Below are 143371 nucleotides of genomic sequence, written 5' to 3' on the forward strand. Positions count from 1 at the left end.
CCCCCGATCTATTCCTGCCATATCATAATTCTCGTCTAGTTATTGCTGCTCTCAGCAACATCATCCCAAACACAACCTCCTGGCTCCAGATGGACGCTGAGGACAACCCGCCACCACCCCTCTCTCGACCCCGCCACTGCCTGTCTTAGATCACTGGGGCATCCAGTCTCGGATAAGCTGAAATTTCCTTCAGTTAACTATTGGGAAGGTCCAAGTCCTAATCGTCAGTGCCCACCACAAGCTGCTTCCCAGCCACTGATTCCAATCTGATTCTTGGGCCATTGTTTCAAGCTGTTTGCAACCTCTACATCCTGTTTGACCCGGAGTTCTATGAAGTGTGGGCCTCACGGTAGCATAGTGGTTAGCATCAATGCTTCACAGCTCCAGGGTCCCAGGTTCGATTCCCGGCTGGGTCACTGTCTGTGTGGAGTCTGCACGTCCTCCCCGTGTGTGCGTGGGTTTCCTCCGGGTGCTCCGGTTTCCTCCCACAGTCAAAAGATGTGCGGGTTAGGTGGATTGGCCGTGCTAAATTGCCCGTAGTTTAAGGTTAATGGGGGGGATTGTTGGGTTATGGGTATATGGGGTACGTGGGTTTAAGTAGGGTGATCATTGCTCGGCACAACATCGAGGGCCGAAGGGCCTGTTCTGTGATGTTCTATTCTATTCTATTCTAAGTGCCTGGGGACGTTTTACTACGTTACCGACTAAACCCAATAACGAGCTGTTTTCCAAATGAAAGGCTGCAGATTTTTAGCTTTGGTTGACTAACCCCTCTTCCCTGGTTAACCAGAGTGACCACTGCAGTTTTCGATCATTTAGTCTGATGTGCTGTCCTCCTTACCAAATTGGATGTGATAGAGTTGGCAATCAGAAGTTCGATCTGATGTTGATTCCACAGGTTTAGTGGGTACTTTCCACTGTGGGATAACATGCCCCCCCCCCCCCCCCCCCCCCAACGATTCTTTCTGTTCATCTCGTGCAGTCTAAACCATTATCGATCTTTTTTTGCAGGTGCTGACCAAAGATCTTGGAGGTGATTCTAAGTGTTCCGAGTTCACCGCCGAAATCTGTCGGAGGGTGCGGGATCAAGATTGAGTCACCGTCTGGCCAAAAAAACCAACTCCAGCATAAAGAATCAATCCATTACTGCCGTGTAAACAACTGCTGCAAATTGTCATTTCACTGTCCTGCAACTTTCCATCATAACGTTTGCTGTCTTTAGTGGCGTTCCAATTTTTATTTATTGAGTATTTTTGTTCGGACCGACAAGAGTATTGTGTTTTTTTTTTCCCCAATTGAAAGCTGCTAGTAAGATTGGGCATGAGATCTCGTTGTTCGCTGCCACCCCCTTTAATTAAAATTGATTTCAAAATGCCGTCTTCCATTTTGCCAACTCATTGAAAAGCGGTTTGAATGTCATTGCTTCTATTCTGTTGTTGAAAGGGGGGACTGCGAATCGAGCTTCCACCCCAACTTTGTGCTAATTTAAGAAAGCATTTGCGTTACAAGCTGGCCCTTGCCTCAAAGCTGGCCAACCCCCCGACTGAATTCTTCATCATGGCAAGTTTCCGCTGCTTGCACATACTTGCCCACCTTGTTTTTTCTTCGGCTCAAGGTGGCATTTTAAAAGCTTTTAAATACTTTTTTTATTTATTAACAAACTGACTACTATACACCAGTGGGACTAGTAGAAAGTGTTCAGTATAGCTTTTTTTTAAAAATCGCTTTCAGTTATTTCCTATTGAGTTACTTGAGCCTGCTGGACTGAATCGGATTTTAAAAATGCTTTTTTTTTGTCATAAACCCATTCCATGTATTAACTGCGAGTTACCGTTCTTAAATATAGCACAGAATATTTGTCATGTAAGTTTTTAAGAACCGTGTTCTAAAACGCTGCCCAGTTCTACATGTTTGTGGCTGATTTGGTATGTGGTGGTTGTCTTGTTATGCTCTTGGCGTAGCATAAGCTGCTTCCTTGATGTGCATTCTGACATGGAGATAGCTTCATGTCAAACATGGAGATAGCTTCAACACATTTATTGAACTATGTACAATTCTCTTACTTAGGTTCGCCTCTGCTGTTGATCCTTCTATAGCTACTCAGACTGACAGACCAGTCTGCTACAATCCACGTGGTGGGTGTGATATTGAATCAACCCTGTGTCTGTACTCACTGAGTGTCTCCACTGGAAAGAGGCAGATCATGCGTGCTGTGTCCTTTATATATGGGTTGGTGTAATGCCCCCTGTGGTAGTGTCACCTCTGTGTGTATCGTGAATGCCGATCGGTCGTGTCCTATCCTACTCACCTATTGGTTGAGTGTCTGTGTGTCATGTCTCTGGTGCTCCCTCTAGTGTCTAGCTAGTCTATGTCTACTTACATTAACCCCTTGTGTATCTACAGTGATGCATATCACCACAGTGGTGATAATCAAAACCGAGTTTGAGCAGCAGATTGAGCGAGGGCTATCATTCACAAGTGTACTTGGTAAAGCTTCCCTCCAAGGTCACCCACCAGGGGGTTTTTGCAGGAAGTGTACAATTGATGGTGTCACGAATTTTAAAAGTTTAACAGGTTTACCTTAAATTAATCCTTAGAGGGAAGAGTGATTGACGTGAAAGAGTTGGAGTTTGAGGTGGGTTTAGAAGGAATTAGCAAAGGGAACATAGAACATTACAGCGCAGTACAGGCCCTTTGGCCCACGATGTTGCACCGTCCTGTGAAACCCATCTAAAGTCCCTCTACGCTATTCCCTTATCGCCCATATGCCTATCCAATGACCATTTGAATGCGTTTAGTGTTGGCGAGTCCACTACTGTTGCAGTCTTGTACAGTTGGAGCTGAACTTGCTTGAGACATGCTTGAGCTTGATGCACTACTTAGAAATATTTAATTGACCATTTGAACGTTTAGCAGTATGTCAACTTGTGGACCATTCTTTGGTTCTGGAGGCTGTACCCGGTCAGCAATGGCCGATGCTGGTATACCAACAGTAATTGTAACAGAACGCTTCCAGCATTGAACTTCCTCAAAGAGGGTAATGTTGGCAGTATGTGGGTCGCAGTTGGCTATACTGCACTCAAGGTGTGGTCTGACTAGTTGAGTGATGGAAGTTCTGTTACAGGATCCTGAGCATTTTTGTTGTGTTGGTGGTTGTGTATTAACTTTGTATTTTAAAATTATTTTGCAAGTGAATTCCTAAGTAATGGCATTCTTTATTAACTAAGGAGGGGGCGATTGTAGCTGGTTACTGATGCCCATTTATTTTGAGTGGCTTGGTGGCTATTTCAGAGGGTTTTATAAGTGTCACCCCCATTGCTGTGGGTCTGGAGTCACATGTAGGACATTGTGAACCAGGTGGGGTTTTTTCAACACTGGTTTCATGGTCACCATTAGACTTTTAATTCCATGAATTCAAATTTCACCATCTGCCGTGGTGGGATTCGAACCTGGGTCATCAGGGCATTGCCCTGCATCTCTGGATTACTCATCCAGCGGCAATACCATTACGGCACTGGCTTCCCTGAACGACGAGCTCTGCATTGCTTTGGATCTGAGCAGTGAGGTTGAGTGGCGCCCTGACATTTGGACAGACTGTGATTTTGATAATATTTCCCCTGACTTCTACCCTGGGGAGAACATTCCAGTTTTGCTGCTCAGTTAACACAACATGGGAGACAGCAGGCATTTGATACGCCCAATTCAATTAAACAACAGGTACAATGGGCTGCTTCTGACAGTGGGAGACTCATTGTGTCCCACTAGTCAGCCCTTGCTTACCAGTCAGGCAGCGCTGACCCACCTCGGTCCATCTGCTTCACTGAGTCCTTGGAGCTTAAGAGTCTCTGCTCAACGAGTGGACCGAATCTAACCGGCAAATGAGAAGATGCCAACTCTCCGATCAGCAAGCTGGAACATCAGATCCATGTGCATCTGACTGATGGATGACATGCAGCTGCTCAATGATGCACGCATGATGGCCGAGTTCTGCACGGACCTCAACAGGCTTGATTGACAGAGCCCCTAAAAGCGATCAAGCTCACTTAGTTGGACGGTGGGAAAGAAACGATTGTATTTTAATCTGGCAGGGGAAGAGCAGAAAGAAACGTGATACCAGGGTGTAAGGAATGCACTGCCGTCGATCAGAACACCCCACAAAATGGTTCAAATAGAATATCTACACTACCTACTCAGATCAAAATCAACAGTTCATCCACTCAGCTGAATGGACATTCTGCAGCATTCCCACCAGAGTGCCGAAGTGAAGCGGAGCCATACACCATTTACAATAACATACGCTCAACATTTGGGAAGCATGTGGTGGGGGGGGCAGGGGGTAAATGCTGACTAGTTCAAGGTTAGTCAATGGAACTTGATGAAGATAAGGTCTCTCATTTTAACTTTGAGAGACCCAAGTGAGAAGGCGGAATGGGATTGGAGTTGCCTATAGTAAAGTCGAACAGCAACCAAAGAGAAAATGCTGGAAAATCTCAGCAGGTCTGGCAGCATCTGTAGGGAGCGAAGGTCTAACGACTGGTCAGTGCTGCGCCAATGACAGCTGGTCACATCTTTGCGAGAATATCCAGATGTCCTTTGACACAGGAATGCTAAGGGTACGTATGAAAGGATCAGAAAAGCAACAGGCCTATCAGCAAAGGAAACGGGTTCATTGAGAACAAAACAGGAGAGGTCATCACCGACTGCAGTTGACAGTTGGCAGGAACACGTTGAGTTGTACTCTAGGTCACTAAGGAAGGTGTAGCTACCATGTGAGCTGGATATTAGAAGCTTAGCAAAGATATGACTTGCTATTGGCAAAGCTCCAGCACAGGGAACTAGCACTCCTGGGCAAACGTCTCTGCCCCTCGTGAAGGGAGAGGGAAGTGCCCCAGGATATGTATGATGCAAAGATTGTTGACCATGTACAAGAACAAGGCCGACTACAGAGATTGCAACAGCTATTGAGGCATCTTCCTGCTGAGCATTGTGGGAAACCTATTCAAGTTGTTTTTGTTGGACTGTAGATGCTGGCTGAATGCATCCATCCCGAATCCCAGTGTGGTTTCCTAACTGGAAGATCGACAACTGATGTGAACCTCCCAGTCCAGCAGCAACAAGACAAATGCCATGAACTCAGGAGACCACTATAGCATTCATCAATCTCACCAAGGTCTTTGACCATGTGAGCAAAGGTTGTCTAAAGCTGCGGAAGAAAGTTAGCCTGCCAAAACTGTTCAATATCATCTCTTTCTGGCTTATTCCTGATCCTAGTTCATATGTTTGTGTGTCCCATGATAACATAACGGGTAAGGTCAGCTACAGTAGCACAAGTGGATAGCACTGTGGCTTCACAGCACCAGGGTCCCACGTTTGATTCCCTGCTGGGTCACTGTGTGTGGAGTCTGCACGTTCTCCCAGTGTCTGCGTCGGTTTCCTCCCACAGTCCAAAGACGTGCAGGTTAGGTGGATTGGCCATGCTAAATTGCCCTTGGTGTCCAAAAGGTTAGATGGGGTTATTGGGTTACGGGGATAGGTTGGAAGTGAGGGCTTAAGTGGGTTGGTGCAGACTCGATGGGCCGACTGGCCTCCTTCTGCACTGTATGATAGGGTATCATCCACAATGGGACCAAACAGGGTTGCAGTTTCTTCATTTCCAGTCATAGCCTTTGGATCATCTACAGCGGGTGCCCAATTACATCCTGGAACTTGTGACATCTGTTCAGCTTTGTCCACCTGAGATCCAAGGGAAAAATGCACCCCCATCAGAAAGTTGCTCAACAACACAATGCCACATTTCAGTTCCATATGGAGGACCACCTTCATCTGCAAAAGGACAGACTCTCATGCCTGTAAATAATATGGTTTGACTATCAGCAGCAGAAAGGCAAATGTCATGGTGCAGGATGTTGTCATACTGCCATCTATGAGCATTGACAATGTGATGCTGGAGGTTGTTGATAGCTTCACATATCTAGGCTCCACAATCACCAGCAATCTGTCGCTTGATGCTGAAATGAGCCTAGACATTACAAAAGTTGCAGCTGTTACGTCCAAGCTGAGAAAGAGTGTGTGGAATAATGCAACCTGATTGAGAACACCAAACTGTGAGACTCCCAAGCCTGTTTCCTCTGCACACTTTAAGAGACCACGACAACATCTTATAGGCAGGAGAGAATGCTGAACCGTTTCCATCTTCGTTCTCTCAAACATATCCTCGGCATCACATGGGAAGACAAGGTGCTGGAGCATGCTAATTTCATCAGCACACCGGCATTGCCAAGCCAATGAGATCTGCGTTGGCTTGGCCACATGTATCAGATCTATGTCGGCCAAAAACCTGACTGTTGAACTGGCCGTAAGGCCATGACCTCCTGGGGATCCAAACCTCTGTTACAAGGACACCTGCAGACAAAATATGAAGGTGGCAGATATTGACATTGACAACTATGAAATGAAATGAAAATCGCTTATTGTCACAAGTAGGCTTCAATGAAGTTACTGTGAAAACCCCTGGTCGCCACATTCCGGCGCCTGTTTGGGAGGCTGGTACGGGAATTGAACCCGTGCTGTTGGCCTGCTAAATTGCTAATGGTCGTGATCTTGGGAGGCTGACTTTGGAAGGGCTTTGGAAGAGGAGAGAAGCGGAAAGGTCAATTGGCGAAGAGGGGCCAGAGGAAACCAAGGCTGGCTATACACCCCTTCCTTCTCAGCCCTCTGTCTTCCTCTACAGCAAACGTTGCAGAGAACATCATACATGAGTGGGACACCTGAGCCACACCAGCTGATGTTTAATACATTGTTTCACAAGTCGAAAGGTTGCCAAAGAGCATTTTTAATATTTTTACAGGGGGAGATGTCCTATACTAATCGAGCTCAAAGAGGGTTTTAAAAAACCTTAGCCCAGATAGATTGCATCCGCACATTTTAAAAGAATCCAGGGAAGTGATAGAGATATTACTGCTCATATTTTATAATTTATTAGAGAAAGATGTAAATCATTTTTTTCATTTCAAAGATTGGTGATTGTGAATGTAATTCCTACATCAACTTAACATCAGTGGAAGGAAAATGAATGGAATCTCCATTAATGGAGAGAATAAATTACATCGAGAAAAGAAAAATTAAGTCAGCATGGATTTCAAAAGGGGAAACCTTGTCTGACCAATCTTATTGAAGTTTTTGAGGAGGTAACAGTGAGGGTAGACAATGGTAGAGTAGTAGATGTAATTTAGCTGGATTTTCATCAGATCTTCAATTAGGTGGCCCATAGGGTCCCAGGTTCGATTCCCGGCTGGGTCACTGTCTGTGTGGAGTCTGCACGTCCTCCCCGTGTGTGCGTGGGTTTCCTCCGGGTGCTCCGGTTTCCTCCCACAGTCCAAAGATGTGCGGGTTAGGTGGATTGGCCATGCTAAATTGCCCGTAGTGTAAGGTTAATGGGGGGATTGTTGGGTTATGGGTATACTGGTTACGTGGGTTTAAGTAGGGTGATCATTGCTCGGCACAACATCGAGGGCCGAAGGGCCTGTTCTGTGCTGTACTGTTCTATGTTCTATAATAGATGAATGACTAAGGTCAGAGAATGTGGAGTTAGGAGACAAGGGCAGAATAGATTGCTTAATTGGTATCAAGCCAAAAACCAAGTTTGAATAAAGGGTAGTTATTCCGAGTGGCAGAAATTAGGAAGTGGTGTTCCACAAGAATCAGTGCTGGAACCACACACTGCTGTTCGCAATTTATATTAACAATTTGGAATTAACATAATTTCTAAATTTGCAGTTGACAGCAAATTAGGGGAATAACAACACTGAGGAGAACTGCAACAAATTACAAGACATTAAGAAGCTAGCAGAATGGGCAAATATTGACAAATGAAGTTCAACACTGATAAATGTGAGGCAATATATTTGGTCGGAAGGATGGGTAGGTCACTTATTGCCCAGAGTCTAGGTGGGGTAGAGGAACAAAGGGATGTCTGAGAACAAATACATCAATCATTAAAAATTGTGCCACAGGTTAGCAAAAGCCATAAAAGAAACCAAGGATAATAGGCTTTATCACTAGAGAAATAGAATTGAAAAGTAGCAAAGTTATGTTGAATCTTTATCAAACCTTGTTGACCATACTTAATATTGTGTGCTGTTCTGGTCGCCTAAAGGAATAAAGAAAGCACTGATTAGATTTAGATTTATTGTCACGTGTACAGAGGTACAGTGAAAAGTATTGTTCTGTATACAGTTCAGGCAGATTGTTCCATACATGAAAAACGTAGGACTTACAATAAATACACAATGTAAATACATGACATCGGGTGAAGTATACGGAATATATTGCTACAACTATAGAGAAGATGCGTAGAAAGATCAGTTCAGTTCATAGAGTCTTGAAACAGCGGGAAAGAAGCTGTTTTTGAATCTTTTGGTGCGTGTTCTCAAACTTTTGTATCTTCTGCCTGATGGAAGAGGTTGGAAGAGAGAATAACCCAGGTAGGAGGGGTCTTTGATTATGCTGTCCACTTTCCCAAGGCAGTGTGATAGATTGGACTGTGTTCACGACTCTCTGTAGTATCTTATGGTCTTGGGCCGAGCTGTTGCCATACCAGGCTATGATGCAGCCAGATAAGATGTTTTCTATGGTACATCTATAAAAATCAGTATGAGTCATTGTGGACATGTGAATTTCCTGAGGATGTAGAGGCACTGTTGTGCTTTCTAGGTCATATCTTCAATGTGGGTGGACCAGGACAGTTTGATGGTGATGTTTACACCTAGGAATTTTAAACTGTCAACCTCTCCACCTCTGCACCAATGATACAGATGGTCGTGGACGACACTTTGCTTCCTGAAGTCGATGACTAGCTCCCTACTTTTGCTGACATTAAGGGAGAGATTGTTGTCATTGCACCATGCCACTAAGTTCTCTATCTCCCTCCTGTGGGTTAAAGCATAACAAGAGACCATCTTGTTAAAGTTGCATTAATAGGTATGAAATACTTCATGTATGAAATATGCTCAACATAAAAGGGGGGGGGGAATAATTGCAAGTTCTATCGCAGAGTATATCCAGAATAAGAGAAAGCTTTGTACTTTTACAATAATAATCTTTACTAGTGTCTCAAGTAGGCTTACATTAACTCCGCAATGAAGTTACTGTGAAAATCCCCTAGTCGCCACACTCCGGCGCTTGTTCGGGTACAGAGAGGGAGAATTTAGAATGTCCAATTCACCTAACGAGCACGTTTATTTCGAAACTTGTGGAGGAAAGCGGAGCACCCGGAGGAAACCCACGCGGAGAATGCAGACTCCGCACACATGATCTAAGCCAGGAATCGAATGCGGGTCCCTGGTGTTGTGAAACAACAGTGCTAACTACTGTGTAAAATAAGAACAGAAAATGCTGCCAGACAGGAGAGAGAAACAAGAGTTAACGACGCTTCTTCAGAGCATTTATATTGCGCCTTTCAGCATTCTCAGGAGCTTTTAAAGTATTTTGAGTGGAGCCATATGCCGAAACATAGGAAGCATAGTGGCTAATTCACAGGCAGCAAGTTCCCATAATGATGACCGTGAAATCATCACTGATCATCATAAAAAAACATTTGGTTCACTGATGTCCTCTCAGGAAGGAAAATCTGCCGTCCATTCTCGGTCTGGCCTACATGCGACTCCAGATCTACAGTAGTGATGTTGAATCTAAAATGCCCTCAGAAATGCCCTAGCGAGCCATGCACTGTGGATGTTACCCACACCACATGGACCACATGCATTCCACAGGGCAGCACGGTAGCACAGTGGTTAGCGCTGTCGCTTCACAGCTCTAGGGTCCTGGGTTTGATTCCGGCTTGGCTCACTGTCTGGGCGGAGTCTGCACATTCTCCCCATGTCTGTGTGGGTTTCCTCCGGGTGCTCCGGTTTCCTCCCACAGTCCAAAGATGTGCAGGTTAGGTGGATTGGCCATCCTAGATTGCCCTTTAGTGTCCAAAACGGTTAGCTGGGGTTACTGGGTTGCGGGGATAGGGTGGAGGTATGGGCTTAGGTAGGTGCTCTTTCTAAGGGCCGGTGCAGACTCAAGGGCTGGCTTCATTCTGCACTGTAAATTCTATGAATATGACTGCAGCGGTTCAAGAAGGCACCATCTTCTCAGGGGCAAATAGGGATGGGCAATAAATGCCCACATCCCATGAATGAAAAAAAGTAAACAGCATGTGACTGAACCAGGCACTGAGGAGTTAACCTTCGGCTATGTTTGGAGGGAAATGTATCAGGCTCCTCTGTGTTTCCTGAAGCTAGGTTGAATTTGTCCGGAATTTGCTGCCGTCACTACCACTTGAGGAACCTCCTTGTTTTACCTGGATACAAGTGCTGGATGCAAGCGCTGCTACAGTCAGGACGCAGTAACCTTGTGCTCTCTGGGCTATGGCGCAGGAGTAAAAACCTTTGCCTCCCAAGATGCAGGCGAGTGGGATACAGTGGACGGCGGAGGAGTACAGTCTGAAGGAGTTCCTGTGGACATTCCGGACATCTTTGCCTCAAATTGTTCAAGTCACCGAGGGCTTCCTGGGTCGCCAAGAAGTGGACACACTCAGTGCCAGCACAGTAAGCAGCTTTTGTTGCCACAGTCTTTCAACCCGGAGAAACTCGACAGAAATGAACAGATTGATCTGGCAGATTCTAGGGAACAATTTCTCCCCAGTCGAGTTTCTCAGTTATTCTGTGCGTGTTGTTCTCGGAACCAACAAGGATTCCTCTGGGCTGCAGATTATTTCCTCATCTTGAGTCACCTGTCCGGGCGCTTTCTTTTGTTTGGAACAGTGGAAATGAAGAACAGTAATTCTGTGCACTTTCAATACAGTCTGATTTTCATATCTACAGGGCTCCCTCCCAGGTGGAAAGAGTTGCTGAAGGGATATTTTATTCCACAACTTGTTAGAAAGTTATTTAACTCGGGAATGTTTCCAAGTTATTGCTGGAAGTGGGAATCTGATCATTTACACTCACTCGAAAACTTCATATTTGCATACTTGAAAAAAAGTCTGATGTCGAATCATAGACTTTTCCAGCACAGAAAGAGGCCATTTGGGCCATTGTGTCGGTGTTGGCCATCAAGCACCTATCCTAATCCCATAGCCTTGTGTGCTATGGTGTTTCTATGGTTCTGCAATGTTGTGAGGGTTCCCACCTCTACCACCCTCTCAGGCAGCCAATTCCAGATTCCCGGCACCCGCTGGGTGGAAAAGCTCAAATTTCCGCTAAATCTCCTGCCCCGTACCTTAAATCTATGCCCCCTGGTTATTGACCCCACTACTGAGGGGAAAAGCTTTTTTCCTACCCACCCTGTCTATGTCTACCTCATAATTTTGAACACCTCGATCAGATCCTCCCGTCAGCCTTTTAGAAATTTTTAGAACAGTACAGCACAGAATAGGCCCTTCGGCCCTCAATGTTGTGCCGAGCCATGATCACCCTACTCAAACCCACGTATCCACCCTATACCCGTAACCCAACAACCCCCCCCCTTAACCTTACTTTTTATTAGGACACTACGGGCAATTTAGCATGGCCAATCCACCTAACCCGCACATCTTTGGACTGTGGGAGGAAACCGGAGCACCCGGAGGAAACCCACGCACACAGGGGGAGGACGTGCAGACTCCACACAGACAGTGACCCAGCCGGGAATCGACCCTGGAGCTGTGAAGGATTTATGCTAACCACCATGCTACCCTGCTGCCTTCTCTGCTATAAGGACAACAACCCCAGCCTAACCAGCCTCTCTACATAGCTGAAATGCTCCAGCCCAGGCAATATCCTGGTGAATCTCCTCTGCACCCTCTCCAGTGCACTCACATATTTCCTATAGTGTGGTGACAGTACTCTAGCTGTGGCCTAATGAGCATTTTAGACAACTCCATCGGTTTATTCAAAGTTTACGTGATTCGTTTAAAACAGATTTTCTTGTGGAATGTAAATAACGACCCTAAACATCCTGTGGGTGAGCTGTTAATTCCATGCCCATGACATCTTTGTCAATCTCTCCTTAATTCCGATCTATCACTTGACATTCCATCCTGCCCAACTGACCCCCCCTCCCCACAACCTCTCCAGGTTATACATTTCAATCCCTTTTTAGTTCTGTAGAAGGGTCATGAGAACTGGAAACATTAACCGTGTTTCTCTCTTCACAGATGTTGCCAGACGTGCTGGGTTTATCCAGCATTTTCTCTTTTTAATTCTTGCACTGCTGTAGTCCATCTGGGGGAACCTAGCAGTGTTGCTAGGTTCGGAGGTTCCATGGTTATGCACAGACCCAGCGACAGTGAAGGAACCTTGCCAAAGGCAGGATGGTGGTGTGGAGAGGAATGGGCAGTGAAAGAAAAAAAGAAAATGCTGGAAAATCTCAGCAGGTCTGACAGCAACTGTGAAGGGAGAGAAGGGAGCTAACATTTCGAGTCTGGATGACTCATTGTCAGAGCTGGAGAAAACTGGAAATGGGAGGAGATTTATACTGTAGTGGGGGAGGGTTTGGAGCATTTAGGGCTGGAGAGAGGGCCAGCGTTGGGTGGAGACTAGGGAGAGATTGACAGAGATGTTGTGGACAAAAAGACAGGAACTGTAGATTAAGGCTAAAATGGGTGTTGATCGGGCAGCACGGTAGCACAAGTGGATAGCACTATGACTTCACAGCGCCAGGGTCCCAGGTTCGATTCCCCGCTGGATCACTGTCTGTGCGGAGTCAGCACGTTCTCCCCATGTCTGCGTGGGTTTCCTCCGGGTGCTCCGGTTTCCTCCCACAGTCCAAAGATGTGCAGGTTAGGTGGATTGGCCATGATAAATTGCCCTTAGTGACCAAAAAGGTTAGGAGGGGCTATTGGGTTACAGAGATAGGGTGGAAGTGAGGGCGTAAGTGGGTCGGTGCAGACTCGATGGGCCGGATGGCCTCCTTCTGCACTGTATGTTCCATGATAGTGGAACATTAAGAGGTCAGAATGTGTTAAAAGCAGAACAAAGGTGAGTGGTATGTCAAAGGACAATCTGGAATAGGGAAGAGATGGCCCTATTGGGATGGAGTGGGGGGAGGGGAGACAGTAGTGGAAAAAGATGGAAAGCGGGACGAAAGGGAGGATGGAAACATGAATATTGGAGAAACGTAAAGAAATAAAAGGGGGGGGAAGGTGAGGAGAGACTTCACAGCCTGAAGTTGTTGAACTCAATGTACAGTCGGAGGGCTGTAACTTGCTTAATCAGAAGATGAGGTGCTGTTCCTCCAGTTTTCACAGCGCCAGGGACCCGGGTTCAAATCCGATCTTGGGTGACTGTCCGTGTGGAATTTGCATTTGCTCCCCATGAGACGCGATGGGCCGAATGACCTCCTTCTGCACTGTAGGGATTCTATGAACATAACAGCAGCCAAGGACGGTCATGTTGACATGGGAGCAGGATGCTGTGTTGAAATAGCAAACAACAGGATGGTCTGTGTTCTGCTTGTGGACGGACCAAAAGTGTTCAGCAAAGCAGTCACCCAGTCTGCGTTTAGTCTCTCCAATGTAGAGTAGACCACATTGGGAGCAGCGAATGCAGTAGACCAGATTGAAGGAGGTGCAGGTGAAGCGCTGCCTCACCTGAAGGGTATTTAGGTCCATGAATGGTGAGCAGGGAAGAGGTAAAGGGGCAGGTATTGCTCCTTCTGCAGAAGGTGCCGTGGGAAGTGAGTGAGGTGTAATGGAAGAGTGGACCAGGTCCAACTTCTCCATCACCATTGGACCAATGGACAGTGAAGATGTGGCTTCTCTATCGTAAAAAGTTAAATATCTCTGTGGCCGTCGAGGATCCGGGTTCAATCCCGGCCCCGGGTCACTGTCCGTGTGGAGTTTGCACATTTTTCCCCGTGTCTGCGTGGGTCTCACCTCCACAACCCAAAAAGATGTGCAGGGTAGGTGGATTGGCCACGCTAAATTGCCCCTTAACTGGGAAAAATGAATTGGGCACTCTAAAAAAATTGCACAAAATGTATAGCCTGTATCCTGCCTTTGAAACCAGAAAACCAGTTTTGCAGCATTCATTATGTGAATGTATTTTGGTCTAAGTAGTTACGGAACTGATGATACCGATTAATGAATGCCTGTGAAATCCAAAGAGGAGGTAAAGTGGAGAATAGTCAAGTAATGTTTACACAATGCAAGATGTGTACACAATGCATTTGAATTGTCATGGTGACAGGGGAGGTTTTGGTGTGTGCTCTGGGTTGGCAATTTCACCTGGCCACAGAGGAGAAAATAGTTAGGTTTATTGTTCAGTCAGTATTCATATACAAGTGAACCTGATTATGTGGATATACCAACTGGGATATGGGCTCTTCCAACAATTAAATATTCAGTGAATTGTTTGAAAGAGTGGAAGCTTTGTCAATGCACCAAGCCGTGATTTTGCCTTTAAGTCATTGTTCATGTATTCAATCTCGATTAATAAGAGACTGTGCAAGCCAATGATTAACCATTTTATAGCACAAATAAATTAACCTGAAGCAAAACTTCTGCTTTTTTTCCCAATAAGAGACATACCAGACCCAAGCTAACAAGAACAGGCATTGCACCTGACCTTGGGCTTGATCTAAGCCAAGCTTCGCTAAGCAGCAGAACATACAAGGCTGGTTTAGCTCAGTGGGCTAGACAGCTGGTTTGCAATGCAGAACAAGGCCAGCAGCATGGGTTCAATTCCTATACCAGCTAAGGATTCTGAATTCTCCCTCAGTGTACCTGAACAGGTGCCGGAATGTGGTGACTAGGGGCTTTTCACAGTAACTTCATTGCAGTGTTAATGTAAGTCTGTTTGTGACAATAAAAAGATTATATTATGTTTGTGAAAAGCAACCAGCGGAGTGGCTCTAACCTGTAAACTTTCCCCTCCTGCTTCCACATCAAGATCACTTGAAAAAATGATTTACTTTCTCATCAGTGGCCTTCTATGGTGCCTTTAGAAGTTGCTAGTGAGGCTTCAGTAGACCCAGAAAAATTGGATATGCAGAGTTTGCGGAGCACAATCTCCAACCAGTACCTGCTGAGTTTGAAAGCAGAATCCTAAAATGGCGTTAAGAACCCTGATTAGCATTTTCTTTTTTTTAATTCTCCTTTTTCACATTTTCTTCCAAATTTACACCCACCAACAATAAACAATAATCAGTAAAAAATATGTCAATCCCCATATCGATAACAACGATCCCATCCTCCCACCAATCCCCAAACATTAGCCCGCATGTTCACATAAACAAATGACAACAAGGAATCGGGAATCACCCATAGTCGCCATTAACACACACAGCCCCCCTCCCCCCAACCCTCCCACCGACACCCCCCAACTAATGTTCGATGTTATCCAGTTCTTGAAAGTGCATAATGAATAATGCACATGAATTGTAGAACCCCTCCATCCTTCCCCTCAGTTCAAACTTAACCTTCTCAAGGCCATGCCAGGGCACAGGGTGGAGAGGTTGCTCTCCATTCCATCAGGATCCGCCTTCGGGCGATCAACGAGGCGAAGGCTACAACATCTGCCTCTGCACCCGTCTCCAACCCTGGCTGGTCCGACACCCCGAATATGGCCTCCCGGGGGCCCGGGTCCAGTTTCACGTGCACCACTTTAAAAATTACCCTAAAAACCTCCTTCCAGTAATCCTCTAACTTTGGACAGGACCAAAACATATGAACGTGATTGGGGGGCCCTCCCGCAACGTTCACACATGTCTTCTACTCCTTCAAAGAATCGGCTCATCCTCACCCTCGTGAGGTGTGCTCTGTATATCACCTTCAGCTGTATCAGCCCCAACCTCACGCACGAGGTGGAGGCATTCACTCCCCGGAGCACCTCACACCAGAACCACTCCTCCATATCCTCCCAAAACTCTTCCTCCCACTTTGCTTTGATCCCTTCCAGTGGTGCCTTCTCCTCTTCCAAAATAGCTCCGTAAACCGCTGACAATATCCCCTTCCCCAGTCCCCTGTCGTCAGCACCTCCTCCAGCAATGTGGAGGCCGGCTCCACCGGGAAGCTCTGTATCTCCTTTCTGGCAAAATCTCGAACCTGCATGTGTCTAAACATTTCCCCCTGCTCCAGCCCATACTTCGCTTCCAGCTCCTGATTAGCATTTTCAGTGCGTGTTTCAGATCAGCTGCCCCGGAGGCCAGGAAGCTTTCAATGTGAAAGCTGTAAGGCATCAACCAGGACCTTGGATTCATGTCACATTATATTCACATCCCCATCATCTGGCCTGGGCTTGCAAAATCCTACCAACTGTCCTGGCTTGAGACAATTCACACCTCTTTAAACCTTGATTATCCCTCTCCAGTTTGCACCGCCTGGACCTGTAAAGACTTAATTACCCTGCAAAGACTCGCATTCAAAGTATCATCTGGCATCATTGACTGTCTATATATGTGTTTGTGGAACCCCACCTCTTCATCACCCGATGAAGAGCTGCGCTCCGAAAGCTAGTGATTCCAACTAAACCTGTTGACTTTAATCTGGTGTTGTAAGACTTCTTACTGGCGCACCTCAGTTCCAACGCCAGCATCTCCCATGTGAAAGCTGACTGTAGATTGGATCAGGGTTCCACCATGGAATTCATCCCTTGAACTCTGACTTTGTGTCCCAGACCCACACACCCACTCTATCTTTTCTCAACCGATGCACACCCACTCTCTCTCACACACACTCACATTAACACGCTCTCTCTCTACAGACACACACTCTCTCACACATGCACACACACACTCTCTCTACAGACGCACACACAACACACACTCTCTCTCAACAGAACTCTAACACACTTGCACCCAGTTTCGCACCAAATTAACCGTGCCATCGCCGGATCTATAGGGGCTGGTTAGCTCACTGGGCTAAATCGCCTGGCTTTTAAAGGCAGGCCAGCAGCACGGTTCGATTCCCGTATCAGCCTCCCCAGACAGGCGCCGGAATGTGGCGACTAGGGGCTTTTCACAGTAGCTTTTCATTGAAGCCTACTCGTGACAATAAGTGATTGGAGGCCCAACATTGATCGGCCTCCTCAGGGAGACCCCAGCCAGGTGCTAATTAGTACTAGTCCTCGCAAACGTGGACCAGGGGTCTCCCTGGCCAGTGGAGGCCCTTGAATGGTCCCCTGGCTCTCCTACTGGCACCCGGGCACTTTGGGCACTGCTAGACTGGCACCTTGGCACTGCCGCCCTGGCAGTATGGCAGTGCCCAGTGCCAGGGTGAAACTGCCAAGGGTCAGGGCCTGAGGGGGGGGGGGGGGGGGGGGGGGCAATGGCCCATGAAGGAGGGATGAGTGGATTCGGAGGGTAGGCGGTAAACGGCGGGTATGAAGATGCCTCCAGAAGGTTGGGAAGGTAAAGTTGGAATCCTGAAAAGGGGGAGAGAGGCCCAAAAGGGGGCTTGGAAGGCTTGGAATAGGGGGGACCTCGGCGACCCATAGCGGGGTGTTCTCACGTGGGGGAGGGGGGGTGGGGGGGGTAATGCCCATGTGTGTGGGTGGAGCCTAAAGTTCACTTAGAGATCGGGACACCCTTTCAAAATGGTGGCCCAATCTCTGAGGAGCCAGTCTTGCCAGCGAGTTCAGCTCCCCAGTGATGAAAGAAATTCTAAGTGTGTGCTTAACCAGGGAGACCAGGGCTGGATAAAGTGACTCAGTGTGGTTAGATAGCTGCGGGGAACTCGTTGACAGAGCCAGGGAGAAATTCCCGGCCAAACGCGCCTGAATGACACTTAGAAACGTTTCTGTTAGATCGTTCCCAATCTCTATAGACACACACACTCTCTGCAGGCACACACACTCATTCACACATACATACTATACTGACCACTGTGCCACAGTGCACCCATGTGGATGCCCAGGAGGTTGTGACCCAGAGGCCAGTTCGCCGTACAGAAGGTCCTTGGGTATATGGCGATCCACTGACATGCACGAGCCAGTGCTTGGCTTATTCATACTTTAACACACTCCAGTACCTCTGAAGTGCTGATCTATCCTGCTAAGAGAAGCCATGGAAATGTGTGAGACAGCAAAGATTCTGTTATTTTCCTCCTCCCCATCTTATATGTTGTCCAGCTCCCACCACTGTGAATAAGTGACCAGAGGACACAGGCTTGGTAGCCTCACAGTTGGTGTTCTCAATCAGGTTGCTGTTGCTCCACGCTCTCTTACTCAGATAGGACATAACAACTGCGGCTTCTCGGATGCATGTTAATTTCAGCACCAAACGATATATTGCTGCTGATTGGCGGAAGGAACAGGAGATTTATATTGACAAGGAGCTAGATTCTCCGGTGGCGCACCGTTCGCTGGCAGTGGGATTCTCCACTCCCGCCGCTTGTCAACGGAATTTTCCCATTGAAGACCACCCCCTCGCTGCCGGGAAACCCGTGGGAAATTCCGGCAGGAACTGAAAATCACAAGGGCCGGAGAATTACGGCCAAAGTGTGAACCGAGGACTTTGTCAGCTCAATCATCGGGGCAGCACGGTAGCATGGTGGTTAGCATCAATGCTTCACAGCTCCAGGGTCCCAGGTTCGGTTCCCGGCTGGGTCACTGTCTGTGCGGAGTCTGCCAGTCCTCCCCGTGTGTGCGTAGGTTTCCTCCGGGTGCTCCGGTTTCCTCCCACAGTCCAAAGATGTGCGGGTTAGGTGGATTGGCCATGCTAAATTGTCCGTAGTGTCTAAAGGGTAAGGTTTAGGGGGGAGGGGGGGGGCGTTGTTGGGTTTACGGGTGTAGGGTGGATGCGTGGGTTTGAGTAGGGTGATCATTGCTCGGCACAACATCGATGGCCGAAGGGCCTGTTCTGTGCTGTACTGTTCTATGTTCTATCTCACCGGCAGAAATTGTGAAGCACAAAGTGTGGCTGAAATATGTGACCCGCTTAAAATAACTTTCATTCGATTAACTTTGGAACAAAGATTAACTGAATCGAAGCACCATTAGATTCCCTCCTGGCGCACACTTGGCTGAGCTTGGAGTGAGATCACACTTGTGGTTGCAAGAGGCTGGGTTGTGCGTCGACAATAAATCATATGAACTGCCTGGATATGTGTGGAGCTAGGAGGCATTGGCAATTTGGATAGAAACAATATGCAGGGTTACGGAGTAAAGGTTAGGAGAAATGGCACTAAGTCATACTGCTCATTTGGGAGCCAGAGAAGACATGATGGGCTGAATGGCCTCCACCTACGCTGTACAATTCTGTGATTGTCTATTGTCCTACATACCCTCCTCTTCATTTAACTGGACTACTTGCCATCGGATATATCCAGGTAGTATTTGTGGTAAATGAACGGTGAAAGTTTTCAAGCCGAATATTGACTGTTCTCGTTCAGAGGTACAGCCTAATCTGCCAAGTGTTTTCAACCTTTTCTGCTTCTGATTTTCAGCATCTAGGTTCATTTTGTTTTGTCACTCTACTGACCCAGATTCAAATTAGAATCATCACAAGTTGCTATGGATTCCAGCTTGCTGGAGCCACAGTTTTACTGTGGTATGGCATCCACATCCTCAGGATGAAAAGCTCTTTATAACCATACACATTGGGCGCGATTCTCCGACCCCCACGCTGGGTGGGAGAATCGCGGGCATGCCGGGGCGATTCACGCCACGCCGCCCTGGCCAGAGCACGTGATTCTCCCACCCCCCCCAAAACGGCATGTCGCGTTTTGCGACAGGCTGCTCGGAGAATCGCCGCTCCGGTCGAGCGGCGATTCTCCGGCCCGGATGGGCCGAGCGGCCTGCCTAAACCGGTTCAGGCGGCGCCAACCACACCTGGTCGCTGCCGGCGTGTGGGGCTTGTGGAGGGCGGAGGGAGGATCGAGCACCAGGGGAGTGCTCAGGAGGGGTCTGGCCCGTGATCGGTGCCCACCGATCGTTAGGCCGGCGTCTCTGAAAGACGCACTCTTTTCCCTCCGCCGCCCCGCACGATCAATCCCCCATGTCTTGCGGGGCAGCGGAGGGGAGGACGGCAACCATGCATGCGCGGGTTAGCGCTGGCCAGCTGCGCATGCGCGGGGTGACATCATTTAGGCGCCACCGGCCGCGTCATTCAGGCGGCGCCGCTTTGACGCGGGCGTCAAGGCCTGGCGCGTGAGATTGACGCGCCGCCGCTGGGAGAATAGGGTGCGAGGAGCGGCCTCCGACACCGGAGTGAACACTCGGTTTTCACTCCGGCGTTGGCACTTTGTCTCCCTTTGGGAGAATCGCGGCCACTATTCCTACCAAACTGTGGTCTAGTGCAAGGAGCCTGAAAATTCAGTTTCTCCATTGCTAACCTGAATTGAATTAATTTATTCAGAAATGTGTTTTTAAAATAATGCAATTCATTGAAAGAATATTCGAAGTGAAAGTCATAATTTAAGTATCCACAGTGGAACGATTTTGGCCGACAGTACCAAACTAAGTCTGTAATAGTGTTTGTACAGCTCAGCACACTGATTCATCCTCTTATCTCTTTTGTTCTTGCAGGTTCTTAGGATCCATTGCTTATTCTTACAAAGGAGAGCAATTGTGGAATGCAAAAATGGATCAATCCTGTCAATTCCTGTAAACCTGGAGTCAATGGTGTTCAGTGTTGTGGATCAGAAACATAAAGCAGGTACTTTTGTTTTTCAAATGCTTCAGTAATAATCACCTGAAGCATTGGACCAGGATGAGCAATAGCACATTCAGCGAGAACTAATCTCGTCCTTTGATTAAATATTGATTCGAAGTTTGTACAAACAAACAAATTAGGAGCGGGAGTAGGCCATCAGCCCCATGGCTGATCTGACTGTAACCTCAACTTCACACTTCTGTGTGCATCAAACAATGCAATGCAATGGGAATTTTAAACAGGAGACACTTTTCCCCATTGGCTCTGACTAATATTCCTCCCACAAAACCAATAAACCTAAAAAAATATGTTTTTGTTTCTCAGGATGTATCGACATGGGCAAGGTCATATTCATTAGCCATTTTTCATTATCCTGTTGTGGGCCTCCTCCTGAAAACCCTCTGCTCTCACATTGGTGTTAGATGTGGATATTCGGGATATTGGCCCAGCCGCATTATGTATCTGGCGGCCGAGGGGAAATAACTGGATTTCCTTCACATAATTACTGTGTCAACATAAAGGCGTTAGACCTTCAATGATAATGTTCGTGGGATTCAAGCCTGAGTGGTTCAAACATCAATTCGTAGATTCATACCACACACAGAAGAGTCAGACGATGACCATCTCCAACAAGAGAAAGGCTAATCCATCTCCCCTTGATGTTCAATGGTGATGCCATTGTCAAATCTCCCACCAACAAACAATCTGCGGGTCACTGTTGCTCCAAAAGCCTAACTGGAGCAGCCACATGAGCATTGAAGCGCCAAGAACTATAGTCAGAGGCTGGGTACCTGTGGCAAGTAACTTACTTGCTACTCACTATGGGTGGCACGGTAGCACAGTGGTTAGCACTGTTGCTTCACAGCACCGGGGTCCCAAGTTCAACTCCTGGCTTGGGTCACTGTGCGGAGTCTGCACGTTCTCCGCGTGTCTGCGGGGTTTCCTCCGGGTGCTCCGGTTGCCTCCCACAAGTCCCGAAAGACGTGCTTGTTAGGTGAATTGGACATTCTGAATTCTCCCCCCGTGTACCCGAACAGGCGCTGGATTGTGGCGACTAGGGGACTTTCACAGTAACTTAATTGCAGTGTTAATGTAAGCCTACTTGTGACAATAATAAAGATTATTATGATTATTACTTCCCGACTCCCCATTCACAAAGCACAAGTCAGGAGTGTGACGGAATATTCTCCATTTACCTGGATGAGTGCAGCTCTAACAACACTCAAGGAATTCGACATCATCCAAGTCAAAGCAGTCTGTTTGCTCAGCACCCCAACATTGCAGAGCTTTAGGAAGGGCAATTATGGATGGGGAATAAATGCTGGGTTTGCCACTTTGGATCCTGTGAACAAATGAAAAGGGCTTAATGTGTTGAATATTATTAGTATTGCTCTCATACAACTAGTCAACAAATTACATTAATACCTTTATTATTGTCACGAGTATGCTTACATTAACACTGCAATGATGTTACTGTGAAAATCTCCTAGTCGCCACATTCCAGCGCCTGCTCGGGTACACGGAGGGAGAATTCAGAATGTCCAATTCACCTAACAAGCACTTTGGACTTGTTGGAGGAAACTGGAGCGCCCGGAGGAAACCCGCGCAGACACAGGGAGAAAGGGCCTCATCCGGCGCCTCCTTGGCACCACCTCTTCCTCCTCCTCCCCCTCCTCCTCGTCCCATTCCTCCACCTCCTCCTTGGCCTGTCGAGCAGGGAGGCCTCCAGCCTGAGCGGCTGCCACTTGCCTCTCTGCGGCCTGCTCCTCTGCTGCAGCCTCCGCCTCCTCTCTGCATCGCCTCTGCTGACACTGCCCCAGGGCTGCATAGAGGGCAGCGGCCCCCGCCACGATGGCCAACATCGCTGGTTGGTGACCAAACATGATAATCTGCAGGGGGTGAGGGGAAAACATGTCATCATGGCGCATACACCCATGCACAACCAGGTATCATGAGCTACATGGTCGCCCCGGATGGCACTGCGTGCCCCATCCACTCGTGTCCCCCACCCCCGCACCCCGGCCCAATCGGGGCCCCCCGCTCCTGGCACCCGTCTCTGCTGCCAGGGCCACCGTTTCATGGCACTGCTCTCACTGGGGGCTGCCATCGGTGTGGCCCTGGGTATTCCCCCCGGTGGGTGTCGCTGGTTGAGTGGGGTGGACGGGGAGGAGGGTGGCACCCACCCATATGGCCGTTAACCCCGCGTTCCCCCACCGCCCGTGGTGAGTGGCCAACAAGATGGCCACCGTAATGGCGCTCGTTGCGTGGGCACCGCCCTGTCATGTCAGGGGCTCCCCGACTGTTCGGCCTGTCCCCGGCCCACTCCCTCACCCTATCCCCATAACAACAGCCAACATCTTTGGACTACGGGAGGAAACTGCAGCCCCTGGAGGAAACCCACGCAGACATGGGGAGAGCGTGCAAACTCCACACACAGTCACCCAGGGCCGGAATTGAACCATGTCCCTGGCCCTGTGAGGCAGCAGTGCTAACCACCGTGTCACCCATTCATCACAAGAGTTAATGTTCCCGAGAGCTTAGAATTAGAGCTTTGATTGTTTAATAGACCACACTTATTGTTTGATAGACTGCACATGTATATAAAGGGGATAAAGGTGGCACTGTGGAGTTGGAGGAGAAGTGATTGTCGAACACAGTAAAGTTGGAGTTGAAGAATCAAGACTTGCTTTCTAGTTCTTATTACAGTGATGCCACTGGGGATTAGATCATAGAATTTACAGTGCAGAAGGCTATTTGGCCCATCGAGTCTGCACCGGCTCTTGGAAAGAACACCCTACACAAGGTCAACACCTCCAACCTCTCCCCATAACCCAGTAACCCCACCCAACACTAAGGGCAATTTTGGACACTAAGGGCAATTTATCATGGCCAATCCACCTAACCTGCACATCTTTGGACTGTGGGAGGAAACCGGAGCACCCGGAGGAAACCCACGCACACACGGGGAGGATGTGCAGACTCCGCACAGACAGTGACCCAAGCCGGAATCGAACCTGGGACCCTGGAGCTGTGAAGCGATTGTGCTATCCACAATGCTACCGTGCTGCCCCAATTTACACCAATTAATAAAAACCTTTGAGTTAAAAATGATGCCTTCTTCAGAAGATTGAATAGAATGGAAAATTCACAAGAAACAAAATTCCAGAAACCATCGAGGAGCAAGCTGGACAAGCCAAATAAACTTCTCTCATTTAATTCTTTCACATGTCATTCTCACAACAGGCCCCTTTACAATGAAGGAAGTGTTGCTCCATTTCAACTTGCCCGTCACCATCACATCTACAAAAGACATGACCTTTCGAGAAATGTACAATCCGCGTTCGAAGGATCAGGAATTAAAACAGATGACTGTCAAGCAGACATACGATCAAGAATACCTCTTGGGTCACACTATATTAGAAAGTGGCAAGTACATGATTTATTTCAAAACACTTACTTGTGGTCAGTTGTCTCTTTTGGCACTTCAATTGTTTTACAGCTATCCTGCTTTGTTTTGTGTTCATTGTAATCCTTAAGATGGTGCAGAAATGGGCGGCACGGTGGCGCAGTGGTTAGCACTGCTGTCTCACAGTGCCGAGGGCCCGTGTTCAATGCTGGCTCTGGGTCACTGTCCATGTGGAGTTTGCACATTCTCCCCGTGGCTGCGTGGGTCTTACCCCAACAACCCAAAGAATGGGCAGCACGGTAGAATGGTGGTTAGCATAAATGCTTCACAGCTCCAGGGTCCCAGGTTCGATTCCCGGCTGGGTCACTGTCTGTGCGGAGTCTGCACGTCCTCCCCATGTGTGCGTGAGTTTCCTCCGGGTGCTCCGGTTTCCTCCCACAGTCCAAAGATGTGCGGGTTAGGTGGATTGGCAATGCTAAATTGCCCGTAGTGTCCTAAAAAGTAAGGTTGGGGGGGGGGTTGTTGGGTTACGGGTATAGGGTGGATACGTGGGTTTGAGTAGGGTGATCATGGCTCGGCACAACATCGAGGGCCGAAGGGCCTGTTCTGTGCTGTACTGTTCTATGTTCTATGTGTAGGGTTAGGTGGATTGGTCACGCTAAATTACCCCTAATGTGAAAATCTAAAGATGGTGCAGAAATTCTAGATCCCAAGCACAGAACCATTACTTAAAATGTTTCAGCTCACATATAGTTCTGGAATAAAGCTTAATTTCCTCTCTCTTCCATTTTTAAAGTGTTCTAATTAATTTACTCCATTTTCCTCCTCTCCTAAAGGTGTCGAGCGGGTGTTGTTCCACGGTCAATGCTCGTTCAAAACTGTGTTGTACTCATGATCAGAATGCAAACATGAGATCTGACTGAGTGTTAGAAGACATGAAGCCAAGCTCGCTCTTCACTGTAGCTTTTAGACTGAGCAGCCAGAGCTGTAGACCTGAAAGACCGGCTCTTAAAAAACGGATCTGTCAGGCTGAGATATCTTTTAAGCAGGACTCTCAGTGTCTGGTCAATTTCACTAGTCGCTGCTGCTGCTTTTGACCTCTGGGCAGCTTCGCAATTCCGATTTTATTTCTTCCAGCCCGCCAGCAAACTATGAAGCTGCCCGAAGACGAGAAGCAGCAGCAGAAACTGAGAGTGTTTCTATTAGGGTGATAGGTGACGGTGATTAAATGACATTGCTGCTGCTGCCTTTCTCCCTGAGGGTCGTAGGGAAGGAAGGTGCTGTTGACAGAACATCAGACAGTGGCTGCCAATCTAAGAACTACAAGGATTTTCTCAGTTGATGTGACATTATGGGAAATGTTCAGAATACAAACTGTTAATATCATATCATAATTAACCACTAGATGGGGCTAGATGCAGAACTATATAAAGCATTGACTCACAGACATCTGGGAGAAGGCTGGAGAGGAGAGCAGAGGAGGAATGAGAGAGATCAGAGTACAGTTATAGATAGAATGGTCGAGACTAGTGTTAGTTGAGTGTACATTACTAGATTATTGTTTACTACTGTATAGGAGTAAGTGGTCGAGCTTTAATAAGTAGTGTAAATAACTTCACTTCTATGGTCTTTGTGATCATTACAACATCCATCCTGAGAATAAGAATCACAAAGAACACCACAGTTGGCAGACATTTATGATTTCTTTATGGAAAAAAACTTTAATTGCTCATTATAATTATTTTCAGGAAAACTACTGATTAGGTATCCAACTGTGATCCCAATGTACATGAAGGAAATTAAGTTGGTTATAGCAGAAGGAATTAAGAGTAAAGATGAGACAGAATGGAAAAGACTCTGTGATTATTATGATAAGGTGGTCAAGGACATTGGTAACTTGGATCATTTCATTTTCACAGGTAGGTGACTCCAGTATTTTGGGGCTTGGGGGAGGGGGGGAAACATGGTGCTGGCACTGGGCTAAAACACAATGAAGACTTCTGGAGTATATTGCTTGTCATGGACAACTGAGGGACGATCTTATTTCAAGAAAGCTTTTGAATTAAGATTCATGGCAGTCGATTTCCATGGGGCAGCTTCTGCTGAGCACAAGATAAGCAAAGCGAGAAAACCGCCCAATATCCCCGACATTTTCACTCGCATTCCATTGGTGAGCTGATGATGCTTTTGGACTAGATTGCCAATCACAAGGTGCAAGAATTCCAGCAACACCGCAGATCCTAACTAGTCCCGTTAGCTAAGGGTCAAGTTAAGGAGGAGATCAGGCAGTGGGCCCACAGGTCTGCAGCAGTCCCTTTAGAGATCCCTAGCTGTTCACTGTCAAGTAGCAATGGACAGAACATATCACCCAGTGGTATTCCGAATTGTGTTGGCATCCTACTTATGTCATAGGACCCCATTCGCCCCTTCAAGCTCTTCTATTCAATTTGAAGGTTCAATTTGAACACAGCTGATCCTCTATGTTAATACCATACTCCAGCACTCTCCCCATACCTCTTGACACCTTTAAAGTCTAGAAATCTATCTATTTCCTTCTTAAATACATACAATGATTTGGCCTCCACAGCTTTCTGTGGTAGAGAATTCCACAGGTTGACCATCCTCTGAGTGAAGAGATTCCTGCTAATCTCAGTCCTAAAAGGCCGATCTTATATCCTGAGATTGTGATCCCTTGATCTATCATGGCTATATTAGCCGCCCAGTAGTAATTGCAGCGCCAACCCACCCTCCCCCCCGACTACGCTCCAGCAACACTTTCTTCACTTGCGGAGTTTTACCCGCCCACTTCTTAGCCAGAGGGTCCATGTATCGTCTGTGGTCTACTCCAATTTGGAGAGACAGAACGCATACTGGGTGACAATGGTGGTGCCAGAGGAGGGAAGGCAAGATGAGTTGAGTTGGAGATTCAAATTATCAAGGTGAACCTCAGTACAGAAGGTGAGGGAAGATATCTGCGGGTATTTGTCTGAAGGCTTTTCATTAGCTACAAGGCAATATCATGGAATATTTTCAACTTGCTTGGATGAGTGCAGCTGCAACATCATTCAAAACGCTCAACACTACCAGGGAAAAACAACCTGCTTGATTGAAACCGGCCTTCCTGCTGCTGCCGCCCCGGGGGATACAGGACAGAGTAGTCTCCAGTATCTGGGTGGGAGAGGGGTAGGTATCAGATATTTACCAGGAACTTTTGGAATCGGCGGAAACTTTGGTGGAGGAGCTTACGGGCAAGTGGGAAGAGAGCTAGGAAGAGAGATAGAGGCGGGTCTGTGGGCGAATGCCCTAAGCAGGGTTAATACATCCTCATCATGTGCCAGGCTTAGCCTGATACAATTCAAGGTAGTCCACCGGGCACACATGACAGAGGCGAGGATGAGCAAGTTTTTGGGGGTAGAGAACAGCTGTGCGAGGTGCGCGGGAAGCCCAGCAAATCATGTCCATATGTTTTGGGCATGCCCGAAGCTTAGAGGGTTTTGGCAGAGTTTCGCTAAGGCAATGTCCAGGGTACTCAAAACATGGGTGGTGCCGAGTCTGGAGGTGGCGATCTTTGAAGTGTCGGAAGAGCCGGGAGTTCAGGAAGTGAAAGAGGCCGATGTCTTGGCCTTTGCCTCCCTGGTAGCCCGGAGACAGATCTTATTAATGTGGAGGTACTCGAAGCCCCAAGTGTAGAGACCTGGGTTACTGACATGGCTGGGTTTCTCAATCTCGAGAAAATAAAGTACGCCTTAAGAGGGTCAATGGTTGGGTTCACCCAGAGGTGGCAGCCGTTCGTCAACTTTCTCGGGGAAAATTAAAATGTCAGCAGAAGCAGAATTCCAATGGGGGGGGCGGAGAGGGCCGGATTGTTGTTTTGTGTTGGGGTGTGTGAAGATTGTGATGGGGGTGGAAATGTTTATTGTACCATGTTTATGTCGCTATTATTGTTATTATTATAAAAACTTGCAAATACCCGAATAATATTTTTTTTTAATTAAATATTTGGTAGTTATGGCCCCAGTTACAGAAGTTTTTAGTGGATCAATGTCTATAACATGTTCATGTTTCACATGGCAACGCCTGCTATTGATGAGAAATGTTTCAAAGGCTCAGTAATATCCATGAAACCAGCTTGGAAGGTCAGCCTTTATCAATGGCAGGCTATGACAACCTGGAATTTGAATCTTTGTTTCTGGTTCTTTTTAAATCTCATAGAATCGTAGAATGTACAGTGCTGAAGGAAGGCATTTGGTCCCTCAGGTCTACACTGGCCCTTGAAAGAACACCCTACTTAAGGCCAGTAACCCCACCTAATCTTTGGACACTAAGGGGCAATTTAGCGTGGCCAATCCACCTAACCTGTCCATCTTTGCACTGTGGGAGGAAACCGGAACACCCGGAGGAAACCCACGCAGACACAGGAAGAAAGTGCGAACTCCACACAATCACCCGAGGCCGGAATTGAACCCGGATCGCTGGAGCTGTGAGGCGTCAGTGCTAACCACTGTGCCACCGTGCCGTCCCCTGTATGGTCTTTGGTGCCTAAATATTCATTTGTTTCTTGTTTCAGATTGCAGATTACTAAATGTTACCAAATCTTCCTTATTAAATTTATAGTTTATAATGAGCATTCCTAGGAAAATCCATAATATTATTTCTTTGCAAAGCTGCATCTATGAAAGCATCTGCTATGCTTATTTCTGTGTCACAGTTAACTTTTGGACTTGACATTGTCTAGACGACCAACAAGAGAACTGGGAACTTTATTAAAGAACTCCTTTTGAGAGTGGTGTACGTGTTAGCCCTTGTTGGCAGTATTCCAATGGGAATTTCACTATTTTCACACTTCATTACGATGAAGAAGGTGGCTTTTTATGAATGAGTTACTTGGGCAAATCAGTTTAACACTTTTCCAAAAGATTTTTTTCTTAAACCATTGGCCAAAGAGATGGATGAGTGCAACTGCAACAACATACAAAACGCTCAACACGACCAGGGAAAAACAACACTACCAAGGGAAAACTAACTGCTTGATTGAAACCCAATATACTACCTTAAACGTTTACTCTCCACAACTTAGTGTATATGTATGTACTGTATTGTTTGTATAATATGCACAACACATTACAGAACCATAGAATCCCTACAGTACAGAAAGAGGCCATTTTGCCCGAGTCTGCACGACCCTTTGAAAGACCACCCTACCTAGGCCCAATCCTCCACCCTGTAACCGCACCCTAAGGGATAATTTATCATGGCCAATCCACCTAACCTGCACATCTTTGGACTGTGGGAAGAAACCGGAGCATCCGGAGGAAACCCACGCAGACATGGGGATTAAGTGAAAACGCCACACAGTCACCCAAGGTGGGAGTTGAACCCGTGTCCCTGGTGCTGTGAGGCAACAGTGCTAACCACTGTGCCACCGTGCCGCCATCGGCTTTCAGTCCCATTAATTTCTCCAGCTCTATTTTTCGAGTAATACTGATTCTCCTTCTCACTAGACTTTGATTCCTGGGAAGTTATTTGTGTCTTCCAACGTGAAGACAGAACTAGAGTTGTTGTTTAATTGATCTGCCATTTCCTTGTTCTCCAATACCAAGTCTCCTGTTGCGGACTGTAAGGGACCTACATTTGTCTTCATTAATATTTTTCTTTTTGCTTCCAAAGTCTGCTTTTGTGTTATTTGCAAGTTTACCCTCATACTCTATTATTCCTCTCTTAATCAATATTTGTCCTCCTTTTCTGAATACTTAATGTCTCCCAGTTCTCAGGCTCGCTACTTTTTCTAGCAACTTTATATGATTTATCTTTGGATCCAATACTATACTTAATTCCTTTTTCTCTGACACCCTGCAGAAATTGGCAGCAGGATGACTTTAGAATTTTTTTGTCTTCGGGTTTCCAGCCTGTACAGGTAGTCTGCTTAATACCCACCCAAAATCAATCCATTCTTGCGAGTTAAAATTACCCCATTACATCTAAACAGTGGTTCAAGGAACTATGGAATATATAGGATCCTCAATAATTAACCTACCTTTGGAAAGAAAGTAAACAAATTGTACAGTACTTTTTCTTTTAGCATGACAAGGAGATGCAAAGCAAACTCACTCATCCTGTGGTCCCACCGATAAACACGGTGCTCACTTTACACCGAGGCTTCTTGGCTGGTGCAGGAATGAAGAAAGAAAAATCATACTGTTGCTGTGTTGGTGGTTGGGGATTCTTTCTTAATGTGAGAGTCAAGGCCTAATGTTATGGCACAGTAGGGCGAACCTTTATTTTAACTCACGCATAGCCTATAGATCTGCAAATGTGGTGACACTGAATGGCAAACGTAGGGAAACAGTATTCTAAGAAAAATTTAGACAACAAAAGAATATGGAGTTTTGTTACCCGAGGGTAGATCTGCCTCTTTTGGAAGGACTTGAATGTCCCTTCACAACTGATTGAGGTGTATTAAATTATGAGAGTATAGATAGGGTGGATAGGAAGGAACTTCTCCCCTTAGAGGATGGATCAATAACCAGGGGGCATAGATTTAAGGTGAGGGGCAGGAAGTTTAGAGGGGTTTTGAGGAAAAGCGTTTTCAGGCACACGGTGGTAAGAATCTGGAACTCACTGCCGGAAAGAATGGAAGAATTGGGAAGTCTCACAACGTGTAAGAAGTATTGAGATGAGCATTCTAAATGCCATTGCATACAAGGCCACTGACCAAGTGCTGGAAAATGGGATTAGAATGGATAGGTTCATAATGGTTGCCGTGGACACAATGGGCAGAAGGGCCTCTTTCTGTTCTTAAAACTCCAGGACTCTCAGACCCAAAAGCATAGAACGGCATCGGGCTCGAAAAGCTAAAACTGCTCACCAGCAAATGCTGAAAGAATGTGGTCCAGTGATACTCCGCCGTGATATCGCCAATCTCCCTATGGGGAGGTCATCAATATGCGCTGTGAGGAAACTTTCAGTCAACATTGCAGGAGGACTCCGAGTTGCTATCTTATAAGCATTTACCTAGTGGAAACAATGAATTAATTTTTGTTACAAAACTGCTGCGGTAACATGATGAATCCATTTTACTTTTCCATTCTGAGGAAGTAAAATAACATGATTAATAATAGCTTCATAATATGTTTTCCGTGTATTGAAATAAAGGGCGGCACGGTGACACAGTGGTTAGCACTGCTGCCTCATAGGGCTGAGGACCCGGGTTCGATTCCGGCCCTGGTCACTGTCCGTCTGGAGTTTGCACATTCTCCCCGTGTCTGCGTGGGTCTCACCCCCACAATGCAAAAGATGTGCAGAATAGATGAATTGCCCCTTAATTGGCAAAAAAGAATTGGGTGCTCTAAATTTATATTTTAAAAAATGTATTGAAATAAGTACTTGAAGCATAAAATACTGGTTGCCAATCGATTTGATTTACCACAGTTTTAAATGACTGCTAACGTTCCATTTTGCAGACATTACTTTGCTGGACAAAGATAAGCTGGATCATTACACGGGAGAATATGCTGAAATAGAGCCAATATATATTGATCTGAACAAAATGGATCTAGAACATGAGTATCAGGAAATACAAGCTCGGCGGAGCCTACCAGAAATTCCAAATGACAATTTAGTTCAAAGTCGAGGGCAGAAGCCAAAATTACCCCCTAAACCAAACACAGAAATGGGCTTTTCTCGGTACGTTGAAGCACCCACATCAAGAATCAAACCATTGTTCACAATTTCCCGCAGGTCAAACTATATACAAACACAAAAAGCAAAACGCGTCGCCTCTATGAGTGAAGTTCCAAGTGACTTACGGCATTTGAGTGTGGATGAGGTCTGTGACTGTTTGCAATTACTCAATTTGGGAAAGTACATCGAGACCTTCCAGTCACAGAAGATTGATGGACACTTGCTTTCTGATCTAGACAGAGACGTAATGCAGAACACACTTGGGATGAACTACTTCCACGTCATCAAAATGATTCGCTTCCGTGATGGCTGGAGACCAAAGTAACCGGGAATGGCTGCTTCTGGTCGAAACATCACAATGAAGTGCATTTGAAAGAAACCATGTTTGTATCCAGAACAGTTTAAATGTTAGCATTATATATTCTTACTTTCTGCACACTTTTGATGGAGAGCTGCAAATATTTATAAACATCGTAGTGAGAGAATCTGTAAACTTTGAGCAATTTTGAAAATGTCAGAAATATTAACAGTGCCAAAGCCACCAAGCATCTGTATCTCAGCTCAAGGTTTAATTTGAAAATGTTAATGTGAAAATCAGTTTTACGTTTATTTATTACATGATTTTTTTTCATTGCCAACACGCTAAAAGTATAGTTCACAAGCCATGTAAAAGCAATTGTAGAGTTTTTCAAACTATAGATTTAGTTCAGTGCTGCAAAATATGTTACACCTATCACACATGCCAAGTCTCAAATTACTTGAACTGTATCCCAAAATGTTATTTGCTGAAATAAATAGCTCTCGTGCATTTGAATTAATGTAATAATAATCGCTTATTGTCACAAGTAGGCTTCAATGCAGTTACTGCGAAAATCCCCTAGTCGCCACATTCTGGCGCCTGTTTGGGGAGGCCATACGGGAATTGAACCCCCGCTGCTGGCATTGTTCTGCATTGCAAGTCAACTGTTTAGCCCACTGTGCTAAACCACCCCCTAATCAAATCCACAACCTTCACCATTCCATTGAATGACTACTCTAACCTAATTACCTTTATTAGTGTCAGAGGTAGGATTACATTAACACCGCAATGCAATTACTGTGAAAATCCCCTAATCGCCACACTCCGGCGCCTGTTCGGGTACACTGGGGGAGAATTCAGAATGTCCAATTCACCTAATAAGCATGTCTTTCAGGACATGTGGGATGAAACCCACGCAGACGCAGGGAGAATGTGCAGACTCCGCACAGACAGTGACCCAAGCCGGGAATCGAACGCGGGTCCCTTGCGCTGTGAAGCGACAGTACTAACCACTGTGTTACTGTGCCGACTGACGTATAGATCCCAATTTTAAAATTTTTTTTTTATATTATCCAATTTTTTTTACAATTAAGGAATAAAAGCCATTTGGTTCCATATCATTTGAAGATGTATACATTTTAAAGGGAGCCGATTTATGCTACTTGCCATTGACAGGATCATTAGTCTTGAGCTTTGCAAAGTAATCCTCTATACCTGTTTGCCCTCCTTGCTACTCCTCAATCTCCCCATAATCTCCTCGCTGCTGTCAACCTCTGCTCAGTCTCCTCCCTGCTCCTCAACTTCCCCTCAATCTTGTCAATCCTCAGCCTCTTTGGCTTCCCTGATCTCCTCAGCCTCCTTGGTGCAGAATTTCACATCCCTGATACTGACATAGGAAAGCACGCAATGTAGCATCCACCACTGTTTTTTTCCAGGAGGTACTGCTTGGATGTTTGTAGAAATGTCTAGGCAGGCTCTCACATGTGGAATATAGTCTGTTTCCAGATCCTGAAGTGGGGCGGCATTTTGGATCAACAGCTCTGAAATGATCATTAAACGATGCCGACGAAATGTCAAGAGGCCTGTAAGGAGCATGAAACTGAGCCAAACGCACAGGGAAAGTTCCAAGTTCAATCTGGGATTTTGTTTGGGTTACCTTATCCCAGCTAGGGTAATAAGAGTTTTACAATTATCCTCCAAGCCCCAGAACTATGAAGATTTATGGAGATCTTTTGTGTTCATTGTCCCTGTTTACAAAGCCAAGAATCCCAAATCCTTTCTTTAATCATCTTATTAACTTGTGAAGATACCTTCAAAGAAACAGCCCACGGTCCTACTGCTCTTGCGTCAATCTCAAAGAGTTAAAACCATTTACATTATGCCACTTCCCCATGTTGTTTCCCCCACCTTGCCCAAGTACATCACTTCATACTTTTCCGCATTAAGCTGCATCTGCCATGTGTCTGCCCAATTCACCAAGTGATGAAATTACATATTTTCTTTCCTTAAGCCAAAATTTGCATCGCCCTCCTTCTCTCTGATTGGTGACATCAGTCACCCATGGACAAATCAGAGATCAATTAAATAGCTAACAAGGTCAGTGGATGTTTTTGAGACTGAAAGGACTTGTATCCAGTGGGGTTCAGCAGGGCTCGGAACTGGGTCACTTCCTTCTCATGGTTCAATGGTTTAGATTTAAATGTTGGCGGCACACTGAAGTCTGCAGATGATACAAAAACTGGCCATGTGGTTAAGTAGACCACAGGAAGACATCAATGGACTTGTCAGCTGGACAGAAAACGTCCAATAGAATTTAACACTGAGAAGTGTGAGGAAATGCGTTTGGGGAAGGCAGCAAGGAAGGGGAAAACGCAACAAATGGTTAGATACTGAGGGGTGAGAATGACTGAAGACAAAAAGGTCTGAAATTTGTTTTTTAAATTTAGAGTACCCAATTCATTTTTTCCAATTAAGGGGCAATTTAGCGAGGCCAATCCATCTACCCTGCACATCTTTAGGTTTTGGGGGGGGCAAAACCCACACAAACACAGGGAGAATGTGCAAACTCCACACGGACAGTGACTCAGAGCCGGGATCGAACCTTTGACCTCGGCGCCATGAGGCAGTAGTGCTAACCACTGCGCCACCGTGCTGCCCTGAAAATGTTTTGTGACACGGAACCACGTAATAATAGCACTTTTTATGATCTGTAATGAAATGAAATGAAAATCGCTTATTGTCACGAGTAGGCTTCAATGAAGTTACTGTGAAAAGCCCCTAGTCGCCACATTCCGGCGCCTGTCCGGGGAGGCTGGTACGGGAATCGAACCGTGTTGCTGGCCTGCTTGGTCTGCTTTAAAAGTCAGCGATTTAGCTCAGTGAGCTAAACCAGATACAAATGTTTTTAGATCACTTCAAAAGGAGTGGAATTCTTAGACTTACAGTGGGTAGTCACATTATTTTCCCTGTTTGCCATCTATTCTATATCTATTCCTGAAGATTCACCTGAGGAAGGAGTTGCGCAATGAAAGCTAGTGATTCGAAACAAACCTGTTGGACTTTAACCTGGTGTAAGATTTCTTACTGGGCCCACCCCAGTCCAATGCCGGCATCTCCACATCATTCTATTTTAAGACTCTGGACTAATGCATTTGTATCAAATCACCAAAGTGACCTCAGCATTTCAACATCTAAAGCAGTTTATATATGTAATGAAGTTTTTACGAACAACCGAACATGGCCTTGCTGGGTTATGTATGTGCAACGTGAAGCAAAGGACCACAGCGGAGCTTTGTCAACTATCTTCCAATGTGACCCCATTTTAACTCATCACCATCTTCTCAAAGGCTGGCATTGTCTGCTATAAATGAATATATATTTTTAAAACTCTTGAAAAATTGTCGTGACCTCAGATGCTCACAAAAAACAATAATGCAGCAAAGTAACATTCAGTTCACAATTATTAAGTTTTGTACATTATGGAACACATCAATTTTCATATTTATAGTATGGATTCTTTATAAAGTATTTAACAAACATTTTATTACTTTATGGAGGTTTTAGTCAAACTCCATATTCTACGGTGACAGAAAACTCACACACTGCAAGTTTAATAATTCCACCCATTTGAAATAGTCTAAAAAATTTTGTACAATACTTAAGATCATAAAAAGTGCTATTATTACATGATTCCTTGCCACAAATGATTTTCAGACCTTTCTGTCTGCAGCCATTCTTACCCAGCAGTGTGTTTACTCACTGGAAAGAAAGCTCTTCTTTCCCTCAAACACAAATACACACACAACTCTCTTCCCAAAGCCCATCCTCCTCTCAAACCTTGACTCCCTCCCTATAATAATCTCGCCAAGGCCAGTCTTCCGACACCATACTCTTTTATTCACATCATGGTGTAGTCACCACTGTTTGTATATAATACATATATGAGAAGTAATACGGTAAGGCTCCTGTACTACAGGTACAGGGGTAGATCCCTGCCTGCTGGCTCCGCCCAGTAGGCGGGAGTATAAATGTGTGTGCTCACCAAGCTGCAGCCATTTTGGCAGCAGCTGCAGGAGGCTACACATCTCTGCTTAATAAAGCCTTGATTACTCTCTACTCTTGTCTCATTGTAATTGATCGTGCATCACATGGAAAAAGGTTGCAGCCGCAGCTTAAAATACACAAGTCCCAGCCCGTGAACCTACAGAATGCTTGGCCCGATTGAAGCAGCGGGTTTTAAACTCTTGCAGCTCGTTTCCCATTGGGCAAGCTCCCATCCGCTCAATAGGGAAGTTCATGTTCCATGAAGCCCACAGGGAATCCTATTAATGATCCCCGTGTCCTTTGTGACCACTATAACATCCCACTCCCCTTCAGTGTCTGTTTATCTCCTAGTACAGGCATTGTGAAACTCGGGGGCGCGACCCGCGGGTGGGTTGCGGGTGGGTGTCGGGATGGTCGCGGAGCCATCCGTCCCGGCGCTGCCAATCATGCAAATCTGCGTGAAACAGCCTCAGCAGCCGGCTGTTAATAACGCCTGCTGCAAGCGGCCTAAAAAATGGCCGCGAATGTGAAAAGAAAAAGCGGTCGCACTGCGCATGCGTGCCAGATCATCGGCGCGCATGCGCAAAACTATGCACATGTATGCCAATGATCGGGCACGCATGCGCAGTGCGGCCGCTTTTTTTTTAAACGGTCGCAACTTTCTGTTTTTACAAGTTCGGGGGGGCGGGGTTTATTCATTTTTTTCATGTATTTTATTCATTTTATTTTTTTTCACAAGTTCGGGGGGGTTTTATTTCATAAAATCTTACAGGAGAAAAATGCAGAACTTTGGACCGATGGAGACTCCATACTTTCCGACACCGGAAGGATTCACCTTTATCCAAAAGGTTCCATTGGAGGAGCGTGTACAGGGGCCAAAGGGACCCAAAACCATTTCCTCCATTTTTGTCAGCAGCAAACATGGTAAGAGAAAATGGTGGGTTGCGCAAGTCGGCCGGCATGGGTCGCAAAGGTCAGCCGGCGTGGGTCATGAAGGTCGGCCGGCGTGGGTCGCAAAGGTCAACCGGGTTGGGTCCCGAAGGTTGGCCGGTTGGTAAAAATGGGTCCCCGGAAAAAAAGTTTGAAAATCACTGCCCTTGTACCTCTGCTGCGAGAAAGTCTCTTCTGCCAGTTGACAATCAGTCTGAGGTCAGTCGAGGGTGGGACTGGATCTGGTGGTGTGAACTGACCAGGGGACCTTCGTTTCCGGACGGAGCGTCAAATAGTTATCAACCAAAGTTCCGCTTTGGGGTTTGCTTCGTTTGGGGCACCAGCTTCCTTTGCTTCCACCTCAGAGTCCTTGTCTCTGTTATCTGGAGGGTAGGCTTTGAGACTTGCTCAGGGGTAGACAACCTACTTCTGAGGTGGTCCAGGTGTTTCTTTACAACCTTACCCTGGACTTTCACTTTTTTTGACAATGGCCCCGTTTTCTCCATTAAGACCCAGCTGGGATGATCTCCGAAGCTCCTCGTTTAAAACTTTAAAAAAAAAATATTTTATTAAGGCATTCATAAATTTTTAACAATTTCAAGAGGAAATACAACAAAATACAAATATAACACCCACCCAACCAACAACCGCACCCAGCCAACATGGCTTATAGACACAGTACCCCAGTCCCCCCACTTACTAATCCCGCCTCAACCATCCCCCCATCTCCCTCCCTCCCTAACCTCCCCCCTCCTTTTTGTATCTGCTGACAGCTTAATTTTTCCCAAAGAAGTTGATAAACGTCTGCAACCTCCGGGCGAACCCTAACGCCGATCCTCTCACTTGATCTTCTCAAGCCTGAGAAACCCGGCTATGTCATTAACCCAGACCCCTGATTTCAGAGGCACCGAATCCCTGCACGCTAATAAGGTCTGTCTCCCGGCTACCAGGGAGGCAAAGGCCAAAACGTCAGCCTCTCTCGCCCCCTGGACTACCGGCACACCAAAAATCACCACCTCTGAACTTGGAACCACCCGTGCCTTCAACATCATGGACATGACATCAGCGAATCCCTGCCAAAATCCCCTAAGCTTTGGACATGCCCAAAGCATGTGGACATGATTCGCAGGCCCGCCCACACCTATCCTCCACCCCTTCAAACAGCTCATACAGGCCACAGTCATATGCGCCCTGTGGACCACCTGGAATTGTCTCAGGCTCAGCCTTGCACACGACGAGGGCGCGTTAACCCTACTCAAGGCATCCTCCCACAATCCCGCCTCTAATTCCTTGCCCAACTCTTCCTCCCATTTTCAGTTTATCTCCCCTATCAGGGTTTCCTCCCATTCAATGATCTGTTTATAAATTTCCGAGACCTTCTCCCCCACTCCTGTTTTCGACACTATCTTGCCCTGTATCCCCTGGAGCGGTAGGAGCGGAAAAGTCGAAACCTGCCTCCATGCAAAGTCCCTCACCTGCAGATAACCCATTCCCACCTGTCAGCTCAAACACCTCCTCCAAGACCTCCAAGCTTGGAAAGCTGCCGGCAACAAACAGGTCCCCTAACAGCTCAATTCCAGCTGGCTGCCACCTCCGAAACTCCCCATCTAGCTCCCCCGGCACAAACCGGTGATTGTCACAAATTGGAGCCCATACCGACGCTCCCTCCACTCCCATGTGCTTCCGTCGCTGTTCCCACACCCTCAAAGCCTACCACCGGGCTTGGGGAGCCAACGAGAATGGCAGAGGTGCCATCACCAGTGCCCATAAACTTGTGTCCCAACACGATACCGCCTCCACCCGCTCTCCTTATGTAAACCTGATCGCCTGTTTCTAATGTTCTTTCTGTTCTTACAGAGTCGTAATTTCTTTTCTGGTTCTTTTGTTGGGACTTCACCCTCCTTGCCAGGTTTGGGAGTAGTGGGATTAGCCTCATACGAAACCGCCGTCCCGTTAATAGTTCCACTGGGCTGATTCCTGTTGTTGTGTGAAGAGTGGTCCTATAGTCGAATGAAAATCATGCCAATTTTGACTCCATGGATGCCACAGGTTGGTTCTTCATGCCAGTTTTAAAAGTCTGCATCATCCCTTTTGCTGACGGGTGAGAAGATGCTGTTCTGATCTGTCTGATGCCATTGGATAGCATGAAGTTTTGGACCTCACTCCTGGTGAAGGCAGTGTCGTTATCGGAATCCAGGACTTCTGGTATTCTGTGCATGCAGAAACTCTGTTGTCATTTCTCAATTGTAGCATGTGAGGCAGTGGAACTCTGGTGGTGCATCACCAACCATTTGGAGTGTGCATCCACCAGGATCAAAAACATGGAAGAGATAAAACGTTCACGTGCACTTGCACCCATGGCCTGCCAGACCACTCCCTGGATATAGGGTGGCTGAGGGAGGGAGTGTTTGATTCTCCTGGCATACGTCACACCGTCTCACCAAGTCCGTGATGTCTGAGTCGAGAATGCACCACCAGAAGTAGCTCCTGGCAACCATTTTCATTTTCAACTCTCCAGGGTGGCCATTAAGTAGTTCCATAAATATCGAAGCCGCTCTGAGTGAGGGACGAAGACTCGGAGCCCCCAGATAATGCTACCATCCTCAACACTTAACTCGTCTTTCTTAGTCAGACAGGGGTTCATTTCTTCTGAGGGTTGTCCTCGGAATCCACCATTAAAGATCTTAGCTTAGACAGAGTTGGATCTTTTCGCATCCAGACCTTAATTTGCTTTGCGCACAGCAGCAAAGTCTCTAAAACATTTAGGGTCATCGCAACCTCTTCCAATGCTCATGAAGGAGGTGGGCTTGTGCGCAGTGGGAGGTGACTCACGCATCGGGGTTAGCTATCTGGGTTCCAGGAAGGTGCTCTAAAGTGTATTCATAAGCTGCAAGTAACAGGGCCCAATGCTGTAACCAGGTGGAGGCAAAATAGGGAATTGCCTGATGCTCTTTAAAACATCCCAATAAGGACTTGTGGTCGGTTATTATTAAACGTCTATCGTAGACATATTGGTGGAATGTTTTTGCACCAAACATGACCGGCAATTCGAGAATGCCGCCACTCAGCATCCGAAAAGGTCCTGGATGTGTCAGCAATAGGCCTTGATGTTACATCTTTCCAGTGGTGTGAAAGTACTGCCTCAACCCTGGAAGGGGCATTACATGTCAAAACGAGTTCCTTCTTAGGGTCAAAATGGGCCAGCAATGGATGGCAGCAATTGTTATTTAACTTTATAGAAAGCCTCCATGTGTGGTACCCCCCAAGACTATCTTTGGTACTTCAGTATTAGGGTATGCATCAGGGTCATAAGGAGGCCAAATTCGGGATAAATTTCCAGTAAGAATTTACTAATCCCAGGAAGGATTTTAACTCTGTGGTGTTTCTTGGAGCTGGTTCTTCCTTCATGTCCTTTACCTTGTCGCCATCAGATGTAAACCTTTTTCATCCACCCGAAGCCCAAGTAGGTCACTTAATTTGCTTGAAAACACATTTTTCCCCCAGCTCTTGAGAATCTCTGCAAGGCCTCTTCTAGGTATGCTAGGTGCTCTCGTTCTGAAGTCCCCGTGACCAGGTCATGCAAACTGCCACTTTATGTAACTCTTGGAGTATGTTCTCCATGATCTGTTGGAATATGGCACACACTGATGGGACCCTGAAGGGCAAGCGACCTTCTGCATGTTGATTGTAACATACTTCCAGGAAGGCTTGTCTAACTCAAAGTTGAAGATAGGCGTAGCTCATATCCAATTTACTGAACTTGTTAGTTAGTCACCTGCTAACTTGGAGTGTAGGTTTGATTAGAGGCATAGAGGTATAATCTGTCTATCTTGGAAACCCGATTGACTGTTTGCTTATAATCTCCACAGAAGCAGATCGATTTGTTCTGTTTAAGGACAGGGATGACAGGTGTGGACTATTCTGTGAACTGTATGGGCCTTATTATGCCTAGATTTTTCAGGCACCCAAGTTCGGTCTCTACCCTTTCCAATAGGGAGTATGGAACCAGTCTCACTCTAAAATAGTTAGACACAGCATCAGGGTCAATATCAATCTTGGCTGATGACTTCATAAAGTCCTCCCATGCCCAGCCTGAAGATCTTCGACCAGTTGAGCCTGATCAGCTGGAGCCAATTCCCCATTAGGATTAGTCCTTGACCCTGCACAACGATTGGGAGTCGGGCTGATTGCTGCCTGGGTCATTATGGTGCCCTTTATGTGTAATGGTTCCCCCGTGTAGGTGGCTTGTGTGGCCTTTGTGTCTTCTAAGCTCAACAGTTGAATACCAGTTTGGAGGTGATCATATGTCTGCTCCCTAATAACGAAGACTGCAGCTCACGTGTCCACCTCCATTTTCAATGGGTGACCGTTTACCGGCAATTCCACTGCTATTGGGGTGGCCTTGGTCATAATGATGCAGCTTAGCTGCATTGACCGTTTCTGGTAGTGGGTATACCTGCATGGTGCAGGCCAGTACTGGCCTTGGTTTCTTCCCTGAACACCATGGGCGGGATTCTCCGACCCCCCGCATGAGCATGCGCATCCGACCCCCCGCATGCACGAACTCGCGCCAGCTGGAGCGGCACCAACTCCTCCAGTGTCCATCTAGCCTCCTAGACAGGTGAGAATTCCTCACCTTGGGGGGCCGTTGACGCCAGAGTCGTTGGCGCCGGTTTTCCCACCGGCATGGGGACTTAGTCCCCAGAAGGGAGAATCCCGGCCCATGCATTTTGCCCAGTCCTATAACTTTGTTTTGGCTGTGCCTTTTGGCAATGCTTGCCATTGTTACTTACCATGGGGTCGGCATTGCATTTTCTTGATTGCTGGGTGATGTTCGTTCAGCACCAATATTGTAATAGATGATCTGACATCTTATTTACACAAGCAGCCACAGTTGAGGAATGGTCAGTTACACGCGCTACCTTCGCCCCCAACCATCTTAACTGGAGGACGGATGACTGACGCCCCTTGTAGCTCCCGAGCCCCATTTTCTGTATTTTTCAATGATAGAGCTATTTCAATAGCTTTTTTAAAATTCAGGTTGTGTTCTGCATGTAATTCTTTTTTTATTCCGCCTACTTGTGACTATAAAGATTTTTTTTTAATGGCCTCCTTCTGTGGTAAATATTTCAAAACAGATAAGATCTTGAAGGGTCTCGACAGGGTGGATGTGGAGAGGATGTGGGAGAATCTAGATCACTTTAAAAATAAGGGTTGCCCATTTAAAACGGAGATGAATGGGAGATATGAGGTACATAGATAGGGTGGATAGGAAAGATTGCTTCCCCTTAGTAGACGGGTCAATAACCATAATAGATTTGAGGTAAGGGTCAGGAGATCTGCATAGGATTTGAGGGAAAACCTCACCCACAAGGGTGGTGGGAATCTTCAGCTCACGACCTCAAAGGGTGGCAGAGGCGGGAACCCTCACAACATTTAATCAGCATTTAGATGAGCCCTTGAAACGCAGTAGCATGCAAGGCGACTAACCAAGTGCTGGAAAATGGGATTGGGCTTGATAGGCGCTGGATGGCCGGTTGGATTGGCCACTCTTTTGAGGTCCACCAACAAAACAGAAGAAAGGAAACAAACTGAGGGACAAAGCATAAAAAGGGCCGTTCCTGTTAGGGGCACTGCCCGAACATAACAGAGATCAACGGAAATGTAAAAGCATCAAATAAGAGGGGGGCAGCATGGTAGCACAAGTGGTTAGCACTGTGGCTTCACAGCGCCAGGGTCCCAGGTTCGATTCCCCGCTGGGTGACTGCCTGTATGGAGTCTGCACGTTCTCACCGTGTCTGTGTGGATTTCCTCCAGGTGCTCCGGTTTCCTCCCAGAGTCCATAGACGTGCAGGTTAGCTGGATTGGCCATGATAAACTGCCCTTAGTGACCAAAAAGGTTAAGTGGGGGTTACTGGGTTACGGTGGAAGTGAGGGCTTAAGTGGGTCAGTGCAGACTCAATGGGCCGAATGGCCTCCTTCTGCACTGTATGTTTAAAAAAAAAGAGTGCAATTAAAGGGGTCAATAGAGCACCCCAACACCTGCGGTGCCCACCGGGCATGGATAGCCTCGATGGTACCTTTGGACACCCCTGGGGACATCCCGCCGCGAATGTTGGGTGGATTGGCCACGCTAAATCGCTCCTTCGTGAACAAAAGGTTAGGTGGGGTTACGGGGATAGGATGGAGCCATTGGCTTCAGTAGGGTGCTCTTTCCAAGGGCTGGTGCAGACTCGATGGGCAGAGTGGCCTCCTTCTGTGCTGGAACCCTCTTGTGAGCCGATGAATCTTCATTGTTGCTCTCAGTGGGAAGGTTTTGGGACACTCTCTCTGAAAAGATGGTGGAATAGAAGGTTCCAGAAAGGCGGCAAATGGACGGCGAACTTTAAGGGAAGAGAAAAAAAAACAGGCGTACCTCATCTCCAGGGCAACCAGCAGAGTCGGCGTCATCCGTGGAGGGGCGGGGCGTGGCGAGGAGGCGGCACTGAGCGGAGACGGGGTGGGGCTAGTCCGGAGAGGGGCGGGGCCGAGCGCGGAGGGGGGCGGGGACGGGGTGGGGCTAGTCCGGAGAGGGGCGGGGCCGAGCCCGGAGGGGGGCGGGGACGGGGTGGGGCTAGTCCGGAGAGGGGCGGGGCTGCACCGGAGGGGACGGGAAAGGGCGGGGTTAGTCCGGAGATGGGTGGGACTGAGCGTGGAGGGGGACGGGGGAAGGGGCGGGTGCTAGTCCGGAGAGGGGCGGGAAAGAGCGCGGAGGGGGGGACGGGGGAAGGGGCGTGGTTAGTCCGGAGAGGGGCGGGGCTGGAGTGGATGTTGGCCCAGGTTGTTCATGAGAGAGGGAGGGGGGCGGGGCCAGTGATGAGTGGGCGGGGTTAGCACGGAGGAGGGGCGCGGCTGAAGAGTGGATGTTGGCCCAGTCATGGTGGGAGGACGGGGCCGGTGGGGGGGATGGGGCTTGTGGGCGTGGCGAAACCAGAGGGTGGGCGGAGCGGCGTTACGAAGGGGGCGTGGTTGAGGGATGGAGCGGGCGGACTCCATGAAAGTATGAAGGGGGCGTGGCCGGCGATGGGCGGGGCAAGCCCGGAGGGGGCGGGGCCGATCTAGAATCTTCTGCCGCTCGCGTTTAAATACCCGGTTCGAGGCTGTCGGCGGCTTTTCTTCATCGGCTGTTCGGCGGCTTTTCTTCATCGGCTGTTCGGCGGCAGCTCCCTTCAAATCATAACAGCAATAAAACATCAGCTTGATCCAAAATTAACGGTGGGTCTTTCACACACACATATGTGTATATATATATATATATTTATATACACATGTGTTTATATATATTTAACCCCCGGGGCCGTCATCATAATGGCGGTGACAGGACGCGCTGATTGTCAACAACATTAACCTCCCAGGCTGTCCCTCTCGGTTTGATAGCCAGGAGGGAGGGAGGATTATTAATGCCATTGCCACCCAATGGGTGGGGGTGGGGGAATAACAGCATGTTGTGAAAAAAAAGTTTATTTTTATTGTTCTGATTCACTTGCAGGGCAGCAATGGTGAAGGAAACCGCGTATTATGACATCCTGGGCGTTAAACCCAACGCCCCCTCTGAGGAAATCAAGAAGGCCTATCGCAAACTGGCCCTGAAATATCACCCCGACAAAAACCCGGACGAGGGGGAGAAGGTGAGAGAGAGAATTGTGCATTTGTTGCACAGAAGCTTCCAGAACATTCCTTCCACAGCTTGACCTGGGGCAGTGAATTGACAGGAAACCATCACCCCAACTATCACACTCAATCTTCACCTGGCAAGGGGCCATGGTATAAATTTAAAAGTGCCCAATTTCTTTTTTTTTTCCAATTAAGGGGCAATTCAGCGAGGCCACTCCGGGTCCTCGCTGCTGTGAGTCCGCAGTGTGAACTGTGCCGCCCCGCTGAACTGAATAGTTAACTTGTGTTATAGCCCCTTCATTGTGGAGGACACAGGTTTTACAGCTGCATGGTTGAAGAAAATTTGAGATCCAACCACGTTGGAGCTGGTTTAGCATGGCGCTAAATAGCTGGCTTTGAAAGCAGGCCAGCAGCACGGTTCCATTCCCGTACCAGACTCTCCAAACAGGCGCTGGATGTGGCGACTAGGGGCTTTTCACAGTAACTTCATTTGAAGCCTACTCGTGACGATAAGCGGATTTTCATTCATTTCATAAAGCGATTTAAGGGTCAGCTTGGTCGGAGAGGTAGATTTAATGGGGTGGATTCTGCGTTTTTGGTACTATGTCCCCCATGCCGTTGTGCAAACTGTGGTCTTCTACGCCGGGAAAACTGGTGTCAAAAGGCCACAGATTCACTGTCTTGTTGGGGGCTAGCAGGGAGCTGTCTTAGTGCTCGCAGCTCCAGCTGCTGATACAGCCCCCTGGCACTTCCTGGGCCTCCAGTGGCCATGCCCGTGCTCCATGGCAGACTCAGGCTGTGGATCTGGACTGCCGAAATAGTGCCCCACGTCGGCTGCTCGTCTGACCCGGACCGCCCACACGCATAGCCCCCGGGCCTGAATGAAGCCCCTGCCCCCCCCGCCCTCCGATCAGCCCTCCCCGGACTGATTCTGCACCGCCACGCAAGGTTCCCGAACGGAGGACCAGATTAGAACCATGCCGTCAGGAATTCGGCTGGTCGGGGATGGAGAATAGTGGGGTGGGCCTCAGGCAATGGCCTGAGGCGGTGGATGCTCGGCACGGCGCACTCCCTGAGTATGCCACTTTTCGGGCGGGGGGGGGGGGGGGTGGAGAATAGCGGAACCGGCGCTGGTCCTCATTTCGAACGTGAAAACAGATTCTCCGCCCCATCGCCGATTGTGATTTCGGCGTCGGGGTTTGGAGAATCCAGCCCAATGTCTTTAAAAGAAGAGGAAGAAATTTAGGGAGGGAATTCTGAGCTCCAGAGTCTCTCTCAGCAGCTGTGGGCACGGCTGCCAGAAATGCACCGGTTTAAAACCCTGAATGTTGAAGTGGCCAGAATTAGATACGCAAAGGTATTTTGGAAGATTGTGGATTAGCAAGTTAGGCAGATGGACAGCAGAATTTTGAATGACCTTTAGTTGATGAAGGATAGAATGTGGGAGACCAGCCAGGAGTCATTGGAATAATCTAGTCTAGAAGTAACAATGGCATGAATGTGAGGGTTTCAGTAGCAGATGAGTTGCGCCTTAGGATAAAGTCGGGTGATATTACAGAGGTGGAAAAAGGTTGCTTAGTGATGGCTCAAATATCAGATTGGAAGCTTCTCTTGGGGTCAAATGTGTCCCCAAGGTTTCAAACGGTCTGGTTAACCCTCGGACACTTGCCAGGGAGATGGATGGAGTCAATGTCTAGAAAATAGAGATGGTGATGGGCACTGGAGGCAATGCTTTTAGTTTTTTCAATATTGAATTGGGGGAAATTTCTGCTCATCCAGTTGGACAAGCAGTCTGATAATTTAGAGGGGTTAAGATATAGAGCTGGATGTTTACCGTGTTTACTTTGGAAACTGTTTTAGATGATGTCGCTGAGGACAGTATGAAATAGGAGGGACACCGTGCGGGACCAGGAAGAGAAACCATTGTATTGGGGGCTGGTTTAGCACACTGGGCTAAATCGCTGGCTTTTAAAGCAGGCCAGCAGCACGGTTCGATTCCTGTACCAGCCTCCCCGGACAGGCGCCGGAATGTGGCAACTAGGGGCTTTTCACAGTAACTTCATTGAAGCCTACTCGTGACAATAAGCGATTTTCATTTCATTTCATTTTTCATTTCATTTTATTCTTTTGCTGTAACTGGGTAGATCAGAATGCAACCAGGCAAGTGCAGTCTCACCCAGATGGGCACTAATGGAGAGTCATTGGAGCAGAATTCTGAACTGTTCAAGTAGCTATGGTGTGTGAGATTGTTGGTTCAATTGTGTTTCTGGACATGTCCACAGGGATGTAAGTGGGTGACTTGTTTGGTCATTAACTGACGCTTGTGTGGTGTGAATGTTACTTGCTCTTGTTCCATGGACTGCTTTATTATGTGAGGAATGGTGAATGGAATGGAACACTTGAAAACATTACAAACTTTGATGTAACAGCTAAAATTGGTAGCTACCCTGGAAAAGTCCTGTAGGAATGACCTCTGAGGGAGAGATGATTAGATCCAACTATCACAGCCAGTTTTTAGTTTCTTTGTACGACATTCATTCCCATAATGTCTTCATGTCTGGGGCAGTCACTGGCACCTCACCTCTGATATCCAGCTTTTGTGTCGACGTTTGAAAGCTGCAGTTGAGTGATCCTAGCAAACCTGAAATAAAGCATTGGTGAGTAGCTTATTGGTGAGGAAGTGCTACTTAATAGCACTTGATGTTGATGACTCCTTCTGTCACTTTGATTGGGAGTAGACTGATGGCAGTGATTGGTTCGATGTGTCCTGATCTTTTGGCCAGGACCTGTTTAAAACTCTCCAATTAGATTTCCATCCCGACCACAGCATCAAAATGGCCCTCACCAATGTTAAAAATCTTCTGTGATTGTTGTGCCTCTGCAACTTTGACACAATTTATCACACCATTCTCCTTTAGTACTTTCCCCCAGCTCCGTAGGATTTGCTTCTGTATAGTTCAGCTCTTGGCTCTCCAGTCATAACTAGAGCATCGGCAGCAATGGTTTCTCTTCCTGCCTCTGTAATATAGCTGCTAGAATGGTTACGATCCTAGTTAGTGTTACTACTGGACAGGTAGATTCCAGAATGGAACCCTGGCTTAAAAGATCGTAACCATTTCTTTTTCATAGAATTTACAGTGTAGGAGGAGGTCATTCAGCCCATTGAGTCTGCACCGGCCCTTGGAAAGAGCACTCTACTTAAGCCCACAACTCCACCCTATCCCCATAACCACTCCCAACATTTTGGATACTAAGAGGCAATTTAACATGACCAATCCACCTAACCTGCCCTTCTTTGGACTATGAGAGAAAACCACAGTACCCAGAGGAAACCCATGCAGACGTGGAGAGAAAACGCAAACTCCACACAAACCGTCACCTGAGGCCAGAATTGAACCTGGGTCCCTGGAGCTGAGGCAGCAGTGTTAACCACTGTGCCACCGTTTCCAAACTGCACTCCCAAAAAGACACTCTTTAAAATCTTTTTTCAAACAATGCTTTCGGCAGCTGTTTGCCTTACGAACCCTCATCAGGTTTCCCAACTATTCCTATAAACAAAGCTTCCGCTCCACTTTTAAAAAAGGAATCCAGCTCCAGGTTTTCCACCTCTCCTTCCAGGCTTCATCTTGAATTGCAACATGCATCCAAAACTCAGGTACTCAGACCCCAACAGAATATTGCTCCAAAAAATGGAAGTAAGGACACCAAATCTTAGGATTGCTTCAGATATGTGACTTGTCTGTAGCCAACCTGTTGTGTATCTGGGAATACGTTCCTGCTGGTTATGTGCCATGTGATGTCAGCAGAGTGCGCGGGTTTTGGGAAGATCACCATCTTTTTGAATGAGCAACATCTCTAATAAACCTCTTTGTGTTTTACAAGAATCCAGAGTTGTGGGCACCTCCATACTTTTCTCTTTGCAGCAACAAAGAAAATATAACAGGAGAGAAAACTGGCGACGAGGATTGAGGCGGGAAAAATCACTTTAAATATATTTTGGTAACGAACAGTGGGGCGGCATTGGGTGCAACTGAATATTCTGGGGACAAGTCTCTCATGCTGTGGGCACACACGCACATCAGGTGAAGCACTGCGGCCGATGCTGAAGGTTTAAAAAATGAAATAAAGTTTAGACTGCAACTGTGAGAAAGAAGACCGGCATTCGGGAAGACTTGCTTGCGTTGAAGTGCATGGGGTCTGAACTCCAGCGAATACGATCCTAACCGATTCAATCTCTCCTCATACGTTAGTCCCGCCATCCCAGGAATCAGCCTGGTAAACCTTTGCTGCACTCCTTCTAGAGTAAAAACATCTTTCCTCTGATAAGGAGACCAAAACTGTGCACAACACTCCTAACTTATGGCCAATCAGATAATTGTCTGTCTTCTCGTTTTTGCTACCAAAATGGATAACCTCTCATTTCTCCAAATTATACTTCATCTGCCATTTTTGTCCACTCACTCAACTTGTCCAAATCACACTGAAGGATCTCTGCATCCTATCCTCAACTCCGCCTCCCACCCAACTTGGTGTCATCTGTTAATTTGGAGGTATTACATTTTGTTCCCTCGTCTAAATCATCATTATATATATATTGTGAATAGCTGGGGTCCGCCCCCTCGCGCTCTCTCTCTCTCTCCTGCATCATTTCAAGTTCACAGCACACTTCATCAAGCAAGAGAGAGAGTTCCTTCCAATCCAAGGTCTAAACACTTCTGCCCTATAATTCTCAAAAGCCTCTCGCAGGAACTGATCGCTGTCAGGCAGAACACATCCGTGGCCAACACACCGGCGGCCAGTTAATCAATGGAACCAACATCCTCCAAAACTGATTTAAGATTCACCCGGTGCTGAGAATCTGGCCTCTCCTTTCCAAACATAAAACCCGGGATGTCCTGCGACGAAGGCTGCTTTAGCTCTAGTCTTCTGCTTGAAAGCTCGTCCCAATTATGGATCCATAGACCAAATATAATAAAATAAAAGAAATAGGAACAAAGGAAATAACAGGAAATACCTTACACCAGGGAAAGAGAGTGTTAGCTATGAGTTACACCACCAATGGGAAATAGGCACCAGCTATGATCCTAGCGAAGACGGGACCAATATCATACACGTAGAGACGGATGCTGAAAGAGTTTTGCAATGTCATGTTGATCAGTTCCTTTCTGCACAAAGTAAGTTTTCCAAAACTTCTCAAGAGGTTCACCCCCTTGGAAAACCCCACCTAACCTTTCTTTTTGGACACAAAGGGCAATTTAGCATAGTCAATCCACCTAACCTGCACATCTTTGGACTGTGGGAGGAAACCGGAGCACCCGGAAGAAACCCACACAAACACGGGGAGAACGTGCAGTCTCCGCACATAATGACCCAAGCCGGGAATCGAACCTGGGACCCTGGAGCTGTGAAGCATCTGTGCTAACCACTGTTACGTGCTGTTACGTACTGCCTAACATTTTGTTGCTCATCCCTGAGGGCATTTAAAAGTCAACCACGTTGCTTGGATCTGGAGTGACATGAAGACCAGACTAGATGAGGACAACAGATTTTCCTACCAGATGAGTTTCTACCACAAACGACAATGGTCATCTTTAGACTGAGTTTGGGCTGAGTTGTCTGAGCCTCCGTGCCGAAATCACGCTCGGCACAGGGACAGAGAATGGGGCCTCAGACTCGCGATCAGGTCTGACGCCGGGACATGATTCTCCGGCGACCAGAGAATCGCCGCCAGCCACGCATGCGCGGTAGTCACGGCGCCGGTCAAGGGCCATTAAAAGAGACCCCTGCGGTGATTGTCCACGGTCGACCGGCCTAGTTCCCGCCAGTGTGGTTCATGTATGGTTCCACCTGGCAGGAGCTCGGACCCGCGGCCGTGGTGGGGGGATAGGGGATCAGACTCTGTGGGGGGCTGGGCCTCCACGACGGCCAGGCCCGCGATCGGGGCTACCGATCGGCGAGTGCACGCGATCCGTGTGTGGGCCCGGCTTGGAAGCGGCCGGCGCGCGCATACACGGACCCGCGGCTGCGTACTCTGGCGCCGTGCTGGCCCCCCGTGGGCTTCAGAATCGTTGTGCCAAGAGGCCCGTTGATGCTGGCGTGAAACACTCCGGTGTTTACGCCAGCAACGCTTGGCCATGTTTTTGCAGAATCCCGGCCCTATTTCCAAATTTTTAAAATTGAATTCAAATTTCAACATCTGCCATGGCGGGATTCGAATCCGGGTTCCAAGAGAATGATCCTGGGTTCCCAGTTCTCTATCTGGACTTTGTGCTGTGCCTTGGCAACATTATCTGCTGACATTGGATCAGTTTTCAAATATAACCGATGATACCCAGATCAACCTTCCATTGCCCCTGTGTTGTCAGTCTGTCCATTGGTCTTGGTTGAGGCATAATTTCCTCCATGGCAGGCTAAAAAAACCTGGGGCTAGATTCTGTTAGCTGATGCCGAAATTGGGGAGTGCGATCGGGCAGAGAATAGCTTCCGACGCCAAAATCAAGGCAGGCGGCGGTTTCACGCCAAATCACGATGATCCGTCACACCAAAAACAGTGTCAATGCAATGCACTGGTGGACGGGTAACACCATTACTGCAGCCGGCAAGGCTGCCATGCAGCTGTGCATGCCGCTTGTGCGTGTGGCAGTGTGTGTGTGCGTGTGGCAGTGTGTGTGTGCGTGTGGCAGTGTGTGTGTGTGGGGCAGTGTGTGTGGGGCAGTGTGTGTGGCAGAATCGGTACAGGTGTGGTGCTGCTGTCTCTGACATGATAGTCCACGGATTCTCCTTCCCTGACCACTACCCCAGTGTTTGCAAACGTCAGTGTCCTATTTAATTGAGTTGAGCTCAGATTCCATATTATCTACAAGAAAGGCTCTCATCCTCTTCTGAGGATCCCCTGCTGTTAGAAAAATTCCCAAGAGCAGTTGCTGGAAATCTGAAATGAAGACGTGAAATAGTACCAGGTCTAGCAGCATATGTTGTGAAAGGTAATTTACCTGATATGCTGTTTCTCTCCATAGACACTGTCAGACCTGCTGATAGTTTCCAGCATTATTGTCTTTGGAAGTAGAGAGGCTGAATGATGGCAACTTTGAAATGATCGCTCTGAATAGTGGCAGGAGCAAAGGATTAGGTAACGTAGGACAGTGGTGATGCCAGAGGAGGGATGGCAAGATGAGTTGAGCTGGAGATTCACATTATCAAGGTGAGCCTCAGTACAGAAGGTGAGGGAAGCTATCTCCGGGAACATGTCTCAAGGCTTTTCGTCAGCTGTAAGGCAATATAATGGTATATTTTCCACTTGCTTGGATGAGTGACGCTTCAACAACATTCAAAAAGCTCAACACTACCAGGGAAAAACAACCTACTTGATTGAAACTACCTCTTAACATTTACTCTCTCCACACCTTAGTGTATACTATTTATACTGCATTGTGTGTATAATACAATGTGCTTCTGCAATTTGCTACAGCTTCAAAAATGCTTCTACTAGTAGAGGGACTGAAGGTGCATGGGAACACGGCCACCTTCCATGTTCCCTTCCAAATCCTGCACCATCCTGACTTGGAAATGCATTGCCATTCCTTCCTACTGACAGAACTGTGGACGGCAGTGATCCAAGAAGGCAGCTCACCCTCCACCTTCTTGAGGTCAGTTCGGGTTGACCAATAAACACTGACCTTGCCAGTGACACCCACAGTCTATGATTGAATTAAAAATATACATCTAACCCTTCCAAAAGAAAGCTGGCTGGCAGTCTGAATGCTGGGAATGCCTTGATACTTTAGTTAGGAGATTTTAAGTTAATGGATTGAGTCAAACGCAACAGCTGAAATTGTAGTTATATTAGAATGGTTTTGTTTCTTAATATTTGGGAGTTATGGCCCCAGTTACAGAATTTTTCAGCAGACCACTAACCACTATAACTTGTTCACATGGTAACGCCTGCTATTAATGAGAAATGCGATATCCATGAAACCTACTTGGAACGTCAGTCTTTATCAATGGCAGGCCGTAACAACCTGGAATTTGAACCTTTGTTTTTTGTAAGCTGCACTCTGGTTCTTTTGAAATGAAATGAAAATCGCTTATTGTCACGAGTAGGCTTCAATGAAGTTACTGTGAAAAGCCCCTAGTCGCCACATTCCGGCGCCTGTCCGGGGAGGCTGGTATGGGAATCGAACCGTGCTGCTGGCCTGCTTGGTCTGCTTTAAAAACCAGCGATTTAGCCCAGTGTGCTAAACCAGCCCCTGCATATTAAATCTGCATGGTCTTTGATGCCTAAATATTCATTTGATTCTTGTTTCAGGTTACAGATTACTAAATGTTACCAAATCTTCCTTATTAAATTTACTGTTTATAATGAGCATTCCTAGGAAAATCCAAAAATATTCACTCTTTATAAAGCTGCATCTTTGAAAGCATCTGTTCTGATTTTTTTTTTCTGTGTCACCGTTAACTTTTAGACTTGACATTGTCCAGACAACCAACAAGAGAACTGGGCAGTCCTTTTATTTTATCATTAAAGAACTCCTTTTGAGATTGGTGTTCTTGTTAGCCCTTGTTGGCAGTGTTCCAATGGGAATTTTACTATATTCACACTTTATTCCGATGAAGAAGGTGGCGTTTATGAATGAGATACTTGGGCAAATCAGTTTAACACTTTTTCCCAAAAGATTTTTTTTCTCAAATCATAGGTCAAAGAGAAACTTCCTCAGAAGAGAAAAAGATCCTGATATAATCTTTCAATTTTATGTTGAATTCTTGATTTAATATTAGAAATGTTTTTCATCTTTAGTGGATAATTCAAATATTTTTGTTCATTTCTAGTTTTTTTTTCTTGCTTCTTTTAATAGTTCAAGCTTATATCACAAGCCTATGAGGTTTTATCAGACTCTAAGAAGCGAGACCTCTACGACCAAGGTGGTGAACAAGCCATTAAGGAAGGAGGAGTAGGGGGTGGTGGTTTTTCCTCGCCGATGGACATCTTCGACATGTTCTTTGGTGGTGGTGGCAGAATGCAAAGGGAGAAAAGAGGTAATTTCCCTAGTTCAATAGAGAGTTAGATGGGGAGGAGAAATATGAAGAAAATATGCATTATTCTAATAGAAATTGGTAAGCAATTTTGTGTCCACTCATTTTTTTTTTCCCCACACGATCTTATACTAAAATACATTTGCTGGTTAATCTGGAAATACCACCATCTGGCTGGAGGATATAATTTCCCAAAAGGAAAGCGAGTGAAGGTCAACCTGGCTGCGTTTTCGCCTGGCTAAATACCGATAGACTAGTTTAGAGATGAGATACTGCCAGTTGACTTGGTCAATGTGTGGTTGGTGGAAATATAATCCCTGTTTTGAAAATATTATGGATATTTATAATTTATGGAAGGAATCCACTTTCAGAGGATGACCTTAATAGTGTGTTAAGATGTTACGAGTCCCAGTTTCTTTGGAATTTCGTCCAAAAGAATATTTCTCATTCCTGGTCTCACCTTGTTAAAATCCTTCTGCAGCCTCTCCGTGACCTTGCCTCATCTTAAAGTAAAGCACACAAATCTGTTTTTAAAAAAAAAATTTAGCGTACCCAATTATTTTTTCTAATTAAGGGGGCAATTTAGCGTGGCAATCCACCTATCCTGCACACCTTTTTGGAATGTGGGGGCGAAACCCACGCAGACACGGGGAGAATGTGCAAACTCCACACGGACAGTGACCCAGGGCCGGGATTCAAACCCGGGTCCTCAGCGCCGTAGGCAACAATGCTAACCACTGTGCCACCGTGCTGCCCCCTCTCTCAAATCTGGTAACAGTGTATTGCATTGCATCCTGTCGAACGGTTTATATAGATTTTTTGATTTTCTTCTCTACCCATGCTTTCTTTGTTCACAGCTTCAACAATTTGTCCTTCAAATTTAAAGCTGTTTTTTATCAGAAATCCCAAATCTCTGCTATTAAATTATTTTACCATTTGAACGTTTGCTTTTTATCCTTTCGCAAGTTCTCCATATTCATTTAATCTCGCGTCTGCTCGCACAATCTACTTTTTTTTTAATTGTCCATGGGACGTTGGCGTCGCTGGCTGGGCTGGCATTTATTGCCCATCCCTGAAGGCATTTAAGAGTCAACCACATTACTGTGGATCTGGAGTAGGCCAGACCAGATAAGGACGAGAAATTTCATTCCCTAAAGGACATTAGTGAACCAGATGGATTTTTACAACAGTCGACAATGGGTTCATGGTCATCTTTTAGACTTCCAGTTCCAGATTTTTATCGAATTCCAATTTCACCATCTGATGTGAGGGGATTTTAATCCGGGTTCCCAGGCCATGACTTTGGGTCTCTGGGTCACGGGTCCAGCCACAATACCACAACACCACTGCCTCCCCCTCTGTCTTTGACCTTCAGAGGTCATTTCAGTTTAGCACACCTGTCTATTTTTTTCTGTTGCATTCAAATTTTGAAACTTTCCAACACAAATTGACCGGGGGGGGCTGTAGGGCCGGCAGGGAGGGATCTCCCATCTTCCTGCAAAATATTGTAGATGGAGGAAAGGACAAAAAAGGGGGAGCTATTCTCCATCCCTGGATCAGTTTTCTGTGCGGCACACCCCCGCAGGCAACGGAATTCTCCGTCCCGCCAGCCGACCAATGGGGTTTCCCATTGTGGGCGGCCCCATGGCGTCGGGAAATCCCCGGGTGTGGGTGCGCTGCCGGTGCAACAGAGAATCCCGACAGCGGAGAATCCAGCCCTGTGATGGTGTGGAAGGTAGGGGTAATTAAATGATGAAAGGGTTGGTGGTACAAAGCAAAAGCTGGTGGTTGCAGGACAATGAAAGAAACAGAAATTGAGTCCAGAGCAGGAAATGGGAAGAAAAAAGATCAGCAGCTGCTGTCGTAAAACTTGGGAGCAGAAGTTATGGTTGGAAATACGTAGCAGTGGGTGGGCGCATTTATCAGTTGGATCTTCCAGCTTCAGTGTCTTCAAGGACATCAAGCTTCAGTGTTCCTGGAGGTCCATCTTCTTTCAAGAGGTCCGTCTTTCTTGAACGGTGGGTCACTTATGGCCGTATGCCTTTAAAAAATGGTGCCTAGATATAAGTGTGAGCCATCTAGCCCGCCCGCCAACGAAACATTGCAACCCTCGTGCATATTTAATTGCATTACAGTGGAAATTCCTATTGGTTTCTGTGGCAGGAAACACTCTACGTCCCTGCCCCCTCCACGGACTTGTTATTGACTGACCTGCAATAAAACCTGGTCAACCCAGTCTTTTGAAATTGCAATGTTACCTGCTGCTTGTAAAACATCCAGCTGCACTGGCGTACTGAGAACAATATTGAGGTACAGACATTCAGCTTTGTCTTCAAGGACATGCTGTGCTGAATTCATGTTCTATTCATGTAGACTCCTGTATGCTGAGCTCACTGAGCATTAAGCATGGTGTTGGGGAATATATTTTCCAGATAACTGAACTCCAGCTTTGTGATACCAATAAGTGTCGAGGATGAAATATCGGTTGATAATGCATCCTTTTAAAAATTAAATCTGATTGGCTGAAGCTCTGTGGTCTGATTTGAAGCAGAAAGTGGGCATTCCAGCTTTTATATTGTATTTATCCTGGTAATTTGAAAAGAAATGTTTTTAATTTGCGGGATGTGCACGTCGCTGATTAGGGCAGTATTTATTGCCCATCCTTAGTTGCCCTTCAGAAGGTAGTGGTGAGTTGCCTTCTTGAACCGTTGCGGTCCACTAGGTGTAGCTATACCCACTGTGCTGTTCGGGAGGGAGTTCCAGGATTTAGCCCCAGCCACGGTAAATGAAGGGCGATATATTTGCATAGGGTGGTGAGTGAGTTGGAGGGGAACCTCCAGGTGGTGGGGTTCCCAGGTATCTGCTGCTCTTGTCCTTCTGGATGGTAGTGGTTGTGGGTTTGGAAGGTGCTGCCAAAGGAATCGTGGCAAGTTCCTGCACCGCATCTTGCAGATGGTACACACGGCTGGGCTGTCACTGGAGGAATTGTATGTTTGTGGCAAGAGTAACAATCAAGCGGGGCTGCTTTGTCCTGGATGGTGCCGACCTTCGAGTGTTGTAGAAGTTGGCACTCATCCAGGCAAGTGGATTACATTTCTGACTTCTACCTTATAGATGGTGGACAGGCTTTGGGGGTCAGGGGTGAGTTACTCACCATAGGATTTCTAGCTGTTGACCGGCTCTGGTAGCCATAGTATTAATATGGCTTGGCCAGTTCAGTTTCTGATCAATGGTAACCCCCAGGATCTTAATTGTGGGGGATTCAGCAATGGTAATGTCATTGAATGTCAAGGGGTGATGGCTAGATCCTCTCTTGTAGGAGATGGTCATTACCTGGCACTTGTGTGATGCAAATGTAACTTGCCACGTGTCAGCCCAAGCCTGGATATTGTCCAGTTCTTGCTGCATTTGGACATGGACTGCTTCATTATCTGAGGAGCTGTGAATGGTGCTGAACATTGCGCAGTCATTTGCGAACATTCCCACTTCTGACCTTTTGATGGAATGGAGATCTTTGATAAAGCAGCTGAAGGTGGTTAGGCCTAGGACACTACCCTGAGGAGCTCCTGCAGTGATATCCTGGAGCTGAAATGGTTGACCTCCAACAAGCATAATCATTTTCCTTTGTACTATTTAATGACTCCAACCAGCGGAGAGGTTTTCCCCCTGATTCCCATTGATTTCAGTTTTGCTAGGGCTCCTTGATTCAGTCAAATGCTGCTTTGATGTCAAGGGCAATCACTCTCACTTCACCTCATTCAGCTCTTTTGTCCCTATTTGAACCAAGGCTGTAATGAGGTCAGGAGCTGAGTGACCCTGGTGGAACCCAAACTGAGTGTCTGAGAGCAGGTTATTGCTGAGTAAGTGCTGCTTGATGTCCCTGTTGATGACTCCTTCCATCACTCTGCTGATGATGGAGAGTAGTCTGATAGGGCAGTAATTGACTGGGTTGGATTTGTCCTGTTTCTTGTGTACAGGACATACATGGGCAATTTTCCACGTTGCTGGGTAGATGCCAGTGTAGCTGTACTGGAACAACTTGGCTAGGGGTGTGGAAAGTTCTGAAGCACAAGTCTTCAGTACTATTGCCGGAATATTGTCAGGGCGCATAACTATTGCAGTATCCGGTGCCTTCAGCCATTTCTTGACATCACGTGGAGTGAATCGTATTGGCTGAAGATTAACATTTATAATGCTGGGGACCTCTGGAGGAGACAGAGATGAATCATCCACTCGGCACTTCTGGCTGAAGATTGTTGCAAATGTTGGAGCCTTGTCTTTTGCACAGATGTACTGGGCTTCTCCATCTTGAGGATGGGGATATTTGTGGAGCCGCCTCCTCCAGTGAATTGTTTAATTGTCCACCACCATTCACGGCTGGATGTGGCAGAACTGCAGAGCCTAGATCATGTGTTGTGGAATCGCGTAGCTGTCTATTACTTGCTACTTATGCAGTTTGGCACAATAACAGTCCTGTGTTGCAGCTTCACCAGGTTGACACCTCTTAGGCATGCCTGGTGTTGCTCCTGGCATGCTCTCCTGCACTCTACTTTGAACCAAGGTTGATCCCCTGGCTTGGTGGTAATAGTAGAGTGAGGTATATGCTGACCCATGAGGTTGAAGATTATGGTTGAATACAATTCTGCTGATGGCCCACAGCGCATCATGGATGCTCAGTCTTGAGTTGCTAGATCTATTTGAAGTCTATCCCATTTAGCACGGTGGTAGTGCCACACAACACAATGGAGGGGTATCCCCAATGTGAAAACGGGTCTTTGACTCCACAAGAACTGTGCGGTGGTCACTTCCCGTACCAGCCTCCCCGGACAGGCGCCAGAATGTGGCGACTAGGGGCTTTTCACAGTAACTTCATTGAAGCCTACTTGTGACAATAAGCGATTTTCATTCATTTCATTTTTCATTTCTACCCATAGTGTCATGGGCAGATGCATCTGCAGCAGGCACATTGGTGAGGGTGGGGTCAAGTCTGTTTCTCCCTCTTGTTGGTTCCCTCACCACTTGCTGCAGTCTCAGTCTAGCAGCTATGTCCTTCAGGACCTGGCCAGCTTGGTCTGTGATGGTATTATCAAACCACTCCTGGTGATGGACATTGACGTGCCCCACCCAGAGTATATTAAATTCTCAACTTATCTTCAAATTTGCAAATGCAGTTGAAACTGTGATTGTGATATAGACCAGAAAGGTGTCATGGATAGTCAGCAACAAAGCAATATGTAGGTTTAATAATCAGGGACCTCTGCTCATCCAGTTTCCATTCTAGTTTAGTGTAACTCAAGTTGCTTTCCCATCGAATCTAAGGAGGGTTATTTAAAATTAAGCAAATCTAAAGTGCATAATTTTTTTGCTTATTTATCAATTTAAAAGAATAAATCTGTTTAGCAGTTTATAACCAAAGGCATGCTTTAGAAAAGTGGTTATTCTATAATGTCCCAATCAGTCAGAATAACAAAGGTTTCTATTGGATAATTGGGTTCATTATGAATGTCCAAGATAGTGACAAAGTCATGGGGTGTGAGATATTGAGCCAGAGAAGAATAATCTACAGTAAAACACAAAGGTATTTTCCATAATTTTCAATGCTAAAATAACCTGTCCAGTTTCTCTTCAACCTTTGTTGAGATATGTGCTTTGTTGTAATAAGGCTGTTACATGGAAGAGATTTGACTTTTTGGATCACATAACACTTTGAAAGAATCTTGAGTTAGAGCTCCACTGACCTAACTCTTGGAATGTGTACCTTTTGTGTCTGCTGAATGCACCACAAGTTGTACACAATGACACGATGAAAAGAATGATCTACTGCGTGCATTGAGTGCTTGGTAGTTAATTAACTGTTGGAGGCTCATCGATTTTTGGCCACAAGCATTTTGTTTTCTAAGTTCTGTTTGTCAAACCAGTCTTTCTTAGTGATTCATATAACAGTATGTTTAAGAATTTTCATTGAGTGTTAGCATTGTTTATTGGCGTGATAGTCCCGTGCACAACTGGAGATAATCTTGTGATTGACAGAATGGTGAATAATCCATCCAACAAGAGGTGCTAATGGCTGCTCTGGTGATTGAGACATTGCAGAAATATTAATGTGGGATCATGGAGTCCAGCAGATGTCAATCAAGGAAACCAGGTTTAAGCATCTTTTGTCTAATATATGCCTTGGTTTTTGGCTATTTTAATGTTTTCATGGTACATTGGCTTAAAAGCTTGCTTCATTTTCAAAGATCGTGTTTAACTTTAATCAATTGATAAAGATATCAGTTGATGACTTTATCTGGTGTTTTGACAGAACCAAGGCAATCGATTTAAATAAAATAGGATTCTTTCAAGTTGTGCTTGATTGGAAGCTTGAACTCTGTATGGACAACATTCTAGTTCTATGGCCAATAAATAATTTCACTTGGTGTTAAATTAATCGCATAGTTAAATTTGATGCTTTAAGAATTTCATTTGCAAGGTAATGTTTAGATGTATAAACCACAATCAGTGTTGGGATTAATGTTTTCACCTATCATGACTGCATTGCCTATTTGTGTTTAGGTAAGGATGTTGTTCACCAATTGGCAGTTTCACTTGAAGATCTTTACAATGGAGCAACAAGGAAGTTGGCATTGAAGAAAAATGTAATTTGTGACAAATGTGATGGTGAGTATATAAATTTCATTCAAAACTTTAAATAGGAGGAAGTTTGGCTGAAGCTCTAACTTGAAATAGCACCTAATCAGGGGGAAAGATTATGGGATGATGTTCATCTAACTAAAACAGCTTCCAAAGTCTTTGCAGAATCGAAGTGGGAGGATTTGATTACAAACCCCAATAAACACATTTTTTAAAAAAAGAAAGAAAGCAAAGGATTTCAACAAATATGATGGGTGGGAGGATAGCTGCAGACCTTTTTGCAGCATCTATGAAAGACACAAAGCTAAATATAAGAAGGACAGTGATCAAACCTGTAAGCTTTGGGGCAGCACGGTAGTTGCTTCACAGGTCCCAGGTTCGATTCCCGGCTTGGGTCACTGTCTGTGTGGAGTTTGCACTTTCTTCCCATGTCTGTGAGGTTTCCTCCGGGTGCTCTGGTTTCCTCCCACAGTCCAAAGATGTGCAGGTTAGGTGGTTGGCCATGCTAAATTGCCCTTTGTGTCCAAAAAGGTGAGGTGGGGTTACTGGGTTGCGAGGATAGGGGGAGGGAGTAAGTAGGGTGCTCTTTCCAAGAGCTGGTGCAGACTCAATGGGCCGAATGGCCTCCTTCTGCACTGTAAATTCTATGATTCTCGGATGTGCTGAAGACGAAGTTATGGAGAAACATAACCATTGCAGATAGGATTCGATTCCCGGTTTGGATCACTGTCTGTGTGGAGTTTGCACATTCTCCTCGTGTCTGCGTGGGTTTCCTTCGGGTGCTCCGGTTTCCTCCCACAAGTCCCGAAAGAAGTGCTTGTTTGGTGAATTGGACATTCTGAATTCTCGCTCTGTGTACCCGAACAGACGCCGGAATGTGGTGACCAGGGGCTTTTCATAGTAACTTCATTGCAGCGTTAATGTAAGCCGACTTGTGACAATAATAAAGATTATTATTATTAGGAGAAAAATTAGATTGTAGAGAAGGGGAAAGAATAAGAGAAAAATAGCTGGGAAAAGGATGTCAGAATATGAATAAGTTCCACTGGTGAAATAAAACGAAACTCGCTTATTGTCACAAGTAGGCTTCAAATGAAGTTACTGTGAAAAGCCACTTGTCGCCACATTCTGGCGCCTGTTCGGGGAGGCTGGTACGGAAATTGAACCGTGCTGCTGGCCTGCCTTGATCTGCTTTAAAAGCCAGTGATTTAGCCCTGTGCTAAACCAGCACCTTGTTTATATGTTGATGCACAGAGCAAAGAACAAAGAAAAGTACAGCACAGGAACAGGCTCTTCGGCCCTCCAACCCCGTGCCGACCATGCTGCCTGTCTAAACTAAACTCTTCTACACTTTCTGGGTCCATAACCCTCTATTCCCATCCTATTTGTGTATTTGTCAAGATGCCCCTTAAATGTCACTATCGTACCTGCTTCCACCACCTCCTCCGGCAGCGAGTTCCAGGCACCCAATACCCTCTGTGTAAAACCTTGCCCCCTAGTAATTGACCCCTCTACCCTGGGGAATAGCCTCTGAGTATCCACTCTGTCTATGCCCCATATAATTTTGTAGACCTCTATCAACCTCCGTCGTTCCAGTGAGAACAAACCCAAGTTTATTCAACCGCAAAGAGCATTAATAATAGTCCAGGGACTGGACACTAATTCGAATGGGGGTAGCAAGGTAGTTAGCAAATGCTCTAGCATTACTTTATCAATATTATAATCACCAAGGAGTTTAATAAAATTAATTAGTGTTACAAGTAGGCTTACATTAACAATGCAATGAAGTTACTGGGGAAACCCCATAGTCACCATGCTCCGGCGCCTGTTCAGGTATACTGAGGGAGAATTCAGAATGTTCAATTCACCTAACAGGGACGACTTTCGGGACTTGTGGGAGGAAATCGGAGCACTCGGAGGAAACCCACGCAGACAGCGGGAGAATATGCAAACTAGGCACAGTGACCCAAGCCGGGAATTGAACAGGGTCCCTGCCGCTGTGAAGCAACAGTGCCAACCACTGTGCTAACGTGCCACCCACGAGGGAACATAAAACATACAGTGCAGAAGGAGGCCATTCGGCCCATCGAGTCTGCACCGACCCACTTAAGCCCTCACTTCCACCCTATCCCCCTAACCCAATAACCCTTCCTAACCTTTTTGGTCACTAAGGGCAATTTATCATGGTCAATCCACCTAACCTGCACGTCTTTGGACTGTGGGAGGAAACCGGAGCACCCGGAGGAAACCCACGCAGACACGGGGAAAACGTGCAGACTCCGCACAGACAGTGACCCACGCTGTGAAGCCACAGTACTATCGACTTGTGCTACCGTGCTGCCCGAGATGAAGATAATAGGACGTATTGGAAGACATGATGTGAAGCGATAAAAAGAGAGCTACCAATAAATCTTCATTAAAGGAGCTAGAGCAATGGGAATGCTTTTATACAATGTATATATTTAAAACTTTATTCCCAGTATACAATGTTTAGTTCTATAGTGTTCTGTATGACAAATGGAGGAAAAAAGGTTTAATTCCATTTTTCTCATCTGGCCTTTATTTTTTTTTTAAATCAGGTTTTGGTGGTAAGAAAGGAGCTGTGGAAAAATGCCCAAATTGCAAAGGCAGAGGGATTGAAATCCATGTACAACAAATTGGACCCGGAATGGTACAACAGATTCAGACAATGTGTTCAGAATGTCACGGCCAGGGAGAACAGATTAATCCGAAAGACCGATGCAAGAATTGTAATGGACGCAAAATTGTAAAAGAGAGAAAAATACTAGAAGTTTATGTCGACAAAGGTGAAGTATGATGAGAAAGGGTACTGTTGTTGATGTTGAGATTTCATAGAGCTATTCCAGATAATTTTATTAATAACTCGTGGAATTAATTACTGAGTTTACTTCAGGTATGCAAGATGGACAGAAGATAACTTTCCATGGGGAGGGTGATCAGGAGCCTGGGTTAGAACCTGGTGACGTTATCATTGTACTGGATCAAAAGGACCACGACCTGTTCCGAAGGCATGGAAATGACCTGGTGATGAAAATGGAAATCCTGCTTGTGGAAGCTTTATGTGGTTTCAAAAGAACAATACAAACACTTGACAAAAGGACACTGCTGATTACTTCAAATCCAGGTTAATATCAAAGAAAATAGTACCTTAGAGCGATCTAAATGTTCTAAAGCAATGGTGTTTAGCACAGGGCTAAATCACTGGCTTTTAAAGCAGACCACAGTTCAATTCCCATACCAGCCTCCCCAAACAGGCGCCGTGGCGACTAGCGGCTTTTCACAGTAACTTAATTTGAAGCCTACTTGTGACAATAAGCGATTTTCATTCATTTAATTTCCTAATATTACTGAAGGAAGCTCCATAACCTTTTTCAGATTTAGTTTGGCACAATCATATTATTTTCGACCATCTACTTGGTTGCAATAACACCTTAAATTCATTTTAGAATAATCCAGTGCAGAAATTTAAAATGTTATTGCGTTTTAACTATTTTCTGTATGGGCAGCACGGTGGTGCAGTGGTTAGCATTGCTGCCTCACGGCGCTGAGGTCCCAGCTTCGACCCTGGCTCTGGGTCATGTCCGTGTGGAGTTTGCACATTCTCTGTGTTTGTGTGGGTTTCGGCCCCACAACCCAAAGTGTGAGGGTAGGTGGATTGGCCACTCTGAATTGCCCCTTAATTGAAAAAAAATAATTGGGCACTCTTAAATCTATGAAAAAAAACTAAAACTATCTTCTATACAAAACATTTAATTTCCACTGGTGCAAGAGATACCACAGGTACTTACCAGAGCTTTGCTAATTTTGCAAGATTTTATTAGATTCCCTACAGACAGATCCTCTTATGTAAGCAATCAGATCTATTGCTAGTCAAGGATTAAAAGAGCTTTGACAAAGAGTCATCGGACTCGAAACTTTAGCTCTTTTCTCTCCCTACAACTGCTGCCAGACCTGCTGAGATATTCCGCATTTTCTCTTTCTCATTAAAAGAGCCATGGTTGATTGGTGGTGTTCAAGCTAGGTCCAATCTTGGTCTAATGGAATGGCAGAACAGGCACAAGGAACCTTTCTTATTTCCTTTGTTCCGAAATTCTGATGGTGTGACCCAGAGCTTGAACAAATTCTTTACTGTCTCTTTTTAAACGATGCACTCTGAAATCTTCATCCAGCTGGCGGTTCTAATATCCCAAAATTCACCACCTTTTTGAAACTTGAGACGATGTGAATATGTCTGTTCTGCCAGTCTATGCATGGTTACCTCATCCTTTAGCTTTCATTATTACTAATAACCTTGACAAAGACTTTTAAACTAAATTTATCTCAATCTTTAGTAGCTTTTATATACATTAGGATCAGCTTTGTTTTAATTTCAAATTTATTGTCCTCTTCCAAGAAACCTCAGCCTTCAATATTTTTCTTCTGTAATAGAATTTACTGGTCCTATGTTCTATTTTTGCTTTTGTTCAATATGGACAAGGGCCTTTTTCAATGTTGCTTTCTATGTTTTTTGCCAATTTAGTGCCCTTCTATTACTTTTAAAGATCAGTACAATATATTGTGTAAAATAGTTTGTTTTACTGTTCACTTTATTTTGATCTCAATTTTTACGTTCCTTAGGTGAAGTTATAAAACTCGGCAGCCTTAAATGTGTTCTTAATGAAGGTATGCCTATTTATAGAGATCCATTTGAGAAAGGACTGCTGATTATTCAATTCTCAGTAAGTATTATCACAGAATGTAATGGTTTCTGAAGACAGGTGCTACAAATCTGGATAGTTACATTATTCTTGCATCATCTGTAGGTGAAGTTTCCACCCTATGGTTGGTTTCAACCAGAAAACTTGGCTGTGTTAGAGGATCTGCTTCCACCACGTCAAGAGGTAATGATGACTGACGACATGGAATCAGTGGAGTTAACAGAATGTCTCTCAGAAGAGCAACACAGAGGTTTTAGTGGGGAAGCATATGAGGAAGATCAAAAGCCTAGAGGAGGTGTTCAATGTCAGACATCCTAAACAACGGGTGGCTAGTGTTAGAAAAATAGATTCTGTAATGCTTCAAAATTATTTTAATATTAAAAAGCATTGCATTGGTTATCCTCAAAACAAACTATAATTTCTTATGCATCCTATGACCACAAGGTAGTGTAGTACCAGTCTCTTTTCCTTTGCTTTGGTGGACAATACAGAGGTTTTTGTCTTTTGTTCCCAAGAATTTATCCTGTATTTATGTGCTGAAGCGGTGTACTTTGTCTTCCTTGTTATCTTCCCAGTGTTTGATGCATTTCTGTCCACACAATAACACACCAATATCTAAATTGAAGAATATGGCCATCAGCACATGGCTGTTCTATCAATGTCTAAATGCACTTCTCATTGTCATATCTGGTATTTCTTATGTTTTGTTTTTCTATCTTACAATATTAAAACTGGACAATGAAAATGGATCACTCATTACTGTATATGTGGGTCAGCCTATTTAAAATAATTCACTGTCTCATCCAAAAAAACTACATTCTGTAGATGAATAAAAGTGGAATTACAGAATCTTTTGAAAATTGTGCCACTTATTCACCATTTTAACAGTCACCTTTACAGAAAACAGACATGCTAAAAGTAGTAGGGGAAGTGAGTGAAAGCATAGCTGAAGAGGGGGAAATGTTCCCCCAAGGTAAAGAGGTTTAGGCAACTGTTTGCAATATGTGGACCCAAGGCTCCTGAAAATCCTGCTGAAGTATTGAAGAAGAGAAATGCAAAGGATCGGATATATTCATAATTTTTACATGTGAGACAGTCAGTTCTGGTGTTTTATAGCACAAGAAAATTGTTAGGGGCAGTTAATTGTTGTTAATGGAAGAATTTTTGGGGCAGTTTTCACAGGTATGTTTTTAAATCTTCTTTCCAAATGGAGGAAGTTTGTGCTAAGTGCTAAGGGGCAGCAGGGTAGCATGGTGGTTAGCATAAATGCTTCACAGCGCCAGTGTCCCAGGTTCGATTCCCGGCTGGGTCACTGTCTGTGTGGAGTCTGCACGTCCTCCCCCTGTGTGCGTGGGTTTCCTCCGGGTGCTCCGGTTTCCTCCCACAGTCCAAAGATGTGCGGGTTAGGTGGATTGGCCATGCTAAATTGCCCGTAGTGTCCTAAAAAAAGTAAGGTTAATGGGGGGGGGTTGTTGGGTTACGGGTATAGGGTGGATACGTGGGTTTGAGTAGGGTGATCATGGCTCGGCACAACATTGAGGGCCAAAGGGCCTGTTCTGTGCTGTACTGTTCTATGTTCTAAGTCAGATTTTTAATACAAAATTCCCCGAGAGCATTTTGTGACAGCAGCATGTTGATACACGATTTTTGTTTTGTAAAAGCAGAGAAAGCCTTCAAAGTAATGGCACTACAATCTTGACCAACATTTGTTGACTGTATCTATTGTTTATCAATGTTAATAAGTATTATAGGAGACAGGTGGAAGTTCACTGACCACTCAGTCAGGATCAAGTAGAGTCTGATTACTGTGAAAACTATGTCTCAACAATAACTTGCATTTATATAGTTCTCTTATCGTAAAACGTCCTATGGTGTTCCACACAACCATGATGAATCAAGAAGCCAAAGGAAGAGACGTTACCAAAGTGATAGGTTTTAAGGAGCTTCTTCGAGAGGTGAAAAGTTGTGGTTTGAAGACCAGTCTTAAACTCCAGTACAATACGGAGGGGGGTGCTGTGCTGTTGGAGATGCCTTTCTGGCATGATAAGGTGAGGCCGTTTCCTCTCACAGGTGGGTGTAAAAGAGCACGTTCTCTCAATGTCCTGGCCAATATTTGGCCCTCGATCAACATTGTAAAAGCAAATAATTCTATTATTCCCACATTGTTGACCCAGAAACCAATGACACTCATTGAGCACACTTGTGATGGGTGAACAGGACTTGGTACAGATATGGGTAGCAGAGGTTTAGATGAGGTCAAGCATCTGGAGGATGGCTCACTAGCCCTCCCCCTGGAATGCAGGCATCTTGGCACTGCCAAGCTGCAGGAGCCCTGTGTGAATGGCAGTGCAAGGGTGACACTGCCAACAGGGGCCATGCCCATGAAGGGTGGGGGTGTGCAGGGCAGGTAAGTATAGGCCTCTAGGATGTCCTGGGGAATGGGGGGAGATAATGGGTGGGGTCCTGGAAGGGGGGTGGGGTCCTGGAAGGGGGGGGGGAGAAGAGATAATGGGTGGGGTACTGGAAGAGGGGGGGAGATAATGGGCGAGGTACTGAAAGGGGGGGGGGGGGGGGGGGAGATAATGGGTGAGGTACTGGAAGGGGGGGGGGGGGATAATGGGTGGGGTACTGGAAGGGGGGGACCTCATAGCAAGGTATTTGCATGGTGGGTGGGTGGGTGACATTACCCATGGGGTGTGCTCAGGTGTGGGGTAGTGTCCATGTGTATGGGGGGTGACATTTCCCATGGGTAGAGTGGGGGACCCACAAGCTCATAGAGATCGGAGCACCCTTTCAAAATGGCAGTCCGGTCGGAGTTCAACTCCCCAATGCTAATTGAAATTCTAAGTATGGGCTAAACCGATGAGAAACTCCCCAGGGCCCCCAAAAAATAACTTTGTCATTAAATAGCGGTGGGGAACTCCCTGAAAAACCTGCCACAAAGTTCTAAGTCCCACACACATCCTGGAATTATACAATCCCTACAGGAGGAGGTCATTCCAGCATCAAGTCTGCACCGACTCTCTGAAAGAGACCCTAACCAGACTCCCGCCCTATCCTTGTAACCCCACCTAACCCGCACAACTGGGGCAATTTAGCATGGCCAATCCACCTAACCTGCACATCTTTGGACTGTGGGAGGAAACCCACGCGCACACGGGGAGAACATTCAAACTCCACACAGTCACCCAAGGCTGGAATTGAACCCGGGATCCTGGTGCTGTGAGGCAGCAGTACTAACCATTGTGCGGACCCACGTGGCATGAAAATATATTGCTGCTCCTTTATTGATGCTGGATCAAAATCATGGAACTCAAATAATCTTCACCACCAACTGCAGCAGTTCAGCCAGCAAATGGGGATTGGGAATAAAAAATTGTTTTTTTCCCAATTAAGGAGCAATTTAGCATGGCCAATTCACCTACCCTGCACATCTCTTTGGGTTGTGGGGATGAATGTGCAAACTCCACATGGACAGTGACCCGGGGCCGGGATTGAACCCGGGTCCTCGGCACCGTGAGGCAGCAGTGCTAACTGCTGCAGCACCATGGTGCCTGCCCCGGGAATAATTCTCACCCAGCCAGTGATGCCCATATACCATGAATGAATTTTAAAAGAATCTGTAAGATACAGGTGAAATTACAAAGTTTTTAAAAATGACAAACTTGTTAAAATAATACTTTATACTGTTTTCAGTGCAAGGAAATAGAAACGCGAGTCAAAAGGGGAGTTTAGTTGACTCAACAGCAGCACGGTAGCTTTGTGGCTAGCACAATTGCTTCACAGCTCCAGGGTCCCAGGTTCGATTCCGGCTTGGGTGACTGTGTCGAGTCTGCACATCCTCCCCGTGTGTGCGTGGGTTTCCTCCGAATGCTCCGGTTTCCTCCCAGTCCAAAGATGTGCGGGTTAGGTGGATTGGCCATGATAAATTGCCCTTGGTGTTGGGTGGGGTTACTGGGTTGTGGGGATAGGGTGGAGGTGTTGACCTTGGGTAGGGTGCTCTTTCCAAGAGCCGGTGCAGACTCGATGGGCCGAATGGCCACCTTCTGCACTGTAAATTCTATGATATCTATGAACATATTTCTTACACATGGAGAAAATAATGGGCATCAAAATAGACAAATCTGCAGGACCTTATGGCCACCACCATAGTGGTGAAAATACAAGAGGAAGCAAAAGTGACACCTGTTAGTTTAATGCAGAGGTTAATGGAATTATCAGGGAGTGAGAATTTGGGCAGTTGATTGAAGGATGTCCATGTGAATTTGTGAAAGATATGACAGGTTTGACTAATCCAGTTGATATTTTTAATGCAACTAACCTTTTAGAAAAGGGGAGCATCTACATGGGGGTGAATAAAGCTCCATGTAAGAGGTTATTAATGAAAGTGTGTGAAATTGTAGGTAACCACGTGACATGGGTTGCTAATTGGCTAGGTGGCAGACCAGCAGCAGGACTCGCCGCCGGCAGGATTCTCCGTTGCGCCAGCATTGTGGGTTGGCCACAATGGGGAATCCCATTGGCAGGTGTCAGGAACGTAGAATCCCACTGCTGGCGAGGGCACGCCGCCCAGGAAAATGCAGCTGGCAGAGAATCCCACCCAAGGTTTTCTGTTTGATTGGGGAGATGTGGCAAGTGGTTTTCCCCAGTGGAGCCGTAGCTTTTCAAAATATTAATGACTTTGATGAAGGAACAGAGTTTTATTGGAAGACAGCATGCAGTGTGTGAATGGGAGGAATGGGTAAATCCTCAGTGTGGGGGGCTAACATTACAGACAATCATGATGGTCTTTAGATGGAAGTTTCAACAATTAGTTTTTTGTAAGTAATCCAAGCTTCAGACCAAGAACACAGAGCTAAGTGGCATTGACAAATGCATCCTTGTAACAGTGTAAATCAGCTCATCAGCTAATGTTCCTCTTGGGGCCTGGTTCCATGTGTATTAAATCAGGCCACGACCACATTTAGAAAACCAGGTTTATTTGAGCAACTTCAAAAATAGAACCAATAATACACCTTACACAAAAGGGGTAAAACATCAACTCAAAATACAATAAAAGTTCCTTAGATGGGAAAATCCACAAATTAAAATGAAACCTGGAATTATTTATCTAATCCAAACAAGACTTCATGATGGCTCCTTTGGTTTCACAATACTCTGCAGATTTCCGTCATCATAAAAAGCAGATTATTGTTTCACACATTTCCAGAGAGGCACCAGTCTGTACTTGTGAATGGAGAACCTTGGAAGCAGGTTTTTATTGGGAAGAATGGAAGAAAACCTCAGGTGGGGCAGTCGTAAATATGGATCTCCCGATCATCTGCAACAGAGACTATTTTGGATCCATTCCCATTGTATTTGGCGCCCCAGACCTGTTTGGAAATGCAAAATGCTTTTACTTAAAAGATCTATTTAGTGAAGCATTTTAGAACAGCAGAGGAACAAAACAGATTCTGATAGCTTACCTGGTCCAAGTGATCGAAGAATGTGTGCACACAACTTCTTGAGCTAGCATCCCAAACCTTTACACTTTTGTCAGAAGAGCTGATGCAGAACAGAAGCAGCTGGTTACAAACAATATTTTTCTTCAACTCAAATCAAGTGAAATCAAAGGCTACAGGAGGGAGGGGAGTCAGACTAATTGCATTGTTATTTTAAAGAGCTGGCATTGTGAGTTGAATGGCCTCCTGTACTGCAAGGCTCTAAAGTCAGCACCCCAATTATAAAGTGGAAGAAAAAATACAAATAATATTGCATTTTAACACATTTATCTTGAAATTAATTTGATCAGGACGGAGTGTAAAAACGTACAAATATAGCACAGCCTGGGCATAGTGAAATAGTAGGTGTGCGCACACAGAACACCCCCCCCCCCATTTCTGATCTTGGTCATATTGTGAGGAAGATATCATTTTAGATTAAGCTCTCCCTCTCAAGACCAGAGTCTCACCTTGACCCTGCCCCCGCACAGTCGTTTTCACATATTGTCTGACGACATGTTTAATTGGGAAATTGGCAACGGCCTCAATCAGGCCACCTTAGTGTAAGGTAGGTAACTTTCCCGTTGGTCTTTGCTACACGGCACAAGAAACGAACAATGCTACTCTCCCGGATAAAAGCAAGGGTAAGATTGTACTGCAGTCATGTATCTGATCTAATAGCATTACTGTTCTCGAGGTCAACTGAATAGCATTATAAATTACATCTTTAGAATTCGGTAGGACACTTGCGCCGTGAAACTGTTCAATTGAATAATAGTGTACCAACAAAGCTAGTCTGAAATTCTCCTGACCATTCATCTTAAACTGATGGCCCACTGAAATGGCAGAGGGGGGAGTTTCTGTTTTAAGTCGTGGATTGCTAGTGTCACACCACAATTTCAGGTCTTGGGAGTTACCAGTAGCATTTCAAAATTAACAGCATTTATTCCAATCAATTCATCATTACCTGGATACAAAATGCGCGTCATCTGGGCAGAAAGCCACACTCAGTACCCAGGATCCGTGGCCGCTTAGGGTACCTGCAAGACTGGCATGTTGGCTATAGGAAAAATCAGATGAATTACATTAACTGCAATGGACCAGGGCTGCTGAAGTCAAATGAAACAATTGTAACGACGTCTCTTACACATCATAAATCTTGATGTAACCGTCATCAGAGGCTGTAATTAGAAGCTGAGAGTCTGGAGAGAAAGTCAGAGATCGAATTGGCTTGGCATGACCTGAAAGTCAAAGAATTTTAAAAAATAAAGATGTGCAGGAATCGAAGATATTTAATTTTCAATGAGTCTACAACAAAGAAAACCAGTCAAGAAAGGTAGGTAGGATGCTTTAGAGGAAGGAAAGATTGAGGAGCGTCTGCCTAGGCGGCAGTTGAATCAAGATTCCCCCGGGTGAATAGTGAAAAGCATAAAACAGATTAGGTTTGGAAAGGAGATCCAACAGGGGTGGCACAGTGGTTAGCACTGCTGCCTCACAATGCCAGGGACCCGGGTTCAATTCCAGCCTTGGGTGGTGACTATGTCGAGTCTGCATCTTTAACCAGTATCTCCGTGGGTTTCCTCCGGGAGCTCCGGTTTCCTCCCACAGTCCAACAATGTGCCGGTTGGGTGGATTGGCCATGGTAAATTGTCCCTTCGTACATATTAGGTAGGGTTGCGGGTTGACAGCAGAGTGTGCCTTGGGTAGGGTGGGTAGGGGCTGGTTTAGCTCACTCAGCTAAATCGCTGGCTTTTAAAAGCAGACCAAGCCTACTCGTGACAATAAGCGATTTTTATTTTCATTTCATTTTTTCTTTCAGAGGGTCTGTGCAGACTCGATGGGCCGAATGGTCTCCTTTGGCACTGTAGGATTACTATGGAGGTCACTGGCACACTGGAGACTAAATATTAAACGAGAATCTTCAGGGTTATGTTCTGGGAAAACCCAACTGACAAAACAGGACAAGTAATCTGCCTCAAAATTAATCAGAGGAACTGAAATTCTAACAGCCATTTCTCTCCCATAATTAACACACAATATACTCAAAGCAGAGGTGATTTTGTATTGCCCCTCAGTACACTGAGCTGCTGTGTGTGTGTGGGTGGTTGGGGGGGGGGGAACGGAAGGGAAGAAGCCATCACTATTCCTTCCCAGGGAAACACTTCCAAGCTATTCTCCCTCTTTTTCTAATATTTCGTCACACACCATCTGTGACTCTGGAACAATGGACTGGAACTTATGGGGGTGGTTCGACAGCAAAGCACTGGTATTCACCATCGTTACCCAGGCAGATTAGCGAGGAAATCTCAAGATTTGAGGTCCGTCACTCAGGGCTTCGCCACAGTCTGTGCGGTGGACATGACCTCTACCACCCTGCCCCAAGATAGAACCTGGAATTGAAATCAGTGAGAATTTCAACTTTCCCCATCACGACTAGAAACACTCGTGATTAAATCTTGTTCAAGCAGGTACAAAGGGTTTTTAGTGGCAATGTGATTAATAACACACACAATCACAGTCATTGTCAAGCCTTGAAGTGGAGTCAGAGCAGGTTGGGGGGGGCAATGTTTTAGTCTCTACTTTTACTCCATGTGTCTTATCTCATTTTTAATTTGTTGTCTGCAAACATTAAGTGGATATTATTTTAGTGATTAATAGCTTCCTGTCCAGGTGTCCCTTAACATCCATTAGTGTTGTTGGCGGGTTGGCCAGCTTGATGACACCACCCGACTCCATAGTGAATGCCCAGTTGAGAACACTGCAGTCCATTGCAGCACCACTTCACAGTGATGAGGGTGGAATTTCTGCCAGAGAGATTAGAATTAGAACAGTACAGCAGAGAACAGGCCCTTCGGCCCTCGATGTTGTGCCGAGCAATGATCACCCTACTCAAGCCCACGTATACCTATACCAGTAACCCAACAACCCCCATTAACCTTATTTTTTAGGACACTAAGGGCAATTTAGCCTGGCCAATCCACCTAACCCGCACATCTTTTGCACTGTGGGAGGAAACCGGAGCACCAGGAGGAAACCCACGCACACACGGGGAGGATGTGCAGACTCCGCACAGACAGTGACCCAGCCGGGAATCGAACCTGGGACCCTGGAGCTGTGAAGCATTTATGCTAACCACCATGCTACCGTGCTGCCCGAAAGATCACTGGATTTTTCAGGGAAAGTGACTGTGCGCGGAGTGACGCAGTGGTTAGCACTTCTGCCTCACAGCGCCAAGGGCCCGGGTTCGATCCCGGCCCCGGGTCACTGACGGTGTGAAGTTTGCACATTCTCCCCGTGTCTGCATGGGTCTCACCCCCACAACCCAAAGATGTGCTGGGTAGGTGGATTGACCACACTAAATTGGCCCTTGATTGGAAAAAATTTAAATAAATAAATAAATAAATACATAATATAGTCAGGATGGTGAGTGGCTTGGAGGGGAACCTACAGGCAATGGTGTCCCCATGCATCTGTGCCCATGTCCTTCTAGATGGTAGAGGCTGCAGGTTTGAAAGGTGCTGTTGAAGGACGCTTGGCGGGTTGCTGCAGTGCATTTTCTAGTTGGATGTGGAGATGCCAGCGTTGGACTGGGGTGAGCACAGTAAGAAGTCTTACAACACCAGGTTAAAGTCCAACAGGTTTGTTTCAAACACTAGCTTTTGGAGCACTGCTCCTTCCTCAGGTGAATCATTCACCCGAGGAAGGAGCAATGCTCCGAAAGCTAGGGTTTGAAACAAACCTGTTGGACTTTAACCTGGTGTTGTAAGACTTCTTACTGTTTTCTAGCTGGTACATATTGCTGCCACCGTGTGCCAGTGATGCAGGGAGTGACTAATTAAGGGTGGGGTGTCGATCAAGGGGGCTGCTTAGCCCTGGGTGGTGAACTTTTTGAATGTTGTTGGAGCTGCACTCATCCAGGCCAGTCCATCATGTTCCAAAATGTTGCACTGGCACAGCGATTACACACTGTGCTAGTGAATTGGTTTCCTTACGGCCTCTGCACAATTCGACTATTTTACCTTCCAGCGTATGCAGCAGTTTTCCAGTTGCAATATCGAAAATGTTGATGATACCATCTATAGCACCACTGGCGAGGTACTTCCCATCAGGACTCTGCAATGAATACAAGGGTTTTATGTCTTATGAAGTGAATCAACATATTATGTTGGGGGAGTGGGCAGGGGATAAAAACTACTGATTCACACATCTGTTCCCACATTCTGTACAGAGCAACATATACTTGGCACAATCAGTTTATGATTCACTGAAGCTCGTTAATTGAATTCAACCCCATCAGATATCAAGCAATATACAAGGACATAAGAAATCATAGCATGGTTCCAGCACAGAGACCATATGGCCTGTCATGTATCTGCTGGCTCTCTGCAAGCGCAATGCTGTTTAACAGTTTTTATTGACAATCCCCAACAGGGCTGGGGTTAGAGGTCAAACAGTTAACTCCCTGTACAGCCAGCAGATGAGAGCATGTGTTTTTTAAAATTTGTTTATGGGATGCGGGCATTGCCTACTTGCTATCGATCATTCAGCTTGACCGGGTTAAGGAAGGCAGGCAAAAATTACAACTGTTACTCTAGTAGGTCATTTACTGACAATCAAATGAAGCAGTTTGAGGCTTCCTATCTGGTCTCATTCAAGTGTTAATCAGCTGTCTCCCAGAATACCGGAGAATGTTACAGGCGAGAGATTGAAGCATGCGACAACTTGCATTCCTACAGCACGTTTAATGTGGCAAAGTGCCTCACTGTGCTTCCCAGCACCATCATCAAACAAACCCTGACTGCAGTCACAACAGGAGATATTAGGATAGGTGAAAAGGAGTAGATTTGAAGGAGCATCTTAAATGAGGAGAGAGAGAGATGGAGAGCTTCTGCGCATTTCAGAATTTAAGGCCAAGGCAGTTGAAGACAAGCGGTTAATGGTCAGCTCTGAAAATCACAGATACACAAAAGTCCAAAAATAGGAGGAGCAGAGGTATTGCAGCGAGTTGTGGTTCTGGAGGAGATTATCTAGGCAGAAGGAAAAGGGGGCCACCGAGTCCAATCACTTCATAGAGTATCATATTTTTATTATTAATGGCCCCAGATCATGCCATCACATGACTAGATAACGGGAGCCATACTCGTGACTGTAGAGCACATGTGGTCCACTCACAGGAGGAACTAATGAAGCTGAATCAAAGAGAACAGCCAGCAGACCTAAATCCAAGACAAACACATTCTTTACCAGAGCGGTATTTAATCCTCCCTCAGTGCAGGATGACAAGCAAAACGGTGAATAAAATTACTCCTCTAGTTTCTTACATATGCAATACTGAGGATGAATTTTCCTCTTGTATCCAAGGAAGATTCTTTCTTTCCACTTTCAACGCCAAAGATATTAACTTTCCCCAAGTGACTCCCTGTTGCCAAAAACCTGCCGTCTGGAGAGAAGGCCACAGACCAGGCATCAACTGAAACAGAATGAAAGAGTCCATTAAAACTACAGCGTTAGGCTGGTTAACACACAGCATTAAACAACACAATGAAGCAAAATAATCTCACTGGAAAGAAAGCTAGGGAATCGACATTTTGGTTTGGTGTTCCCGCCGACCTAACTGCAAAGTTTGAACAAGCTTGGGGGCAGGGACAAGGAGATGCAGAGCAAGACAGGAGGGGGAAAACAGGAGAGGGGTGAACTCAGACCAAGGCAAAAAATAAATAAACACGAAGCGAAACAAACATGGGGGGGAAATGCAGCCATAGATCTGACCCCTTCCTCGCACATTTGAAAAATGAAAGAAATGAAAATCGCTTATTGTCACAAGTAGGCTTCAAATGAAGTTACTGTGAAAAGCCCCTAGTCACCACATTCCGGCGCCTGTTCGGGGAGGCTGGTACGGGAATCAAACCACGCTGCTGGCCTGCCTTGGTCTGCTTTCAAAGCCAGCGATTTCGCCCTGTGCCAAACCAGCCCGCAGTGATACAATGAGCCAGTCATTCATTCCTCTACGGTTCACCAACAGCTCAATGGAGTTTAGCCCAGTCTATCCTGGACCAGATTTCCCACTTACGCGAAAGTGGAAGATTACAAGGCAAACCGTGAATTCATTCGCATTTTACAACTAAGAACTAACTCCTGGTTCCCAAATTTAAACAAGGGGTATATTTTTCCCACATTACTGCAGAGAATACTGAACCAATTTCCAATTCCGCACAGAATAAGTTGGCCTGTATGATTATCGCTCATCGTTCATTGAGATTTTAAACATTTACCAATCAGGTTTTGTTGGCTGCGTTCACTCACCACTTGGTTCACTACCATGGAATCCTCCATTTAGATCACCCCCCCCCCCCCCCCCCCCCACCCCGCCCCCGAAAAAAACAAGTTTGGAGAATTAAGATGATCAAACAATTTTTGAACTAATTTGAATTTAAAGTTTTGCTTCTTGTAAATGCAGGAATACTTTGCAGGATAACATCAGGGATAATATCACTGGTGGTATACTGAAGCCATACCTTACACTGGATGCATGCTGACCTCTGCTGGGTGGAGAGGGGGTGGTGCCACACGCTTGAAATGACTACCGAAGGGTGCACAGGCATACAGGCAAAGAGGATAAACCCACTTCAGTATTAAAATCAATTGCAAAAAAGGCGGCACGGTGCGCAGTGGTTAGCACTGCTGCCTCACGGCGCCGAGGACCCGGGTTTGGTTCCAGACCCGGGTCACTGTCCGTGTGGAGTTTGCACGTTCTCCTTGTGTCTGCGTGGGTCTCGCCCCAACACCCCAAAGATGTGCAGGGAAGGTGGATTGGCCACGTTAAATTGCCCCTTTATTGGGGGGATAAAAAGAATTGGGTACTCTTAAATTTATTTTTAATAAAGTCAATTCCAGAAGTGACTGCAAATTATATTCACCAAAAGCCAATTGATTGAATTCAGCAAAAATATGCACCAATCATTAGAATTCAGTCGATACATCATTAGCTATACAAGTTGTAGTCACCAAATGTACGTAGCAGTGAATCATTGAAGTGAGTTGCAAATTTATTACCTGGCCCAGCATCCAAAGACTTAATCTGTTTGCCTGACTCTAAATCCCAAAGGCGGATATGTGCATCCAGGGAACTGGAGGCTGCAGTGGTGCCAGTGTGATTAATGTCAACCGACACGACTCCCAGCTGGTGTCCCTCTAGAGTCCACTGGAGCTCGAGCTTCTCATCTGCCCTGTAGCAAAAGAGATGCATGAAACTCAGACAAAAGCCAAGAATAGAAGGTCTCCCATACACTTCAATACCTGGTCAAAGTATACAGTAATAATAATCTTTTATTAGTGTCACAAGTAGGCTTACATTAACACTACTGTAAAAATTCCCTAGTCGCCACATTATGGCACCTGTTCAGGTATTAAGAATGTCCAATTCTTCCAAGCACGTCTTTTGGGAGGAAACCAGAGCACCCGGAAGAAACCCACGCAGACATGGGGCGAACGTGCAGACTCCACACAGACAGTGACCCAAGCCGGGAATCAAACCCGGGTCCCTGGCGCTGTGAAGCAACAGTTCTACCCACTGTGCTACCGTGCCACCCAGTCCAATACTCCAGAATTGATTCTATGAAACCTAGTCCTAGAGGCCTCAAGTAGTGGAAATAAATTATCTCCATGTACCCTACCTGTTCCCCTCAATATCTTAAACTTTCACCAATTCACCTCAGGTTTAAAACATAAACTTTCAGGAGTAAATTTAGGAAATATTTCCACACACAAAAGGCTCCTGGACTCTTTTGCAAATGACAATGGACGCTGGATCAATTTTTCATTCTAAATCTTAAGATCGATGGGCTTTTGTTAAACAAAGGTATTAAGAGACTCAAGATGAATGCTATTCTGTCTCTCTCTAATGTCTTACCCCAGTCCTGTGATAATATTCTAAGGTTTGTGGTGGAAATGTTAAATTAACTCCTCTCCCTTGGAAGAATTTCAAACTGACCACCCCAGTGCAGAAATTGTAAGAGTTACTGGGATACCTGGAACCTCGACTATCTGAGATTTCAAAAATAACAAGGAGCCATCGGTCATGCACAGACCGATCCAATCACACAGCAATGCTCCAATTTGAAATATTTCACCCTGTGATCAGCAGCAATGAATATTTGTAACATCGTGTTGACATGGGTTTGGTAGAAGGTTCTGAGCTACAACAAATTTCCCCAGGTATGGATCACAGGGAAAAGGTACCAAAGCAGACAAATTTAAAAAAAACTTTTGTCACACTCATACTGCCAGTGTTCTTTTTAAAATAAACCATTTGAAGCCGTTTGCTCACACAATACTGAAATTTGCATTTACGGAAATCAAAGCAAAGTTCCACGAGTTGAAATAATCTACACCCACCATTTCCAGACTTTAACAAGGTCATCAAGCGATCCGGTCACTATGGTCTCCGAGCTATCCTTGTCACTCTTTCCCCAAGCCACAGACCAGATAGAGTCTTCATGAGCTTTCAAGAAACAAGAGCCAGCGGTTAATTGCTGAATGTTAATGCGAATCTTTACCTTCCTCAGCTATTCACTGAGACTTCAGAGAGTCGTGAACACCGCCCAGTCCATCACACGAATCTGCCTCCCACCCACTGACTCCATCTACACCTCCCGCTGCCTGAGGAAAGCGGGCAGCGTAATCAAAGACCCCTCCCACCCGGCTTACTCACTCTTCCAACTTCTTCCATCGGGCAGGAGATACAAAAGTCTGAGAACACGCACGAGCAGACTCAAAAACAGCTTCTTCCCCGTTGTTACTGGACTCCTAAACAACCCTCTTATGGGCTGACCTGATTAACACTACACCCGTGTGCTTCACCCGATGCCGCTATTTATGTAGTTACATTGTGTACCTTGTGTTGCCCTATTATGTATTTTCCTTTCTTTTATATACTTAATGATCTGTTAAGTTGCTCGCAGGAGAATAAACAAAATCCAAATCCAAATCATGGGTGTAAATGGCTGAAAGGATCACGAAATCTGCAGTCAGGAAACCTCCATTTTCTAAAAATAAATAAATTGAATATACTTTTTTTGGATATTTGATGGAGATGAGGATTCCTCCAGATCATTGATGTCAGTACTTCTTCACAAAAATTGGAAAAACAATGAAATAGGTGATAAGAACTTAATATTGGTCTGATCATACTGATGGATTATTTGAAACAATTAAGGTCAAAAGCATATCGTATAAGAAATTAATTTATACAGTCAGCATTTTTTGAATTACCGGGAGCTTGGGGAGACTATAGTTTGCACATTCTCCCCACATCGGTGTGGGTTTCACCCCCACAACCCAAAGATGTGCAGGTTAGGTGGATTGGCCACGCTAAATTGCTCTTTAATTCAAAAAAAAATAATTGGCTACTCTAAATCTATAAAAAAGAACTTGACAACCAATCAGCATTCGTTTCTCTGGCAGTATAAATTGCTGTGGTCCTCTGAAATTTGGCATTCTCGTGTTTGTCCTGATGAGTACAAGGCCAAAAACTTCAAAAATATGCCTCTTTACCATAATATCCAAGTTCACTGCCAAGTTACTGCAAATGTGACCAACCTATTATGTTACATGCTGCAGCTTCAGGTACAAAACAATGCCACAAGATCTCTCAATCGGACCCGAGGATCATTGGAGTTTGCATCCATGGAGACTCAGCAGAACAATTCAAACGTCCCTGGCCCCCAGACGATGAGAAATGGCTGCTTCCTGGCTAGAAGCAGTTTGGAACCAATCAAGAAATAGCATCTAAGTTCAAAAGACTGAAATGTGACGATGAAAAGCTGGGGAAGCACACAAGTTAGCGCCGATGTGTGAAACAGCAAGAGCAAAAAGCAAGTCATCACAAAAAAGGGGGTGTGCCAGGGCAGGACATTCCAGCCAGAGTGAGATACAGTCCGTGAGCAAACCAAGAAATATTAAGATTTTGAGGGGAATTGGTTGATCATACTATTCAGAAAACCCAATGCCCTGGCCAATAATTATGCTTCAATCAACATCACTAAAACTGATGATATAGTCACCACATTTTTGTCTGTGGGAGCTCATAATGCTTTAAGGTAGACTCAAGTACTGCTCTTAATTCCTGCCCATCTTGCTCTTAAATTTGAATCGGCATTCAGTTAATCTATGCTAATAAACTGTCATTCTGTGTGTAATATTCAATGTATAACATTACGATTCAACTTTATTTCCTCTTGTAACTTCATAACTTGCATGTCTCACCCTTTACGTAGGTCAACCTTCAAGCTAAAATAAAAGCAAAAGACTTTTTTAAAATTTCAAATGTCCAGCATCCACTCAACCGGTTTGAGAGCAAGGGAGGAGGGAGACCCCCGAAGCAGAGTCGAAGCACTGGAATCGAAGCATTGAATTGTCGAGCTAATGCTTATCACATCCCCTCCCATACAAACAGATAAAAACAATCCGTAGGTACTGATGCATTTGAATTGTCAGAAATGCTGTGGTCGTGGTCATTTGTGTGGGGGACAAATTGCATGGAAATAAATCACGAAAGATGTGATATAATGCACTTTTGTAATGCATGTTTTAGTCGATCAATTTGGTTTTTAGCATTTGAACCCCTTTAGTGTAGGGCAGCACGGTAGCACAGTGGTAAGCACAGTTGCTTCACAGCTCCAGGGTCCCATGTTCGATTCCCAGCTGGGAATTCTCCCCAGAGTCTGCACATTCTTCCCGTGCGCGAGTGGATTTCCTCCGGGTGCTCCGGTTTCCTCCCACAGTCCAAAGATGTGCAGATTGGGTGGATTGGCCAAGCTAAATTACCCTTAGTGTCCAAAAAGGTTAGGAGGGGTTACTGGGTTACGGGGATAGGGTACTCTTTGTAAGGGCCGGTGCACACTCGATGGGCCGAATGGCCTCTTTCTGCACTGTAAATTCTATGATTATTAGCTGAGGTGCCACATCTATTTTCTCCCAAACTCCAGGTATTGTTTCCCTTTCCATTCACATGAAGAGTTACTCACCATGCTCGTGTTTGAATAGGATACTGTACTGGAAACAGAAAAAAAAATAAAAGGTCAGTGTATAAACCAGTAGAACGCAAGACTCTGCTTCCCTCACAAAGATCTGATTCTTTTACCTGGGTGCTCATGCTTGTGGCTTCTCAACCCCAGCCCTGAGGTCCTTTACTTGACTCTGCAGAGAGAGAAAGATTAGGGATTGAAACAGCCCCGAGGCAAAAGCTGCTGCAGCAGCCCCCACCCCGCAATGCGCACAGCAAGATCCCACACAGTGAGTCTGCGCCTAGGGGAAGCGGGAGGCCTCGCCGCCCGGTCTGGCGCCTCCGCTCCCCGGTGGACGCCTCGTGGCCTCTTCTCCTCCTCCTCCCCGCCCCAGCACAGGCTGGGGAGGAACTCACCTCCTGCAGCCGAACACCCGCGGTGGCATCGATGGCGAGGAAGCAGCTCCAAATCCAGCCCAGGCACCGCTGACGGCTCAGTAGGCCTCGGGCGCCATGACAACACGGAGGAAGTGACGGGTTGGGGTTTCCGGTCGCGGGCCGCGCGTGCGCGCACTTTGCCGGAGGGCCGGACCAGGTTGGTGGGCGGGACGGCTGGGCGGGGCCGGGCCGGTGGGCGGGGCAGGGTTGGTGGGCGGGACGGCTGGGCGGGGCCGGCTCAGTGGGCGTGGGCAGGGTTGGTGGGCTGGGCGGGGCCATGCCGGGTGGGCGGGGCTGAGCCAGTGGGCGGGACAGTACCCCCACTGTCTTCACCAGATGTTTTGGTCGGTCCAGCAGCCTCGATGGGCCGAATGGTCTAATTCTGCTCCTTTATCTCCTAAACTCACAATAGTTACCCTGGAAACAATCACAAAGATTCTAACTACGGCAGAACTTTAATCCTGACCCCAATTCCACTGGATTCCCTCCCAGGCCTGGTGACCCCGACTCCCCCCCCCCCCCACCCTGACTCCACCCACCCCCTCCGACTCCCCCAACCCCCCCACCCGACTCCCCCAACCCCCTCACCCGACTACCCCCACCCTCCCTGACTCCCTCGACACATACTCCCGCCCAAACCCCCACCCTGACTCCCCCCACCCCCCAATCTCCACACCCTGACTCCACCCACCCCCTCCGACTCCACCCCCCCACCCCGACCCCTCATCCCCCACCCTGACTCCCCCCACACCCCTGACACTCCGCACCCCAACTCCTCCCCAACCACCCAACTCTCACAGACCCCCCCACCCTGACTCCCCCTGCACCCCAACTCTCCCCACCCCTGACTCCCCCAAAAGCCCCGACACCGTCCACCCCCACCCCGACTCCCCCCCCCCCCCCCCCCCCCAACTTCAAGGACCCCCCCCACCCCGACTCTCCCAACCCCGACCCTCCCCACCCCCCCGACTTCCCGGACCCCAACACCCCCCACCCCGACTCTCCCCACCCCCCCCCCACTCCGACTCCCCCCACCCACCCCCCCCGACTTCCCAGACCCCCCCACCCCGACTCTCCCCACCCCCCGACTCTCCCCACCCCGACTCCCCCCACCCCGACTCTCCCCACCCTGACTCTACCCATCCCGACTCCCCGCACCCCGACTCTCCCCCCACGCCCCGACTCCCCACCCCGACTCCCCCCACCCCGACTCCCACTCACCCACCCCCCCGACTTCCCGGACCTCACCACCCCGACTCTCCCCACCCCGACTGCCCCCCCCCCCAAACACCCCGACTCCACCATCCCCACCCTCCCGACTTCCCGGACCCCTCCACCCCGACTCTCCGCACCCCAACTCTCCCTCTACCTGACTCTCCCCACCCCTGACTCCCCCAAAACCCCCGACACCGTCCACCCCCAACACCCCCACCCTGACTCCCCCCACCCACCCCCCCCCAACTTCCCAGACGCCCCCACCTCGACTCTCCCAACCCCGACCCTCCCCACCCCCCCCGACTTCCCAGACCCCCAACTCCCCCACCCCGACCCCGACTCCCCCCCACCCACCCCCCCGACTTCCCGGACCCCCCCCACCCCGACTCTCCCCTCCCCGACTCTCCCCCCACATCCCGACTCCCCACCCCGACTCCCCCCCACCCCGACTCCCCCAACCCCCCCAACCCGACCCCCCCATCCCCCACCCTGACTCCCCCCACACCCCTAACACTCCGCATCCCAACTCCTCCCCAACCACCCGACTCTCACAGACCCCCCCACCCCAACTCCCCCCACCCCGACTCTCCCCACCCCCCCCCCACTCCAGCTCCCCCCACCCCGACTCCCACCCACCCACCCTCCGACTTCCCGGACCCCCCCACCCCGACTCCACCCCACCCACCCTCCCCCCGACTTCCCGGACCTCCCCACCCCGACTCCCCCCCCCAACACCCCGACTCCCCCATCCCCACCCTCCCGACTTCCCGGACCCCTCCACCCTGACTCTCCCCACCCCGACTCTCCCCACCCCGACTCCCCCATCCCGACTCTCCCCATCCCCCCACTCCGACTCCCCCCACCCCGACTCCCCTATCCCCACCTCCCGACTCCCCCCCACCCTGACTCCCCCCACATCTCGATTCCCCCCACACCCTGACTCCCTGCACCCCCAACACTCCCCCAACTCCCCCCACCCCTGACCCCTCCACCCCCCCGACTCCCCCACCTCCAACTCTCCCCCACCTCTGACTCCCAACTCTACCCCCCATCCCCGATCCCCCCCAACTCCCGCCCACCCCCCCCAACACTCACTCCATCCCCGACTCCCCGTCCACCCCTGACTCCCACCCCCAGCTTACCCGAACACGAGCCGGAATGTGGCGGTTAGGGGTTTTACACAGTAACTTCATACTTGTGACAATAAAAGATTATTATTAGGGGCTAGTTTAGCACAGTGGGCTAAACAGCTGGCTTGTAAAGCAGAACAAGGCCAGCAGCGCGGGTTCAATTCCAGTACCAGCCTCCCCGAACAGGCGCCGGAATGTGGCAACTAGGGGCTTTTCACAGTAACTTCATTTGAAGCCTACTTGTGACAATAAGCGATTTTCATTTCATTTCATTTTCACAGGGGCCCTGGCCCAGTTGCCTGCCCCTGATGCCAGTGGTGCCAACTTCCCCTGCCAACAGTACGTCTGAGGCCCCCGCCTCGCACCCCCCTAGGGCCTAATGTGGTCGTCGGCCAAGGGAGAATCCAATGTTCCTGGAAGGTTGCAGGAGAGGTTCCAGAGATAGGGGCGAGAGGCATGGACGGAAGAGAATTGTAAAATTGAGGGGTACCTGAGTTGCCCACTGCACAAGGAGAGGTGACTTGAAACAAATATATAAACTATGGATCTGTGCATGCACATAGAATTACATCTATGTAATTATTCACCCGTTATTCACAATTGCTTGCAGAATGAACAGGCTTTTATGTTTGTGATTAAACCACCAGGTGGCAGAAAAGAGCTGAAAGAGGCAGTGAATGTAAGGATGGTTAAACACCTTTTCTTTATTCTTTTGCATGATGAGACCACCGCACATTAGGCCAGAATTTATTGCCCATCCCTAATCGCCTTTGAGGAGGTGGTGGTGAGCTGCCTTATAGAACATACAGTGCAGAAGGAGGCCATTCGGCCCATCAAATCTGCACCGACCCACTTAAGCCCTCACTTCACCCTGTGCGTGAATATATGTGGCTTCTAGCATGAGTAAGTGAGCCACACTGTGACAACGGCTGATGATCCTCAATAGGCTTTCAGTGTAATTCTTGCACCATCAGGATTGTTTAGCAAGTGTTGTCCAATTGCAGAATCTCATTTGATGTTGGACAGTCGGTTTTGAGTTTTGCAAGCATGGGCTGGTTGGATACGGTCAATAGTTTCCCTGTTTCAAACAGCAGAAGGTATGTGCTGTTTAATACGGTCCACCAGTCAGTGGGATGTACGGCCAACATACCATTTTACTATTCTGTCATTCTTTGAAATTAAATTCTTCCTTATTGCTTAGACAATTCAAATACATTGTTTCAGATACATGCTTTTCCTTAATTTAAATTCACATTTAATTTTAAATTCAAGCAACAAAACGTTCTCACAATTAAAAGTTAATCAACTTCCCTCAGTGTAAATCATTTTCCTTTTCAGAATTCTAAATATAATACTCATTGCCCTTATTCAATTGGTTACCAATTCAATCCTGAAAATTAAAACCCAGTCCCACAGCTATACAGGCGCAAATGACTGATTTTCAATTCAAATTCTTTGTTTCAATTTCTGTGGAAATGTTAGTGTCTTCATCGATTTAAAAAGAGCTCACCAGCTGTTTTTTATTTCCCCGTCCCACCTCCATTCCGTCCCAACAGGGACCATGAAAATTCAACCCTTGGGGTCATAACAGAATGTAAAGAAGGCCATTTGGCCCTTCGAACCCATGCCGGCTCTCCATAGAGCTATCCATTCAGTTCTATCCCCCGCTTTATCCCTGGAGCCCCGTCAGGGGCTGTTTAGCTCACAGGGCTAATCACTGGCTTTGAAAGCAGACCAAAGCAGGCCAGCAGCACGGTTCGATTCCCGTAACAGCCTCCTCGAACAGGCGCTGGAATGTGGCGACTAGGGGCTTTTCACAGTAACTTCATTTGAAGCCTACTCGTGACAATAAGCGATTTTCATTTCATTCATTTATTTCCCTCAATCACCCATCCAGTCTCCTTTTAAAATCATTAATTGTCTCTATCCTCGTAGGCAGTGTTCCAGGTCCACCCGCTGCATTAAAAATCTCTTCCTCATATTCCCTCTGCATCTTAACATAAAAACATAAGAACTAGGAACAGGAGTAGGCCATCTGGCCCCTCGAGCCTGCATCGCCATTCAATGAGATCATGGCTGATCTTTTGTGGACTCAGCTCCACTTTCCCACCCGAACACAATAACCCTTAATCCCTTTATTCTTCAAAAAACGATCTATCTTTATCTTAAAAACATTTAATGAAGGAGCCACTACTGCTTCACTGGGCAAGGAATTCCATAGATTCACAATCCTTTGGGTGAAGAAGTTTCTCCTAAACTCAGTCCTAAATCTACTTCTCCTTATTTTGAGGCTATGTCCCCTAGTTCTGCTTTCACCCGCCAGTGGAAACAGCCTGCCCGCATCTATCCTATCTATTCCCTTCATAATTTTATATGTTTCTATAAGATCCCCCCTCATCCTTCTAAATTCCAACGAGTACAGTCCCAGTCTACTCAACCTCTCCTCGTAATCCAACCCCTTCAGCTCTGGGATTAACCTAATGAATCTCCTCTGCACACCCTCCAGTGCCAGTACGTCCTTTCTCAAGTAAGGAGACCAAAACTGAACACAATACTCCAGATGTGGCCTCACTAACACCTTATACAATTGCAGCATAACCTCCCTAGTCTTAAACTCCATCCCTCTAGCAATGAAGGACAACATTCCATTTGCCTTCTTAATCACCTGTTGCACCTGTAAACCAACTTTTTGCGACTCATGCACTAGCACACCCAGGTCTCTCTGCACAGCAGCATGTTTTAATATTTTATCATTTAAATAATAAACCCGTTTGCTGTTATTCCGACCAAAATGGATAACCTCACATTTGTCAACATTGTATTTCATCTGCCAGACCCTAGCCCATTCACTTAACCTATCCAAATCCCTCTGCAGATTTCCAGTATCCTCTGCACTTTTTGCTTTACCACTCATCTTAGTGTCGTCTGCAAACTTGGACACATTGCCCTTGGTCCCCAACTCTACATCATCTATGTAAATTGTGAACAATTGTGGGCCCAACACTGATCCGTGAGGGACTGATTGCCAACCAGAGAAACACCCATTAATCCCCACTCTTTGCTTTCTATCAATTAACCAATCTTCTATCCATGCTACTACTTTACCCTTAATGCCATGCATCTTTATCTTATGCAGAAACCTTTTGTGTGGCACCTTGTCGAAGGCTTTCTGGAAATCCAGATATACCACATCCATTGGCTCCCCATTATCTACCGCTCTGTTAATGTCCTCAAAAAATTCCACTAGTGGGCAGCATGGTGGCACAGTGCTGCACTGCTGCCTACGGCACTGAGGACCCGGGTTCGAATCCCAGCCCTGGGTCACTGTCTGTGTGGAGTTTGCACATCCTCCCCGTGTCTGCGTGGGTTTCGCCCTCCACAACCCAAAAGATGTGCAGGTTAGGTGGATTGGCCATGCTAAATTGCCCCTAAATTAGAAAAAATAATTGGGTACTCTAAATTTTTTTTTTTATAATTCCACTAAATTAGTTAGGCATGACCTGCCCTTTATGAACCCATGCTGCGTCTGCCCAATGGGACAATTCCTATCCAGATGCCTCGCTATTTCCTCCTTGATGATAGATTTCAACATCTTCCCTACTACCGAAGTTAAGCTCACTGGCCTATAATTACCCGCTCTCTGCCTACCTCCTTTTTTAAACAGTGGTGTCACGTTTGCTAATTTCCAATCTGCCGGGACCACCCCAGAGTCTAGTGAATTTTGCTAAATTATCACTAGTGCGTTTATAATTTCCCTAGCCATCTCTTTTAGCACTCTGGGATGCATTCCATCAGGGCCAGGAGACTTGTCTACCTTTAGCCCCATTAGCTTGCCCATCACTACCTCCTTAGTGATAACAATCCTCTCAAGGTCATCACCTGTCATAGCCTCATTTCTATCAGTCACTGGCATGTTATTTGTGTCTTCCACTGTGAAGACCGACCCAAAAAACCTGTTCAGTTCCTCAGCAATTTCCTCATCTCCCATTATTAAAACTCCCTTCTCATCTTCTAAAGGACCAATATTTACCTTAACCACTCTTTTTTGTTTTATATATTTGTAGAAACATTTACTACCTGTTTTTATATTCTGAGCAAGTTTACTCTCATAATCTATCTTACTCTTCTTTATAGCTTTTTTAGTAGCTTTCTGTTGCCCCCTAAAGATTTCCCAGTCCTCTAGTCTCCCACTAATCTTTGCCACTTTCTATGCTTTTTCCTTCAATTTGATACTCTCCCTTATTTTCTTAGATATCCACGGTCAATTTTCCCTCTTTCTACCGTCCTTCCTTTTTGTTGGTATAAACCTTTGCTGAGCACTATGAAAAATCGCTTGGAAGGTTCTCCACTGTTCCTCAACTGTTTCACCATAAAGTCTTTGCTCCCAGTCTACCTTAGCTAGTTCTTGTCTCATCCCTTTGCAATCTTCTTTGTTTAACCACAAAACACGAGTATTTGATTTTACCTTCTCACCCTCCATCTGTATTTTAAATTCCATCATATTGTGAACGTTCCTTCCGAGAGGATCCCTAACTATGAGATCATGAATCAATCCTGTCTCATTATACAGGACAAGATCTAGGACCACTTGTTCCCTCGTAGGTTCCATTACATACTGTTCTAGGTAACTATCACGGATACATTCTACAAACTCCTCTTCAAGGCTGCCTTGACCGACCTGATTAAACCAATCGACATGTAGATTAAAATCCCCCATGATAACTGCTGTACCATTTCTACATGCATCAGTTATTTCTTTGTTTATTGCCTGCCCCACCATAACGTTACTATTTGGTGGCCGATAGACTACTCCTATCAGTGACTTTTTTGCCTTACTATTCATGATTTCCACCCAAATGGATTCAACCTTATCCTCCATAGCACCGATATCATCCCTAACTATTGCCCGGATGTCATCCTTAAATAACAGAGCTACACCACCTCCCTTACCATCCACTCTGTCCTTCCGAATAGTTTGATAACCTCGGATATTTAACTCCCAGTCATGACCATCCTTTAACCATGTTTCAGTAATGGCCACTAAATCATAGTCATTCACGATGATTTGCGCCATCAACTCATTTACCTTATTCCGAATACTACGAGCATTCAGATAAAGTACACTTACTTTGGCTTTTTTACTTCTGTTTTGAATCTTAATACCTCGATCAGTAACCTCTCCTAAGTTATATTTCCTCTTAACTTTTCTCCTAATTTTCCTTGTCGTTGAACTCATGTCTTCATGTAACAACCTGCCGCATCGCTTACCATTAATGTTTTTACTTCCCGTTTTATTCCTTTTAGTATTACTGGGCCTATTCACTGAGCTCCCCTCAGTCACTTTACCTTTTACTGTCGCCCTTTTTGATTTTTGACTATGGCTTCTCTGCCTTATACTTTCCCCTTACTTCCTTGTGCTTCTGTCCCTGTTTTACTACCTTCCAACTTCCTGCATCGGTTCCCATCCCCCTGCCACATTAGTTTAAACCCTCCCCAACAGCTCTAGCAAACACCCCCCCGAGGACATCGGTTCCAGTTTTGCCCAGGTGCAGACCATCCGGTTTGTACTGGTCCCACCTCCCCCAGAACCGGTTCCAATGCCCCAGGAATTTGAATCCCTCCCTCTTGCACCATCTCTCAAGCCACGCATTCATCCTATCTATCCTGACATTCCTACTCTGACTAGCTCGCGGCACTGGTAGCAATCCTGAGATTACTACCTTTGACGTCCTACTTTTTAGTTTAACACCTAACTCCCTGAATTCAGCTTGTAGGACCTCGTCCTGTTTTTTGCCTATATCGTTGATGCCTATGTGCACCACGACAGTTGGCTGTTCACCCTCCCCCCCCCCCCCCCCCCCCAGAATGTCCTGCAGCCGCTCTGAGACATCCTTGACCCTTGCACCAGGGAGGCAACATACCATCCTGGAGTCTCGATTGCGTCCGCAGAACCGCCTGTCTATTCCCCTTACGATTGAGTCCCCTATCGCAATTCATTGTTTTGTGCCATTAAACCAAGTTTCTATCCAGGCCGACTCTGATCCTCCTACTCCTTAAGCCTCAATTTTAACAACCCTTTTATGTGATATTTTGCAAATCTGTACAGACAACATTCATTTTTTAAAAATAAATTTAGAGTACCCAATTATTTTTTCCAATTAAGGGGCAATTTAACGTGGCCAATCCACCTAACCTGCACATCTTTGGGTTGTGGGGGTGAAACCCACGCAAACACGGGGAGAATGTGCAAACTCCACACAGACAGTGACCCAGGGCCGGGATTTGAACCCAGGTCCTCAGCGCCGTAGGCAGCAATGCTAACCACTGTGCCACCGTGCTGCCCTCAGACAACATTCATCACATTCCCTTCATCAACATTCTCTGTTACTTCATCAAAATGTTCAATTAGATTAGTGAAGCAAGACCCATCTTTTATAAATCTGTGCCATCTCTCCTTAATTTAGAACATAGAACATAGAACAGTACAGCACAGAACAGGCCCTTCGGCCCTCAATGTTGTGCCGAACAATGATCACCCTACTCAAACCCACGTATCCACCCTATACCCGTAACCCAACAACCCCCCCCTAACCTTTACTTTTTAGGACACTACGGGCAATTTAGCATGGCCAATCCACCTAACCCGCACATCTTTGGACTGTGGGAGGAAACCGGAGCACCCGGAGGAAACCCACGTGCAGACTCCGCACAGACAGTGACCCAGCCGGGAACCTTACTCAAGGTTCTCCAAGTACCTGTTGATTTTCCCCATTTACTAAAACCTTACCCACCACTACTGTTAAACTCACTGGCTTGGAGTTGCTAGGAATGTCTTTACACCCTTTCTTGGATAAGGGTGACACACTGCCCAATCGCTCGGCACCTCGTCATATCTGATGAAGATTATGGTAAGCCCTTCTGCTATTTACACCCCCACTTCCTTTGGCAGCCTGGGATTTAAACCATTCGGACTTATCCAATCTAAATATAGTCAACGTTTCCATCAGTCCTGTCTATCAATATTCACCTAATATTGTACCTGTACCGTCGCCACTTCTACCGATATTTTGTCAGATTGCTTTGCCTTAATAAACATCGATGCAAAATACTTGGTAAGTATTCTGGCCTTTCCCTATGCCTCTATGTAGATATCACCCTTTTTGTCCCTAACAGGGCCCACCCAGCTTCATATTACCCACATACTGGGTGCGATTCTCCGTCCATTCGCTGGCAGCGGGATTCTCTGGTCTCCTGGCAGTAATCCCGTGCTCGCGGGTCTCCCGATGGTGTGGGAGTGGCTTCAATGGAATCCCATTGACAAGCGACGGGAGTAGAGAATCCCGCCATCTGCGAATTGCTGACCAAAATCTCCGCCCTCGCTAGCAGTGATAGTGGGGTGGACTTGCAACTGAGAATCCTGGCCACTATATACCTGTCAATAGAAACTTTATGGGTTCCCTTTTACGTCGACTACCATTATATTCTTATTGTCTTTCTTTGTCAATCTTATTTCCTGCTTCACTTCCCCTATCAACCGATTGTATTTAACCAGGCTCTCAGAACCAGGAAGGTTCACCTGACATGCATTTTATTTCATATTAATCTCTACCTCCTTTGTCATCTAGGAGCTCTGTTTTTGATTCTCCTACCTTTCGCCCTTGTTGGAATATATCAGGGGCAGCACGGTAGCAGGGGCAGCACGGTAGCATGGTGGTTAGCATAAATGCTTCACAGCTCCAGGGTCCCAGGTTCGGTTCCCGGCTGGGTCACTGTCTGTGCGGAGTCTGCACGTCCTCCCCGTGTGTGCGTGGGTTTCCTCCGGGTGCTCCGGTTTCCTCCCACAGTCCAAAGATGTGCGGGTTAGGTGGATTGGCCATGCTAAATTGCCCGTAGTGTCCTTAAAAGTAAGGTTGGGGGGGGTTGTTGGATTACGAGTATAGGGTGGATACGTGGGGTTGAGTAGGGTGATCATTGCTCGTCACAACATCGAGGGCCGAAGGGCCTGTTCTGTGCTGTACTGTTCTATGTTCTATATCGAGCCTGTATCTGAAGCATCTCTTCTTTAAAGATTAGTCATTGTTCTGTTACTGTTCTTCCTGTAAGACTTTGGCCACATTTTGCCCTGGCTACATGTCTTCCCAACAAATTGAAATAATCTCTCTTCCAGTTGAGACGTTCTCCTTTAGATTGTTCCTTGCTCTTCTCCATTACTCACCTGAACTTTATGATGTGATCGCTCTTAGCCAAGTGTTCCCTCACAGGTACTTGGTCCATTGGGCCCACCTCATTTCCTAGCACCATGTCCAGCTCTTTACGAGTTGTGTCACGCACATACTGACCAAGGAAGTTCTCCTGAACATATTTCAGAAATTAATTCTTCCTCTTTACTCTTTAGCATTATCGCAGTAAATATGAGACTCTCCCTGACACTCAAATGACAATATACACCAACTGAGGATATACACCAACTGAGGGTATACTCCAACTAAGGGTATACACCAACTGAGGATATACACCAACTGAGGGTATACTCCAACTAAGGGTATACTCCAACTGAGGGTATACTCCAACTGAGGGTATACACCAACTGTCAGTGTACTCCAACTATCACTATATCCCAACTGAGAGTGTACTCCCACTGTCAGTATACTCCAACTGAGGGTATACACCAACTGAGAATGTATTCCAAATATCAAATTAGATCAAATAGTTTGGATGGGGTAGTGTTTGTGCAGCGTGTCCAGGAAGCTTTTCTAACACAGTATGTAGATTGTCCGACCAGAGGGGAGGCCATATTGGATTTAGTACTTGGTAATGAACCAGGGCAGGTGATAGATTTGTTAGTGGGGGAGCATTTTGGAGGTAGTGACCACAATTCTGTGACTTTCACTTTAGTTATGGAGAGGGGTAGGTGCGTGCAACAGGGCAAGGTTTATAATTGGGGGAAGGGTAAATACAATGCTGTCAGACAAGAATTGAAGTGCAGAAGTTGGGAACATAGGCTGTCAGGAAGGACACAAGTGAAATGTGGAACTTGTTCAAGGAACAGGTACTGCGTGTCTTTGATATGTATGTCCCTGTCAGGCAGGGAAGAGATGGTCGAGTGAGGGAACTATGGTTGACAAGAGAGGTTGAATGTCTTGTTAAGAGGAAGAAGGAGACTTATGTAAAGCTGAAGAAACGAGGTTCAGACAGGGCGCTGGAGGGATACAAGATAGCCAGGAGGGAACTGAAGAAAGGGATTAGGAGAGCTAAGAGAGGGCATGAAAAATCTTTGGCAGGTAGGATCAAGGAAAACCCCAAGGCCTTTTACACATATGTGAGAAATATGAGAATGACTAGAGCGAGGGTAGGTCCGATCAAGGACAGTAGCGGGAGATTGTGTATTGAGTCTGAAGAGATAGGAGAGGTCTTGAACAAATATTTTTCTTCAGTATTTACAAACGAGAGGGGACATATTGTTGGAGAGGATAGTGTGAAACAGACTGATAAGCTCGAGGAGATACTTGTTAGGAAGGAAGATGTGTTGTGTGTTTTGAAAAACTTGAGGATAGACAAGTCCCCCGGGCTTGACGGGATATATCCAAGGATTCTATGGGAAGCAAGAAATGAAATTGCAGAGCCGTTGGCAATGATCTTTTCGTCCTCGCTGTCAACACGGGTGGTACCAGGGGATTGGAGAGTGACGAAGGTCGTGCCCCTGTTCAAAAAAGGGAATAGGGATAACCCTGGGAATTACAGACCAGTTAGTCTTACTTCGGTGGTAGGCAAAGTAATGGAAAGGGTACTGAGGGATAGGATTTCTGAGCATCTGGAAAGGCACTGCTTGATTAGGGATAGTCAGCACGGATTTGTGAGGGGTAGGTCTTGCCTTACAAGTCTTATTGACTTCTTTGAGGAGGTGACCAAGCATGTGGATGAAGGTAAAGCAGTGGATGTAGTGTACATGGATTTTAGTAAGGCATTTGATAAGGTTCCCCATTGTAGGCTTGTGCAGAAAGTAAGGAGGCATGGGATAGTGGGAGATTTGGCCAGTTGGATAACAAACTGGCTAACCGATAGAAGACAGAGAGTAGTGGTGGATGGCAAATATTCAGCCTGGAGCCCAGTTACCAGTGGTGTACCGCAGGGATCAGTTCTGGGTCCTCTGCTGTTTGTGATTTTCATTAATGACTTGGATGAGGGAGTTGAAGGGTGGGTCAGTAAATTTGCAGATGATACGAAGATTGGTGGAGTTGTGGATAGTGAGGAGGGCTGTTGTCGGCTGCAAAGAGACATAGATAGGATGCAGAGCTGGGCTGAGAAGTGGCAGATGGAGTTTAACCCTGACAAGTGTGAGGTTGTCCATTTTGGAAGCACAAATATGAATGCGGAATACAGGGTTAACGGTAGGGTTCTTGGCAATGTAGAGGAGCAGAGAGATCTTGGGGTCTATGTTCATAGATCTTTGAAAGTTGCCACTCAAGTGGATCGAGCTGTGAAGAAGGCCTATGGTGTGCTAGCGTTCATTAGCAGAGGGATTGAATTTAAGAGCCGTGAGGTGATGATGCAGCTGTACAAAACCTTGGTCAGGCCACATTTGGAGTACTGTGTGCAGTTCTGGTCGCCTCATTTTAGGAAGGATGTGGAAGCTTTGGAAAAGGTGCAAAGGAGATTTACCAGGATGTTGCCTGGAATGGAGAGTAGGTCATACGAGGAAAGGTTGAGGGTGCTAGGCCTTTTCTCATTAGAACGGAGAAGGATGAGGGGCGACTTGATAGAGGTTTATAAGATGATTAGGGGAATAGATAGAGTAGACAGTCAGAGACCTTTTCTCTGGGTGGAACACACCATTACAAGGGGACATAAATTTAAGATAAATGGTGGAAGATATAGAGGGGATGTCAGAGGTAGGTTCTTTACCTAGAGAGTAGTGGGGGCATGGAATGCACTGCCTGTGGAAGTAGTTGAGTCGGAAACGTTATGGACCTTCAAGCGGCTATTGGATAGGTACATGGATTAGGGTAGAATAATGGAGTGTAGGTTAACTTCTTAAGGGCAGCACAGTAGCATTGTGGATAGCACAATTGCTTCACAGCTCCAGGGTCCCAAGTTCGATTTCGACTTGGGTCACTGTCTGTGTGGAGTCTGCACATCCTCCACGTGTGTGCGTGGGTTTCCTCCGGGTACTCCGGTTTCCTCCCACAGTCCAAAGATGTGCAGGTTGGGTGGATTGGCCATGAAAAATTGTCCAAAATTCTATGATTAACCTAGGACAAAAGTTTGGCGCAACATTGTGGGCCGAAGGGCCTGTTCTGTGCTGTATCTCTATCTCTATCAGTATATTCCAACTGAGGGTATACTCCAACTGAGGGTATACTCCAAATCAGCATGTACTCCAATTGTCAGTATATTCCAAATGAGGGTATACTGCAAATGAGAATGTATTCCAACTGTCAGTATACTCCAACTCAGGGTATACTCCAACTGAGGGTATACTCCAACTGAGGGTATACTCCAAATGAGGGTATACACCAAATGAGAATGTATTCCAACTGTCAGTATACTCCAACTGAGAGTAAGTTTCACGGGTCTGGATTAGCACAGTGGGCTAAACAGCTGGCTTCTAATGCCGAACAAGGCCAGCAGCGCGGGTTCAATTCCCGTACCTGTCTCCCCGAACAGGCGCTGGAATGTGGCGACTAGGGGCTTTTCACAGTAACTTCACTGAAGCCTACTTGTGACAATAAGCGATTTTCATTTTATTATTTTTTATTATTATTTACTCCAACTGTAAGTATACTCCAACTGAGGTGGCACCTGGTGTAGTGAGCAGTTCTTACATTTATGATAACCCCACAGTGGGAACTCCATATTATGTCTCTGAAAGGTTTCTGACTAAACATTGTCAACAAGAAAGAGTCAGAAGTGACTGGGGTGGAGCCAAATCCTCAACACGGCGACTTAGCGAGCAAACAGGCTCTCGATCCGGCACTCTCAAAAACATTACAATTGATGACTACTAATATTATTAAGGGAATTGATTAGAAACTCGGTTTGTTCACAGAAAATATCAGTGCTCACACTATAGAACTGCAGAATACTGATAAAAGTCTTAGCAAAGCGGAGGAGAGAATCCTTACTGTCAATAATGCAACTTCCTCGGTAGCGGCACGCTTACAATCCTTGGAAAAGCAGTTGCGTGGTGTGTCAGAATTCCTTGGTCACCTGGAAAACTGAGGCTAGAGGAAGAATGTCCGGATTATGGGTTTGCCGGAAGGGACTGTGGGTAAGTTCCCAGTTAGATTCTTTGAGAACTGGTTGCCACACCTTCTTAATTTAGGAAAAATAGGTGGCCACATTAAATTAGAAAGGGCAGATTGTATCCTTTCTCTGAGACCTAGGGACAACGAATGACCCCGGTCATGGGCGGCACGGTAGCACAGTAGTTAGCATCGTTGCTTCACAGCGCCAGGGACCCTGGTTCGATTCCCGGCTTCGGTCCCCGTCTGTGCGCCGTCTGCACGTTCTCCCGTGTCTGCATGGGTTTCCTCCGGGTGCTCCGGTTTCCTCCCACAAGTCCCGAAAGACGTGCTTGTTAGGTGAATTGGACGTTCTGAATTCTCCCTCTGTGTACCCGAACAGGCGCCGGAGTGTGGCGACCAGGGGATTTTCACAGTAACTTAATTGCAGTGATAATGTAAGCCTACTTGTGACACTTATAAAGATTATTATTAATAACTTCAAGGATCGCCAAAGTGTATTGGAGGCAGCTAGCTATAATGAGGTGTTGCTGTAGTATCCATAGGATCCCTACAGTGCGGAGGAGGCCATTCAACCTATCAAGTCTGCACCAGCCCTCTAAAAAAACAAAGAGCACTCTACTTAACGCCATTTAACATGCACATCTTTTGACACTAAGGGGCAATTTTAGAGTGGTCAATCCACCTAACTCACCCGTTTGTGGACTGTGGGAGGAAATCGGAGTACCCGGAATAAACCCACACAGACAAGGTGTGAATGTGCAAACTCCACACACCGACATTCACCCAAGGCCGGAATTGAACCATGTCCTTGGTGGTGTCAAGCAGCAGTGATAACCACTGTGTCACCGTGCCGCCGCAATGAGGGAGCGAAGGTCTCTTTTTTTCAAGATTTCTTAGTGGCGATACATCAGAGACACTTGTGGGTTTGACAAAGTGAGAAGATGCTTGAAGGTCATTAGAGTCTAATATGTCCTACGGTATCCTGCTACACTGAGGGTGTAATATCCAACAACGCTATAAAGACATTCGACAATCCAACCAAAGCCTTTGCCTTTGTTGACTCCATAGAAGACAATCATTTGGAGTAACAGACTGCAGTTCACTGTGCAATCCGGAGTCTATCCCTTGTCAATATGATCACTTCCTGGGTCTACGTTAGTAATTTTTTATTCTGACAGGGATGATTTAGCAATTGAGCACAAGAGCGAGTTTTTAGCCTTAAGAATGGCAGGGATTGCTTCTGTCTTTATTGAAAATGACTCCTCAGCATGCTCCTTCTAGTTAATGAACACACTGTGCTGGTTGTAGGACACTGTGTGACGAATATCCTTCCTCCTTTCTTTTCATCTATCCGCTTATAATGGAGACATATATTTTATGGTCTTCTTTGCTCTGATCGTGATGACTATGAATAATGTAACTGCTGGTAGGTGGGTGCGTGGATGAAGTCTAAATAGGAAGGGTTAGAAGGACGAAAGGATATTCTGTGCTCGTCCTCTTTGTTTATATTTAGTCTCCTCTCCTTTGGTGTAATTTTGGAAGGTTTGTTGCTGTAGTCTTACATGGCTTAAAGTTTGGAGAGGCCCCTTAAGAGCTATTGACTTTGGGTGTTTTTTTTTATTATCTTGGGGTTAAAGAATCGATAATTGGTTCCACTAAGAGTATAAAGGACTTTCTAATGTGTCTCTGGCGTTCCCAGTGTGTCTGGAGATGGGGAGTATGTTCTGGTCCATACACAAGAAGGACAGGAAAATCCCTACCTGGTAAGCCAGTTTCTCTTTGTGTCAATGCCCGATTCTCCCTTCGGCTGAAGAAGCAACAGCAGTACATAGAACATAGAGTGCAGAAGGAGGCCATTCTGCCCATCGAGTCTGCACCGACCCACATTAAGCCCTTACTTCCACCCTATCCCCGTAACCCAATAACCCCTCCTAATCTTTTTGGTCACTAAGGGCAATTTAGCACGGCCAATCCACCTAACCTGCACGTCTTTGGACTCTGGGAGGAAACCGGAGCACCCGGAGGAAACCACGCAGACACGGGGAGAATGTGCAGACTCTGCACAGACAGTGACCCAAGGCGGGAATCGAACCCAGGACCCTGGCGCTGTGAGGCCACAGTGCTAGCCACTTGTGCTACCGTGTTAATTCCATTCTTCCCCTCACTCCTCGCTCCCTTTAATATTCCACCCAGTCTAATCTCACTCTACCCCTCGCTCCTTGCACCCTTTATTATAGCACCGAGTCTAATCCCACTCTACCCCCTCACTCTCAGCACCATTTAATATCCTACCCAGTGTAATCGCACTCTCCACCTCACTCTCAGCACAATTTAATATCCTACCCAGTGTAATCGCACTCTCCACCTCACTCCCCATACCCTTCAGATCCCGCTCAGTAGCGACTTTGAAACTCTGCGCCTGGAATGTACGGGGAATATGTCATCCTCTTAAGAGAAAGTTGATTCTGTTTTGCTTAAATGTTGACATAGCTTTGTTGCAGGAAAGCCACTCAGATGACACGGAGCATCAGAAATTGAAGCCTCAGTCGCTTTGAGGAGCAAATCCCTCCTTAATTTTGAAGGCAGGCAAGAATCCCGAGAAACGTGCATCCTCTAGGCCTATTCACTCTTGAGTGTAGACTTGAAATTGTCTAAAATACTAGTGTTGCATCTCGAAAATATCCTCACCCTGATTACCCGGGCTGGGTTCATAAAGGCCGATATTCATGTCACAATGTAACAAAGGGCAGCGCAGTGGTTAGCATTGCTGCTTCACAGTTCAACTCCAGCATTAGGTCACTGTCTGTGTTTTTATGTTATCTATTCTGTTGCTTGTGTTCCTTTCATAATAACGTGTAACATCCGTTTTTATATGGCCATATTGTTAAAAATGAAAAACCTCCAATAAAAATATTTTATAAAAGAATCTACTGGACGGGAGGGTGTGCAACACTTTGCTATGTTTTCATGGCTTTATCCGTCCTGCCCCAATTGCGTTGGCTTCCCCCTAACATTGATCATGTTGCCCTGTACCAGTTTTGAGGGTCTGTTTGTAAAAATGGAAAAATGCTAATAAAAATATATTAAAAAAAGAAAGCACATAGTATAATTAGAACAAGTCATCCAGGTTTTACGAACCTTGTTTAAACCTGTCCAACAAATTTGTTACAGTATTTTTAGGACATAACCAGTAGGATAGATACATTTTTTCTTTCACTTTTTGATTGGGGTGGGGGGGGGAATCAATGGCAAGGCCAGCATTTGTTGCTTGAGTGGCTTGCTAGGCCCATTTCAGGGGGCAGGAAGGAGACATCCACATTGCCATGGGACTGGAGTCACATGTAGGCCAGATCCTGTTACAATTGAAGTGTTGGCTAGAGTAGACTTGAGAGATGAACAGACACTTCCAACACTGATGACGGTTCAACTCAATTTTATTAACTACTTCTAACTAACTAACACACGATGACTGTGGGTCTAAATGATGCTAACTTGAACTAGAGACCTAAGCCTTGTCCGAACCAGTTGATTCTCTCAGCACGTGGTGTGAGTCTGAGCTGGGCTGGATGAGTTCTTGTTACACTGAGAGGCAGCACCCAGAATGAGCGGGAACCGTGGTGCCCTCTGCCTTTATAGTGTGTCTATTCTAACTGGTGATTGGCTGCGGTGTTTGTACATGTTGATTGGTCCCTGTGTGTGTCCATCAGTGTGTGTCTGCACCATGATATACTGGTGTATATTATGACAAGGATGGCAGATTCACTTCCCGAAAGGACATTAGTGAACGGACGGGGCTTTTACAACACTCAATGATTAATTTCATGGTCGCCATTTGCTTTCAATTCCAAATGATTAATTGAAGTCAACTTCTGCCAGCTGCTGAGATGGGATTTGAGCCTGTTTCCCCAGCGAATTAGCTTGGGCCTCTGGATTGCGAGTCCAGTAACATTACCACTAGGCCGACATCTCCCCCGTGTTCCTTTAACTCCTGTATGAAAGTATAATCTACTCTCCTGTTACAGAAAGAATCCAAGCATAGTGATTTGTATATCTGTATGTATACAATGGGTTAATGTATAATAATAATTTGAGAGAAATTATGTATAAACATAACAGCTAAGTGATCACTAGATGGCAGCACTAGAAAGGGGTATAAAAGACAGACTCAAGCAGAGTTCCCGCCTTTTTGTGCGTATAGTGACTAGTGACCAGAGGTAGAGAGAGATAGCTCAGAGTGCAGGTGGAGTTAATCATAGTTAATTCTTATTCAATCTTGATTATTTAATGTCTAATATAAGTATGGAAGAGAGAACAAACTCACAGTTTATTTGTTAAAGTTACTCAATAAATTATTTGCTTTAATTGGAAGACGATGGGTGTTATTCAACATCGAGTAAGAGATCATCAGGGACTGTTTAGCTAAATCGCTGGCTTTGAAAGCAGACCATGCAGGCCAGCAGCACGGTTCAATTCCCGTAACAGCCTCCCTGAACAGGTGCCGGAATGTGGCGACTAGGGGCTTTTCACAGTAACTTCGTTGAAGCCTACTCGTGACAATAAGCGATTTTCAAGGGGCTGGTTTAGCTCACTGAGGGGCTGATTTAGCTCACTGGGCTAAATCGCTGGCTTTTAAAGCAGGCCAGCAGCACGGTTCGATTCCCGTACCAGCCTCCCCGAACAGGCGCCGGAATGTGGCGACTAGGGGCTTTTCACAGTAACTTCATCGAAGCCTGCTCGTGACAATAAAGTGATTTTCATTTCTTTTTCATCATCTTGGTAAAAAGCAAATGAGTAATGTATATTACACAAGGTAATATAACACCGAGGTCCTTTCAAACTGTTTGCAGATGTGGATTCTTCTTTTACCAATTAGAGTATGTATGGGCGACATGGTTATATATTTTCAATACTGTAGCAGTTCACGAGGGAATTGGTGTTCACTGCACGAGCAGCAGGAAGGAGCGAGAACACAGCGAGGCCTCTACCACCTGTAACCTGGAGCTCACCCGTGGCTTCAGAAGCCAAAATTGAGGCCTGACATCGTAGAGAAGCAGGTTGGTGATTGGCTATTTCCTACATACCTTACCCAAACTAGGGAATGAGCACCAACATCAAAATGACAAAAAAAACAATGGTTTCAGTCCGAAGGTGTTACAACCCACATGAAATCCACGGGGTTGGAACAATCAGTCTTGCTGAGTACCTGTGGCCTACGGCTCCGGGAACTCTAGTTCGATCCCGGCCCCGGGTCACTGTCCATGTGGAGTTTGCACGTTCTCTCCGTGCTTGCGTGGGTTTCGCCCCCACAACCCAAAGATGTGCAGGGTCGGTGGATTGGCCACGCTAAATTGCCCCTTAATTGGAAAAAAATAATTGGGTACTCTAAATTTATTTTTAAAAGTCTCATTGTGTACGAGCTCACCTGCTAAGGGGTGCCCGAAGACATTGATGATTGAGATCTGTATAAAGGCGGCAAGGCTAAATTGCCCTTAGTGTCCTAAAAAAAATAATGTTAATGGGGGTTGTTGGGTTACTGGTATAGGGTGGATACGTGGGCTTGAGTAGGGTGATCATTGCTCGGCACAACATTGAGGGCTGAAGGGCCTGTTCTGTGCTGTACTGTTCTAATTCTAATTCTAATTCTAAAAGGTATGGAAAGGACAGAGCAGACCCCACTGGGCTCTGATGTATATTGTAAATATAATTGCTGTGCAATAAACCAATTTTTCTTTTTCCCAACTCGATTCAGGCTCGTTTGCGGCCTACTTGCCTTTGAAGAAATCGGGGTGAAGTTGGAGCGTGGATGATGTGACGAGTAGATACGTTTATACATTCAGGACCAACGATAACAAAAGACGGGCGATGTGATGCAGATTTTCAAAGAAGGGTAGGGTTAGCCAGCAATTTTGTAAGGTGAAGGATATGTGAACAACAAGAAAACTCAAGCTTGTAACGAGGGGAAAAACTCATAAGATGCTACATTTGACCCACTTTCCTGTCTGCCTGAGGAGATTTGGTGGAGGTGATCAAACCCGTGAGGGGCCTGGATAGGGTAGATGGGGAGAGGGGGGGGGGGGGGGGGGGTATTCCCACTTGCAAAATAAATCGAGAACGAGAGGGCAGAGATTTAAACTAATTGGCCAAAGAAGCAAAAGTGACATGAGGAAAATAATTTTCACACAGCTGAGCTATGGAATGCACGGCCTGAGAGTGTGGTGGAGGCAGGTTCAATCATAGCATTCAAAAGGGAATTAGAGTGTATTGTGAGAAAGGAAGATTGTGCAGGGTTACAGGGAGAAGGAGGGGGAATGGCACTCGGTGAGTTGCTCATTTGGAGATTCGGTGCAGGCCGAATGGCCTCCTTCTGTACTGTAAGTAAGCAAATCACCACAGTTCCAGATGACTATAGACTTCTCTCAACTGGTGGTGATTTAACCCAAGGGTTGACACACCTCAGGGAAGGGGCAAGTTGGGGCCTTCATGAATAACCTCAGCCGTTACGGGAATTGAACCTGCGCTGTTGGATTCACTCCTCGTCATGGAGCAGACATCCAGCCGACTGAGCTAAACCGTACTGCACTGTAAGCATGCGGTGATTGACAGAAAGGGCTGGTGTCACAATCACAGGTTTCTGGCTCCAGTAGTTTCATGGGAGTCAATTTGAAGTGACTATGAACATCTTCAAAGGTGCTCAAGTGTGAGTTATAGTCGTAAATGGCAAATGGTACAATGATCTTCACAGAGGTATAATGCGAGGAAAAATAATCTTTAAATCTGATTGCAATAGAAAGGGTGCAGAGGAGATTCACCAGGATGTTGCCTGGGATGGAGAGTTTCAGCTATGAAGAGAGGCCGGTTAGGATGGTGTTGGTTCTCCTTAGAGCAGAGAGGGCTGAGGGAGGAACAGGATCAAAGTAGAAAGGAAGGAACTTTTTCCCCAGGACTTTTCACAGTAACTTCATTGCAGTGTTAATGTAAGCCTACTTGTGACAATAAAGATTATTATTACATAGTTTTAAGGTGAGGGGCAGGAGATTCAGAGGGGATTTGAGGGAAAACATTTTTCACCCAGAGGGTGATGGGAATCTGGAATTGACTGTCTGAAAGGGTGGTAGAGACGGGAACCCTCACAACATTTAAGGAACATTTAGATAAGCACTTGATACGCCGCAGCATACAAGGGTACGGACCAAGTGCTGGAAAATGGGATTAATATAGGTGGCTCCTTGATGGTTGGCATGAAACGATGGGCCTTTTTTGAGCTGTAAAACTGTTACTATTAAAGATTTTGTTCGTAGTGATTGACTAATATTCAAGTTATGCTGTAAATATAACTACCATTACCTCAGGTATGAGCTGTAAGTCTAACTAACTTTACCTCAGGTTTGTGCTGTAAGTCTAACTAACTTTACCTCAGGTTTGAACTATAAGTCTAACTAACTTTACCTCAGGATGGACTGTAAGTCTAACTAACTTTACCTCAGGTTTGAGCTGTAAGTCTAACTTTACCTCAGGTATGAGCTGTAAGTCTAACTAACTTTACCTCAGGATGGACTGTAAGTCTAACTAACTTTACCTCAGGTTAACTAGCCTTAAACTAACTCCTGGGTGTGAACAACAGAGCACAGTATTTTATTCAGATTATACACACACTGTCTAAATGTATAGTGACATCTCTGGTTAACTATTAATGTTAACGTCATAACTGGATGGAAAGCATCCTGTCCAAAACTGCAAGTCTGAAGTAATTGTACTTTCGATGGTACAGATCTCTGTGCTTCACCAATAGGATGTTGAAGACAACATATGACCCAATTTTCTTAACACAAAGCTAGCCTCAGAGGTACTTAATGATGGAGAAGGAAATCTCATAGACTGCCGGAGGGATTGCAAAGAGCAGGCTGTTAAAGGGCAGTGATGTCAATCCCGATCATCAAGCATGCTGTGCACATATGGGCTTCTACGAGGAGAAATTCAAATCCTCATCATTAACACTCAAACCTGAGGTAAAGTCATCAATCTAAGCCTCACAGGCATGCGATCTCTTTCAATGCCCTTGATGTTTAAGGCATCCGGAATGAATTAATACTTCAAGTGAGCGATATAATCCAGACTTTCCTCGTCAGTGTCTTGTCTTGCCATAAATTCAGCGACGTTGTTCCCTCCATTAAAATAAACAGAGGCTTTGTAGCCTAATCAACAACAGGCCCAAAATGTCATTTGGAGCCCTTATCTTTATGAAGCAGAGCAGCGCAATCTGACCCTGTTGGGACGGAGTCAGAGATGCATTTTCCCAACTCACATCATCTGGTAGAATTTGGGATTTCCCTTCCTAAAGGGATTTTACAACAATTTAATATGCCACCATTTACCACTTGAAAAAATACCTCCTGAGATTTGTCTATATTTGCCCTTCACCTTTGGCCTCTCTTGTCCTGTTTCCCCTGTCTCTCTGGGTTTCATGCACCCTTGCCCATCTCATGATGTGGAGATGCCGGCGTTGGACTGGGGCGAGCACAGCAAGAAGTCCTACAACACTAGGTTAAAGTCCAACATGTTTGTTTCAAACACTAGCTTTCAGGGGGACTGCTCCTTCATTCACCTGAGGAAGGAGCAGTGCTCCGAAAGCTAGTGTTTGAAACAAACATGTTGCCCATCTCATTAAGCGCTCCATATGTTATGTTCTGTGTTATGGCCGTAGAACAGATGCGCACAGAACATAGAACATAGAACATAGAACATAGAACATAGAACAGTACAGCACAGAACAGGCCCTTCGGCCCTCGATGTTGTGCCGAGCAATGATCACCCTACTCAAACCCACGTATCCACCCTATACCCGTAACCCAAACAACCCCCCCCCCCACCCCTAACCTTATTTTTTAGGACACTACGGGCAATTTAGCATGGCCAATCCACCTAACCCGCACATCTTTGGACTGTGGGAGGAAACCGGAGCACCCGGAGGAAACCCACGCACATTCGGGGAGGACGTGCAGACTCCACACAGACAGTGACCCAGCCGGGAACCGAACCTGGGACCCTGAAGCTGTAAAGCATTTATGCTAACCACCATGCTACCGTGCTGCCCTACATCTAGTTCTTTGACTAGTAAGATGATTGATCAACAAGATGAACACGTGGAAAGATAACTAATCAACTATGCTACAAATAGTGACGAATAAACAAATTCATTGAATCCTCCTAGAGGTTCTTCTAGTGTGACTATCCTCTTGTACGACTTACAACCAACTGCCGGATATCTCGAGTCACATGGTAGATCTCTATCACCACCAGCTGGTTGGAGGTCACATCGATAACTATATACATTGATATGCAACTATATAAAAAACTGTGCACAGGCATATCATCACACCATGTACACCCATTTGGCCTTCCTCGGGGGACATCTATTTTGCAGCTGACAAGTCCTGACTTTTCCATCAGTGCCCTCTCTCTTTAACTGTCTTTAGAGGTGGATGTCCCATTTTACTGCTGTGACTGGCACATCTCCTATTGGGGGAAGATGGTAGTGCAGTAGTAGCGTCACTGGGCTAGTAATCCAGAGACCTAGGATGACGCTCTGGGGCATGGGTTCAAATCCCGCCACAGCAGCAGGTGCAATTTAAATTCAATTAATAAATCTGGACTATAAAGTCTCAGTAACGGTGACCATGACAACTATCATCGATTGTTGTAAATAACAACATCTGGTTCACTAATGTCCTTTGGGGAAGGGAATCTGCCGCCCTTACCTGGTCTGGCCTACATGTGGCTTCAGAACCACAGCGATGTGGATGACTTTCAAAAACCATTGATGATTTTAGTGATTTAACGAGTTCATCCCCTTACTGTTCATCCTCCTTTAAACCGACCTCGTTAATAGAGCGGCGCGCTGGCGCAGTGGTTAGCACTGCTGCCTCACGGCGCCAAGGACCCAGGTTCGAATCCCGACCCCGGGTCACTGTCCGTGTGGAGTTTGCACATTCTCCCCGTGTCTGCGTTGGTCTCACCCCCCCCCCCCCCCCCTCCTTCCCCCCCACACACACACACACACACACAACCCAAAAGATGTGCAGGGTAGGTGGATTGGCCAGGGTAAATTGTCCTTTCATTGGAGTAAAAATAATTGGGTACATTAAATTTGTTAAAAAGTGGGGAAAACAGCCCCCTCGTTAAGCAATCTTTGGTCATCTCTCCCATTATCGCTTTATGTGGTTCAGTTTGATAACTGCTCCTCTGAAGCACCTTAAAGGAGCTATATGAATGCAAGTTGTTGTTGTAACACACCTTGCTCTCCTCGTCCAGTCAGGTGGGCTGTCGAAAACGTGGCCAAGCAACTTCACCGGGTGAGTGACAAACACCAGACGTCCGCTGAAGTGGATTCTGACAAGGAGGTGATGAAAGGTCATCAGCCTGAAATGTCAATTCTGTTTCTCCTTCCACGGGCCTGACCTGCTGAGTGTTCCTCTATTCCCGGTCTTTTTCCATTTCCGACGAGGATCTTCGGAAACAGAGAAGAAGGAAAATTACCCGGACCCGTTTCTGGTTCAGTGTTGGATTGGGCCTTCTGCAGTTCAACATGCCTCGCTGCATGCTAAAGGTCAACCCCTTGATGAGCCTGGCAGGGAGTATCACAGAATGATACGGCAGAGGAGGAGGCCATTCGGCCTACCATGCCTGTACTAGCCCCCCCCCCGTGTTTCTGCCTGATCCCTCCCCCACTCGATTGTCCTGTATTCCCAACCCCAACGATCCCTCAAGCGCTGACCTGCAGCCTGCAGTTCATCAAACAAATCATAGGATGGGTAGAGCACAGAAAGAGGCCATTTGGCCTGTCCTGCCTGTGCTGGCCCTCTGCGAGAGCAATTCAGTGAGCCCCACTCGCCCACCAGCAGCCCCGCATTCGTTTCTCGTCAGGTTTTCCTCCAATTCCCTTTTGACTTGGAGTCACAGATGAATCCGCTTCTACTACACTCTCAGCAAGTGCATTCCAGACCCTAACCGCTCGCTGTGTATTTAAAATCTTCCGTGTGCCACTGTTGCTTGTTTAGCCAATCACCTCCAATCTGTGCCCTCGGGCTCTCAATCTTTACACCAATGGGAACAGTTTCCCTCTCTCCACTCTTGCCCCGAATCCTTCATGATTTTGAAAACATCTATCGAAACTCCTCTCAACCTTCCCAAAGTGCCTGTTGGCAGCTGGTCAGATGGGTGGCATGGCTGCGTGCGGTTTGCTCCGCGGGATGGGTCACACGCCGTTCTAACCCGTTAGCGGCGAGCTGCAGGGTGCAGTCCCAGCCAATCAGCCGGCGGGAGAGTCATTTGCGGCGCGAAGCCCCTGGGGCCGCGAAGGGGTCTAATCAACGTCAGATCCCGGTGACGGCCTTGCCGAGTCGGCCGTCGGGAAACACCTGGCATTATGGGCAGCACGGTAGCATTGTGGATAACACAATTGCTTCACAGCTCCAGGGTCCCAGGTTCGATTCCTGGCTTGGGTCACTGTCTGTGCAGAGTTTGCACATCCTCCCCGTATGCGCGTGGGTTTCCTCCGGGTGCTCCGGTTTCCTCCCACAGTCCAAAGATGTGCAGGTTAGGTGGATTGGCCATGCTAAATTGCCCTTAGTGTCCAAAATTGGCCTTAGTGTTGGGTGGGGTTACTGGGTTATGGGGATAGGGTGGAGGTGTTGACCTTGGGTTGGGTGCTCTTTCCAAGAGCTGGTGCAGACTCGATGGGCCGAATGGCCTCCTTCTGCACGGTAAATTCTATGATAACGTCCCGCTCGCTTCCACACTGAGAGCCATTAACGTTCGATCGCGCCCATTGTGTTCGGTTCTGGGCACCTTATTTCTGAAAGGATGTTAAAGCCCTGAGAGAGGAGGTTTACTGGAATGATACCGGGAGTGAGGAATTTTCGATACAGGGAAAGATTAGAGAAATTGGGCTTGTTCTCCAGAGAGCAGAGATTAAGAAGTGACATGGTGGGGGAAAGGGCTTGGCAGGGTGCTCTTTCAGAGGGTCGGTGCAGACTCGATGGGCTGAATGGCCTCTTCTGCACAGTAGGGATTCTATGATTGGGGGCCCTGGATAGGACGTCTAGCTGTGTTGGGGATCCACCATCACCTGGAAGGAACTGACAGTTAAAATGGCCACCGACACGCCCATTGGTTGCAGCAGGTGAAAGATCATGACCCAGTCCCAAAGAACCCAAGCACAACTGATCAAAAGAAATGCCAGGATGTATGCAGTTCAACGTGTAGATTGGACCACCCCTCATAGACCTTCATGCCTGCCTCGCCAACCGCAGAACACCACAGCCCCGAGTCTATCTGGGGATCACCATCACATATGCCCCAGCGTCAAATTGGGCTTGTTCTCCAGAGAGCAGAGATTAAGAAGTGACATGGTGGGGGAAAGGGCTTGGCAGGGTGCTCTTTCAGAGGGTCGGTGCAGACTCGATGGGCTGAATGGCCTCTTCTGCACAGTAGGGATTCTATGATTGGGGGCCCTGGATAGGACGTCTAGCTGTGTTGGGGATCCACCATCACCTGGAAGGAACTGACAGTTAAAATGGCCACCGACACGCCCATTGGTTGCAGCAGGTGAAAGATCATGACCCAGTCCCAAAGAACCCAAGCACAACTGATCAAAAGAAATGCCAGGATGTATGCAGTTCAACGTGTAGATTGGACCACCCCTCATAGACCTTCATGCCTGCCTCGCCAACCGCAGAACACCACAGCCCCGAGTCTATCTGGGGATCACCATCACATATGTCCCAGTGTCACATAACAACCCCCCCCCCCCCTCCCTCACCAACCTTGTGCAACTCTGGGGGCCACGCGTGGGTCAATTACCTTCTCCACAAACATCTCACTGCATGTGAGCTTCCGCAGGTGGGTGGGGATGTGGATGACGGGCTTGAGTGTCTGAGTGTGAAAGTGCTGCCCAATACTGACCTTCCTATTGTCTCCAATAGGTCAGCTACCCGCCCCAGCAGTCACTGAGAAGACCTGCTCAGCACAGGCATCTCAATCTCACCTTGAACATACCCTTGTTGCCCAGGACCCTCACTCCAGCCGATTGATAGGCACCACATCTTTAATTTTGAATCAAATCACTTCTTTATTAAACACAATTCTCAATGCACATCACTACTACAAGAAAGGTTCCATCATACACTGTGTCAAAAGCACACTAATTATTCCTGCAGTACCCGATTACTGACTGCCTGTTTATCCATACTCTTTATTTCCTGTCTGCCAACCAGTTTTCTATCCATCTCAATACAGTACTCCCAATTCCACGTGCTTTAATTTTACACGCTAATCTGGAACTTGGTCGAAAGCATCTGAAAGTCCAAATAAACCACATTCTGCTCCTCGGATGAAAAATGCCCCCAATTACCCTTCCCCACCCTCATTGTCACGCTCGAGCCAAAATGAGAAAAGATTTCTCAATATACCATCAGTGCTTTTTTTTTAAAGATAACTTTGGACCAAAAATGAATATTATATGTAACAACGCACGCTGATTTGAGTGGTGGCTGTGAAGTTTTCTCTCACTTTATTCAATTCCCACAGCTGCCTTGGTGGGATTCGAACTCATGTCTCCGGAGTAATAATCCAGGCCTCTTAATTACTAGTCCAGTAACATTACCGCCCCCAAATCTCCCTCACTTTATGCAGACGTTGCTGTTAAGATTAGTACTGTTTGCCTAACGATCGACTAACACACAAAGGTCGTCTCCCTCTTTCTCACTTGGATTTACTTGGGAATATTCGGATCATTTCCTTAAAAGTTAATGGGGGAGCTGAATTACACTCAAACTGGGACTAACTCCTGACAACGGGTTGTCTCTTGCTCTCGGGCAGTTCCGAAGGCGTGTGATTTATTGCCTTGACGATGGGCGATTGACAAGAGTCCAGCCCGCTCCTCAATCAATCAATAAATGCAATGCACCACCTCCAGCCTTATTATTTGCAGCTTAAGTAAATTTGTTAAGGGAGGCCCAGGCCCCAGAGCCTCATCTGTCCGGCTCCGACTCTCTTTTGTTGCAAATGATTCCCAGCGGTTCTGGTAGATTGATGAGTTCGATCAAACGCTCTGATCCTGCCCAGGGGAATCGGGAAGCTCGTTCAATAAAGACACAAATCCACATCCCAGCCTTTTGTGCGCAAGCTGGCATTTTTCCTTCCCACTTACGATTGAACAATATACATCACATACTGGTTTCAGGAAAAAAAAACGAGGTGCTTTCCTTGACGTGCGTTTGCCAAGTTTTTCCAGTGTCAGCCATGGCAGCTTTTTCGCCCCTTGGTCAGAAGGCTGCTGGTTCAGGTCCCATTCCAGCCCTTCGGTACAAGGCCCTACACCAGTGACGGGCAACCTGGGCTAGTGAGTGGGCAGCCTGGGCTAGTGAGTGGGCAGCCTGGGCTAGTGAGTGGGCAGCCTGGGCTAGTGAGTGGACAACCTGGGCTAGTGAGTGGGCAGCCTGGGCTAGTTGTTGGACAACCTGGGCTAGTGAGTGGGCAACCTGGGCTAGTGAGTGGGCAGCCTGGGCTAGTGAGTGGGCAGCCTGGGCTAGTTGTTGGACAACCTGGGCTAGTGAGTGGGCAGCCTGGGCTAGTGAGTGGGCAGCCTGGGCTAGTGAGTGGGCAACCTGGGCTAGTGAGTGGACAACCTGGGCTAGTGAGTGGGCAACCTGAGCTAGTGAGTGGGCAGCCTGGGCTAGAGAGTGGGCAACCTGGGCTAGAGCGTGGGCAACCTGGGCTAGAGAGTGGGCAACCTGGGCTAGAGAGTGGGCAACCTGGGCTAGTGAGTGGGCAACCTGGGCTAGTGAGTGGACAACCTGGGCTAGTGAGTGGGCAACCTGGGCTAGCGAGTGGACAACCTGGGCTAGTGAGTGGGCAACCTGGGCTAGTGAGTGGGCAGCCTGGGCTAGTGAGTGGGCAGCCTGGGCTAGAGAGTGGACAACCTGGGCTAGTGAGTGGGCAGCCTGGGCTAGAGAGTGGACAACCTGGGCTAGTGAGTGGGCAACCTGGGCTAGTGAGTGGACAACCTGGGCTAGTGAGTGGGCAACCTGGGCTGGCGAGTGGACAACCTGGGCTAGAGAGTGGACAACCTGGGCTAGTGAGTGGGCAACCTGGGCTAGTGAGTGGACAACCTGGGCCAGTGAGTGGGCCACATGAGTGACCCTCCTTCATCTCAGTGGGCGGCAAGACTGAAATCGGGGCTTGTTCACTGACCACGACCCCATGAATAAGATTAAATACATTTAATACACGCCGAATATTTCATAACGAGTTATAGAAAATGCTGAATCATTTATATATTAATAGAACTGTCATCAACTAAAATGGTAACAACAAAAGAAATATTTACATGTTGGAAGCAGAGGGAGCGCACGGCTCTGACAGTCAATGTTGTGAGCGATCAGCACTCACCTCACTTCACTCGCTCTTGCCCTCACGTGCAAATCATTTTCGTCGCCCCGATTTCCGGTAGGAATAAAATTACACGGCCGGAAACCAGAGGAATGTGGTGGCCCTGCGCATGGGCAGCAATGAATAAAATGTCTGGTGGGCCGCACTCAGAGGTCTGATGGGCCGCATGTGGCCCCCTGGGCCATAGGTTGCCCACCACTGCTCTACACTGATACTCCAGTTCTGCTCTGAGGGAGTGCTGCACTGTCAGGTGTGTGGGATGAAATCGAGGCCCAGCTCTCAGGCAAAAGATCCTGTGGTACTGTTTCGGAGGATGGTAGGGTAGGTTATGAGTCAGCATCACACAAAGAAACACATTATTTGGTCATTATCGCATTGCTGTTTGTTGGATCTTTCTGTGCGCAAATTGACGGCGGTGTTTCCTACTTAACAGCAGTAACTACACTTCAGAAGTACGGCATTGGCCGGGGGACTGCTGTGGAGCGTCTTGAGGTTGTGAAAGGTGATGCAGAAATACAAATCTCTTCCCGACCTGGTCTGGCCTACATGTGTCCCACGGCTGACTCTTAACTGCCCTCTAACTAGGGCTATTGAGTTCAAGGACCAGCCCCACCTTCTCGGGGCATTCAGGGATGGCTATTATATGCCAGCCTTGCCAGCAAGGGCCAATTAAACCCTAAATTGAAGTTTTAAAAAATGAACCAAAGCGAGAAGACGATACATAGAGAAACATAAGAGCAAGAGTAGGCCGTTTGACGTCTTGACCATTCTGGCTCCACCATTCAGTTAGATCAGGGCCCACTGCCACCTTCTCATCTTATGCCCGTGTCCATTGCTGTCAGTGATATCGAGAAATCCATCTGCTTTTCCACATGCTCAATGGCCAAGCCTCTGGGGAAGAGAATGCCAAAGATTCACCACCTTCTGATTGAAGGAGGTCCTCTCCATTCAAGTCCTAATTGGCCTACCTCTTATTCTAATATTGTGTCCTCTGTTTATAGACCCGGCTCCCCCAGAACCAGGGGCAATATCCTTCTTGCATATACTGTGTTGGGCCTTGTAAATTTTGTGAGGTCACCACTCATTCTTCTAAATCCCAGAGAACACAGGTCCACTCTCCTCAATCTCTCCTCTTGGGACAATCCCCTCCCATCTATACCTCACCTGGTGGTGCTCACAGGTTAAAGTGGCAGAAGCGGGTGGCACGGTGACACAGTGGTTAGCACTGCTGCCTCACAGTGCCAGGGACCCGGGTTCAATCCAGCCCCGGGTCACTGTCCGTGTGGAGTTTGCACATTCTCCTTGGGTCTCACCCCCACAACCCACAGATGGGCAGGGTAGGTGGATTGGCCACGTTAAATTGCCCCTTAATTGGAAAAAAAGAATTGGGTACTCTAAATTTATTTTAGAAAATAGATACGGTGCTCTTTCAGTGGGCTGGTGCAGACTCGATGGGTTGAATGGCCTCCTTCTGCACTGTAGGAATTCTAAGTCTGCATGCCTCGATCTAGAACTGTCTTATAGAACATAGAACATAGAACAGTACAGCACAGAACAGGCCCTTCAGCCCTCGATGTTGTGCCGAGCAATGATCACCCTACTCAAACCCACGTAACCCGTATACCCATAACCCAACAATCCCCCCATTAACCTTACACTACGGGCAATTTAGCATGGCCAATCCACCTAACCCGCACATCTTTGGACTGTGGGAGGAAACCGGAGCACCCGGAGGAAACCCACGCACACACGGGGAGGACGTGCAGACTCCACACAGACAGTGACCCAGCCGGGAATCGAACCTGGGACCCTGGAGCTGTGAAGCATTGATGCTAACCACCATGCTACCGTGAGGCCCCTTGTGCTGACCCACATCACCGGTCAAACTTTAAAGTTTGGCATTAGCTGGAAACCATGATTAAAAGGAGCCCCCAGGCAACTGGGTATTTCTCCCTCCACGCATTTTAAGGAAACATGGAGCTACTCTAAGATATGATGCAGGCATCAGCAGATTGGCCGCTTGTCGGAGAATCCATTCGATTTAACCTTCCAGTGAAATTAGTAGAAATGATCATTGGTGTGGTTATGCATCACTGTAGATACACAAGGGGTTAATGTAAGTACACATAGACTAGCTAGACACTAGAGGGAGCACCAGAGACATGACACACACACACTCAACCAATAGGTCAGTTAGATAGGACACGACCAATGGGCATTCACGATACACACAGAGGTCACACTGCCACAGGGGCATTACACCAACCCATATATAAAGGACACAGCACACATGATCTTCCTCTTTCCAGTGGAGACACTCAGTGAGTACAAACACAGGGTTGATTCAATATCACACCCACCACCTGGATTGTAGCAGACTGGTTAGTCAGTCTGAGTAGCTATAGAAGGATTAACAGTAGTGGCGAACCCGAGTAATAGAAGTGTAAATAGTTTAATAAACGTGTTGAAGTTATCTCCACCTCTGAACCTTCCTTTGTCAAGTGCACCACAAGGAAGCCGCTTATGCTACGCTTAGAGCATAACAAGACAATTGGGTTTCTGAAACATTCAGCCGACTCTCAATGCCAGTCTAACAAGGGATAAAAGTGGCACGTGGAGTTGGGGCACAATGTGGATTATGCTCTAATTGAATGGTGAGACACGTTTGAGGGGCTGAATGGCCTCCTTCTCCTCCTCAGAGCTCAATCCAGTTGCAAACCATCATCGCCACTTGTGCACTTTCCCGGCTGACGTTTTTTTCCCCACTCTCGGAGCAAGCTGCCAAACTGACCGAGACAATCTCGCTGAGCGTGGAGCCAGGCCCCGCTGATGGTGCGGCCTACTAACACATTGGCCACGGAAACTGATAGACCATCAGCGAAGGGCTTTGCAATTTTCCCAGCCCATCATTGACTTGCTGAGGAACATTCTTGGTTGATAAGCAGGATGCAGTTTGTGTCAGGAGGCTCCTAAACCACATCCAGTGGTCTCCTCATAGTTCTGAATCACACGTAATTTCTCAAAGACCACGTGCTGGCTTGGTGGCTTCTGCAGCCTGTTGGAAAACTCAAATCCAGCGATTGTGTGAGCGTCTACCTACCTACAGAGTCTTTAGCATAACGTGACCGTCCAGGCTCCTTCACACAGGTGACACCAAGAGTGGGGAAAGGATCAGGGCAACAAAGGGGTAGGTTTGAGGAGACATTTGACTGAGTAAGATGCTAAAATGGGACATGAGAACAGGGAGAGGCCATTCCCACCATCAGTCATTGTTAATGTGTGGGGGAGAAGTATAATTCACACAGGGAGTCTGAGTTGCCACAGCAATTTTGGTGCCTCTCTCATTACTATCCAACACTCCAGATTACTACACGCATGCACCTTTACATGCGTGTAGTAATCTGGAGTGTTGGATAGTAATGAGAGAGGCACCAAAATTCTTTCTGCCGCAAAGCTGACCAGGAATCTCCCCCGGTCTTACTGTCAGCCATCGATGTGTGATGGAAGGATTTTGAAGGTTGATACTCAACCTGTTTGGTCAGGTTCTGAACGCACCTTCCTTGGCCATCAACTCCTGAGTGGGAATCAAACTCAGAGGCCGGAATATTCCGGCTGTTCTCCCATTGACGACGAGGCCCTGCCACGGATGTCCTGGGGGTGGGGGGGGGGGGGGGGGGGGGGGGGGGGTGTGCTAAGAACGGGAAACCCTTGAAAAAAAAAAAAATCTTTATTGTCACAAGTAGGCTTACATTAACACTGCAATGAAGTTACAGTGAAAATCCCCTAGTCGCCACACTCCGGCGCCTGTTCGGGTACACGGAGGGAGAGTTCAGAATGTCCAATTCACCTAACAAGCACGTCTTCCAGGATTTCTGGGGGGAAACGGGAGCACCCGGAGGAAACCCACGCAGACACGGGGAGAACGTGCAGACTCCGCACAGACAGTGAACCAAGCCGGGAATCGAACCTGGGACTCTGGAGCTGTGAAGCGACAGTGCTAACCACTGTGCTACCGTGCCGCCCTGTGGACAGAGGTGGGATCACAAGATGCCGCCCGGAGTTTCTGGCTCAGAGGCAGGGATGTCACCCACCGCTGTCACAATACCCCCCCCCACTGTTATTTGTACCTCAACCCCTTTATCCTGCCTTTACACCCTCAATGCCCCTTTACCCAACAAAAACCCATCTACCCCAGTCTCAGACATTCTGTTGGCTGAGGAACCGCGGCCCTTTGGCGGGGGGCGAGAGTGGCAGGTTTAAGGGAGAGAATTCCGGTCGGCAGGGCCCAGATGGTTGGATCTGGAACTGGTGGCGGAACAGGGCAAAGACGGCCAGGGTTGGAAGAGGGCTGGCACAACGGGCTGGAAGAGGTGGCAGGACGGGCAGTTGGCACAGAGAATGTGTGGCGGAAGATTAGGAGGAGCTGCGGAGGAGCAGCGAGTGAGGGATCTGCAGTTTTCCCCAAGCTCGGAGTGAAAGGGAGGATTTGAGGAACAAGGTAAACAAGAGCCGGGTGATGGGGATGAGCTGGGATACAGGAGGGGAGAGTGACACAGAAAATCAGAGTGACTGTTAATATATATTATACATTATGTATATGTTATAGTTAATCATGGTTCGGGTAAAGGCCATTCATCCCATTATGTCTATGCTGGTTGTCTGCAGGTGCAAGACTCCTAGTTTCACTTACCCACCTTTTCCTCAAGTCCTCCAAATTGTTCCTCTTCAGATAATTGTTCAATTCTCTTTTCAAAGTCATGATTGACCGTGCTCCTGCCACCCTCTCCATCAGTGCATTCCTGATCCCAACCTCCAGCTGCATAAACCAAACTTTTTTCTAATATCATAGAATCCGTACAGTGCGGAAGGAGGCCATTCGGCCCATCAAGCCTGCTCCGACCTTTCAAAAGATCACTCTACCCAGGTCCACTCCCCCCATCCACCCACTCCCCCCCTCTCTATCGCCGTACGTTAACCTGCCCACCTTTGGACACTAAGGGTGATTGATCGTGGCCAATCCACCTAACCGGCACATCTTTGGACCATGGGAGGAAACCGGAGCACCCGGAGGAAACCCACGCAGACACGGGGATAAAGTGCAAACTCCACACAGTCACTCAGGGCCGGAATTGAACCGGGGTCCCTGGCGCTGTGAGGCAGCAGTGCTAGCCACTGTGCCACCGCGCCCCACCCACCCCGGTACCAAAGTACCGCCTCCAGTACTTTTGCCAATCACCTTAAATCAATGCCCTCCGATTCCCGATCCTTCTACAAACGGGAACTTTCTCTCTCAACTCTGCCCGGATACCACGTGGGTTTTGAACACCAGCATCAAATCTCTTCTTCATCTTCCTCTTATCCATGGAGAACAATCCCAAACTCTCCCGTCTACCCGGGCGAAGCTCCTCATCCCGGGAACCATTCTCGTGAATCATTCCTGAATTCTCTCTCAAGCCTTCACATCTGCTCTAAAGTGTTCAGGACTGGAGGGCAATCCTCCAATCGAGGCAGAATCATAGAATCATAGAATTTACAGTGCAGAAGGAGGCCATTCGGCCCATTGAGTCTGCACCGGCCCTTGGAGAGAGCCCACACCACCCTACCCCCTTAACCCAGTAACCCCACCCAACACTAAGGGCAATTTTGGACACTGATGGCAATTTAGCATGGCCAGTCCACCAACCCTGCACGTCTTTGGACTGTGGGAGGAAACCGGAGCACCCGGAGGAAACCCACGCACACACGGGGAGAACGTGCAGATTCCGCACAGACAGTGACCCGGCTGGGAATTGAACCTGAGACCCTGGGGCTGTGAAGCAATTGTGCTAACCACTATGCTACCGTGCTGCCCTAAATTAGTATGTTACAAATGTACGAAAGTAAAGAGCAAGGGTGTCATGGGGAGAGGAGGGGGTTTGGTTCCTGAGTCGGGGCGAGGTTTTAATTTTTGTCAGCATTGGACGGCTGACTGCGATACATACCACCCAAAGTTCTTTTCAGGAAACTTTGGAAACTGAGGTAACAAGTAGTCTACCCAATAACAGCTGCCTTACACTCAACCCCAGAAGTCCAGGTCTTCGAAATCCTTGAATGGAGAAGTAGACACCATGGAATATTGCAGTGGATGAGTGCGATTGGCGCATGGGATGCCAATTGGGGACAAACATGTCAAGCAGGGTCCTCCCCGAGCTGTGGGTGATGCACGGCGATGGTGCCTTTGATTGTCTCAACTCCGCCAATTGGCACTGGCTTTTCTTTCTAAGCCAATCTGAGAACAGTGAGGGGACTCCGTCAGCGATTTGATCTCCGTAGCCCCCCACCCCCCCTCCCCTCAGCCGTACATAACGAAACAAAGAGACGCTGTCACTTTAAATATCAGGCTGCAGTTGGGTGGGTTTGGAACCTGGAAGCACGCTGTGTGATTCAGAGCTCAGAGCTCTCGCATAAAGCGCTGCAGACTTTGAGCAGCTGAGAGGCTGACAGGAGCCAGCAAGCAGCAGTTTCTTCATTCGACAGGCAAGCTGTAGCAGAGCGCCGAACCTCTGTGAGACGGCACACACAAAATGCCCAACTTTGCTGGCACATGGAAGATGAGGAGCAGTGAGAATTTTGACGAGCTGTTGAAAGTACTGGGTAAGGCCGATACGTTTGAACAGGACTTCTTATTCCGATGGTCCCTGTTTTCAGTCGCTTGCTATTGGACTGCAGAGCAGAGATATATGAAACTAGAGCTGGTATTTATATTCTGATTAATTCTTGATTCCTGGTTTGCTTCTCTTTAATCCTTCGGGACAGAAAAACACAATAACTCGTTCATCTTTCTGAAAGCGTAATAGTAGTTTTTATTAAATGTTGTGACAAAACCAGCTTCACCGAGAAATCAATTCATTCCTTATGACGTCCTTTTCTTTAAGTAAATTTAGAGTACCCAATTATTTTTTTTGCAATTTGCAATTGGCCAAACCACCTACCCTGCACATCTTAGGGTTGTGGGGGTGAAACCCACACGGGGAGAATGTGCAATCTCCACACGGACAGTGACCCAGGGCCAGGATCGAACCCGGGTCCTCTGCACCTTAGGCAGCAGTGCTAACCAATGCGCCACCGTGTCATCCCCTTATTTTTTTATTTTATTTATTTTTTTTAATTTAGAGTACCCAATTAATTTCTTCCAATTAAGGGGCAAGTTAGCATGGCCAATCCACCTACTCTGCACATCTTTGGGTTGTGGGGGTGAAACCCACGCAAACACGGGGATAACGTGCAAACTCCACACGGACAGTGACCCAGGGCCGGGATCGAACCTGGGACCTCGGCGCCGTGAGGCAGCAGTGCTAACCCACTGCGCCACCGTGCTGCCTCGCCGTCCCCTTATGGCGTCCTCACACTCTTGTACAACATCCGCATTTTTCCGGAATCATCCATTATTAAAAAATAAATTGAGAGTAATCAATAACTTTTTTTTTCAATTAAGGGACAATTTAGGGTGACCAATCCATCTAACCTGCACATCTTTGGGTTGTGGGGGGGGGGGGGGGGGGGGGGGGGGGGGTGAGGCCCTCGCAGACACGGGGAGAATGTGAAAACCCCATACAGACAGTGACCTGGGGACGGGATCGAACCCGGGTCTTCAGCGCCGCAATTTCCGGAATCATCCATGACACTTTAAAAACATTTAGCTCTTCAAATGTTTGGTCCCCGAGTGAGACTCTTTGCCCTGAAGCACTGGACTATTAAAAAAAATATATGAACATTGTATAGTTGGTTGTGTCTGTAAGTAGCTGGACAGGAGGGTGTGTGTGTGTGTGTGGGTGTGTGTGTGCTGGTCAGAAACCCCTTCTCTCACATCATGTTATCACCTCAAGCAGAAGATTTGAGTTGTGATATGAGCTGGTCAAATTATGTGGAGTTCCTGGAATAGAAAGATTGGTAACCACCCCCCCTCACCCCCACTCCAACCTTACCCACCGCCTCCCACCACTCTCCCCTCTCTAAATCCCATCTTCTAAGTCGCTGCCCATTCACTGAGTAAAGGTGGAATGAAATCAGGAGCCAGTTTTTCTTCAACGTAGGTTTATCCACAAAACCCAGAGAGAACGGGCACAGACTCCCTTCACCTCCTCCACCACGGCGGGTAGACAGTTCTTGTGTAGACTTCAGAATAATGCCCGAACCGTCCCCTAATCAGTAGCAGCTGCTCTCACTGACAACCCGAACATTTCTTTCATCCTGGCAGAATTGTAACATGAACAATCCCCCACACCCCCCCCTCAGGGGGCAGCACGGTAGCACAGTGGTTAGCACTGTGGCTTCACAGCAGCAGGGTCTCAGGTTCGATTCCCCACAGGGTCACTGTCTGTGCGGAGTCTGCACGTTCTCCCCGTGTCTGCGTGGGTTTCCTCCGGGTGCTCCGGTTTCCTCCCACAGTCCAAAGACGTGCAGTTTAGGTGGATTGGCCATGATAAATTGCCCAAAAGGTTAGGAGGGGTTATTGGGTTACGGGAATGGAAGAGAGGGTTTAAGTGGGTCAGTGCTGACTCGATGGGCCGAACGGCCTCCTTCTGCACGGTACGTTCTGTGTTCTATATAAAATTGAAGAGAAAAATAAATCGAATGAACTGTGACTTTGCAATATGAACCTTTTCGCAGCCACTTAGCCTTCCTTCAACTGACAGTCTCTCTCTCTTTGAATGTCATGGTTCAGGGGTCAACGCAATGCTGAGGAAGGTGGCGGTGGCTGCGGCATCTAAACCACTGGTGGAGATCAGGCAGGACGGGGACCAGTTTTACATCAAGACCTCCACCACGGTCAGGACCACCGAGATCAACTTCAAAATAGGAGAGGAGTTTGAAGAGGAGACAGTGGACGGGAGAAAATGCAAGGTGAATGTCAGAACGCACATCTAGCGACAATTCAAAATGGCCCGACTATTATAGTCCCTAGAAAGAGAAATCAATTTTTGTTTTTTAAATTTAGAGTACCCAATTCTTCCTTTCCAATTCAGGGACAATTTAGCGTGGCCAATCCACCTAACCTGCACATCTTTGGGTTGTGGGGACGAAACCCACGCAGACACGGGGAGAACGTGCAAACCCCGCACGGACAGTGACCCAGAGCCGTGATCGAACCTGGGACCTCGGTGCCCTGAGGCAGCAGTGCTAACCACTGCGCCAACTGTGCCGCCCTAAATGACCGATGAATAACGTGAATTGAGCCACATAAATTAGACAGCAAATTGAGAAGCTCCAAATTGAATTAATAGACTGTTCCATCTGAATTAGGCTGGTATATCGAATTGCTACATTCAGGGTTAAGCATTTCCTGCTGCAGATGTATCAGGATGAGATGAGGCATTTCAATAGGTGGTGCTGTCTGTGAGTAAACGGACAGGAGGGGAGAGAAGCATTTTGAACGCATTAAAAGACGAGGAGATATCGCTTAGCAAGGGAGACATGCCACAATGAGGCACAGAATGCATCATTAATGTGGAACAAATAAACTGTGGGTGGCCTCCCCCTGTGGTGACAACAAAAGTGAAGAGTGACTAATTCATCATTAGCTGGGACATCATCAGGCTCAGCTTACTTTCAATTAATGATGCTGGAGACAACTCACTTCCCAGTAACATCTGAGCAGTTCCTGAGTTGACAGCATTTAAATAGATTAGCTTTCTCCCAAGGCTCGGGCAAAAATCAGGAAAAGAAATGTTGTCCCTCTCTCTCTCTCTCTCTCTCTCTCTTTCCCACTATTTCAGTCTTTATCTCTTCTGTCCATTGCGGCCTCCCTGGCGCCCTGCTGCTCTGTCCATCCCTCACGCTCCTGCTGCCCTTATAGATTAATTGCTTATTGCAATGTTGTCACTGTTTCAGAGAGAGCCAAGCTGCAGTCCAAACATGATCAAATAGTGACTGCTGACTTAACTTCCCAACACATCGCTCTTAACGTGCAATGAGCTGACAATCCACAAGAAAGCCAGAGAGACTTGCATTTCTGTAGCACCCATTGCACCAGAGAACCATAGCATTTACAGTGCAGAAGGAGGCCATTCGGCCCATCGAGACTGCACCGGTCCTTGGAAAGAGCACCCGACTTAAGACCATGCCTCCACTCTATTCCCGTAAACCAGTAACGCCACCTAACCTTTTTTGTTTTCAAATTTAGCGTACCCACCCAATTATTTTTTTTCCAATTAAGGGGCAATTTAGCGTGGCCAGTCCACCTAGCCTGCACATCTTTTGGGTTGTGGATGTGAAACCCACGCAGACACGGGGAGAATGTGCAAACTCCACACGGACAGTGACCCGGGGCCGGGATCGAGCCTGGGACCTCGGTGCCGCGAGGCAGCAGTGCTAACCACTGCGCCACCGTGCTGCCCTCTCTTGAATCTGAGCCACTTGTATCGGTGAGTTTAAATTATTCTTCTGAATAAAGAAGTCTGAGGGGAGATTTAATTGAGGTGTGGAAAATGACGAGGGGAAGAGGTAGAATGGACAGGATGAAATTGTCTCCCTTGGTGGAGAATTCTAGAACCAGGGGATAGAGATTCAAGGTGATTGGCAGAAAGTGTAGAGGGACAGTAGGAAAAACGTTTTTATGCAGCGGGTAGTGGGAGTCAGGAATTCGTTGCCGGGTTGGTGGTGGAGGCACAGACCCTAAACTCTTTTAAAAAGACCCACGCAGACACGGGGAGAATGCGATCGAACCCGAGTCCTCGGCGTCGTGAGGCAGCAGTGCTAACCACTGCGCCGCTGCGCCACCCTGTGACAGACATATACCTGGAGAAAAGGAAAGAATTAGAGAGGTATGGTGAAAGAAGAGGGATGTAGGGTGGGAAAGGCATGATGGACAGAATGGCCTCTTTCTGGGCAATGTCCTTTCAAGATATGAAACGATTTGCAATCTCCCATTTTAAACCACAGTAGTCAGATTAAGCACCCAGCAACCTCCATACAGATGGTCACTGATACTCAGAGTAACAGCAGTCAATGGAATTAAATGAGTTTTTTGATCTGTATTTCCATTCGATATTTTGTTATCTTCCGAGTGAATCTATTCTCCGCCGACTTGCACTCCAAAGGTAGGATGGAGGGACAAATTTATGAAACAGCGTTCCTGCCCTTGAGCCTCACCCACCAGGAGCGCCCGTTGGGAGTTTGGATGCGCTGTGCCCAGAGTAATGGTGACCACAAAGCTAAACCTATCGATTGCTTTGAAAACCCACTTGGTTCCTTGAGGAAGAGAAATCTGCCGTCCTTACCCGGTCTGGCCTATCTGTATCTACAGACCCACAGCAACGTGGCCAACTCTTAGCCGCCCTATGAAACAGTGCAGCAAGCCACCCAGTTCAAGGCAAACAGGGACGGGTAACAGATGATAGTCATGCCAACGGCGCCCATTAAACTTGAAAAAAAAGTTTTGATCAGGGCAGCACGTTGGCACAGTGGGTAGCACTGCTGCCTCACGGCGCCGAGGTCCCAGGTTCGATCCCGGCTCTGGGTCACTGTCCGTGTGGAGTTTGCACATTCTCCCCGTGTTTGCGTGGGTTTCGCCCCCCCACAACCCCAAAGATGTGCAGGGTAGGTGGATTGGCCTAAATTGCCCCTTAATTGGAAAAAATGAATTGGGTACCCTAAATTTTTGATCAATCGGTCATCACGCATTTGAATGCAGCGATCAGGAATTCAAGTGGGAAAACTCAAAGGTGCTCTGACTGTGAAACACAGCGGGGACAGCCCCTGATTCCTGATAGGTGCAACGCATCGCCCAATAAATGATTCCAAAGTCCTGGCAGCAGGGAATGGGAATTCCTGAGGGATGCACCAGAATTTCTGTTGCCCTGACCAGTTGACCAGATTGGCCAAATAAGGCTGTACCCTGATTTCATTTTTAAAAACCCACAACAAATGGACAGATATCAATAAAAATAATGGAGATTAGCTGCCAGTTTCGAGTCGGCAGTAAGACTCTGGCCATCTCGCTCCACAATGGTTGTTGTGAATAATTACGAAAATGTGCTTAGGAGCTATGACTGCTGTTGGTATTTGATCCCTCGGACAGGATTAGCCCTCAGATCTAATTCATTCAGACAGGGTTCAGACCAGTCGATCACAACTGACCTCACCACTTAATCAAATCTGTTGCAAAACGATACACGTGATGGGCTGTGGGAGAGGCAGGTTCAATCGAGGCATTCCAAAGGGATTTAGACGGTTCTTTGGAAAGGACGATTGTCCACAGTTGCGGGTGAAGGCTGGGGAATGGGCGCTCGATGAGTTGCCCATTCGGAAAGTGGGTGCAGACACGCTGGGGCAAATATCTTCCTCCTGTCTGGCACAGCTCTGTGACTCTGTGATAAACTGATGCTTGATCAAGTGGGGACGTTATAGTTTATTGAGTCAATTGCACCATCTGTGTCCATCTTATACTATTTGTGTAATTCCTAAAAATATATTTGCAACATTACGTGGTGATACCTATGACCCACCCTTAGTTGATCTGGTAGTATTAAAGATCGAGCGTATAGCCAGGTCAGGCTGTGTTAACGGGGCAGCACGGTAGCATTGTGGATAGCACAATCGCTTCACAGCTCCAGGGTCCCAGGTTCGATTCCCGGCTTGGGTCACTGTCTGTGCAGAGTCTGCACATCCTCCCCGTGTGTGCGTGGGTTTCCTCCGGGTGCTCCGGTTTCCTCCCACAGTCCAAAGATGTGCAGGTTAGGTGGATGGGCCGTGCTAAATTGCCCTTAGTGTCCAAAATTGCCCTTAGTGTTGGGTGGGGTTATGGGGATAGGGTGGAGTTGTTGACCTTGGGTAGGGTGCTCTTTCCAAGAGCCGGTGCAGACTCGATGGGCTGAATGGCCTCCTTCTGCACTGTAAATACTATGAAACTCTCCTCTGCCCAAAGAAAATGAGTGAGCTGATTGGGTTTTGATGCCAATGAGTGAGCTGATTGGGTTTTGATGCCAATCCAGCCATCATCAGATTTAAAACACAAATTACCAAATTAATAAATTCAATTTCATCATTTGAGACTGTGGTTGTAAATGCTACTTGACCCTAACCCCGAGGTCTATTTTAATTCTTCAGGGACACAAGTTCAAATCCATGGCAGCCAGAGGAATTTTAAATTAATTTTAAATTAAATTAATTAACAAATCTGGCATAAAATGGTATTCTCATTAATGCTCATCATGAACTTACCAGATAGTTGTAAAAGCTTATCTGCTTTAAAGCCCGTCTGGGGAGCGAAATCTGCCGCCCTTTCCTGGTCAGGCCTACATGTGACTCTTAACTGTCCCTCTGATGTGATCCAGCAAGCCATTCAGCCCAAGGGCAATTAGAGATGGGCAATAATGCCAGCCTTGCCAGCGTCGCCCACACCCCAAGAACAAATCTCCGAAAAATACTTGCTATGGCAGGGTTTGAACTCATGACCTTCGGGTTGAGGGAAGAACCTCGAGGAGGGAAAACGAGCTCTCGTGTTCCGGGTGCACAGGACCATAGCAAATACCCAGTCAGCGAGACACAGAAGATTTTGCGATGGGTTTATTTCTGTGTGTTCAGTCCTCTTCATCCATTTCCTTGCAGAGTCTGCCCAACTGGGAAAGTGAGAATAAAATATATTGCAAGCAAACGCTGCTTAGTGGCAATGGGCCGAAAACACACTGGACGCGTGAATTGGCCAACAACGAGTTAATCCTGGTAGGTGAATACAATTTTCTCATTAACACTGTCAGAGGAGGTATTGTTCAATGGAGCCACTTTTACAATGGTCACTGACTGAGATATCAAGACCTCCTTTAATTTTCCATTCATCCATGGTACGCAGTAATCATGCTCGTGGGTACAGCTAGTTGGAAGTCACAATGAATTAAGTCCATGATTAAACCTCCCTGCCGCTCGCAAACCTCTCAGATAATCATCCCCAATGTTGCTGTGAGTCAGAACCCATCTCAGCTTGTCTGCTGGCAATCTTCCCTCTCTGTCAGGAATTGCTTAGTTCAAGACCCACTCAAGTGCCTTGAGCCCATATCGCCAGGCTGCCACTTAGGTACCATAAATCCATAAGACGTAGGAGCAGAAGTAAGCCTTTCAGCCCATCAAGTCTGCTCCACCACTCAATGAGATCATAGACCATAAAACATACAGTGCAGAAGGAGGCCATTTGGCCCATCGAGTCTGCACCGACCCACTTAAAACCTCATTTCCACCCTATCCTCCTAACCCAATAACCCTTCATAACTTTTTTGGACACAAAGGGCAATTTATCACGGCCAATCCACCTAACCTGCACGTCTTTGGACTGTGGGAGGAAACTGGAGCTCCCGGAGGAAACATACGCAGACACGGGGGAAACATGCAGACTCTGCACAGACAATGACCCAGCGGGGAATCGAACCTGGGACCCTGGCGCTGTGAAGCCACATTGCTATCCACTTGTGCTACCGTGCTGCCCAGATCATGACTGACCTGACGTGATAATCCTCAACTCCACTTTCCCATCTTATCCTCTACCCCTTCATTCCCTTGCTAATTAAAAATCTGTCTATCAGGGTGGCACGGTGGCGCAGTGGTTAGCACTGCTGTCTACGGCACCAAGGACTTGGGTTCGATCCCGGCCCTGGGTCACTGTCCATGTGGAGTTTGTACATTCTCCCCGTGTCTGCCTGGGTTTCGCCCCCACAACCCAAAGATGTGCAGGGTAGGTGGATTGGCCACGCTAAATTGCCCCTTAATTGCACAAAATGAATTGGGTATCCTAAATCTATTTTTAAAAATCTGCCAATCTTAGCCTTGAACATACTTGACGACCCGGCCTCTACAGACCCCTGCGTTAAAGAATTCCACTGATTCACTACCCTCTGGGAGAAGAAATTCCTCCTCCTGTTTTAAATGGACGACCCCCTTACTCTCTGAGATGATGCCCTCTGGTCCTTGACTCTCCCACAAGGGGAAACAACCTCTCAGCATCTACCCTGTCAAGGAGAATCCTAGATGTCTCAATAAGGTCGCCTCTTATTCTTCTAAACTCCAATGAGTACAGGCCCAACCTACTAAACCTCCCCTCATAAGTAAATCCCTCCATACCCGGGCTCAACCTAATAAACCTTCCCTGGCCTGGTGTGCAGTGCTGCAGGAGTGCCGCACAGTTGAGATGAGACATTAAACCGAGGACCCGCTTGCAGACGCAAAGGATCCCGTGGCACCTTTCGAACTTGAGCAGGGCTGTTCTCACCAGCGAGCTGGACGCTACTTACCCCTCAACCAACACCACTTTATCCCTTCGTTGTCACGTTGTTGGTTTTGGGATCTTGCTGTGCACAAATTGGTTGCCACGCTTCCTGCCTTACAACAGTAACTGTACTTCCAAAGTATTTCATTGGTTATTAAGAGCCTTCGGGACTTCCCGCGGTTGTGAAAGTTGATATATAAATGCAATTATAAAAAATAAATTCTTTCTCACCTGAATTTAAGTTCAGACCTTGGAGTGAACTGGTACAAATGATAAAATACTTGTCTTTCCTTTCATTTTAGACGCTGGTTGCCAATGACGTTGTGTGCACAAGGGTCTATGTTAAAGAATAACTCCACACACCATCTTCATACGGGGAGAACCCATTAGCTACAGAATCATCTCTTGACCACAGTGTGCATCATGATTACTGATACCTAACCATGTCGTTCCATTAGCGTTGTAGTGTTTTGTTTTAATGTCGAGAGATCTCTTTGATGTTCGTAATAGGGAAGGGGTAAATCATCCGAGGTTTCTTCGGTGCGTCTTATTTCACTCAGTCTCGTACACCTCTGTATTTCTGATGTGGAAATGTCCAGCACCTCACTGTACCTGAAAATGTACCACTTGCTAAAAGAGCTGGGTGCCTTTATGGAAACTGGGTTCGCCCATTCCAAATGCTTGAATGCAACTGGTTGGAAGCAGAATAAGCCGCAAAATAAAATCACAGTGAAATGTTCAAAGCGGATTTGGCATTTTCATTTCTCAAAACAAGAAGATTAATTTGGTTTTGGGATTGGTTGTCGCTTTGTGCCTGTGTATCTGTATATTGGGCGCACAGACAACGGGAGCAGTGAAACATGAGTAGGCCATTCGGCCCCTCGAGCCTGTCCCATCATTCAAAGAAGTCACCTGGGACCTAACTCACAGCTTCACAGCGCCAGGGTCCCAGGTTCGATTCCCAGCTTGGGCCACTGTCTGTGCGGAGTCTGCACGTTCTCCCCGTGTCTGCGTGGGTTCCCTCCGGGCGCTCCGCTTTCCTCCCACAAGTCCCGAAAGACGTGCTTGTTAGGTGAATTGGACATTCTGGATTCTCCCTCAGTGTAACAGGCGCGGAGTGTGGCGACTAGGGGATTTTTACAGTAACTTCATGCAATGTAAGCCGACTTGTGACAATAAAGATTATTATTATTTGACCTGTTTTCACTCCATATCCCCTAATACAGGGGTGGGCAAACTTTTCCGTGCAAGGGCCACATTCAGAAATTCACAATTCACAAAGGGCCGCATAGTATATTAAGTAAAATAATTACTTCACCCGGTTATGATTCTGGGCGCCTCATATAGAACATAGAACAGTACAGCACAGAACAGGCCCTTCGGCCCTCGACGTTGTGCCGAGAAATGATCACCCTACTCAAGTCAACGTATCCACCCTATACCAGTAAGTAACCAACAGCCCCCCCATTAACCTTAAAAAAAAAAAAAAAATTTTTAAATATATATATTTTTTTTTTTTTTTTTTAATGACTTGGTGGGCCGCAGAAATACCTTTGGCGGGCCGCATGCGGCCCGCGGGCCGTAGTTTGCCCACCCCTGCCCTAATACCTTTGGTTAACATCAAGTTCAGATTTAGAATTTACAATTGGCCCAGCATTAACTGGCATTTATAGAGGAGAATTTGAAACATCGACCACCCTCTGCATGTTGAAGTGTTCCCTAATTCTACTCCTCGAAGGTCTGGCTCCAATTTGTAGACTCTGCCCCCTCGTTCTAGACTCCCTAGTCAGCAGAGATAGTTTCTCTCTACTTGATGGGCGGCACGGTGGCACAGTGGTTAGCACCGCTGCCCCACTTCACCAGGGACCCGGGTTCAATTCCGGCCTTGGGTGACTCTGTGTGGAGTCTGCATGTTCTCCCCGTGTCTGCGTGGGTTTCCTCCAGGTGCTCCGGTTTCCTCCCACTGCCCAAAGATGTGCAGGTTAGGCGGATTGGCCCCTTGGTGTCCAAAAAAGGTTCGGTGGGGTTACGGGGATAGGGTGGAGGCGTGGGTTTAAGTAAGCTGCTCTTTCCAAGGGCCGGTACAGACTCGATGGGTCGATTGGCCCCCTTCAGCACTGTAGATTCTATCTTTTCCCCTTAAGATCTTGAAACCGCCCCCTTAAACTTCTAAATTCCACAGAATACAACCCTAATATGTGTCATTGCACCTCCTAGCTTAATTCTTAATCCTGGGATCAGTTTGTTCCGATCACGTTTCAATGTGGTTGTAAATCACGGACTGTATCATTGAAGATTGTGACCCTGCAGGGCAACACTGGATCCCGACGTCTTTTCAAAGAGAGAGGGGAAGGGGGCAGTAGGCAACCCACCTGCCTCCAATTAACAGTCTATTAAACTCCTTGAGTAGCTTGTCAAGAGGGCCTGGGAGGGGCAAAGTTCAAATAGGAAATATCTGGGGCACATCGTGCATGGCTCCGGGGATCAGTGCGAGGAGCTGCAAAGCTTTCTCCTGAACCAGAAAATATTTTGCCGCCGGTGCAGTGGAATCAGATGTGGTACCGATTGGCTAAGCCTCTGAGGTTCCTGACCCTCCCTCTCTTCTGCAAGGCAGTGGCAGGTCCCCATAATGGCTGCCTTTCACATGCCTGCTCCAGCACACAGCGCCATCCTCCTGGTTACACTTCCTCCACTAACTGGGCGTCGAGCTGGCCCACAGCCCAACCAGGGCATTAACATCAGGGCAGCACGGTAGCACAGTGGTAGCACAATCGCTTCACAGCTCCAGGCTCCCAGGTTCGATTCCCGGCTTGGGTCACTGTCTGTGCGGAGTCTGCACGTCCTCCCCGTGTGTGCGTGGGTTTCCTCCGGGTGCTCCGGTTTCCTCCCACAGTCCAAAGATGTGCAGGTTAGGTGGATTGGCCATGCTAAATTGTCCCTTAGTGTCCAAAATTGCCCTTAGTGTTGGGTGGGGTTACTGGGTTATGGGGATAGGGTGGAGGTGTTGACCTTGGGTAGGTTGCTCTTTCCAAGAGCCGGTGCAGACTAGATGGGCCAAATGGCCTCCTTCTGCACTGTAAATTCTATGATAATCTATGATCCCAATTTGAAAATCAAGCCCCGCATTTCACCAGCTGTCTATTGGGCTCAGAGTGTCCCTGTCGCCAGTGATATTGAAAAATGGCGTAGAGGAAATCGATTAACACTTTAATACTCTTTATCCAAACTCAGAAATGATCTGAAGTGATGGTGAGAGTGGTGATATTTACTTTTGTTTAAATATGATTTGGTAAATGCTAATGTCTGAGCAGTAATATCAAAGGACAGCGGCATTACTGTTACACTCTGGCTGAAAGGTCAATCTCCATGTAAATGCTCCCCGGTCTGCTCCAGATGCTATGGCACCAGTCAGTGCAATACAAAAGACCTCAACAGGTATCTGTGCTCGGGGAATCACTTCTTATACTTTTCTTACATTGCAAAATCAATGGAGATTGATTTCACCCAATCGTTGCCCAGCCTGTCATTTGAATGGGCCAATTACAAAACCTTTCATTGAATCACCTTTAGGGCAGCACGGTAGCATGGTGGTTAGCATAAATGCTTCACAGCTCCAGGGTCCCAGGTTCGATTCCCGGCTGGGTCACTGTCTGTGTGGAGTCTGCACGTCCTCCCCCTGTGTGCGTGGGTTTCCTCCGGGTGCTCCGGTTTCCTCCCACAGTCCAAAGATGTGCGGGTTAGGTGGATTGGCCATGCTAAATTGCCCGTAGTGTCCTAATAAATGTAAGGTTAAGGGGGGGGGGGGGTTGTTGGGTTACGGGTATAGGGTGGATATGTGGGTTTGAGTAGGGTGATCATGGCTCGGCACAACATTGAGGGCCGAAGGGCCTGTTCTGTGCTGTACTGTTCTATGTTCTATGTACCTGTGCCCACCCACGTCCCACCCAATTTTCAAGATCATGGCTTCCGACGCCGAGCAGCGATCTTGACACGGTGAAAGATATTGTCCTCCCCCTGAAGTGAGATTGGAGATGCGGGGGACATTTAATTGGGTCGGGTGCAGAGTAGACACCTTGTGTTATGGGCCAGGCTTTAGAAAACTCCAAAGTACATCTGGGGTTCACCTGACCTCTAACTGTTTATTGATTTTGGCTACGATGAGCGCAAGAACCTGCCTGTTATTCAACAGATTTCTTACACACTTTTAATCAAAAAACAAGCTTTATTCTACAAATTTGGTTAACATTTGTATAAACACACACAGTAAGAATCTTTATCAACTACAAACATAAAGACCCCACATAGCTACAGTACTCTATGTATAAGCCTTGATGAATCCCCCTTAACTGTTCCAATTCAATAACAAAATCCAAGTAAAACCAGAAACCCTTTTTCATAGGTGTGGCCCAGCACACTGCATTCTGACTGGCATAAGACTTGTTATTTATACTCTGTTCCCTTTTTCAAACAGCAGATCTGAATTCCTTCTTTTAAGTTACCAAACAGTCTGGAAACAGTTTTTCAAATGAAATGGAGAGGCACTTCTTTTAACCTGTGCCGTTCAAACTAGTCCAAACTCAAAGCAAAAGTAAAAAGCTCACAGAGCCACAGCCCAGCTCCACCCACACAATGACATCACTGAAGCCGCGTGATAAGACAAAAACATTTCTTAAAAGGACACGAACATGACACCAGCCATTTTCCAACCTCCGCCCCGATTAGGTACTGGGCTCCTGGACGGCTTTTTTTGTTCTGACGCCAACTGAGGTCCTTAAATGGTCGCGCTGGTGTTCAACCAGCGTAGGACGGGCAGCCGCCATGTGGGGAGACCATTTTCGGTCATTTTGCTCCAGTTAAGAAAACCCGTGTAGGCGGTTTCCTGGATTTTCACACTGGCCAATGCCCCGGATCTGCTCACCCTACATCACCTCGTATCGCCCAGTTGGCAGCTCCGGGCGATGAAATGTGGCTTTGTACCAAGATGTCTGGGTGCTTCATTTTAATTGGTTCAGAGACAAAAGTGGGATTTCCCCAAATTTCGCCCTGGGTGTGTTGTGCGTTCAATTTATCAAAATAAAATGACCAATAATCTTGTCGATAATTCAGAGCCAATGCACAGAATTTAGTGCCCTTGCCTGAGGTGGGTTTGGTGGCGGTGTGAGGGGTGCGGGGAATTAAATCGGGTGGGAGGATGGGACCCCACCATCTCCCTGCCGTGGCGGAATGGCTTGTGGATGGCCAATTGAGGCAACGAACACCTACAGCAGAGTTCCGGGATTAGTGAGGGCTCCCAGGCCACAGGTGAGTGAGGGTGGGATCTCACTGGTATTAACCCATCAGCGGGCAGGGCAAGGCGACACAGAAAGCCCAACGACAAACCCTGGTGGGGTTGCTTGTGGGTCCAGGACATGGTGGGTGGGGGTCCTTCATTTAGAGGCTCTCAGTTTCTGATGGAGGGACCCAGCATTGCGAAAGGGCGGGAGGGGTGCTGAGAACCTGAATCCGGCCTTGTTGCCGATTTCCTCCCACCCCCTCCAACCCCCTCCCCTACTCCCACAATCTCCTCCTTGCCACCTCCATCCCATCCCCCACTCACCTCCATCCCATCCCCAATCACCTCACTAATCCCGGGCCTCTGCTGGGTGCATTACCAGCAGTTACCACCACTCCCCCAGTGGCGCTGCCTGCCACGGACAGCGATGGAGCTCTGAATGGCCTGTGGGTAGGCCAGGCCTGGCCCACGTAGAGGCACTCAGTATACTGGGCCTTGCCCAACAGAGATGACATGGGGCTACTTCCAGCTGGCCTGCGAGACCCTGGGGAGAGGGCCAAATGAATATTTATTTGGGGGTTTCATGAAAGTGAGCTTTGAGTGCGCGAGGGCAGAGTTTCTCATCGTGTGTTTAGACAAGAACAACACAGGAGGCGTTTGCGATGAAACACCGCAATGCGGTAGGAAGGAGACTGCAGGTTTCCCTGGAGAATCACAGCGCGTTAACCCTCTCCCCACACGTCAGTATCCCGGTGCACTTCTGCCAACACTGCCCTCTGAATGAACCCAAGGTCCAGGGACCCCTCAACATCTTAAATTCAAAGTTACTTAAGTTAAAAGATCTGACCGTTCAATTATTAAAGCAATAGCTTCTCACTGGGCTGCACAATGTTTAATTCAAATTATCCGACATCTGGATATTTTTCACCACAGAACGGGCGCTCCGTGTATGTGGGGCGCATGCTTTCCCTTGCTGGATCCCCCGATAGGAGCTCTCCCCCAGGCCTCCATGATCGAAGCTGCTTGAAGTTCCCTTTGGCACCGAGGGGATGAAATGCGCCCCCCCCCCCCCACCCCCCCCCCCCCCCCCCCCCCACACACACACACACACACACACACACATCCCCTGGCCCGTGTGATTCCGACACACGTCAACCGATACTGCTAGAAACACAATAGCCAGCCATTTAATCGCATTATGGGATCTTGCTGTGCTCAAATTAACCCAACGTAGAATCATAGAGGGGTTGGTTTAGTGCAGTGGGCTAAACAGCTGGCTTGTAATGCAGAACCAGGCAGCAGCGCGGGTTCAATTCCCGTACCAGCCTCCGCGAACAGGCGCTCCGCGGAATGTGGCGCCTCGGGGCTTTTCACAGTAACTTCACTGAAGCCAACTTGTGACGATAAGCGATTATTATTATTAAATCACAGCAGGAGGCCATTTGGCCCATTGTGCCTGTGGTGGCCCTTTGAAAAAGCCACCCAGTTAGTCCCACTTTGCAGTTCTTCCCTTGTGGCTTTTCAATTTTGTTTCCCAAGCTATTCGGCCAGTTCTCTTGTAAAAGTTCCGATTGAATCTGCTTCCTCCACCCTTTGAGGCAGCGCCTTCTGGATTGCAACAACTCGCTGCCTGAAAAGAAATCTCTCTCGTCATCGCCGATCGGGCAGGTCGCCGTTTAAGGGGACCCAATAAATGCCTCAACATAGGGCGGCACGGTGGTTAGCACGTCTGCCTCACGGCGCCGAGGACCCGGGGTCGATCCCGGTTCTGGGTCACTGTCCGTGTGGAGTTTGCACATTCTCCCCGTGTGTGCGTGGGTGTCACCCCCACAACCCAAAGATGTGCAGGGTTAGGTGGATTGGCCACGCTAAATTGCCCCTTAATTGGAAAAAAATTAATGTCTCAACGAAACTGTTCTAACGAGATTGCCAACAATGCACCCTTACTGATTACAAAGTGGCAACTGACCTTGGGCCCACAGCCTTCAACCCAGAGGCACGAAAAGACACTGGGAGCGGTTTAGTTCTGTTTTGTGATGTGGAGTGAGGCGAGCAACGTGGGTTTAATTCCCGTACCGGCTGAGGTTATTCATCAAGGCCCCGCCTTCTCAACCTTGCCCCTCGCCCGAGGTGTGGTGACCCTCAAGTTAAACCACCACCAGTCAGATCTCCCCCTTAAAAAGAGAAAGCAGCCTATAGTCATCTGGGACCATGGCGACTTTATCAAGAGGCGTTGTTCCATTCGCTAATTCCTACCGGGCAGCATCCAAACTCTTTTCACGATACAAAGATTAAACCAAAAAAGCCTGCTTTCACGCGACTTGTGTTTGTTTTTCACAATCCCTTAGCTCGGGTTGCCAACTCTTCTTGGATGGTTCCTGGTGGTTCCACCACATCTCCTTCCTCCTACAACTGCCCCATCCAGTCAAGCAGCCTTTTTTTACTCCCTTTCCGATATTTTTTTGGGAAGTAGCCATCCTGGAGGCTCTGGGACAGTCCTGGAGGGCTGACAACCAGATCCATGGCATGAGGGCACACAAGAACACAAGGAACAGGAGCAGAGGGAGACCATTCGGCCCATCCAGCCTGCTTGGCCACTCAATGTGATCATGGCTGATCTTGGCCTTCAACCCCGTTTTCCCATCCCATAGTTCCCTAAGAGACCAAACATTTATCTCAGCCTTAAATATATTCAACAATGGCGCAGACACAACTGTGTGGGATAGAGAATTCCAGAGATTTGCAACCCTTTGGGCAAAGCAATTTCTCCTCATCTCAGTCCTAAATGATTGACCTCTTATCCTGGGAGTGGGGGCCTCACGGTAGCATGGTGGTTAGCATCAATGCTTCACAGCTCCAGGGTCCCAGGTTCGATTCCCGGCTGGGTCACTGTCTGTGTGGAGTCTGCACGTCCTCCCCGTGTGTGCGTGGGTTTCCTCCGGGTGCTCCGGTTTCCTCCCACAGTCCAAAGATGTGCGGGTTAGGTGGATTGGCCATGCTAAATTGCCCGTAGTGTAAGGTTAATGGGGGGATTGTTGGGTTGTGGGTTTAAGTGGGGTGATCATTGCTCGGCACAACATCGAGGGCCGAAGGGCCTGTTCTGTGCTGTACTGTTCTATGTTCTATGAGTGTGACCCTGCGTTTTAGGTTCCCCCACCAGAGGGCACAAGCTCTCAGCGTCCACCCTATCAAACCCCTTCTAAATCTTGTATTGTTCAATAAGACCCTGGGTGGAATTCTCCGGGAATTGACGGGGCGGGCAGATACGGTGCAGTGGAATGGCGGGAACCACTCCGGCGTCGGGCCGCCCCAAAGTTGTGGAATCCTCCGCACCTTCAGGGGCTAGGCCGGCGGCGGAGTGGTTTGCGCCCTGCCGGTTGGTGCGGAAGGCCTTTGGCGCCACGCCAGCCGGGGCCGAAGGGACTCCGCCGGCCAGCGCAGGTCCGCGCATGCGCGGGAGCGTCAGCGGCTGCTGACGTCATCTCCGCCCATACGCAAGGGGGGTTCACCTTCGCGCCGGCCATCACGGAAGCTTACACGGCCGGCACGTAGGAATAGAGTGCCCTGACGGCACTGCCCCGCCCGCGGATCGGTGGGCCTCGATCGCGGGCCAGGCCACCGTGGGGGAACCCCCCGGGGCCAGATAGCCCTGCGTGCCCCCGAGCCCGTCCGTGCCGCCAGGTCCCGCCAGGAGGGGACCAACTCCAATCGGGACCTGCATAGAACGGGCGGGACTTCGGCCCAACACGGGCCGGAGAATCGCCGGGGGGGGGGGGGGGGGGGGGAGCCCGCCGACTGGCGCGGCGCAATTCCCGCCCCCGCCAAATCTCCGGCGCCGGAGAATTCTCTCATTCTCCTAAACTCCAGAGAATGTAGGCCCGATTTGCTCAGCCTCTCATCCATGGACAACCCCCTCATCCCGGGGACCAACTGAGTGAAACTCTACCGCCGCCAATGAATTCCCGCCTCTGTACCGATGGGTGAACAATCACTGAGGAGGCCTCCGGGGTTATTGTAATCGGCAGCCGCTCCCAGACTATACAATTCCTGACATAATTCTGGGATCTGACACTGAGGGCTTTGTTCCAAACCCTCGGCCCATCGGTCCCTTACGCATGAGGGTAACCCGCCCGCCTCGGCTGGTGGGAGTCACGGCAATTAGTTTTCAAATCTGTAGCTTTCTCTGTGAACGAGAAAGCGGAGACGATCTCAGTGACGGGGGTGGGGGGGTGGGGGGGGGGGGGGGGGGGGGGGGGGGGGAGTCATTGTGAGCCTCCGAAATGCAGGTGCCTGAATTTGAGCGTCATCTATCCCCGGGGTAACAATTGAATTATTATCCTGCGCTGTCTTGTCATTGGTTCCTTAATCATCTTTGAGAACTAATGGAGCTAAAAACCAGTTCAACTGAGTGATTAACAGAGGCTGAGAGAATTTGAATGGGTGCAGTTCTTTTGATGAAGTGATTCACTCATAAAGAGACGCAGTGGGAACAATTTGTGTCCATGGTCTGTTACCGAGTGGGTTACTGAGGAGATTAACCAACCGGTCACACCAGCTACGCTGGCATTGAGTGGACAGGAGTTGGTTATGCCTAGTTTCAACCCCTTGAAGGATAAAAGTTTCAATGCGCTCTCAGCTGGTCGATGCCAAACAGACTTCATTGCACACCTGTGGTCACGATCCAGGCTTTTTATGATTGGGCCTTCTATCCTTCCATCAGCATTGAGCGACTCATTGCACCCTTTAGCAAACCAACAGGTACAGCAAAGGGGGTGTTTCGGGATCGGAGTCACACGGTGGCACACCGCTGGCAGATTGATGCAATGCTTCCACTATTCCCACACGTCTGGGGGGTGTATCCAAGGTGCCTTGGTAGTGGTTTTTTTCTTTATTCGTTCATGGGATGCGGGCGTTGCTGAGGTGGGCGTTGCTGGATGTGGGCATTGCTGGAGGTGGGCGTTGCTGGATGTGGCCATTGCTGGATGTGGGTGTTGCTGGATGTGGGCGTTGCTGGATGTGGGCGTTGCTGGATGTGGGCGTTGCTGGATGTGGGCATTGCTGGATGTGGGCGCTGCTGGATGTGGGTGTTGCTGGATGTGGGCGCTGCTGGATGTGGGCGTTGCTGGATGTGGGCGCTGCTGGATGTGGGGGTTGCTGGATGTGGGGGTTGCTGGATGTGGGGGTTGCTGGATGTGGGGGTTGCTGGATGTGGGGGTTGCTGGATGTGGGCGTTGCTGGATGTGGGCATTGCTGGATGTGGGCGTTGCTGGATGTGGGCGCTGGATGTGGGCGCTGCTGGATGTGGGGGTTGCTGGATGTGGGTGCTGCTGGATGTGGGCGTTGCTGGATGTGGGCGTTGCTGGATGTGGGCATTGCTGGATGTGGGGGTTGCTGGATGTGGGCGTTGCTGGATGTGGGCATTGCTGGATGTGGGCGTTGCTGGATGTGGGCGCTGGATGTGGGCGCTGCTGGATGTGGGCGTTGCTGGATGTGGGCGTTGCTGGATGTGGGCGTTGCTGGATGTGGGCATTGCGGGAGGTGGGCATTGCTGGATGTGGGCGTTACTGGATGTGGGTGTTGCTGGATGTGGGCGTTGCTGGATGTGGGCGTTGCTGGATGTGGGTGTTGCTGGATGAGGACGTTGCTGGATGTGGGCGCTGCTGGATGTGGGCGTTGCTGGATGTGGGTGTTGCTGGATGTGGGCGTTGCTGGATGTGGGCACTGCTGGATGTGGGCGTTGCTGGATGTGGGCGTTGCTGGACGTGGGCGCTGCTGGAGGTGGGTGTTGCTGGATGTGGGCGCTGCTGGATGTGGGCGTTACTGGATGTGGGTGTTGCTGGATGTGGGCATTGCTGGATGTGGGTGTTGCTGGATGTGGGGGTTGCTGGATGTGGGTGTTGCTGGATGTGGGGGTTGCTGGATGTGGGCGTTGTTGGATGTGGGCGCTGCTGGATGTGGGCGTTACTGGATGTGGGTGTTGCTGGATGTGGGCATTGCTGGATGTGGGTGTTGCTGGATGTGGGCGTTGCTGGATGTGGGCGCTGCTGGATGTGGGCGTTACTGGATGTGGGTGTTGCTGGATGTGGGCATTGCTGGATGTGGGTGTTGCTGGATGTGGGGGTTGCTGGATGTGGGCGTTGCTGGATGTGGGCTTTGCTGGAGGTGGGCGCTGCTGGATGTGGGGGTTGCTGGATGTGGGCGTTGCTGGATGTGGGCTTTGCTGGATGTGGGCGTTGCTGGATGTGGGTGTTGCTGGTTGTGGGCGCTGCTGGATGTGGGCGTTGCTGGATGTGGGCGTTGCTGGATGTGGGCGCTGCTGGATGTGGGCATTGCTGGATGTGGGTGTTGCTGGATGTGGGCATTGCTGGAGGTGGGTGTTGCTGGATGTGGGCGTTACTGGATGTGGGTGTTGCTGGTTGTGGGCGCTGCTGGATGTGGGCGTTGCTGGATGTGGGCGTTGCTGGATGTGGGCGCTGCTGGATGTGGGCGTTGCTGGATGTGGGCGTTGCTGGATGTGGGCATTGCTGGAGGTGGGCGCTGCGGGAGGTGGGCGTTGCTGGATGTGGGCGTGGATGTGGGCGCTGCTGGATATGGGCGTTGCTGGATGTGGGCGCTGCTGGATGTGGGCATTGCTGGATGTGGGCGTTGCTGGATGTGGGCATTGCTGGATGTGGGTGTTGCTGGATGTGGGCGGTGCTGGATGTGGGCGCTGCTGGATGTGGGGGTTGCTGGATGTGGGTGTTGCTGGATGTGGGCGTTGCTGGATGTGGGCATTGCGGGAGGTGGGCGCTGCTGAAGGTAGGCGCTGCTGGATGTGGGGGTTGCTGGATGTGGACATTGCTGGATGTGGGCATTGCTGGATGTGGGCGCTGCTGGATGTGGGCGTTGCTGGATGTGGGCGCTGCTGGGTGTGGACATTGCTGGATGTGGGCGTTGCTGGATGTGGGTGTTGCTGGATGTGGGCATTGCTGGATGTGGGTGTTGCTGGATGTGGGTGTTGCTGGATGTGGGTGTTGCTGGATGTGGGCATTGCTGGAGGTGGGCGCTGCGGGAGATGGGCGTTGCTGGATGTGGGCATTGCTGGATGTGGGCGCTGCGGGAGATGGGCGTTGCTGGATGTGGGCATTGCTGGATGTGGGTGTTGCTGGATGTGGGGGTTGCTGGATGTGGGCGTTGCTGGATGTGGGTGTTGCTGGATGTGGACATTGCTGGATGTGGGCGTTACTGGATGTGGGTGTTGCTGGATGTGGGCGTTGCTGGATGTGGGCGTTGCTGGATGTGGGCGTTGCTGGAAGTGGGCGTTGCTGGATGTGGGTGTTGCTGGATGTGGGCGTTGCTGGATGTGGGTGTTGCTGGATGTGGGTGTTGCTGGATGTGGGCGTTGCTGGATGTGGGCATTGCTGGATGTGGGCGCTGCTGGATGTGGGCGTTGCTGGATGTGGGCGCTGCTGGATGTGGGCGTTGCTGGATGTGGGCGTTGCTGGATGTGGGCGCTGCTGGATGTGGCCATTGCTGGATGTGGGCGCTGCTGGATGTGGCCATTGCTGGATGTGGGCGCTGCTGGATGTGGCCATTGCTGGATGTGGGCATTGCTGGATGTGGGCGCTGCTGGATGTGGCCATTGCTGGATGTGGGTGTTGCTGGATGTGGGCGCTGCTGGATGTGGCCATTGCTGGATGTGGGCGTTGCTGGATGTGGCCATTGCTGGATGTGGGCGCTGCTGGATGTGGGCGTTGCTGGATGTGGGCGTTGCTGGATGTGGGCGCTGCTGGATGTGGGCATTGCTGGATGTGGGCACTGCTGGATGTGGGTGTTGCTGGATGTGGGCGCTGCTGGATGTGGGGGTTGCTGGATGTGGGCGCTGCTGGATGTGGGCATTGCTGGATGTGGGCGCTGCTGGATGTGGGTGTTGCTGGAGGTGGGCATTGCTGGATGTGGGCGCTGCTGGATGTGGGTGTTGCTGGATGTGGGCATTGCTGGATGTGGGCGCTGCTGGATGTGGGGGTTGCTGGATGTGGGCATTGCTGGATGTGGGCATTGCTGGATGTGGGCGCTGCTGGATGTGGGCGCTGGATGTGGCCATTGCTGGATGTGGGCGCTGCTGGATGTGGGCGTTGCTGGATGTGGGCGTTGCTGGGTGTGGGTGTTGCTGGATGTGGGCGCTGGATGTGGCCATTGCTGGATGTGGGCGCTGCTGGATGTGGGCGTTGCTGGATGTGGGCGTTGCTGGGTGTGGGTGTTGCTGGATGTGGGCGTTGCTGGATGTGGGCGTTGCTGGGTGTGGGTGTTGCTGGATGTGGGCGTTGCTGGATGTGGGCGCTGCTGGATGTGGGCGTTGCTGGATGTGGGCGTTGCTGGATGTGGGCGTTGCTGGATGTGGGCGTTGCTGGATGTGGGCGCTGCTGGATGTGGGCATTGCTGGATGTGGGTGTTGCTGGATGTGGGCACTGCTGGATGTGGGCATTGCTGGATGTGGGCGCTGCTGGATGTGGGTGTTGCTGGAGGTGGGCGCTGCTGGATGTGGGTGTTGCTGGATGTGGGCATTGCTGGGTGTGGGCGCTGCTGGATGTGGCCATTGCTGGGTGTGGGCGCTGCTGGATGTGGCCATTGCTGGGTGTGGGCGCTGCTGGATGTGGGCGTTGCTGGATGTGGCCATTGCTGGATGTGGGCGCTGCTGGATGTGGGCGTTGCTGGATGAGGACGTTGCTGGAGGTGGGCGCTGCTGGATGTGGGCGCTGCTGGATGTGGGCGCTGCTGGATGTGGGCGTTGCTGGATGTGGGCGTTGCTGGATGTGGGCGTTGCTGGATGTGGGCATTGCTGGATGCGGGTGTTGCTGGATGTGGGCATTGCTGGAGGTGGGTGTTGCTGGATGTGGGTGTTGCTGGATGTGGGCGCTGCTGGATGTGGGCGTTGCTGGATGTGGGGGTTGCTGGATGTGGGCGCTGCTGGATGTGGGCGTTGCTGGATGTGGGCGTTGCTGGATGTGGGCATTGCTGGATGCGGGTGTTGCTGGATGTGGGCATTGCTGGATGTGGGCGCTGCGGGAGGTGGGCGCTGCTGGATGTGGGGGTTGCTGGAGGTGGGCATTGCTGGATGTGGGTGTTGCTGGAGGTGGGCGTTGCTGGATGTGGGCATTGCTGGATGTGGGCGTTGCTGGACGTGGGCGCTGCTGGAGGTGGGCGTTGCTGGATGTGGGCGCTGCTGGATGCGGGCGCTGCGGGAGGTGGGCGCTGCTGGATGTGGGCGCTGCTGGAGGTGGGCATTGCTGGATGTGGGCGTTGCTGGAGGTGGGCGCTGCTGGATGTGGGCGCTGCTGGATGTGGGCGCTGCTGGAGGTGGGCATTGCTGGATGTGGGCATTGCTGGAGGTGGGCGCTGCTGGATGTGGGCGCTGCTGGATGTGGGCGCTGCTGGATGTGGGCGTTGCTGGAGGTGGGCGTTGCTGGAGGTGGGCATTGCTGGATGTGGGCATTGCTGGAGGTGGGCGCTGCTGGATGTGGGCGTTGCTGGATGTGGGCATTGCTGGAGGTGGGCGTTGTTGGCTGGGTCAGCATTTGTTGCCAATTCCCGAGGGTATTTGAGAGACGACCACATTGGAGTCACATGCCGGCCAGACCGGGAAAGGATGACAGATTTCCTTCCCTAAAGGACATTAGTGAACCGGATGAATTTTATAACAATCGACAATGATTTCACGGTCAATTTATAATTCCAGATTTTTATTGGATTTGAACTCATGTCCCCAGGGCATTACCCTGGGTATATGGATTACTAGTCCAGTGAGAATCGCACTATGCCACTGGCTCCCCTAGCACTCCGAGCCAGAACGTTGTTGGTTCAAGCCCCATACTAACGTCTGGAGCTGACACCCCAGTGGGACTCGCACTGTCAGACTGCCCACGCAAGGTGGACATAAAGAAAATCCCAAGACACCATTTGAAGTTGAGCAGGAGAATTCCAACCCCCCACCCCATATCCTGGACAATACCTATCCCTCAACTGTATATTAAAGTAGATTATTACTCCAGGTCATTACTACACCATTGGGAGCTTCCTGTGCACAAATTGGCTGCTGGGTTTCCAAAGTTACAGCAGTGATGACACTTCAGATACACGGCCAGTTTGGAAATCACTGTAGGATTCCCGAGGCGTCAGTGCGGGTGGCTTTTTTTCCCGAGGATGTGAGGTGGATTTAGGTGGAAGATCCATCTCTTCCTCAGCCATGGACTGATCCAGTGTGCTTTTGACAAATCTGTGGACATTAGTCATCAGTGAGAGGATTTGGATGGAGAGAGGGTTGTTGAGTTCTTGAGAGGAAGCTCCCTAGAAAATAGCAACAATTTGTATTTACATACCCTTTCTTGCCTTGACTGTCATCCATCTTTGTTCCCAGGGTTGGCCGCACTATAAACAATCTTTCACCATTAACTTCTATTCTGGGTTCCTCTGTCCCATCGAGAGGCCAGTCAACATTCCACCATGGGCGGGATTCTCTGACCCCGGGCCGGGAAGGAGAATCGCCGGGAGAGGCGCGATTCACTCGACTCCGTTCCGTCAATTCTCCAGTAACCAGAGAGTCAGCACCATTGGCGCCGGCTGGGTCGGTGTGGCGCCGATCGGGGACCGCTCTACGCAGCCGCCCAGGCAATTCTCCGCACGCGTTGGGGCGCGTGGCCGCCAAGATAGGCCGAGCCCGCCGGCGCCATTCACGCTCCTACCTGGCGGGACCTCGCTGTTCATTCTGCCGGGGGGGGGGCGCGGCCTGGTGGGGGGGGAGGGGGGTTCGACCCCGGCGGGGGGGGGGGAGTAGATATGTTCGTTATCTACCCATTGTAAGTGCAGTTGCACTATCCGACCACCAGAGGGAGTCGCTCTGGGAGTAAGCGAGTGTTTGTACTGGGC

General features: G+C 47.7%; 4 protein-coding genes and 2 long non-coding RNA genes across 12 annotated transcripts; 4 read left to right on the plus strand and 2 right to left on the minus strand.

Moving 5' to 3' along the window:
* Positions 1-7881: 7881 nt before the first annotated feature.
* Positions 7882-44149, minus strand: LOC119956779. Of its 4 annotated transcripts, none has more exons than XR_005458679.1 (5): positions 43390-43474; positions 37148-37522; positions 30888-31033; positions 21813-21958; positions 7882-8149 (listed from the first exon to the last, which is right to left on the minus strand). It is a non-coding gene; the product is annotated as an uncharacterized LOC119956779 (long non-coding RNA). The 4 variants fall into 4 exon arrangements; XR_005458678.1 differs by lacking the exons at positions 7882-8149; positions 43390-43474 and adding exons at positions 8721-8928; positions 44103-44149; XR_005458680.1 differs by lacking the exon at positions 7882-8149 and adding an exon at positions 8721-8928 and having other exon boundaries at positions 37438-37522.
* Positions 10128-32525, plus strand: LOC119956778. 2 transcript variants are annotated; one of them, XM_038784184.1, is made up of 5 exons: positions 10131-10592; positions 20490-20619; positions 23860-24042; positions 25771-25941; positions 31483-32525. In XM_038784184.1, exons 1-5 carry the CDS (start codon positions 10446-10448, stop codon positions 32025-32027), a joined length of 1176 nt encoding a protein of 391 aa, XP_038640112.1. In that variant the 5' UTR covers positions 10131-10445; the 3' UTR covers positions 32028-32525. The 2 variants fall into 2 exon arrangements, with proteins under 2 accessions (XP_038640113.1, XP_038640112.1); XM_038784185.1 differs by lacking the exon at positions 25771-25941 and having other exon boundaries at positions 10128-10592.
* LOC119956777 (dnaJ homolog subfamily A member 1-like) lies at positions 44094-65753 on the plus strand. The gene is made up of 8 exons (XM_038784183.1): positions 44094-44228; positions 44503-44641; positions 53480-53660; positions 60213-60317; positions 62870-63097; positions 63205-63435; positions 64929-65029; positions 65114-65753. The coding sequence occupies exons 2-8, from the start codon at positions 44510-44512 to the stop codon at positions 65324-65326; spliced, it is 1191 nt and encodes a 396-aa protein (XP_038640111.1). The 5' UTR covers positions 44094-44228; positions 44503-44509; the 3' UTR covers positions 65327-65753.
* A 4217-nt stretch (positions 65754-69970) lies between these two features.
* Positions 69971-82065, minus strand: wdr61 (WD repeat domain 61). 2 transcript variants are annotated; one of them, XM_038784320.1, is made up of 11 exons: positions 81908-82064; positions 81629-81684; positions 81513-81540; positions 78883-78988; positions 77542-77714; positions 75810-75958; positions 74508-74601; positions 71636-71729; positions 71456-71548; positions 70474-70552; positions 69971-70380 (listed from the first exon to the last, which is right to left on the minus strand). In XM_038784320.1, exons 2-11 carry the CDS (start codon positions 81638-81640, stop codon positions 70291-70293), a joined length of 918 nt encoding a protein of 305 aa, XP_038640248.1. In that variant the 5' UTR covers positions 81641-81684; positions 81908-82064; the 3' UTR covers positions 69971-70290. The 2 variants fall into 2 exon arrangements, with proteins under 2 accessions (XP_038640248.1, XP_038640249.1); XM_038784321.1 differs by lacking the exon at positions 78883-78988 and having other exon boundaries at positions 81513-81535; positions 81908-82065.
* Positions 82066-91210: 9145 nt separating this feature from the next.
* LOC119956841 lies at positions 91211-102505 on the plus strand. 2 transcript variants are annotated; one of them, XR_005458692.1, is made up of 4 exons: positions 91211-91385; positions 96320-96541; positions 101434-101572; positions 102268-102505. It is a non-coding gene; the product is annotated as an uncharacterized LOC119956841 (long non-coding RNA). The 2 variants fall into 2 exon arrangements; XR_005458691.1 differs by lacking the exon at positions 101434-101572.
* Positions 102506-118351: 15846 nt separating this feature from the next.
* LOC119956903 (cellular retinoic acid-binding protein 1) lies at positions 118352-127940 on the plus strand. The gene is made up of 4 exons (XM_038784462.1): positions 118352-118598; positions 120670-120848; positions 125553-125666; positions 127500-127940. The coding sequence occupies exons 1-4, from the start codon at positions 118529-118531 to the stop codon at positions 127548-127550; spliced, it is 414 nt and encodes a 137-aa protein (XP_038640390.1). The 5' UTR covers positions 118352-118528; the 3' UTR covers positions 127551-127940.
* Positions 127941-143371: the final 15431 nt, after the last annotated feature.

The sequence above is a fragment of the Scyliorhinus canicula genome, chromosome 24 (assembly GCF_902713615.1).
Source record: "Scyliorhinus canicula chromosome 24, sScyCan1.1, whole genome shotgun sequence".
Lineage (NCBI taxonomy): Eukaryota > Metazoa > Chordata > Chondrichthyes > Carcharhiniformes > Scyliorhinidae > Scyliorhinus > Scyliorhinus canicula.

Coding starts and splice junctions, on each gene's coding strand:
- wdr61 (XM_038784320.1), bottom strand. Junction 74,602..75,809: donor TCATCCTCAGTATTGCATAT/GTAAGAAACTAG, acceptor TATTCATTGCAG/AGTCCTGATGGGAAGTACCT. Junction 71,549..71,635: donor TACATCAAGATTTATGATGT/GTAAGAGACGTC, acceptor TTTTTCCTATAG/CCAACATGCCAGTCTTGCAG.
- LOC119956777 (XM_038784183.1), top strand. CDS start 44,510: ATGGTGAAGGAAACCGCGTATTATGACATCCTGGGCGTTAAACCCAAC. Junction 44,642..53,479: donor ACCCGGACGAGGGGGAGAAG/GTGAGAGAGAGA, acceptor TTCTTTTAATAG/TTCAAGCTTATATCACAAGC. Junction 53,661..60,212: donor AATGCAAAGGGAGAAAAGAG/GTAATTTCCCTA, acceptor ATTTGTGTTTAG/GTAAGGATGTTGTTCACCAA.
- LOC119956903 (XM_038784462.1), top strand. CDS start 118,529: ATGCCCAACTTTGCTGGCACATGGAAGATGAGGAGCAGTGAGAATTTT. Junction 118,599..120,669: donor CGAGCTGTTGAAAGTACTGG/GTAAGGCCGATA, acceptor GTCATGGTTCAG/GGGTCAACGCAATGCTGAGG. Junction 120,849..125,552: donor TGGACGGGAGAAAATGCAAG/GTGAATGTCAGA, acceptor ATTTCCTTGCAG/AGTCTGCCCAACTGGGAAAG.
- LOC119956778 (XM_038784184.1), top strand. CDS start 10,446: ATGCAGGCGAGTGGGATACAGTGGACGGCGGAGGAGTACAGTCTGAAG. Junction 24,043..25,770: donor TCACACTATATTAGAAAGTG/GCAAGTACATGA, acceptor AATTATTTTCAG/GAAAACTACTGATTAGGTAT. Junction 25,942..31,482: donor GGATCATTTCATTTTCACAG/GTAGGTGACTCC, acceptor TCCATTTTGCAG/ACATTACTTTGCTGGACAAA.